At 45.8% G+C, this 144,179-nt stretch overlaps 2 protein-coding genes across 2 annotated transcripts; both read left to right on the forward strand.

Annotated features, from left to right (window-relative positions):
* The first annotated feature begins 20,127 nt into the window (after window positions 1–20,127).
* LOC147689766 (acyl-coenzyme A thioesterase 1-like) lies at window positions 20,128–96,937 on the forward strand. Its single transcript, XM_086937245.1, has 3 exons — window positions 20,128–20,689; window positions 20,808–21,010; window positions 87,877–96,937. Exons 1-3 carry the CDS (start codon window positions 20,152–20,154, stop codon window positions 88,474–88,476), a joined length of 1,341 nt encoding a protein of 446 aa, XP_086793371.1. The 5' UTR covers window positions 20,128–20,151; the 3' UTR covers window positions 88,477–96,937.
* On the forward strand, window positions 92,134–119,017 carry LOC147689767 (acyl-coenzyme A thioesterase 2, mitochondrial-like). Its single transcript, XM_086939437.1, has 2 exons — window positions 92,134–92,199; window positions 116,177–119,017. The coding sequence occupies exons 1-2, from the start codon at window positions 92,134–92,136 to the stop codon at window positions 116,774–116,776; spliced, it is 666 nt and encodes a 221-aa protein (XP_086795563.1). The 3' UTR covers window positions 116,777–119,017.
* Window positions 119,018–144,179: the final 25,162 nt, after the last annotated feature.

A 144,179-nucleotide genomic window follows, 5' to 3' on the forward strand; every position in this document is an offset into this window, starting at 1 on the left:
TGAGGACAGCATATGCGCTGTCAAAGGCTCGACCTAAAAAGGAGAACCAGACAACTGCACAACAGTGCATATCATTTGCTGCCAAACAGTGGTTCAAAATGGAGTCATCCACTGTATAAAAAGCAGCAAAGAAGTAGAGCATGATAATGCATGCAATGTAAAGTGGGCAGGGTCCAGACTCAGTTTGTCAACGCCTGCCACCAGAGTTGTTCTAATTTCCTTCCCAGGGCAAAATCCCATGTGTGTGAAATTCAAAATGTAAGACTACAGATGGCTAGAAAGCTAGTGGGCAGCAAATTTATTTCGGTGTGATTGTTGTTTTACTTGTTGTTTACTTGATGCTCTGTTCATGTAGAATTAATTTGCTTGAGGGTATATTTCGGCAATGTCCTGGTTAGAGCCTCAGCTTATGTTCTTTTGATAGACTGTGCAGGTTGGTTTTTGGCCCTCGGGAGGTGCATACTTATTTACACAATGTTCACATTGCAGGATCTTACTCTCCGTGAACTTTGGCATAGCTCTACGGTGCAACGCACAATGACATTTTTCAGATATGAACGTAATACACTAATCGTGTGATTGGCCTTTAATCTTCCCCCTCCCTAACTAGACCACATTTAGCCCTCGGATTAACACCACTGCAGTTACACTATACTGGTTTACCGTGTTGGCACATGAGTGATATCATAATGTGGTACAGCACGTCGAGGTGATTTCCACTCACATTTGTTTATTGAGACCATAGTGGATTCACGTCTTTTTTTCTGCTGGACATGCGACTCTCCTCAAACTTCAACCTTTTGAAATATATTGTACTATATGTAATACATACGTTGAAAATGTCTTTGTTTGCGGAACACCTCCTCTGAGGAAGGGACCTGTGAGTCCCGAAATGCATTGATCTTCATGACAGCTATGCACCGATTAATATGGGAACTGTAAGGCAAGGATACATTGTCTAGAAAAACTTGCATTGTACAAAACAAAGCTTTTTCTAATTTAAGAATTTTATTTTGTTAAGGCAACTTTTGTTGTTACATGGTTGCATATTAATACGCTGATTAACACAAGAATTGTATTATGATTCATGATTTATTGTTCAATAATAATCTCTTGGAAAAAGAAAACGTTGATTCAGTATGTCTTTGTACTAAGTGGTAAAAAGCTAGTTTATTATTATAGAACACTTTGTTCAGCGGGAACAGTGCACACTACAATCAGGGTCTCATCCTTTAAGTCCTTTAGAAGATAAATAGGACAATAGATTATTAATCTCCTAACTCAAGATAAGGCTTTTTCAAGGGAGGCCTAATAATGCATTCTTTCGATTGGGAGGCAACAAGACCATTTAAATAAACAGACCATAACTCCTAGCAAAGACCGCGTGTTGCATACACACATGATTGTGGTAAAAAATAGAACACATTCTGCCCATTGTACACTCTTGCTTCTCATTGGCCTCTCCGCACTCCACTTCACGACTAGATCTTAAATGCCTCCCACATTTGACATAAATGGAGCTTTTCAATTATGGGCTCCATTGGTTAGTTTTAAAAAATGAGCTTTAGAACACAATATTTCTGCCCATGATACTTTAGTTACAATATTCTGGTCCCATACCATCTGAAAGAGTATTTGGAGTTGGAAGATAAGATGTGCCAGGAAGCTATCCATGGGCGCCATCAGTGGAGTCTGGACTGGATACGTGTAAGCTTTTTGCCAATTAGGAACATTTGCTTGGGATAATGCTTAGCAATTTGATATTCTGGATACATGTTAATTCCTAAATGTCAGACCTAGAAAATTTGAGCACAGGGCCCAGCTGAATGAAAGGTGCACCCCTGTCTTCCAAGGCAAACATAACTGTTTCCATCATTATGAGCTTCCACAAAACTTGCGAGCCAATTAAAAGTGTCAGGCACAACCTCTGTGTAGTGTAAGGTTATTGTTTGAAATGACGCGCGTGAACGCACGCGCGTCATTCACAAACAATGAACACTGTGTATTGGTTTGAATGTGTGTATGTCGCGTGTTGTGTTCGCGTGCGGTGTGTATGTAGATTGTAACGCGTGTCTGTATGTTGTGGTTTGAATGTTGAGGCGTGCATGTGAGTTTGGATCGCGTGTCTGCGTTGTTATTTGAAAAGTACTGTTTTACTTAAATAGTGTTGCCGTGCTGTTAAACGGCATTCAATCTCTGCGCTGGAGTTGCTGTATACACATTAAAGGATCTCCTACGGATTCAATTTGGATTTCTTCTCTTTTGTTCCTTGAAGTGTTCTCCTACCTTTTATTACACTGGCGACGAGGATGGGATACGTTTCCACAAGTGCAACAAGGATATTTTCTGAAGTTTTCTCATTTTCTTCAAGAATCGCTTTCATTGGTTGTTTAACTCCGTTTTCTTTGCATGGGCAATTTCTATTGGATGATACACAATGCTTTCCATTGGATAACATAAAGGAAGAATTAAGAGGGCCCTCTTCATTGGTGATTGCTTAGTTTCATCGTTTTTTTTTCCGAAAAAAAAAAGAGGAACACTTTATTTTTCAGCTACTGTGGTTTGTGAACAATATATCTGCTTAGAGGAGAATAAACAAGGAGAAAATTAACAGTAAGTGACATCTGTGATTCGCACACACTGTTGTGAGTCACAAACATTTCTATTGTAAAATATTTATTTCTTTCATTGTTTAAATTCCTTGTTATTTATTAACTATGACTGGGATTCAACCTCCTCCTTCATTTTTAGCCAGTAAGGGTGATCCTCCTATTGAATGGGACATTTGGGAACCTATGTTTTTAGCATATGTTGAAGTGTTAGAGGAAGAAGAATGTGGAGCAGAAAGGAAATTAGCTCTACTTAAGCACTGTCTTGGTGGAATAGCACTTAAAGAATTCAAAAATTTACCTCCTTTAAGTGACACTTCTAATTTGGATGTATATCAGATTGCTACCAGGCAATTAGCTATTAGATATGGAAAAAAAAAATATGGTCATGGAAAGATTTAAATTTTATTCAAGAAAACAACAAGCAGATGAGTCCATTGATAACTATGTATCCACATTGAGAGCACTAGCAGTCACATGTGATTTCGAACATATTAATTATGATCAAGTCTTAAGAGATCAGAATCTTATGTGTACTAATAACAAAAAGATACAACAAAGACTATGGACAACTTCTGATATGACTTTAAATGCAGCTATTGAAATTGCAAAATCAATAGAACATTCTGAAAAATTTGTAGATGAAATACGTTCCCAGAGCACTAGTAAGTCTGATGTTCTAATTATAAATAAAGAAAATGAGAAATTTAAAGATTCAGGAAAATATGGGAAAAATATTAATACAAGGAATGATAACCAGTATAACAATGAATACAGAAATAGATGGCAAAAACCTGATCAGAGAACAAATATGTGGCAAAGACCTGATCAAAGGATGAATACGTGGCAAAGAGGAGATTCAAGAACATAGAATATGTACTGTTTTAGATGTGGTAGTAGTTATCATCTAGGGAATTCAAAAGTATGTCCAGCATTGGACAAAGTGTGTTCAAGATGTGAAAAAAAGGACATTTTTCAAAAGTTTGCAGATCAGCACCAAAGAGAGTCAGTTTAGTTCAAGATCAAGAACAAGAAGGTTCAAGTGATTGTGAGTTTGATGTGAATACCATAATGTGTATAACTAAGGAACCAAAAGTAAGGAAATTCCCTTCATGTAACATCACTGTTAATGGAGTTTCTACCAAAGTATTTGTTGACTCTTGCTCATGTTACACAATCTTACCTGACATTTTATTCAAATCTAATTGGCCTAATGTTAAATTGATACTACCAGATATCACGCCAAGTGGATATACAGGTCATAAATTACAACTCATTGGTTATTTCATTGCTGAACTCAAGTTTAAGAATTACTCTACACATGGAAAAGTGTATATTACAGAATACGGTGATTCATTATTAGGTTGGCCACATGCAGAACAATTAGGAATGAAACTTGATCCTAATGCTGATCCTCCTGTTTATTCTATTGATTTTGAACCAGGCAAATCTGCACAAAGTAAAACTGGAGAAGACTTGATTTCTGAAATTAAAGAGAAATTTCCAAAATTATTCTGTGATGTTCTTGGGAAATATAAAGGATTTGAACATCGGATAAAAGTACATGCGAATGCTTTGCCTGTCCGTCACAAAGTAAGAAATGTGCCTCTTTCTTATAGGGAAAAATTAAAAGAAATTCTAAATGACATGTGTCAAAAGAAAATAATAGAACCCATTGAATCATCTCCATGGGTTTCTCCCATTGTCATTTCAATTAAATCTGGGGGAGATCTTCGTGTATGCATAGATTTACGCAGTTTAAACAATGCAATTTGTGTGGACTCACATCCCTTGCCAAATCTACACGAAATGGTTTCCACTTTAGATAATGCTAAGATATTCTCATGTTTAGGTCTAGCAAGTGCGTATCATCAAGTGGTCCTGCATGAAGATTCAAAAGATTTAACTGCTTTTATCACACCTGAAGGGCTATATAGGTTTTGCAGGATGCCTTTTGGATTAGCAAGTGCAGCTGCAGTTTTTCAGAGGCTGATGAAAGAGACACTAAGTGGACTAACTGGGGCAATTGCATTCCAAGATGACATTTTAGTGTTTGGAAAAGACATAATTGAACATGATAAGAATCTATTTAAAGTTTTGAACGCCTTATCTGAGAAGGGTTTAACTTTACGTGCGTCCAAGTGCAGATTCAGGAGAGAAGAAGTAGAATACCTTGGACATTGTATTAGTGCTAATGGCATTAAACCTAAGAATTCACATTTGGAAAACATTAGCAAAGCTCCTGTTCCTCAAAACAAAGAACAATTGGTTGCCTTTTTAGGCCTTGTTGAATTCTATGCAAAATTTATCCAAAACTATGCAAGTGTAATCGAACCTTTCAGGATGCTCTTGAAGAAGAATGCAAAATTTGAATGGACAGGAACTATGACTGAAACTTTCAATGCTGTAAAGTCAATGATTATTAAGGCACCCTGTCTTAAACCATTTGTGATTGGCAAAAAATGCATTGTAACAGTAGATGCAAGTAATTGTGGGTTGGGTGCTGTGCTGATTCAAGAGGAATGGGGTAAAGAATGGATTGTATCGTATGCGTCAAGAACGTTGAGAGAGTCTGAACGTCATTATTCAGTGATTGAAAGGGAACTTTTGGCATGTGTTTGGGGCGCGGAACATTTTCGACCTTTTTTGTGGGGAACGAAATTCACTATCAAAACTGATCACAAACCTTTAGTACATATATTATCACCAGGTGGAGGACGTACACTCTCTTCCAGGTTAGCTAGACTTTCATCTAGGTTACAAAACTTTCAATACTCTTTGGAATACATTCCTGGGAAATCAAATGTTCATGCTGATTGCATGTCAAGACTTCCATTAGCATGCAGAGACTCAGATGTGGTTGACAAGGATGAATGCGAAGTGGCACATGTTTATAATGATGTTAATTTAGTATTTGGAGAAAATCCGAGAGTAGAGGAAGAGACATGGAATGAAGAGATGAACAAGGATTTAGAACTCAAAGAAGTTAAGGAATATGTGTTGAAAGGTTGGCCTGAAGGAAGGAATTTTACAGGAGGTTTAATGAGTTATCACAAGATTAAGGATGAGCTGGCAATAGAAAATGGCATTTTATTAAGGAATGACAAATTTATTCCACCTTTTGGTCTTAGGAAAAGGTTTCTAGATTTAGCTCATGTGGGGCATTTTGGAATATCAGGCACTAGGAGACGTCTAAAGAATAACTTCTGGTGGCCGGGTATTGATTATTTTGTTGAGCAACAGGTAAAATTGTGTGAATTGTGTGCTAGGAGTGATAAAACAGCTAGGGTCTTACCCAGTGTACCACAACCTGTTGGATTACCTGCATCACCTTGGAATAAGATTGGCATTGATATTATTGGACCATTTAGTGTTTTACCACAACAACATTCTTTTGGCATAGTACTCATAGATTATTTTTCAAAGTGGCCAGAGATAAAGACAGTCAAGGAAGTCATTAGCGATGTCATCATACAGTTTATGGATGAAGTTTTCTGCAGAGAGGGTATTCCTCAAGAGGTAGTAACAGATAATGGTCCACAGTTTGTCAGTAAGCAAATGGAAAAGTACTTTAGTAGATGTGGCATTTTTCACAGAAGGATAGCAGTATTCCATCCCGAAGCCAATGGTCAAATAGAGAGATTCAATAGAGTGGTCAAGGAGGCTATCCAATTAGCTGTCAAAGGTGGGTTGTGCTGGGACAAAGCATTGCAATCCATGCTGTTATCATATAGAACTACCCCCAATGCCATTACCTTGCTGTCTCCTTTTGAGATGTTGAGAGGGCGTAAACCCAGTACTAATTTGGTCCCGTGGTGGTTAAAAAACAAGGATAGTAATCGTATTGATTTTGCTGAAATTGATTTTGAAGAAATTCGCAAGAAAGTTGATGTTTATAAAGAAAAAATGAAGAAGGATCTATCAAAAGTGGGAACAAGGAGTTGTGTGCCTGTTCGTGTGGGTGATTTTGTGAGATTAAAAAAAGGCAGCTATGTACATAAAGGACTAGCGAAGTGGTCTGATCCTGTCAAAGTTGTTGAAGTATTCAAGAATGCTGTAAGGGTATTTGATGGAAGTGTTTGGCATTTTAGCCGAGTTTCAAAATATAACATCAGCAAGCAATCTAATGAAGATGACCCATTAAGTGTGGTTTCTGATGAGGACGACTCATTCAATGTATTTTTGGATGTTGATGCAAATGATTCAAAGTCATCTGAACCTTCTACTACTGTTTCCACCAATTGTGATCCCAATTCGCAAGAGTTACTAAGAAGTTCAAGGTATCGCAGAATTCCATCTAGGTTCAATGATTTTGTTCTCTCTTAAAAAAAAAAAAGAGGGAGGTGTGTAGTGTAAGGTTATTGTTTGAAATGACGCGCGTGAACGCACGCGCGTCATTCACAAACAATGAACACTGTGTATTGGTTTGTGTTCGCGTGCGGTGTGTATGTAGATTGTAACGCGTGTCTGTATGTTGTGGTTTGAATGTTGAGGTGTGCATGTGAGTTTGGATCGCGTGTCTGCGTTGTTATTTGAAAAGTACTGTTTTACTTAAATAGTGTTGCCGTGCTGTTAAACGGCATTCAATCTCTGCGCTGGAGTTGCTGTATACACATTAAAGGATCTCCTACGGATTCAATTTGGATTTCTTCTCTTTTGTTCCTTGAAGTGTTCTCCTACCTTTTATTACACTCTGTGCCCTTGAGGAGCTATGGATTGCTTGGTCACTGAGAGGACTAGCACCATCTGCTACCTCTTCTCCATCTCAGAGGGACCACTTCTGGGAAGCACTACGTTGTACATTCCACCAGGACTAGTAAGTACCATCTCCCAAAAACGTTTCAGTTGTTGATGAGTGGCAGAACAGGTGTAATATACACCACAACATGATTCTATATGTTTCTTCTGGCAAGGCACCTGCATAACTTGAACCTCGGAACTTGAAGAGCTGGGGTAAAATAATGTTTTACCCTGTTGGGGTGAGAGAGGAGGGAAAGACTAGGAGTTTGTTTGAGGACCCCCACTTTATTCCAAATTCCCAAAGTTCTCGTAACAGGGGAGACATATAGATTCTCTGTTCTTACCTGCTTTTCTAGCCGCTACAGTGTGGTCTACGAAGCATCATATTCACAGTAGTATCACTCTGCCAGGGAGCTGTGTTGATTTAATAATGTCAGAATATGTGGCAAGGATAAAGGCTCCCTGAAACGCAGATCCGTGCTCTAAATTGTAAAGTGAAGCCATACGCAGAAGATGCAAGCTGCATGGAATTGTTTTACCTTATGCTACATTTCTGAAGATTTGTTGTACTGTTTGCATGTTACTCATTCATGCTGAAAATGTACTATTTTGCAAAAACGGGCATTATTTACACCAGAGCATACTTGAGTAATGTGCATCTTATTACATTTCCATCGTCTTCTGTACCAGGATTTATTGCTTTAGCAGTCTCTGCGTCCCAATCCTAAATATTATTCTACTGTATTCTGTCATTTATATAGTGTTTCATATCCCAGGCGAGGCCATGAAGCACTCCGGTTTGCTCAAGTTCCTGGTGCCCTTTCACTATGCATTGTAGATAGGGTTTTTAATGGACTTTGGTCTATAATCAAGGTGTTTTGTGAGGTTCACAGGCATGCTTCAAACATGGTGCAGAAGCTGTTGCAGAGGGAGCATATACTGTGCAGTGTCTACCAGATGTGAGAAAGGCGCAACTCTAGCAGGCACTTCCAAGCAACCAGGATATGAAAGTTTACAGTAAAATGGACCTACATGTACATCCTGAAGCACTGTTCATCTAGGTTTTTCTGGCTTGGGGCTCTCTCTGGAGCTTTCACGTCAAGGTTCATTGAGTTTTCTGCAGTACAAAGGAAATGCCTGTTAGAATGGTTGCTACAGTAGGGTCGACAGCAGCATTGCAGAGAAACAATCATCTTATGCCTTTCTAGTTCTAGAGCAAACTTAAAAGATGGGGCATACCAAATGCACTCCTCACCGCAATTGTAACTTTGCACACCGACACCTGGACAAGAGTCACTGGAAGTATCCCAACACAAAGTGGTCTGAAGCAAGGCTGTGTCTTGGCCCCAAGTCTTTTTAATCTGTATTTATCAGACATTGCCCGATACTTTGAAAACCCTGATTGCCACCCCCCGAAACTGGCCAACAAGCCAGTCACAATCCTCCAATATGCAGATGATATAGTCCTGCTAAGCCAAACCCCAGTGGGACTACAAAGATCGATAAACAACCTGGAATCCTACTTGGATTCGAATCAGCTAGAGATAAACAAAGATAAAACAAAAATCGTTCGTCTGGTTGACAGTAGGAAATTAAAGTTCAAATGGAGGGTTAAGGGGGCCCAATTGGAAGAAATAAGTTCATACAAATATTTGGGCGTAATTATCGGGCAGGGCACAAGTCATAAGGAACACAAATTGTCCCTCAAAGCAAAGACCCAGTCCCTTATCTATGCCTACAGATCCCTTCGTAGAAAATTGGACTGTTCTAACCATTCGCATTTGTTAAAAGTTATGGCTGCTCAAATCCAACCAGGCTTGTCATACGGTCTTATCTCTTGGTGTGGCAAAGATTCGCATTTCCAGAACGAATTGCAGTAAAAAATCTACAAAGCAGTTTTTGATTTGCCAAAATGTGCCTCACCTGCCCAGGTAAGACTTGAATTCGGGCTTCAGGACCTCAATTACAGGGAAATGTGCAACTTTATCAAATTTTGTCTCACCCTCCAGTTATCCGAAGTGGACACTCTAAATAGACTCTTTTGGGATGAAGTAAGGTCACAGAACGAGCAAGAAACCCCAAACTCTTGGGGGAGCTACCTGAGTACATCTTTGGCCACTTTGGAACTCCAATCAGCATGGGACAACAAGACGGACCGAGCGTCCTTTAACAAAACTGTCGATGTTGCAAGTAAAAAGAAATCTTTATTGGAAGATAAATTTGCACTCACAAAGAGACGGCATGGATGGACAGTCATGAACTCATACAAGTCTTCGAAGCCACAAACCTACTTATCTGCCAATTTTAGCTCCTTTTTGAAGATGTGCTTTCTTAAATTCAGGATGGGGGTGCATGTCTCCAAGGATTTATCCCCCTCTTGGTTGACAGTTATTAACTCAGAACGTTGTCGCTTATGCGGATTCCAAAAGGAAACCTTGGCACATTTTTTGTGCGCATGCCCAGTCATGTTAACCCAAAGGAGACAATACCTAAAGGCGATTTTTATCAACCTGAACATTCGCTCTAGCAGACAAGCAGCGATAAGGTGGCTGGAGGGTTCGTCATGCATCTTGTCTTGCCGAGGAGTCAAGTTTATGAGATTAGTCAACAGTTGCCTATTGCAAGCGGACGATCTTTAATCATAATTGTATGTAACAAATTCCCATACTTTTTAAAGTGGTTGGTACATAATTTTAACTTTTTGCTACAACTTGATCTAAGTATAGTTTTAGAATGATTTTAAAATAAGATTTTTTACACATTTGAAACATATGGGTGTTAGCGCACAGTTGCACTTTTGTATATATGACACCTCTAGCTGTTTGAGAAGATGAAACTTACTCTTTTTATGTAGGGGGGGTATTGTGATGATTTTAATTAATCAAGCAATAAACATTAAACTTGAAACTTGGGTGGTGGCCATCCCCATACACTCCACACTCCACCCATTTCTAGTTCGGAGCATAAAACAGTCTCTGACAAATAGATTCTTACACTAGGTCACAAGTCGGAGTGACCACAGTGTTCTAGGAAAATCATAGACCGAGCCCTTGCCCGAAAAGTAATCTACAAGAAGATGCCATTGGTCATCAAATTTATGGTCCATATATCGGCAACACTTCTAGTTAGTTTCTTAATGACGCTCAATGTCCAGAGCTTGTCCGCCAATTCCTGCATAGATGGGACAATCGAGGTCTTCCACCACAGTGCCACATGTTGTTTCACAGCCAGCTACAGATTGATTATCATTCGTCAATCCTCCTTTCCACAGATTTGAGACCGAGGATTATGGCAGCAAGGTTGGTCTTCCGTCGATATATACTAACCCCCCTAATGTGACTGAGAATCTTTTTTTTTTTTTCAAATTTATTTTTATTGATTCATGAAAGCAAACACAAAAAAAAGGAAAGAATCTTTTTTAAGAACATTGCTAGCTTTGGGTATAACCACCACATATGTATATAGTCACCCTCTTGCCCGCACCCGCTCCAAGACACTCCTTCAATGGATCCATACATCCTTTTCAGTTTAGAAGATGTGACATACCACAGGGTCATTAGTTTATACATTCTTTCTCTGTTCTGCAATCTTTCACAAAGCGAAGGGATGTTGAATTAGAGTCTCTCTCAAGATACCTGGGGATGGCGTGACAGAGAATCCAGGACCACTGTTTTGAGGAGATCCATTCTATATCGGGTCGTCTTAGTTAAAATAGCGTAAATGTTAGAGATCAGACCTTTGGGAGCAGTGTAGGTGGTGTGTAACTTCTCCCAAGTTGTTAACAGATGAGTGGCTGCCATTTAATTGTCTGGGTGGAGAGCATACTGGATTAGTTGGAGATATTGCAAGCTCTCTGTTTCTTGTAGCTGAAAGTCCTATTTTCATAATTCGAAATTTTAATTCTCATGACTCAAAAGAGATCATAAAGAATTCTGCACCGCCCTTTCCCAATGCATACCGAAGAATATCTCCAATATACATTAGCCTCAGGTTGGCCCCATTATTTTGTGTCATACCACTGATGCTGGGTAGGTTGGGTTTAGCCTTTGCCTAAACTAAATAAATAAAAAATGCCTGACCTTATGTAGTGTAATCTGGTGCTCTTGTAAAGCGCTATGATGCGTTTGCACAATGTTAGTGCTATATAAAACTGCAGAAAAAACAAACTCCTCGCAATTTTTTAAATTTTTTATCTTCACTGGTATCAAAAAGATCATCCCGCAAAAAAAAGAACGTCAGAGTCACACTCCTTGAAGGCTCAAAGAAGCAAGAGGTGCACATATACTTTCCTTTTTAAGTCGAGCACTGGCAGGGCAAGCCCTGTTTATTCGAGACATGCTGTATTCACTCTATAGGCTTACAGCCCACCCACTGCTTTTCATTTGTTCATTTTAGTACCCTTTAAAAATCCTTCCTTCCAAGATGTTTTGTCCTATTTGTCCCTGCTTTTTCACTGTTTGTTCCCTCCCAAGGAGAAGGCAGACCCCCACTCCTTGTGGCCTTCCACTTGCCCCATTTTACAACTGTAAGTGGGATTACTTTGTCCTTTGTGTGAGAGCACTGCACATGAGCCCAGGATGTTTTCAGTTGATCCAAGCTCGATGTCAGGCTGCTATAGAGCAATAACCCCCCTAAGCTCGGCGCGCTTGACAAATTGAAGGGATTGTTACCTAATTAGTGTGGCAATCACTAGTCTCAGTCATTGTTGCAGGAGACAACCCTTTTATCACTGTCATCACACTGCGATGCCATTACAATGCGGTTGTTACAACAACTGTGTTGTTACCGCGCAAAGCCATTACTACGCAAGTCATTGCATTGACTTGGCGCACTAACATTAGGAATAGTATAGTTTACTATTCCAACACCTTCCCTATTGTGACGTAGGCTGGAGATGGAATAGTAAATTATACATTTCTAATGTCAGCGCTCCATCTACTGCAAGTCGATATAATGACTTGCGTAGTAAGGGCATTGCATGGCAGAAATGCCGTCGTAATAGCACACAATGTGATGACTCACATTGTAATAAGTCATATTCATTGTTGCTCAACTCTTCTCCCCGCACTTCCACATTGCTTGTTTGGCCCTTTTTTAACAGATTTTTTTAGATAGATTTGGGCTGTTTTTATCTTAGAATACTTTTGGTAGGCCCATGCTTGTTCCAGGCTTCTTTTCAATGTGAATTGGGATTGTTTGGATTTCAGGGTTTCTCCTTCCTTCAGTGGGCGGGCTTGTGGCTTATCGATGAAGGACTTAATTTATACTTTCCACAGTGCCCACACTAGGGTGTAATGTAGTCTTGAACCTGCCAAATAGTGCAAACGGGATGTACCGGTGGGTAAAACCCTCACCTATCCCAAAAGGCTGCTTTAGTCTGACTAGGAAGAAGTGGCACCACAAACAGACACCGGACAGCAACACAGCCTACAAGAACGCCATCCGCAGACACCACCAACTCATCCGAACCACCAAAAGGACATCCTTCAAAGAACGCTTTGACAACAACGCACACAACAGCAGAGAGCTCTTCAACATCGTGAAGGAACTCTCCAACCCCAGCTCCAACATCACAAGACCTCTGCGACTCCTTAGCCACCTTCTTCCACCGCAAGGTCACAGACATCCACGAGAGCTTCAGCAACCAGCCCCCCGACAAACACAGAGACCTCAGACACCTCAGACTCACCGCCCTCCAGCCACATCAAACCCCTGCTCTCCTGGACCCACGTCAACGATGAAGACACCATCAAAATCATGAACACAATCCACTCCGGATCTCCATCCGACCCCTGCCCGCACCACATCTTCAACAAAGCAAGCTCCACCATCGCACCCCATCTCTGCAAGATCATCAACAGCTCCTTTGAGACCGCGACCTTCCCGGAGAGCTGGAAGCACGCAGAGATCAACGCCCTACTCAAGAAACCCAAAGCTGATCCCAAGGACCTCAAGGACTTCCGGCCCATCTCCCTTCTCCCGTTCCTGGTGAAAGTTATTGAGAAGATCGTCAATAGGCAAATGACCTCCTTCCTCAAAACGAACAACATCCTAGACCCATCCTAATCCGGATTTTGCAGCAACCACACCACCAAAACAGCGCTCATCGCTGCCACCGACGACATCAGTGCTATGATGGACAACAGAGAAACTGCGGCCCTCATCCTCCTGGACCTATCAGCCGCCTTCCACACTGTCTGCCACCACACTCTCCGCACATGCCTCCGGAGCGTAGGGATCCGCGACAAAGCACTGGACTGGACCACCTCAATCCTCACGGGCAGAACCCAGAGTGTCCGCCTCCCCCCTTTCTGCTCTAAAGACACCAAGATCATCTGCGGCGTACCCCAAGGATCGTTCCTCAGCCCAACACTCTTCAACATCTACATGGCACCGCTCGCCAACATCGCCAGATCACACGACCTCAACATCGTCTCATACGCCCACGACACCCAGATGATCCTCTCCCTCACCAAGGCCCCCACCACCTAATCCAAACTCCATGAAGGAATGAAGGCCATCGCTGAATGGATGGCGAACAGCCGCCTGAAACTGAACTCGGACAAGACGGAGGTCCTCATCATCGGATCCACCCCCTCCGCCTGGGACGAGTCATGGTGGCCGACTGCTCTGGGAGCAGCACCGACGCCACTAATCACGCACACAACCTGGGAGCCATCCTGGACTCCGCGTTGTCAATGACCAAGCAAGTGAATGCCATCTCCTCCTCCTGCTTTAACACCCTCCGGATGCTCAGCAAGATCTACAGATAGATCCCCACTGGTACCAGAAAGACAGTCACCCACGCCCTCGTCAGCAGCAAACTGGACTATTGCAACGCTCTCTATGCAGGAACCTCAGCCAAACTTAGAAATGAATACAACGCATACAGAACGCTTCTGCATGCCAAATCCTCGACATACCCTGCCACAGCCACATCTCAGCCCACCTGAAAGACCTGCACTGGCTCCCCGTAAACAAGAGGATCACCTTAAAGCTCCTCACCCACGCTCACAAAGCTCTTCACAACACCGGACCAGCGTATCTCAACAAACGACTCACCTTCTACACCCGAACCGCCAGCTTTGCTCCGCTGACCTCATCCTCGCCACTGTCCCCCGCATCCGCCAAACGAATGCCGGCAGCAGATCATTCTCCCACCTCGCCGCTAAAACCTGGAACACCCTCCCATCCTCCTACGACTGACCCAGGACCTGCTGGCCTTCAGGAGACTCCTCAAGAACTGGCTGTTTGAGCAGTAGCAGCATCACCCCCCCCCCCCCCCCCCGCCCCACCCCAGCGCCTTGAGACCCTCAAGGGTAAGTAGTGCGCTCTACAAATGGATTGATTGATTGACTGAATGACTCCAGTCCTAAAGCAGCTCAGGAGGTGCCGTTCACTGCCTTGAACCACCCAGCTTGTACTGCTTGACTTGTACGCCGGCTGCTGTCATCTTCCCTGCCTTAATCAGCCTTCCCCTCTAGAGTCCCGCAGCCCGGCATAGATCCTGCTTTTGCCCGATGTTGCTACAGCATGTGTCACTTACGTTTTTTTTTGCTTGAGCAAGCACGTGGGTCTGCGGTGTTATCGGAGAGTGGTACTCGGGCAGTTGAGGGTGACAATATTAACATGACCCTAGCATGCATTAATACATCTCAGAATTGTTATTGCTCACCCAGGAGCTACAACACCAGGTGTTGCTGCCGTTTTCCATACCGCCTTTATTTCTTCACACACACATACCTTAGGAACAGTGGCCAATTCTCACTATTTAAGACGTGTTGTAAAGCTTACAGTCCAGTGTTGGTGATTTCTCCTCCTGGTAGGCCATCGAATGCCGTTCTCTGCTTCAGTCCTGTCTTGTCTTATTAACTTCTGTTCTCTCTGTTGGTAATCTTGTTAAGGACGGATGAATGACTCTAGCCGTTCTCCATTGTAGTGATGTTGTTTAAGGGGCTGTGATTCACACATACTTATTGCCTCTCCCACCTCTTTCTAGCTTTTTTCTTTCGCCCAATGGCCAGTCAGAAAGAATCGAGGATGCAGGCGTGTTTATATGGCCTTTAAGGTGCCCTGCCAACCATTCCAGTATGGGCCTGGGACACAGAAACAAAATAATTGGCAATACATAGGTAAGTATCCTTTGATGGACGGTGTGAGATAGATAAAGAACCCCTATTAAGCTCTGCTGAAGTACCTCCCTTTTAATTAAGTGCCTTGACTCAGTTTAGTTGATGATGTGGGCTATATAATATTATTTCTGAATGAGTTAGGAAACGTCTCATTTTACACACAGCCCTAGTCACTTACCGAAGAAGAATGTATGTGGTGCTTCACTGTCCACAAATGCATGCATTTCAGCACCATTCTTTTCCTCCCACCCCTGCACCGTGCGGAAGCCTGCATGCTGTGAAATTAATTAGCCACACAATATCCCTGGAGACATCGTCCTGCTCAGAGTTTAAAGACCCCTTTGTATCCAGTTACATTCCATCCTGTCCGTCTAGATTCACTTAGTCTTTGCAGGAGTAACTTCTGTTTATTGTTACTTTCCTATACTAGTCCCACGCATTGATAGCTCCCTGAAACCGTTATTGTTGTGCTGTGGCCTGCTCAAATAGGTGAATTAATAGGTTTCTTAATAAAATAAGTGCAGTTCACTATTTTAAAGGGAACACATTGTGTTATTGCTTAGGTTAATCAAAAAGGTTGGCACTGATTGGCATGTGCGAAATATTTGAGTCTCCAAGGAGTACTCGAGCAAATCACCAGCTATCAGATAAAATACTTAAATATCTTACACAATGGGCTCCCCAACCTACATAGAGAAGATGTTGCAGCATTGAGTCCCCATCACAGAACATATATTGTGGCAGGATCATCGCCAACCAAAAGCGCTGACTGGACAGCTTGTGGGGACCACATGAAAACAGTACATAAAATAGGATGTGATGAGAAGTGGGGACGGAAACATTTACTTGGGACAGTGCAAGTTGCATAACGATGAGGTAGTACGCTCCATAGAAATATATATAACAGCATTAAAATGTTATGAGAGACAGGGTGAGAAAGTGAATTTCCCATTAACTCAAGTGCCTGAGTTAATATTGGGCACACAAGTCTTATTTTTCAGAGTCGGAGCCTTTGCCACTGAACAACATCCAGGTCAGGATATGGGACTGGCCATTTCAGCATAGCACTCCGGGACAAACATAGTGCTCAGGAACAAACATAGAACTCATGGGCAGTGCATAGGTTTTGCGCATGGGAAGCAAGATTGGCCAAAATTTTATCAATGGGAAATGGTGCTTTGCTTCATGCCATATTTTGTGGGAATCGGCGTGTGATACATTAACAAGCACTGCATCGCATTCTGAGTTATTTATGTACTGGTTATCCTGAAAATATGGCATGGGTCAGCCTCGGGGGACTCACTAGAGCCGTGGTTCCCAACCTGTGCGCCGCGGCGCCCCTGTGCGCCGTAATGAGGAGCCAGGGGCGCCGTGGCACGATGTGGGAAAGTGAAGCAGCCAAGAAGCTAGAGTGAAGGCCTTGGCTTGGCTTATATTTTATGTCTGATTTCAAACGTGCTCCGTTGTTACAGTAAAAATAATGCTGGTGAAATGCTAATCACAGTTTGGGACCCATGGCGGCTTAAAGGTGCCAAAAGGGGCATAAAGGTTAAAGTGGCGAGAGGAAAAGGCAAAAGCACAGAAAGGCAGAACTGAAAAAAGGTGAAAGGCAAATAGCAAGAGACAGAAATGAAAAAGAAGGCTAAAATAGAGAAGCAGATGTGGGTCTCAGATTTAGTGCAGCAGCAGCTGGGCTCAAAAGGGCGAGGCCGGGCCAGAGAGCCAAGGCACAGTTGAGGCAGGCAGACAGGGCCAGCAGGGCCAGGCAGCGCCTTTTCAATCAATGTTGAGCAAACAAGCTTTGCTGTTTTTGTATATGCTAAACAAACTCACTTTTATAATCAACGTTAGATTGTTTCCAATCCTTGAAACAAAAGAAATGCTTTTTAACATTGCAGCAAGCATAGCTGTCACATCGACAGCCTGTATAATGTAAGAATCCGTATTATTGTTGTATTTACGCCCCTTTGTGAAGTCAGCACCCGGTGCGGTGGCACTGGTTGCACCGCCCTTGAGCCGGCCCTGAGTGAAGGGTGTTAGAGCACTGTACATAACGCACACATTACACAGAGACTATCAATCATAGGTGTGCAAATCAGCATATAGGACATGTTACATAAGACAAAGGACAAACTCAGTAACCCACGGACCTGTTTATGTTACATTCACTTTGTGATCTGCATGGTACATGTTCTGTGCAACAGGCATATCAACCCTCTGCACTACCTAACCAAGAATAACAACTTCCTCGAATCAAAACTTCTATTAGACAAAACTCTGATCTCGCCTGCTAGATGCCAGGAACGGGGCAGTAGGTGCTTTTACGCATCATAAAAAAAATGTTTTCACCGGTAAAAAAATGGTGGGGAGCCATGGCAAACTGCCAATAAGGTCAAGGGAGCCACGGGTCAAAAAAGTTTGGGAACCACTGCACTAGTGGATAACCCCAACCCAAACTCTTACTCTTGCAGGTTTGTTGTTGTCTGAGACTTAACACAATCCCTTTTCCAGTACTGAAGGTTATACATGACATTACTCATGTAGCTTAAAGGACTCCATGGTAAATCCACTCTTTCCTACTTAAACAGTGAGATTGATCAGGACGTCACTGATTTTATTATATATTTATTTGCGAGTGTTATATGGCACTGGCAAGACTCGAGGGTATCATAGCGCTTTACATCAGTGTATGCTCCTGTGTCTGATATGCTGCTGTTCCCAGGTGTCTCCTTTGCTGGGTCAATGCACATACCCACAGATATTTTAAAAATGTCTCTTATTATGCACATTTTGTTTACTCTCTGTTGTGGCTATGACTCAACCAGAAAACTAGGCAGAAAAGATTAAGGAAAATCAAAACATCAGATGGGGACCTGCTGAGCTGATCAGAGCTGCCAGCATGCTTATGATGCAGACATGAAGGCACATCTCTCTCTCACACTTCTTCATCCATCACACAGCTATGAGCTGCGACCTTGGTGGTCATCACATACGACATAGAAACACTTCCCACAAAGGATCAAAACAAGGACAAAACCAGTACTTTAAATGGAAATATAGACGTGCCGGTTCTCACTAATTAGAGCACATGTTTGCTCCAGAGAAGCACCAGTACTTTTCCATTAAATGTACTACAGCAGGGCTGAGCAGTGCAGGTACTCTCGCTTTCAAATTAAAGAAGTGCAGGTACTCAGTACCGGACAGTACCTGCCCACTTAAAGCACTGGACAAAATCCCACTAATCAATCACCCTACTCGATACAGAGTGCTGGCAAGTGCTTCAACGCAACACTTAGTGGTATAATAAGCTAAGTAACTGCTACAAAAAAATACAATATTGAACCCACACACATTTCACACTCTGACAACAACAGACAGCTGTACAATACTACAAAGAATATCAGTCTTCATAAGAGGTTTGACAATACATCTATTCAAGGAAACTTTGAAAACTTAACATGCCATCTGTCTAGGTGTGAGAGATCTTGTGTCGCAAAGTGACATGCAATTCTATTCAGGTAGCTTTGTCTCTCTGTATTCTCCACCCAGTAAACACCTTGTAAACACAAATGGCCATATTTAGCTGATAGTGGACAGAGTACCATCCCTCAGGGTGGTTAGGACCTAACGTCCGTCATACTGACGGGCGATAGTTCATCCTATCTAGAGATGACCAGTGGTCATCTCTGTACATTGAAGAGAAAGTCAGTCACTGCAGTTCCCTTAAAGGTGTAAATGTTTGGTGGACAGCCCCCATTGGTTTTGACCACTAAACGTTTTACATTTCTGCTTTTTTTAAAAACACAGTTATTGAAAAACAAAAAAATGTTTGATCCTCACACCCTGGGAGTTTATTTACAGGGTGTGAGGTGATTTTCTTTTTTCCATCACTGCCAGCTTTTCGTTGGAGAGAGAATAACCATCAGAACGTCCACTCTAAGTAGATCTTAAACAATGTATTTGTTTCTTTTCAAGCTAATGCTTAAGGGTTTTGAGTATTTAATATGTCATGATTTAACGTACCTCTCTGTTAGATCTTATTTCACTAAAGCTCTTTTTTCTTCATGCGCATAAAAGCACTTCCAGATATATAAGTTCAGACTACCTGTTGTACAAAAAGAACACTTTAATAAGTACTTCTTAATACAATGCTATAATGTGCCTATTAGTGTCAACGCTTCTTTGTTAGAAATACACATTTTGTTTAACTTTGAAGAGACTTTATCATATGTTCATTAAATAGCACGGGCGCCCATACTAGGCTGTGTGTGGCAGTCCACCAGTGGCACGTGAAGTAACAGTAGATGTTGTAGCACATTAGAGTACTGTGCTGCATGGCTAAAGACGCATAAGGTCCCAAACGCCTTGCTAAGCCAATGCTTGTTGTTCTGTGACTTACAACTTGACGTTTGAAGTAGGTGCGCTCGACAGTTCCAGAGGGGTCCCTAGTTCCAAATGGACGGAGCTCGGTGAAGTCTCTCTTTTATGTTGATGTTTGCTACCATGGAGGATGTGATTAGCGTCTCCACTGACAGGCTCTAAATCACCCTCCATCAGGAGCCCTCAGAGCTTTGACCCCGCCTGCCCTCGCAGAAGCAGCCGTGACGCTACTCACACACTGGTCACATTTCACAACACTAGGAAACGCCACTCCTGCTTGAAAGGGGAATATGCTGTGTGTCTTAGGGCAAGCCTCTGCGCTCTTGTTCAGCAGGGCGGTGGGGGTCCGTGCCGCCCTCAGCAGAGGTACCATGTCCACAGTGAGTGTGCGGATCGCCCCCTCCGCCAAGTGCCTGTTTGATGACCCTGTGCAGATCTCAGTGAGTGGCCTCTCGCCGCTGCAGGAGGTCACACTCAGGGCTTCTCTCACTGATGAGACGGGGGTGCCTTTCCGATCCTCCGCCCAGTATAGGGCGGACAGCAGCGGGGAGCTGGACCTGACTAGCTCCCCAGCCCTGGGGGGCAGTTACACGGGGATGGAGCCAATGGGGCTGGTGTGGTCGCTGCTTCCAGAGACCCCACACAGGCGCCTGGTGAAGAGAGACGTCCTGACCCCCTTCTTTGTGGACTTTGAAGTGTACGAGGGTCACGACCACCCTGGTCAGCTCCTTGCTCAGGTCACCAACGAGCGAGGCTTCCTGCGAGAGGGGGTGCAGAGGGTCCCCGTGCGTGAGGGCAAGGTCAGAGCCACCCTTTTCCAGCCTCCAGGTGGGTGACGGGTAATGCTTATGGCTGAAAAACGTTAAAAAACAAATCCGTGTAACTAACTGCTTACATGGAGTTTCTGAAGATCAGACTTTCTCAAATCTTTTTTCTGTTCTTACAGGGCCCGGCCCCTTCCCGGGTATTATTGACATTTATGGCACTGGTGGGGGCCTTCCTGAGTACAGAGCGAGTCTTCTAGCCAGTCGTGGCTTTGCCACATTGGCCTTAGCGTACTACGGCTATGAGGACCTCCCAAAGCAAATGAAAGAATTCCATTTGGAATATTTTGAGGATGCTGTAAACTACATGCTGCGACACTCTCAGGTAGACTACACTTCTAAATGTACAGATACCTACACCGCTCTTCATATTTCATTTCAGGAAGCGTGCCAGCGAGATTGAAGCATGGGTTTTCATGGGGGAATCCTTAGTTGTAAACAGGCGTTTGGTCTTTCATTGTGTACATTTTCGTGTTATTTCTTTAGAGTTAGAAACCCCCATGTTAAGAATACACCTGTAGCCGTACTTAGTAGAAGTGACGTTTATTCTACAATTCAGCATTAACAAAAGTGAACTAGGCATAAGATGTTTCAAAATGAGCTACTCACAAACAATCAAAGTTTCCCTGGTGGTAGTAACCTTCTACCTGCCCTACTGGTGCCATGGGTAGGGGCAGTGTCAAGTGTGGGAGTGGGAGGTAATATTCTGCCAGCTCTACCAGTACTTGTGGGATAAGGTCCTCTGTGAATGGGACTGGCATTGGTTTGTAATGGTGTGGTGTGCCCAGCCGTGTTATGGAGATGAGGTTCGCAGTCAGTTTCCTCGTAAGACAACCCAGTGAATGTACTGCCAAAGGCAGGGGTGTTGCGTTGGGCATCTGTGTCAGAGTCAACAGGGGTGTGTTTGCACAGTGAGAGGGCAGAGAAATGCCACACCTTGCCATCACTGAGCAGGGCTGAATTGCAGTACGCCTTGGGTACAGCTAGGGGCTGTGAGAATCTATCCTTGCCCTTGCTAAAGTGACCGCTTGTAGGAAGTAAAATCCAAGGTTATTTCCAAAGTAAGAATCCAAGATATGTTGATGTTGGAAATTGGATTTATTCCAGATGAAGAACCCACGACTGGACACATCAATAGCAAGGCAGTAAACTGAAGACAGTACAGTGAAATGAAAAATGCACCTTAGAAATTCTAGAATAAAGAATACACAGATACAAACCTTCCTTAAAGGAGTACACTCTCTACGCACCCCCTCCTTATAATATAAACAAAACAAAACAAAAAAAACACACAATCAATAATAAATAAAATCATCAGAACGGACAGGATTTCTGACACGAGAACTACACCTATTTGGTGCATGATCTTCAGAATTCCCAACCATAACATTTTCAACATTTTGATGAATCATAGAATTAGAATCACCACTCCCCATATTCAAAGAAGAATGAGAAGAAACACAATGCCCACTAACATTCTTCTGAGTATGAGACCCAAAATCAAACCAACTGGAATCAGTTTGTTTGAAAGATTTATCATAAATGATTTTTGCCTGTTCTTTTGTAATTTTAACCACAGCATTTCTGTTCCACCAACCACGATCTTGCAACATTACTGATGTCGAGACGGAGACGTCGGAGACGGTCGCTCCCCTCCCGCCTTAACATCTGTTATCGTAGCGATCTGCTGAGCGTGCCTTGCATCTATCAGATATAGCGACTTGTATCCAAGCAGCGTTTTTGGTGCCTGAAGTAATTTAGACTGTATTTTAACTTGGCGCTTTTGTTGACAAGCAGCGCTTTGGTGCCTGAAGTAATTTAGACTGTATTTTAACTTAGCGCTTTTGTTGACAAGCAGCGCTTTGGTGCCTGAAGTAATTTGTGAAATCTGAATTGCAGTAATTGTTACAGTGCTCTGCTGCCAGCATTGTTTGCCATAGCGCTTTGTGGCTAGTGAATCAGTGCGTCCTGTTTACCTTTTGGCTTGCGGCGATTTTGTTGTTGTGTATCCCAGCCCGTCCCCCCACCACGCTCCCGCTTCCCAGCTGACCCCCCCTCGCCGCTCCCCTTCCACCATCCACTTATGACAGATGTTTTTGCGTGCAGCGTTCACGCGCAGCGGTTGCGCCCCATGCGCGCCGAAGGTGCGCCAAAGGTAAGTCCGTCTACGCCTGTCTGCGCCTGGACCACGCCCAGCGCCTGTCCCCCTGGTCCCCGCCGCACCCTACCCACTAGAATCACATATGATGCCGCTACTCTTCTCGCCCTCAACCCCGGACGCACACCGCAATGCTGCGAAGCCACCCCAGGACGTACCCACGGCCCATTCGCCTGCCTCTCCTGCAAGTTCAACTGTTTCAGGACCCTCACTAAATCCACTTCCTCCATACACAGCTCCGACTCTAACCACCTGAAATGCATCCTGCTTAACACCCGCTCGGTCCACAGACACGCAACTGAACTCTGGGACCTACTCGACACTGCGTCACCGGACATCGCCTTCCTTACAGAAACATGGATGAACACATCATCAGCTCCCGACATAGCCATACCGGACACTTACAAGATCATCCGAAAAGACCGCTCCATTCAAACAGGTGGAGGCATCGCCATCATCCATAGGAACACCATCAAAATCACGACCAGCTCCGACAATAATCTTGCAACCGCCGAACATCTCCACTTTCAGATCCACACCGACCCTAGGACCTCACTTAGAGGCACCCTCATCTACAGGCCTCCAGGCTCCCGCACTCAATTCTGCGACGACATCACGGAGTTCATCAGCTAACATGCCCTCGCCTCCGAGAACTACATTCTTTTAGGAGACCTCAACTACCACTTTGAAAACAAGCACGACAACAACACCACCACCCTTCTGGACAACCTGGCCAATCTCGGACTCAAACAACTTGTTGACACCCCCACCCATATAGCCGGACACACGCTCAACTCTATCTTCACCTCCAGCAAGCACATCTCATTCGATCGCACCACAGCTCTCCACTGGACGGACCACAGCTGTGTTCACTTCAGCTACAAAACCACCCTGACCCACAACCACCCTCAACCTATGCCGCGGAGAAACTGGAACAAAATCACCTCCGACCAACTCCTCACAAACTCAACCAAAACCCTCCCACCCCCTCATTGGACCCAAACCAAGCGGCCACCAATCTCAAGCAATGGATTACCCACAGTGCTGACGAATTAGCACCCCTGAAAAAGCACCAGATCAACTCTACCAGCAAAAAGGCTCCCTGGTTCAATGATGACCTTAAAAAATCCAAGAAGCTTTGCCGCACCCTGGAGAAAACATGGAGAAAAAACCCAACCACCGACAACATGGCCACCCTCAAGGCAGCCACCCGCAAACACCACCAACTGATTCGATCCGCCAAGAAATCAGCATTCAAGGATCGTCTCGACAACAACACTCACAACAGCAAGGAACTTTTCAACATCGTCAAAGAATTCACCAATCCCACCGCAGCATCTAACGACATCACTCCCTACCAAGACCTCTGCGATGCGTTATCCTCCTTCTACAACAAAATTGCCGACATCCACAATAGCTTCGAGAATAATCCCAGCGATCAACCCTCCCCACCCCCCCCCAGATCCTACTCCACCAACTAACAACCTTAGCGCCTGGAACCCAATCACCACTGAAGACACCATCCGCCTAATGAACTCAATCCACTCTGGCTCGCCGACCGACCCCTGCCCCCACCACATCTTTAACAAAGCTGACTCCATCATCGCACCTCATCTCAGTGATGTCATCAACTGCTCGTTCAACTCTGCCACCTTTCCAGAAAGCTGGAAACACGCCAAACTCAGCGCCCTTCTGAAGAAACCCACAGCAGACCCCTCTGAACTTAAAAACTACCGACCCATATCCCTCCTCCCATTCCCAGCCAAAGTCATTGAGAAAGCCGTCAACAGCCAGCTCGCCGCCTTCCTTGAATCCAACAACTCCCTAGATCCATCTCAATCCGGGTTTCGAGCCAAACACAGCAACGAAACCGCCCTCATCGCAGCGACCGACGACATCCGAACACTACTGGACAACGGAGAAACAGTGGCCCTCATTCTACTCGACCTCTCCGCCTCTTTCGACACAGTCTGCCACAACACCCTAACACAACGCCTCAGCAATATCGGCATACAAGGAAAAGCCTTGGACTGGATCGTCTCATTCCTCGCTGGTAGAACTCAAAGAGTCCGACTCCCCCCTTTCAACTCAAAGGCCACTGAAGTAATCTGTGGCGTACCACAAGGATCCTCACTCAGTCCCACCCTCTTCAATGTTTACATGAGTCCACTCGCCTCCATCGCGCGTCAACACAACCTTAACATCATCTCCTACGCCGACGATACCCAGTCAATCCTTTTCCTCACCAAAGACCCTTAACACCGCCAAAACCAATCTGCACGAAGGCATGAAAGAAGTAGCCGAATGGATGAAACATAGCCGCCTAAAACTCAACTCAGACAAAATGGAGGTGCTCATCCTAGGACCATCCCCATCTGCCTGGGACGACTCTTGGTGGCCTTCCGCTCTGGGCACAGCACCCACACCCACAGACCATGTACGTAACCTTGGCTTCATCCTAGACTCCTCTCTCTCGATGTCCAGACGAGTCAACGCAGTCTCATCCTCCTGCTTCAACGTACTTCGCATTCTCAAAAAGATCTTCCGCTGGATCCCCCTTGAGACAAGAAAGACTGTCACCCACCCACGCACTGGTCACGAGTCGACTGGATTATGGTAACACACTATACGCCGGAATCACAGCAAAATTACAGAAAAAACTCCAACGCATCCAAAACGCATCAGCGAGACTCATATTAGACCTCCCTCGCCAAGATCACATCACCGAACACCTAAAAGACCTCCACTGGCTTCCCGTCAACAAAAGAATTACATTCCGCCTTCTCACCCACGCACACGAGGCCCTCTACAACCTAGGACCCGAATGCCTCAACACTCGACTATCCTTCTACAAACCCAACCGCCAACTAAGATCGTCCAATCAAGCCCTCGCCGCAGTCCCGCGTATCCGAAAATCCACCATGGGTGGCAGATCCTTCTCCTTCCTTGCTGCCAAGACCTGGAACTCACTCCCCACTCACCTCCGCCTTACCCAAAACCACATCTCCTTCAGAAAAGAACTTAAAACATGGCTATTCGACAAATAACGAACCCCTTCCCCAAGCGCCTTGAGACCCTCTGGGTGAGTAGTGCGCTATACAAATACTCGAACATGAACTTGAACATCTTTGAAACTTTCAAAACTCTGGCAGGCGCAGAAAATTTCAACTCACCTTTTGTAACTCTTATCGGTTTTTTTATGATTACCCAGTCACCAGGAGACAGAGAAGTAATTTTAACATGTTTTCTTAAATCAAAGTTTCTTTTATATTCTGCCTGTTTGAGTTCAACCTGTTTTCTGACTTTGTGAAAATCCAAACTAGGACTTTCAACTCCAATTTTACCTTTCAACCAGGCAGGGTTAAGGAAAGATCAGGTTTTCTCCCCCTGAGCAAAAAATAAGGAGAGACATCTGTGGTGGAATGCGGAGTAGTGTTGTAACTCCAAACGTTTTGACAAAGATACTTGCAAACATCCAAATTATTAGAAACAGCTGTTTGAATGCCATCCTTCAACAGACGGTTAGCCCTTTCCACCAGACCATTTGACGAAGGACTATACAAGGGTACCAACACATGTTTAACAGAAGCATCACTTAAGAAATTCTCAAACTCACTAGAAATAAAGTGAGAACCATTGTCTGTTACTATTTCAATTGGAAAACCTTCCACCATGAACAAACGTTGCAGAAAAGTAATAACAGAAGAAGAATCCGGCTTCTTGTCAAATGAGAAATAAAGCCATTTGGAAAAGTAATCAATAATCACGATCAAATATCTATACTCAGAACTAAGCAAATTAAAAGGGCCCGAAAAATCAAGACCCAACTTTTGCCAAGGACCAGAAGGCCAAACAACAGGGCACAAAGGTGAGGTAGATAAACGCCAATGCTTATCAGAACACAAACATTCGGACATTTATTAACAAAATCCTTAACTTGTTCGTCAATGCCAGGCCACCAGTATGAATCCTTAATCTTCCTGACCGTGCTCGAAGTTCCTAAATGCCCCTCATGAGCAAGTGAAATGATCTTACCACTAATACCTTCAGGAGGAACAACTTTGTCTTCCCTCAGTAAAACATTGTCCACAATAGACAAATCAGCAGCCACCTGAGCAAAACACTTATCTTGCATTGACAAACGTCTATCACAGGGCCAACCGTGCACCAAAAGTCTTTTAACCCTGCTCAAACAAGGATCATTGTCATCTGCAGCCACCCGTGCTTCTTCAGAAAGTTTACTACACTCATCCAAATCAGATATAGTAAAAACAACATCAAAATCATTACTCTTCACATCAGATGCAGCATCGGTCACTTCTAAAGAGATGCGAGACAAACAGTCCCCCCTGACATTTTTTCCACCTGGAATATATTTAATGTCAACATTATACTCCTGTAATCTAGCCAACAATCGGACCAGCCTAGAAGAAGCTCTATTATAGAGAAGCTATCCCCAAGCATATAAATCAGAGGCTTATGATGAGTGAAAAGCTGGAAACGAGAGCCCCAAATGTACATGCAGAACTTTTCGACCGCCCAACAGCATGCTAAAGCTTCACGCTCTATTGTGCTATAGTTAGATTCAGCACTATTTAAAACCCTAGAAGCAAAGGCAATAGTGTATTCCTGACCATCAATCATTTGGCTCAACACAGCCCCTAGGCCCTTTGAACTAGAATCTACTGTGACAATAGTCCACTCTCCATGTGAAAATGCCCTAATCACAGGTGCATCCAAAATCAACTTTTTAACATTAATAAAAGCTTCTTGTGTAACTTCTGACCAAATATATTTAGCATGTTTTTTAAGCAAATCACAGAGAGGTTGTACAATTAAGGCATAACCTTGCACAAAATGTGCGTAATATTCGCTAAGTCCCAAGAAAGCGCGCAAGGCATCCTTATCTTGAGGCCTTGGTGCATCCTTAATTGCATTGACCAAAGATAGTTTAGGTTTTATCCCCTCAGCTGAAATATTGTGACCCAAGTAATCAATATTTTGAGTAACAAATTAAATTTTTTTTTATTCACAGTCATGCCAACACTCTCCAGCTTTTGTAACACACGTTCAAGAAGATTATAATGAGATTCCACAGAGGCAGAATGAATCAAAATGTCATCTTGAAACGCCTGTATGCCATCAATATTAGAAAATAATTGATCCGTGAGACGCTGAAACACGCTGGCAGCGGAAGCCAGTCCAAACGGTAAGCGTTTGTACATATAAACTCCAAACGGAGTAACAAACGTAGTTAGGTGTTGAGAATCTTTTTCCAGTGGAATCTGGTGGTAAGCAGATTTTAAGTCAATAGTAGTAAAATATCTGCTACCACCTAAATTCGCTAACATTTCCTGAATTCTCGGCAATGGGTGGCAATCTACAAGAATATTGCGGTTGAGTGCCCTTAAATCAGCACAGAGACAAATCTCGCCAGAACTCTTCCGTGCTACTACACTAGCCGAAACCCACTCGGATGATTCCACAGGAGTTATGATGTCTTGAGAACACAAGTCTGAAAGCATTTTTTTTAAATCATCACGAGCAGATAATAGGATAGGTCTACACTTCTGGATAACTGGAACCGCATTATCCTTAAGAATAATACTATGCTGAAAACAATTAACTAAACCAACCTTGTCAGAGAATACCCAAGAATACTTGACTAGTAACTCTGACATGATATGGTTATCAGATGTTATCGGAACCTCATCTGAAATAGAGAGAATAGGAAACTCCCCCAACACCACAGGATCTGGAATTCCAGGTTTCAGCATAATTCCTAATTTCGCTTGGTCTTGCCAACCCAAAATGTCACGACAGTTGACAGCCACATATACTTTAGTGTAGATTTGTCTCCCTTTGAAATTGACACTATCTGAAAAATAACCACACATGGTAATATCAAATTCACCAAATGCCTTTGGATTAACATCAGTAGGCTTAGTAAAACATTGCACCAAAATTTCTCAAAAGTCCTAAGATCCAAAATGGTGATCGGAGAACCAGAATCAGCCATAACATTGATATTGATTGTTCCGATCAAGACACTGCATAATGGACCCTTACACTTCGTTGTGTCATTATTCAAAGTGTTAATCTCTATTGTAGATAGAGTATTACTCATTGCTTGGCATAATTCATCCTCCTCAATTTCTAGAGAATTCACCCTTTTCTTATATTTAGAAGCTCTACACACTGTATTAAAGTGGCCAATTTTCTTGCATGTAATGCATCGTTTACGCATAGCTGGACAAGTTGGATTGTTGCCAAAGTGGTACTTGGAACCACACCTATTACAAGCCCCTTTACTATCAGAATGTGCCATTTTACCATCAGAATGTACATAAGCATTTTTAGGTTTAGAAGAAATAACATTAACAGTAGGATCATTACCTTTAACACAAGATGAAGAATCCCCAGCTGTGAGTTTGTTTGACACATCTTGTGTTAATATTTTTGAAGAGACTACAGATCTCTCAGTACTGCGAGCGATATCCATAACCTCATCCAAAGATGGATTCTTACAGGTTAATATTCGCTCTTGGATTTTTTAATTAAAACAGTTGAAGACCAACTGATCCCTTAGTGCAGTGTCTAGGTAATCTCCAAACTGACATTTAGAGGCTAATACTCTCAAAACAGCAAGGTAGTCTTCTATGGAATCATCTTGCATTTGTTTTCTTTTGAAAAGAACATGCCTCTCCACCATAACAGAGGGCTCATCCACGTAATTCCTTCCAAGCCTAGCTAATGCCTCTCTGTAAACATTCCAAGCATCATCACCAGATGGTGCTGCTACGACAGGCAAATTATCAAAGACATCTTGGCCAGCACTACCTAAATGATTAAATAATAACGCTTTTTTACATGAGGCAGCATACTTAGTAGCATCAATAGCTTCAAGGTAGTTGTCAAAGACTCTAAACCACTTGTGCCAAGGCACTAAAGGTTTACCAGGAACTTGTAGAAAAGGAGGAGGTTGCATCACATTATTTGAAGAAGCAGAAGACATTTCTTCTAAATAAATATACACTGTTGAATTGAAATAAAATTTAATCAGCAGAGTTCAAACAAGAAAGCACAAATAATGAAGTTAAAACTAAAACGAATGGCAATACAATAACTTGTAAGATATACTAATTATAAATAATGAGTTATAACAAGAATGTCACCATCAGAAGCTTGTATCACACGTGTGCTCATCGCGGAAGAACAAGCACTTCAAAAATAGATACTGCAAGAAATTCTAATGACTGAATTGGGAAGAAGCGAAAAATCATGTTTTCAAATAAAATATATAAAATCCATAAGACGCGCTGTGATGTTCCTTCAAATCCCTTGAAATGTCGATTCTCGCCGCAATACTGATCCAAGATGGCGACAAAGCGTGACCTCGACGCTCTAACGTGACGTGCTGACGCCGTGGCTTGACCTTTAGCAGCGAGCACCTTGGTACGTCACAAGCGCGAACGCCTCGAAGTCACCCGCAATGAGGAACAAAGACGCCTAGCTGCTGGAATGGCACGTGAAATCACGCAGGTAAATGCAGCGGTTGATAGAACAGCGAATTTTCAAATGTCGCACTGTGTCTGTGGGACATTCATTGCTGTATCGAGCATGCAAATGTCCCAGGAATTGTGCCAATATAGTTCAAACTCCACTGCGGAGTGAATGAAATCAATTAAGTCCTGTGTAGTTCTCTAACTAGCACGATGAAAACACAAGCGCCAAGAAATGCTCGAGATTGCCACTCAAGCTCTAGTTAGCTAAACAATTAAATAAGAGCTAACCTTTTCTTCAAAGTCGGTGTCAAAATCTCCCACACAAATTAAAAGTACCTGCAAGGTGTGGAGAGAGAGTATAAGGGAAGATCTCTTCTTCTAGTCCAAATAATTTCCAAATATTTTCTTCCCAAAGTTGGTGGGTCTTGAAATAAACAACGTCGCCAATAAATGTAGGAAGTAAAATCCAAGGTTATTTCCAAAGTAAGAATCCAAGAGATGTTGATGTTGGAAATAGGATTTATTCCATATGAAGAACCCACGACTGGACACATCAATAGCAAGGCAGTAAACTGAAGACAGTACAGTGAAATGAAAAATGCACCTTAACAATTCTAGAATAAAGAATACACAGATACAAACCTTCCTTAAAGGAGTACACTCTCTAAACTGCTTCTCTTAACCTTGACGCTGTCCCCGATTTCAAGCTTGACTGATTTACACCCATGTTTCTGATCAAACTTTTCCTTGCAATTGGCTTGTGCTACCTTCAACTTCCCCTTAAATTGCTCTGATGACCAATTTACTCTTTTGGCTGCTTTGACCCAACCCACATTGTCCTTGGACAAGGGAGTTCTTCCTTGCATCAGTTCAAAGGGACTGTGGCCAGTTGTGACACATGGTGTGATTTGGTACACCCACATGGTTTGAAGTATTTCCTGTTTTCATTCCCTATTGCTACTGTTGGCTAGTTGGATGATGGCCTTGATGACTCTGTTGAACCGCTCTATGGCACCATTTCCTGTGGGATGGTAGACTGAGGTGGTGTTGTGACTGATTTGGTTTCTATGGGTGTAGCTCTTGAAAGTGTTGTACATGAATTGAGGCCCATTATCACTGATTATGTGTTTGGGCAGTCCCTCACATGTAAAGAACTCATCAAGAAACCTAACAACACTCAATGAACCTGGTTGAGTGACAAACGTAATCTCGGGCCATTTGGAGAAATGGTCGATCAGGACAATTATATACACCTGTTCCCCTTTTTCCATTACGGGCCCCATAATGTCCACCTTAACTCTCACCCGTGGCATGGACGGGTAGGGAACGGGTTGCAATGGTGGTCTAAATGTCACTTGGGATTTGTCAGGATTAAGACATAAGGTGCAGCCCCTGACTACTCTCTCAACTGTTAGGCTGACTCCGGGCCACCACCAGTAACTGTTTTTGACTCTATTCTTAGTCTTTGCAGTGCCCTGATGCCCTTCATGGCAAATCTCAAGTATTTTCCTTCTTAGCGTATTTGGTGGGACAACTCCCCCCCCGCACCCCCTTAATAGCAATCTGTTTTCATGAGAGAGATCATGTTTTACTTCCCAAAAGTGTCTTAAACTTTCAGGCAATGTTTTCTTTCATTTCCACCCCTTTGTTACCATATCAATTACTTCACATAGTTTAATCATTGTCTTGCTCTGATATCCATTCATCTAAAGAGATGCCCTGTAGTTCCCTGTGTATACTTGCAATAAACAGTTCATCTCCCTCGTCATGTTTCTCAAGTTCAGGTAGGTTAGTATGCATGCGGCTTAAGAAATCCGCGACTACATTCTTTACCCCTGGGACATACTCTACAACATAATTGTAATCAAACAATCGCACAGATAGCCATGCAAGCCTAAGCGATGCTGCGTACAATCCCTTGGTGGTATAGACCTTTGTAAGTGGCTTATGGTCGCTGCGTAGAGTAACCTTGTTACCCCAGACAAACTGTCTGAAGTATTCAAGGCCCCAGACACACGCCAGTGCTTCACGCTCAATGACTGAGAATCTTTCTTCACTCGCAGTCAAGGAGCGTGATGCAAAGGCTATAGTACACTCATTACCTCTGGCGTCTCTTTGGGTAAGGACAGCCCCAGTCCCTTGCAACTTGCATCAGTTGTAATGATGTTTTCAAGTAGGGGGTCAAAACCTTGCAATGGTAATGTGGAATTGAAAGCGCCCTGACAATCCTCATCCCATACAAACTTGTTTTTCAACTTTAGCAATTGTCTTAGGGAATACGTTTTGTGAGAAGTTTTTTTATGAATTTTGCATAAAAGTCTACCAATCCTAGGAAGGATCGTAGTTTATCTTTGTTCTTTGGCACTGGGGCTTCATTGATGGCCTCCAATAGTTCTTTCTTCAGACAGATCCCTGCTCCTGTAATTTCATGCCCCAGATAGTTAACTTTACTGCAAGCAAACTTACATTTCTTATGTTCTGCTGTCAAACCCTTGGCTTCAAGAATGCCTAGTACTTGGTTTACTTTCATGTCGTGCTCCTGCCTCGTCCTTCCCATGATGATGATGTCGTCCTGGAACATCAATAAATCAGAGATACCCGCGAAAATGTTTTCCATTAACCTCTGAAACATCACGGCAGCAGAAGCTAAACCAAACGGCACTCTATTAAACTGGTAACACCGAATGGGGTTATGAACGTTGTAAGTCTCTTGCTCTCACGATGCAGAGGGATCTGGTGATACGCGGATTTCAAGTCTGTAGTTGAAAACCATTTCACGCCCTTGGTTTTACCTAACATTTCGTTGATTTTTGGTAGAGGAAATTTCTCAATCACGATGTTTCGATTAAGATCGCGTAGGTCGATGCACAGTCTCAAGCTTCCGTTAGGCAGTTTAGCCGCGACCAATGGTGCAACCCATTCAGATGCTTCAACGTGTTCTATAATGCCATCCTGCAGAAGCTTGTCAAGTTGGGCTTTCACTTCCTCTTTCACTGAAAATGGGAAGTTACGTACTTTATGCACCATTGGGATGGCATTGATTTTGACCAGAATGTCTAGACATTATTGTTCACAATTGTGTATGCAGAACCAGAGTCTGCTACAATACTAACCTCAACTCCCCCAATTGTCATTTCACAAACTGGATTCTTTGTCCTCGTATTGTTCGTCTCATTGCCTCTCGTGACGCAGTCGTCATCTACGTTTAAAATGAACATGTTTACATCATCCTCGTCGGATGTGTCCGGATTAGAAGCCTCATCACCTTCAACTTTTTTGACTGAACCTGCCTTTTTTCTATGACACACTTTTTGGAAGTGTCCAATTACGCTACAAAATGAGCATTTCACACTTCGTGCTGGGCACTTTGTATCATCAGCCATGTGAGTTGTGCTTCCGCGTCTGTATCAACGCCGCTTGTTGCTGTACTGAGTTTTACCAGATGCAGTTTGTAGTTCCTATTTTGTTTCGCTAAATTTCTAGAATCATTCACCTTGTTTACAGTACTTTCGTCTTTTTTCTCTTTGCTTTCAGATAAAACTGCTTTAGCACAGCGACCAGTTAGTTCTGCCTTCCTTGCGATGTCTATCATGTTTTGTAGTGGGTAGTCACCTGTATCCCATAAATTGTCCTGAATATTGGTGTTGGACCCTTGCATCACAATCTGGTCACTTATAAATTCATCATGTAAATCCCCAAATCAACAGTTTAGGGCTAAATCTTTCAACACTGACACGTAGTCCTCTATGGATTCCTCTTTGCCCTGTTTTCTGTGGAAGAACTTGTATCTATCCACTCCCACACAGACGGTGGGCTTGTAGTAGGTATTAAGGTCATCTATTGAGTTAACAAATACATCTCCATCTCCTTCCCCCCCCTTGACTTTTTATTTATACTATTAAATACCTTTATACCTCCAGCACCTAAACAATGTAGCAAAATTGTGTGCTTCTTGTCTGCTTTAAAGTCCTCATCATCGTCGAACGTGGATATATAGTTCATGAAATATTCTCTCCATTCCTCTCACTTGATAACGACTCACCCTTCCCTGGTAGGATCGCTTGTGGTGGGGACAGGTTCCACAGGTATCCAGAAGCCATATTAGATTTATGTCAGCACACTTTTTAGGTCGAGCTGGAGTAAGCATCCGTAGGATGCAGTCCAAGTTCGACAACTATAGTTGTCAACTTCGGGGGAATTAGGGACAAGAGGGTGCCACGCGCGTTTCCTTTCGAGTTTGCTGGATTTGACCTCGTGCACGCGCTTTTGTTTCTTTCAGCAGCTTTGTTCAGCTGTGAAAAGCGTGCTTTCAGTTTCGTTTCTTGATTGCAGAGCAGAGCCCGATTGCTTGCGTTTCAGAAAGTAACATTTCTTAATACAGCCTTCTCTTAGCCTGCAGCCATTTTTAAGAGAAAGAAAGTATTTTTTTTGCGAACGTACATTGTTCATTTCAGAGGCTAATTCATTTTTTTTTTATACATAGCCTTCGCCCCCGTCGACAGCTCCACGCTCCTTTTGCTGCCAAGCTGTGTTCCCCGTAAGCACATTACTCGTGCCATTGCCATAAATGTTAGCCTAATTAAGACACACCACGCTGGGTCTTTCTAGGGCTTAACCCTCAAATCTACTTTTGACATGAAGCCCATCTCTTCCGGCCTGCGCCTGTACTTGTACGTGCGGCCTCCTGCCCCCAACGCCCTCGGACATCTTTGCATTCTCTACCACCATCACCCTTAGCGCCATTGCAAGAACTGGGCAGACCCCCGTGGAGACATACAAAACTGAGCAAGCACTCCCACGTTTCATGAAGTAACATTTCTTAATACAGCCTTCTCCTACTCTGCAGCTTTGTCCTCTGTAAGCACATTACTAGTGCCATTGCCATAAATGTTAGCCTAATTAAGATACACCACGCTGGGTCTTTCTAAGGCTTAACCCTCAAATCTACTTTCGACATGAAACCCAACTCTTCCAGCCTGCGCCTGTACTTGTACGTGCGGCCTCCTGCCCCCAACGCCCTCGGACATCTTCGCATTCTCTACCGCCGTCACCTTTAGCGCAAGCAGCATTGAATCTCCACACTAACCAGCCCTAGCATGATGAAGGCCGTGCCTGACGCCCCTTTCACCAGAGGCTAGTCCCCTCTCTGCACAACATAGCCTTCGCCCTCGTCGACAGCTCCACGCTTCTTTTCCTGCCCAGCTGTGTACCCCGTAAGCACATTACTCGTGCCATTGCTATAAATGTTAGCTTTTCAATACTTGCACCTGGCCACCATTGCCTACGTAAAGTACAATTTGTCGGTGTGATGCAGGGAGAGGTGCTGGATAGTGAACTTTTATGCCAATTGTAATAATTAGGACACATTGCGCTGGGTTTTTCTAGGGCTTAACCCTCAAATCTACTTTCGACATGGGCCCATCCCTTCCGGCCTGCGCCTGTACTTGTACGTGCGGATCCCTGCCCCCAACCCCCTCGGCTATCTTTGCATCCTTTACTGCCATCACCCTTAGCGCCCGCAGCACTGAATCCCCACACGAACTGGCCCTAGCATGATGAAGGCCCTGCCTAATGCCCCTTTTACCAGGAACTAGTTCCCTCCTTGTACCACTGACCCTGCATAACATAGCCTTTGACTCTGTCTATAGCTCCACACTCCTTTTCCTGCTAAGCTGTGTCCCCCGTAAGCACATTACTTGTACCATTGCCATAAATGTTAGCTTTTGTCTTTCTAGAGCTTAACACTCAAATCTACTTTCAACATGAAGCCCATGCCTTCTGGCCTGCGCCTGTACTTGTACTCGCTATATACATGAAAGCAATCTTAAATACAGTTCTGTAGGCGCTTTTTGCGTAAAGAAACTCTTAAAATCTAACAAGTGACTATCTAAACTGACTACAACCAACAGGACAAAACATCGAAGAGCATATTTACTAGCACTTTTTGCTACTTTTACTCATTTTACAAGTGATACAAAAAGTAGCACTAATAGATTGTAAATATGCTCCTTATAATCTCTATTGGTAGCATTCATGCCGTTACTTTTGTTCTTAATTAAACTGCTGAACACTAGTTGTGTTTTAAATCCAAAACACAAGTCACTCTAACTTGTAAGCGCATCTGATATTTACGTATAAATAAACATTTTAATGAACGGCAATAATATCGCAGTAATGTTAGTAAAGCATGCAAAAAAAAAGCAATCTTTCGTATTTTAAGCAGTCGAGTATGTATATATTTTTTAAGCGGTCGCTACTAAACTAAAGCACTGAAACAATTTTAACATTTTCTGTACGCTAATAATAGTTATTAGTACAGTAGTGATATTAAAGTAAGTTACACCTTTACTTACTTGTAGCAAGCTACATAACGGAAATTCTTTTAGAAAAGAAATATGCAAGAAAAACGCAATACATAAAATGAAGAGTACATTCATACTAGTTGCACATGCATGTGCAATCTTTTTTTTACTAACTAAAAGCTTACTTCGTGCTTAACAATATTAATTCTAATTAGACGCTAGTTTCGCACAGAAACTTAACGTAAAGGAGTCATATAACTGTTTAATGCGTACCTCAACCCCATACTTATGCTGTCTAGTCGAATAATGTAGGCAAGCTGACTTGACGCGATGTTGCTTCGATAATTAACTGCCTGTTATGGCAGTTATGCTCAGGCGTGGCAGCAATGAAAAAAAAAAATGTGCGCGCGTTCTCGCACAGCCTACTCCCACCTGACTAAAAACCAGCCCAAAAACAGCGTCTTTTAGTCTGCTTATTAATATCAAATGCTTATGGCTGCTGCCGCACGTACTGCAGTACCACCATTAACAGTACATAAAAAGACTAATTTTGACAATGTCATCTATTTGTGGCTAAAGTACAAAGCATTATGTTATTAGCATTACATAAATAATAAAAATCAGAAAAATGTCTCCAATTTGGCGGTAAAGCTTAGGGCAAGTTACATCTTTTACAGTTTGAAATGCAAGTTTTGTATTAATATAATTATTTAATGCGTACCAGCCTCCACACCCCTGCACACAGACCACACAGGCACACGTACACACGCTGCCGCCCCCCCACCACACACACACACACACACACACACATACAGACACGCACGCGTACACACGCCGCCACCCCCTACCCCCCCCCCCTGCACGCACACACAGACACACCCCCCGCCCCATGCATCGGGAGATCTGCCATACAATCGGTACTTACGCCAGCCTCCGCCAACATCGCAGGGAGCGGCGGTTGCAGGCCCCCAGCGTATGAAACAGGCCCCCGCGGTGCACACACTGGGAAGAGGAAAAGGGGACGAGACCCACGGCGCGCGACATGGCACAGGGAGGCGGTCCGCGCCAGGCCTCCGTCGCTGCCTGGAACATGTGCGCGCGCTCCCCAGCTGTAGTTAGAAGGCTCTCTGAAAGGATTGTCCTGATTATGTTCCGCCCACTGCAACTTCTGTAGCACGATCAGCCGCCGCGAGCCACGCGGATAGTTTCACGTCACGAGCGCTCCACCTTCTACGTCACCAGCGTGTCGCCGCCTGCCGTCCCCCGTCGTCCCCCTCTGTTTCTCTACAGGCTGTTGAGTCCCGGGCCCCGTGGCTTCCCCTATTAGCGCCGTCGTAAAGCCCTCCTCTTGCGCGTACGGATCAGCCTGTCGCCGCGAGCGCAGACCAGAACATTATTTGCCTATCTCTCCACTAGTTGGTCCTACCACCGTTTAGTTCACGCTACAAGTTCGGTGAGTGTCTACACTTGCTGCGGAATCAATGAACGTCCTTCCGTTTACGGGTTTGGGCTGGCGCCGGCCTGCAATCAAAGCACAAAAGCACTCCTTCGGGAATGGACGTTCGGACCTCCTCTTAGACGTCATACACCGAGCCCATACGGCAAACATTTGAAATGCATTGACAATTGAGGCTTTGTTAATAATGTGTTACATTTGGAAAGGTGCTCAGTACTATGTCCTGCTTATATATCAACCTGGTAGTTCAATGTGTTGTTTCAATCATTTTAATTGGACCTGTGTGATTTTTGTTTTTGTTACGTAAGCGTTTTTTTTTTTGGAACTTGGCGTCATGCTTCGTGTGATAAGATTTCAAAAATGAAGCTTTATGACTGATCGCTTAATTAAATGCTATTCGGGTGGCGATCTTATCATGTGATCACGGGAGCCACTCGAACTACCCGAACGTGTAGTGCTGTTGTTTGTACGTTTATATTTCTTGCTGTTTACTTTTTTGTGCGAAAAACACCACCCAGAGGTGCATTCTGCATTAAAATTTAGCTCTATATGCCAGATCTCCATTTCGTGACAGTACACAAATGGAAATTACACGAGTTTCGCACACCCCTACTCAGGGCACAAGTCTTAAAACCCATCTTGTGCCTCACATTCCCGTGCGCACACAGCCAGCCCCCACACCCCTGCACACACGCACACGTACACACGCTGCCACCCACACACATACAGACAGGCACACATACACACGCCGCCGCCCCCTAACCCCCCCAGCACGCACACACACACACACACCCCCGCCCCATGCATCGGGAGATCTGCCATACAATCGGTACTTACGCCAGCCTCCGCCAACATCGCAGGGAGCGGCGGTTGCAGGCCCCCATCGTAGGAAACAGGCCCCCGCGGTGCACACACTGGGAAGAGGAAAAGGGGACGAGACCCACTGCACGCGACAGGGCACAGGGAGGCGGTGCGCGCCAGGCCTCCGTCGCTGCCTGGAACATGTGCGCGCGCTCCCCAGCCTGTCGCGAGCACGCCTCCTTCTGGCTACTAGCATGTCCCAGCCGCCGCAGTCACAGCGGGCCGCCTCTCCTCTGAGCTGGATTTGCTGGCGGGGGCGGGGTGGGGGGTTGTTCATAGGTTCCGTCTGCACTCGGAGCAATATTACATATCGCATTATATAGGCATCCATTATCGTGTTTTGCAACAGGGAAAACTTGCTGCACGTCACAGGAACATATTGCTCAAAATTCGATCGTACACAACTTGCAATCATTGGAATCGTGCGCATTAAAACCTCTTTATCAACGCGATTGGCTAATGTTGAAGTCTGGTATGCAACAACTGGTTCAAATATGTTATCTCAATGTTTCACGCTTTATTACAAATGTCACCAAAAAAATGTTCATATTTCACTTCTGTTCTTGGATTTTCGTCACAATAAAATACAATGAACATAATCTTCCCAAAAGTTATTTACAAAAATTTAAGCTAGTGCCATTATAAATTACAATCACTTTTATTTAAGTATTAATTATTTAAAAAAATAAAAGCCATTGTTCTTTGTAATATCAATACTTCTAACTCATGTAAATACCACACCTATTGCATTACAAATGCTAAAGATGTCACATTTGAGAAAGTTAAAACTATTGGCATTATAAATGACAAAGCTATTCATTTCGCTATTCTCAAAAACCAACACATAAATAAAAAATTTGTCATTTACAATACTAATAGCTCAAACTTTCCTAATGCGAGACCTATTGCATTGCAAATGCTTGTTTTTTGTAGAAATATAGTGCTAGTGGCTGCTGTTCTTAGTATTTTCTGTTACTTCAATTTCTTTTAATTTTTACTTCTTTTTTTTCACTTACACATGTTACTCTTAAAGGTCCAAGCATTTGCTTATCTTTCAATGCACTGTATATGTAAGAATCTGTATGCAGGCAAACTTTTAACAGTATTTGTCAAGATGAGCTTATCAGCGTTTAAAAGCACTTCAACAAATTACTGCAGAAGCGTTTTAACTTTCCTCTTAATGCTCAAGTTCAGCTATGTATGTAGTGTTAACACTTCCCTACATGCTTTAGCACTAGTAACAGTACCTGTTTTATTTCTTTCTTCACCAGTTTACCCGTGTTTCATTACAGCCATTCCTTTCCTTCATTCCAATTCCCATCTCAGTGATGTTTTTTCTATGTGAATCTTCAGTTTCACTGAAGGCTTCGCGTCAACAGCGTAACGCGTCAATGTAATGATGAACACTGCAGCGCGGACTCAATTCAAGCTCAAAATGGCCACCCGGACGTTAACGTCACGTTTTCACTTTGTGCGTGCCTTGAAAACAGCTGATAGGAATCTCAGCTTTTGGACGTCTACGTCATCGTACTTTGATAGTTGGGCTGCGGCATTAGAAGTTTGTTTAACCGTCGCAACGATTATCGCTGAGGTGGTCCGTTAATTACTTTTCCCTTTCTGGATTTACTTGTGTTCCATATTACTTTCTGCTTTCATTCTCCTTCATACAGCAAAACGTATGTTTTCTTTGTTTGTGCAATACACTCTCGTCACTCACATTGTCAGCCTCACTGTTCCATGCGTGAGCTTGTTTTTCTTTCAAAATTTGTCACTCATCAATGCTCTTCTTTTACACGCAGTCCGCTCTTATTCAGGCTGACTTCTAGATTTCAAACTCACGCGCAATCACTGACCTTTTAGCTGACCATTAATCCTGTTTTTTCAGCTGATCCATTTTTCTTCTTAGTGATCCTTTTTTCTTCTTAGTGATCTTCCATTTTCTTTTTCTGTACATTAATTGCACACATTCACCACTATTTCGTCTTCTGTTGTTTTCTCAAGTCCTTCCTTTTGTTTTCCGAATATAATAATTTCTCTAATTTTCCTCATGCGTGGATTCTCGTGTTGGTGCTCGTCGCCATAATTTATTTGGCATTCCAAATCCTGGGTGCCATTCCTGAGAAGGACGAATATAGGTTTTTTTCTTATTGAATTTTTGTGGTTTCAGAAGGAGGTTTTCCGAACTTCTTGTTGATCTTAGTCCTCCCGATATAACGAGTTTTTGTGTGATATAGCTGGGTGCACTATGATGTAGGGCCTTGTGCGTCATGCAAGCTATTTTTAGATGGATTCTGGCTTCAAATGGCAGCCAGTTTAAAGATTTTAGGTCAGGGGAAATGTGGGCGCTTTTTTTCGAGCCAGTGATGAGTCTCGCTGCTGCTTTGGTGGAGGCTCTTAGAGGAGCTGTGGTGGCTTTGGGGAGACCGCATAACGCAACACTACCATAGTCCAGCCGTGGTAGAACTAGAGCCTGAACCGCTAACGTGAAGTCATTGGGAGGTAGGAAGGGCTTCAGCTTCCTTAGTGTATTGATCTAAAAGTTTGCTCCCTTCATTGCATTACTAATATGCTTCTGCATATTGAGGTTACAGTCCAGAGTTATACCAAGTGATTTCGCCGAATCAACAATGGTTGGTTGAACATCGAGTGCTGTGAGGTGTTTTATCAAATTGTCCATAGTGGGGACTTTGGTGGGTGGAGCAATAAGGAGGAAATCAGTTTTTAAGCATTCAGTTTGAGGTGATTCACTGCCATGTAAATAACACCGCTGGTGGCGAGGACACTGTTATCCTCTGAACCATGGCCTGCTGACACTACGCCGATGTATCAAGGCGTGGGCACATAGCCCTGGTTCACGACGTCCTACATGACGACATTCCGCCATTTGGGTGGGCTGATAGGACTTATATTAGTACTTTAAGTGTCTCTCCATCATGTGGTAGCTGATGCACTGTATTTTCAGTGTATTGTTTATGGTGGTAACTTAGATTACTCAGCCCATTTCAGACCTTCAAGTTTCTTAGTTATTTACATAGTTATTTACATAGTTTCGATAGGGGCTTGAACTTGAATGGTCTTTAAACATAGTCCCTTTGACCCTCCTCTGAAAGTTGTTGTTTTTTTGTGATTCACTGCCAGCCATGTTTGGGTATCCTTAAGAGTGTTGTTGAGCAAACTAATGTCATCCAAGGTGTTGATCTTGAGGTAGAGTTGGGTATCGTCTGCATACATGTGGAATTGCACGTTGGATGTTTGTAACAAATCGGAGAGTGGTTCTATGAAGAGGTTGAAGAGAGTAGGGGATAACGAGGAGCCTTGTGGGACTCCTAGCGTAACAGGCACTGGTTTGGGCAGTGTGTTGTTGACCTTGAATGTTTGAGTCCGGTTATGCAGAAAAGAGGTAAACCAGTCGAGCACTGGTCCTGAGGGACCCATTCTGTGTTTCAACAGATCTATCAAGTGTTCGTGTTTGACCGTGTCAAATGCTGAGGAGAGGTCTAATAAGATGAGGAGACATGCTTCGTTATGATCAAGTAGTTGAAGAGCATCATCAATGATGTGTGTCATGTCATTTCTCTATCTTATTGCTGGAGGTATGAGCCAGACATGTTAATTCTGAGAGCGAATTTATTCTCCTGGGAGATTTTAATGTACATAGTGAACTGAAGGAATGTGTGGAGGCACAGTCCTTGTTGACTGATCTTTCTCTACTTGGCCTAACACAGATGAATATTGGTCCCACACATCAGGCAGGGCATACTTTGGACCTTATTTTTTCAAATAAATCCAATACCATTAATTGCTCTCCCCCTACACAAGTATATTGGACAGACCATTTTGTCATAGAATTCCACATAGCATACTTAGGTAAAGCCCCCGTTCAGACACAAGTTCTGCCCAGCAGATGGAGGCAATGGCACAAGCTAACTCCGGAAGCCTTTCAGGAGAGGTTTGTTGAGCCTCCTGTCAACTCTTCAGAGGGAGTGGAAACGGCCTTAGCCAAATTCAATCAAGCTATCCTCACTGCTGTGGACACTATTGCCCCTATGAAAGTGTTCAAACCTCGTCCAGCACACAAACAGGATGTCTGGTTCTCAGAACATTTAAGATCTCTCAAACAATCTGCCAGAAAGCTGGAAAAGGTGTGGAGAACAACCCATATTGAAGTTGATAGGAACCGCTATTGGGCGGCCCTTACCATCTATCATAAAGACATCCGACGTGCACGAAAAGATCACATTGGCTCCTTACTTTCAGCTGCGGGTAATACCCCTAGGGTTCTGTATCAAATCCTGCAGTCCTTTGTGAAACCAATTGCGTGTGAAACCCCTGAACTTTCTTCGCAGCAATTGTGTGATGATGTTGCACAGTTTTTTACCAACAAGATAGACAGGATACATGATCACATAACCAATGTGAATCTGTCTTCCATAGGAGGGGCATTGTTGCCCCCGGAGGAGAAAGAAGAACCATGCTCTATTACCCTTAGTGTATTCCCTCCCATTTCTCTGGTAGAGGTTGAATGCTATGTAAACCAGATTAAGAGTGGCAGCCCTTCAGATGCTATCCCGGCCAGAATTATGCTGGTGGTAGGGAACACACTGAGCCCAGGGATCCAGTACCTTGTGAATCTTTCACTGATGGAAGGACGGGTTCCTGGAGAATGGAAAAAAGCATTGGTTAGACCTATCAGAAAAAATTCCACCATTTCCTGGACTGACATGTCTAATCTTAGACCGATATCCCTGCTTCGATTTATGGGTAAACTTACAGAAAAACATGTTAACAGGCACTTATCAAATTTTATCGAACGGGCTGGCAGTCTGGATTATTCTCAATTTGGTTTTAGACCAAAACATAGCACCGAGTCTGCTTTATTGTCGGTGACTGATGACCTTCACATGTACCAGGACAGAGGTGATTCTGTTATCCTGGTACTATTAGACTTGTCGGCAGCGTTCGACACGATATCTCATAATATCTTGATCGGACGACTTGCTAAGATCGGTATTGAGAACACAGCACTGGCCTGGTTAAGGAGTTTTTTATCCAACCGTACCCAATCTGTCAGCATGGGTTAATTTCGATCGGCAGAGACTGAGATTACCAAGGGGGTGCCACAGGGCTCTTGTCTGAGCCCTACCCTTTTTAATATCTACGTGGCCCCTCTGGCCAGAATCTTGAGAGAGTTTGGGTTCATCCCGGTTTCTTACGCGGATGATACTCAGCTCTTGTTTCCTTTTAGAGCTCTCACCGACGAAGTAAGGACGTCCTTTTCCGAGGGCATGAAAGCTGTGGCTAAGTGGAAGTCATCAAACTACCTCCAATGTAACGTAGGAAAGACGGAGGTCATGCTTTTTGGGGAGGCTAGGATCATGTGGACTGGTGGCCGCGGGATCTGGGCCCAATGCCTGAACCTAAACAGTTCGTGAAAAATCTAGGGGTACGCCTTGACCGTGAGCTCTCCCTTAAACAGCATTTATTTATTTATTTATTTTTGAGATTTTTATTGCGCAAACAAATACCCTGGGGTGTCTCGCGCATGTTTAAACTAGCAGGACCACGGTAATAGAGTTCACTGGTCGAACAGCCATGTCTTTACGAGCCTGCGGAAGCTCATCAGGTTGGGTGCATTTTTGATATTTAGTGGAAGAAGGTTCCAAAGTTTTGGTGCAGCCACTAAAAAGCGACGATCTCCCCAAGTTGCCGTTCTGGTACGAGGTACAGGTAGAAGGCAAGTGTTAGCAGATCTCAGCAGTCTTTTGGGGGTGTAGACCTGGAGTGCCTCAGTCAAGAATTTAGGTCCTATGCCATGCACTGCCTTGTAGGCAATGCAGAGGGCCTTGAACTTAATCCGGCTCTCTACTCTAAGCCAATGAAGCTGGCGGATAGCAAGAGTAGTAGGTTGGCGGCGAGGAATGTTTAGAAGAATTCTGGCAGCCGCGTTCTGTACTGACTGTAGCTTTAACAACACAAGTTTCTGGGTGTTGAGGAAGAGGGCATTTCCATAATTGATTTTGGAGAATACCAGAGTGGTAACTAAGGTCTTCCCAGCGGAGGTGGGGAGATAAGGCAGCAGTTTCTTTATTTTCTTTAGAGTAAAGAAAGCAGAGGAGACAACCTTGTTGACATGAAGGTTGAACGTTAGTTTGCTGTCAAAGATGACTCCCAAATTTCTCGCTTTTACCACTGGGACGGGTGGAGAGCCCAGTTGGTTGGGCCACCAGATGGAGGACCATTCTGGGGAGAGGGATTATAAACCGGACACAAAACGCAGTATGCCGCTTATCGCCGATTGCCAAGGAAGATGAAAGCAGACTCCGCGATTTTATACGCTTGGATGAATGCAGTATAAAGAACGGCGTTATAAATTCAACTAAAGAAAGGAATACTCTCCATTAACGTCCCAGGAATAAGAGATACTGCAGTTGTTGAGACCTCCTTTAATCTACCTGTGTCGCACCGCTGAGGGCATCATCAACCATTAAAAGCCAATTCGACTTCCTGGAGAATAGACAACTACCTCTGAACAGATTGGAGTAATTACACCCTGTCTTGTACCGCAAACTGGTGCCCCTTAACATGTATCCTGTCATAAAATCTCTCAACTGGTAGGAAACGAGTATCAAAGAAATATAAACCTGCTTGTTTTTTACCGTCCCCTGATATCCTTGATTCAAAAAATAAAAAAGGTCCTGAGGAAGGTGGTTTATCCACCGAAACGCGCGTCGACCGACCATGTGCAGGGGTCTCGAATTCCTTCTGAGACCCTAGTATTGACAATTTGTGATCCTGTCAATTAATACTCAGTTTCCCCCCTTTTTCCTTTTTGGTAGTGTGGGTTGATTGTGGTATGTATGTGTGTATGTTAGTGAATTGAGTTGAGTGTTTAATATCAGGTGGTTTTCTTAAAAATCAATTGTGTACTATAACTTTGTATATATTTTCAATCATTGGTGTGTTAATAATTGTGTTTGTTCTTAAAAAGTAAAAAATATTCACTTGAAAAATGCATTTATGATGAATTATGCCTTTCTTATATAAAAAAGAGAAATGAAAAACTGCATTAAATGAAAATAAAAACTATGATAAAGTAAACACTGTCACATAATTCTGTCACCTTGTTTAAATAATTTGATGTATATTGTTAAGTAATATTTATGACCATTGAAGGAACAACCCTTCTAGAACGAATTTTTTCTTTCCCCTCTGTTCCTTGGTCACAATTTATTTTTCGAGGGGGTCCCATCTTTCATGCTGTAGCGAGGTTGCCAAAGGTCATAACTTCGGTTTTGTCCGAGTTAAGCCTTAGGCAATTGGAGGACATCCATGTACTAACAGCAAGCATGGCCTCCTGAAAATTGGCTGCCACTGCTGTGCCGTTCTTGTGGATCGCCAGCACCAGTTGGGTATCGTCTGCATAGGAGGTTAATCGCACCCCATAGGCCTTTATTACCCTCGCTAAGTCCGCTACGTAGATGTTGAATAGCGTGGGACTTAGCGAGGAGCCTTGTGGTACTCCACATGGTAGTGCAGAGACGGGAGAATAGAAGTTACCCAACTTGACTGTCTGGGTACGGTCGGCCAGGAAGGATGAAATGAGGTCTCTAGCCAAACCATCTATCCCCAGAGCTGTGACACGGTCGACCAAGATAGCATGGTCGACCGTGTCAAATGCTGCGGACAGATCCAGAAGAATTAGGATGGCCGCTCCTCCCTGATCCATGATGGTTCTAATTTCATCAGAGGCTTTTATTAGAGCAGTCTCCGTCCCGTGTCCCTTCCTGAAGCCAAATTGCGTTTCGTCTAAGAGTTGGTGAGTGTCGACGTACTCTGAGAGCTGTATATTCATCAGAGCTTCGCAAATTTTGGCCGGGAAGGGGAGACAGGCAATAGGTCTATAGCTGACCAAGGCAGAGGGATCCAGGGAGGGCTTCTTCAAAAGAGGCTTAATCACTGCCTTCTTCCACGGGGCTGGATAACAGCCGGTTTGAAAGGCAGTGTTGCAGATTTCCATAAGTGGGTGAGAAATCACCTCACTTAAATTAGCCATCACTGAGGGGGGACATGGGTCCAAAGGGGATCCTGACTTGGTGATGGAAATAAGTCTGCTGATTTGATCTTCTGAAATGTCAGCAAAGGAAGAGAGAGGGTCATGATTAATATGGAAAGTTTCCTTACTGTTGACAGTGGATCTGGCCCCTACATCTCCACCAAAGGATGCATAAATATCTGCCACTTTGGTAGTGAAGAAATTAGACAGTGCATTACAGAACAGTTGGGAGGGTTCTACTCCGAGACCCAACGGAGGTGTAGATAAGGAGTTGACCACTAAAAAGAGTTCTCTGGCCGAATTCCTAGCATTGTCGATTTGGGTCGAGAAATAAGTCGTTTTCCGGGTGATGATGGCCCTTTTATATATAGTTAAAGCATCTTTGTAAGATTGCTTAGCTATGGGGCAATAAGATTTCCTCCAACGTCTTTCTAAATTCCGACAGTGTTGTCGGTGGAGTCTAAGCTCTTCTGTATACCATGCCGCTGAGGGCGACCTTCTATTAGGTTGGATGGATGTTTCTGGGGCAACCTGATCAGCAGCGTTCCTAATCCAGTCATGGAAATCAGAAGCTGAAGGGACAGGATTGGATCCTATGGTAGGGGAGGATAACGACAGGATATTTGCCATCTGAGGGATATCAGCATTCTTCCAGGCACGAATTGCTGCCCTGCTAGGTAGTCTGGAAGCGGGGAGGTTAACTGGGCAAGTGTCAATGGTGAATATGATGGCCCTATGGTCAGTCCAGGTAAGGGGTAAAGTATCTAATATCTTGATGAAAGAGTTATTGGTAAACACACCGTCTAGTGTGTGTCCCGCCTGGTGAGTAGTTCCCTTTACCAGTTGCTGAAGTCCTAGAATGAGGAGATCAGCAATAAGTTGGGAGGTGTCGTGGTTTCCCTGTTCTTCCAAAGGGAAGTTGAAATCTCCCAGTATTGTGTAATCAGTAGAGCCTATAATATACTGATTTAGCTCAGATAGGGACCCAAGAAAGGAATTGCGAGGTCCGGGAGGTCGGTAAAGCAGAATGCCTTTAAAAGTTTATTTACAATTAAGGTTAATTGCAAAGGTAGCAGCTTCACAGTTGGTGGATGAGATGGGGTCGAGCGTAGTATGGTACTGATTCTTAAAAATTATGGTGAGTCCTCCCCCTCTTCCTGATTGTCTATTATGTCTCACTACGCTATAGCCATCCGGGGTAGCCTGACAAAAGTCATGGCAACTGGGTGGTGGGCTCAAGCTTTCACGTCATCGGTCTCTTGCGAAAAGTCTTTCCCATGCTGACTGACTCTACTAGAAAAACTCTGGTGCAGGCTTTGATATTGAGCCGTTTTGATTATTGTAACGGACTCTTGCTGTCAGCCAAAGAGGGAGTACTAACTAAACTCCAGGTGGTGCAAAACACGGCTGCTAGGCTGGTGTTAAACGCCCCACCTAGATCACCATCTAAACCCCTCCTGGAAAAATTACATTGGCTGTCAGTTCGAAACAGGGTTACGTTCAAAATTTGCTGCCTAATTCATAAGAGCCTAAATGGACTAAGGCCATCTTACTGGACAGACAAATTTATCTCATATAACCCTGTCCGGTCTCTTAGGTCAAGCAGCCAGCTTCTACTGAGAGTGCCAGCGACGAGGATGGCCAGACAGGGCGGCAAGGCCTTGTCCGTCGTCGGGCCCACTCTATGGAACAAGCTCCCTCTCGAGCTCAGGCAATGCTCAGAACATCTGAGCTTTAGAAAACAACTTAGACCAGACCTAATTTACTGAATCTTTCATTCTGATTGCTTACAACCATGCTTCTGGCCGGCTTTGTCTGTTTTTTGTGTGCAGAGATACTCCTGACGGAGTCGATTCAAGCGCGTTACAAACCCGCAAATAAATAAATGGCTGATTCTGTGCTGTGATTTGCGCGGAAGCCGGATTGGTGCTTATTTAGGAGCTTGAAGTGGTCGATATGTTTTGTCAATTGGTGATGAACACATTTTTTCAGAAGTTTAGCCAGAGTGGGAATATTGGAGATTGGGCGGTAGTTGTTGAGGTCCGTGGGGTCAGCTGTGGGTTTCTTGAGGATGGGAGACACTTGCGCTACCTCTAGGGAGTCCGGGATGCAGCCTTGTTGAAGTGAGCTGTTGATGATCTTGGTCCACATGGGTAGTAGCGAGGCAGTAAGATCTTTAACCGCATTTGCGGGGAGTGGGTCAGTTAGGTGGTGGAAGGCTTCAGGGCACTGAAAAATTTGCCTATTGCTTCTTTAGAATAGGGGTGGAAGTAAGACCATGTTGCGTTGTTTTTCAAGGTAAACCTTGATGTGATTTGTTGAGAAACGTTTGGGGGTAAGAGGGGTGATTTGGTGAGGGGGTCAGAAGGAGAAATTAGGTCCTTAAAGAGATCTTTCTTGATGTTCTCCGTCTTTAGGTTAAAGTGGTTAGAAAAGTTGTCACAAGATGGTTGTGGGTGAGTTAGTTCAGGTGGCCGTTGGGGTTGGTCCTTAGATTGCGTTTTGATTAATTCAAAAAGTTGTTTTGGTCGATTTCTTGCCTGGTCAAGTTGTTGGGTAAAGAAGTCTGCTTTAGTACGTTTGACCTTACGAAAGTACGCATTTTTCTTTCTTTCTAGAGTCAGGAGGAGCTCGGCGAATGGTACTGATCTCCAGTTGCATTCGGCAGTTCTGAGAGAACGTCTGTCCTCGTTTAGGAGACCGTTGAACCAGGGTTTAGAGTCTTTCATGGAGACTCTCTTTAGTTGCAGGGGTGCAAGTTCGTTAATTATAGAGGTCATGGAGCTTAGGTAGTGGTTGGTGAGGTCAGTTACGTTGGAAGTTCCAGCAGGGGGTCGAAGTAAATTCTTTCTAGAGGCGGGTAAGGTGTTTGTGTTGAGCTTTTTCCAGTTCCTTTTCCATACCTTAGGTTTTGTAGCTTGGACAGAGGTCAGCTTGATTGTTTCATTGATGAAGAAGGTGATGATGTGATGGTCAGACCAGTCACAGGGGAGGATCGATTCCAGGTGGGTGGGATCAGTCTTAGCGATGATTAAATCCAGGGTTGCGCCTTTATCGTGTGTCGGACCGTTGCACAATTGGTTGAGGTCTAAGGCGTTGAGGAAGTTTTTGAAGCTGTTGACCACTGTGTCGTTAGGGTCGTTCCAGTGGAGGTTAAAGTCCCCCAGGGAAATATGTCTGTTTCGTCGATCAGTGAGTGATGTTATCAGGTCCATGATTTGTGCTGTGAATAGGAGGTTGTCGCCAGGTGGGTGGTAGATGATGTGGAGCGAGCAGACAGGTTTACCATTACTGTTGTTGTCAAAGCTAATGGGAGTAGCGAGTGTATGGTTCTGTTTATGGTGGTGATCCGGTGTATACGCCCCCACCTCCAATCTTGCCTCCCAACCTGTCATGATGCCTGTAATGATGTCATAATTAGGGGGAACTAAAATGTCGATGAGGGGCGAGGAAGAATCTGTAAGCCATGTTTCCGTGAGAATGATGATGTCAAGGTTAGTCGAGGTAATGAGGTCGGCTATGTCAGTGGCATGTTTTGATGCTGATCTGCAATTCAAGAGTGAGCATTTAAGGCGGGGGTGGAGGGGGATGAGGTTTGTTCTTGGATGAGTGGGACTTTACAGTGGTTATTGATAATGATTCCTCTCTTGTTATGAGTTGAGGGCCTATGAGGGTTTGGGAGGATAGAGGGGATGAGCATGTGTGGGAGGTGATCGGTGGTAGTGGGGGTGGTTTGTAGGAGAGCGGGAGAGAGAAAAGATCGGTCTCGGAGAGATGGTTGTTGGTACGCAAAGGGCGGGAGGGTAAGTTACAGGAGGGTACTGATATCCAGTTGGGAGCAATGTGTTTGGTGTAGTGGGGGTGTGTCGGGGACTTGTTAGGAAAGTTGGATCTTGGGAGCCATGGATGGTTCGATAGAATGATTTTAAACGCGTGAAGGTCTTCTTTAATTAGATAAAGTGTGGACATGATCTCATCCAATCTAGTGTCTGCTGAGGTTGTGGAGGGGGGGGGGAAGGTGCGCTGAGTGAGAGTATCTGGGGAGTCAGCTGGTTGGGTGGATGTGCTAGTAACGGGGTGTTTGCGTTCGACTGAGTAGCTGTGTGAGTGTGTCGTAAGGAAAGTGTTGAGGATGGTTGGATAGAAGGATTGCCATGAGGATGGGCGGGAGTGTGAGGTGTGGAGGGAGGCGAATGCTGTTCAGAGGGTGAACTGGTGTCTGAGAGGTCGGGGGATGGACCACGGTGTGCAGGGGACTGCGCTGTGGTGGCCTGGTTGGCCTGGTTGGCATGTGTCAAGTAAATGGAAGGAGTGATGCTGCGAGTGTGGGAAGGAGGGTGAACTATGATGGTTCCTGTAGTACGTTCCAATACTAATGGAGGTAGGTGAGTAGAATGTGTCCGGTTGGGGGGGGATAGGTTGAGTTGTAAGGAGTCGATATTTGTTGTGGTGTTTTGAGGTGTGTCTGGGTTAGGGGGAGAGATGATGAGTGTGGGGATAGAGGGGGATAGGGTAGGGGAGCTGTGTTCCGACCTAGGGTGGTAACCGTAGAAGTGTGAGGTGCAAGAGTGGCCTCGTCCTTGATAGGTAGGGGGAGGGCTGGCTGATTCGGTGGTCTGGTTCTGCTGGTTGTATAGGTGGGGGTGTACTTCCGGGTAACTGGGGTTGTTGAGGCAGATGAGTCATAGGAGTCAGAAGACCGAGAAGGACGGGAAGGAGGGAGAGGAGGGGGGGATGGGGCTAAATCGTCCCTACTAGTGTTGGTGTGAGTGTAGGTTGCTAGTGGAACAGTTTGCGGTTTGTCCACTTGTTCCTTAATGAAAGGGAAGATGTTGTCTAGGAGGTTTAAACTACGGTCAGTGGCTTGTATAAGGATGATACCGTTGTTATAGATAGTGATTTTTGCTGTAGCTTGAAAGAGTTGGGAAGGGGCAATATAAATAGCTGGACCGTGTGCCGATTTTCTAGAGGAGGAAATGGGAAAAGTGGCTAGGAGAGCTTTCCTCCATTGTGCTCTCCGTTTAGTGTGGAAGATGATGTCGATGGTTGAGTGTCCGTTGCGTGGTGAGAAGTAGGGATCGGCGTAGAGGATTTCAGGGTGCGATCTGATGAAGTTGTGTTTGAAACGTTTGGCCGATTTTTTAGAGAGGCCCGGGGGGTAGATGATGTTATGTGTGTGTGTGCCTGTGAGTTCCATGGTAGGGTAGGCAGTGGGGTAGGCTAGTAAAAGGAGATCGATTAAAAACTGGAGGTGGAGAGGTATGCAGTGGGGTAAGCTAGTACAAAAGAGATTAATAAAATGGAAAAACTGACCTGAAATAGCGAGGTGGAGAGGTAGGTGGTCGCTGTTTGAACGATGAGCCCTAGTGTTGTGAGCATTCCAATATGGCTGCTTCCTTAATAAAAAACCTTATAGGTATCTATGAAGTCCTATGTCTATTTCCATGTAGGTCTGTGAATGATGGGTCAGTCCAAGATGGCTGCTCTGTTAACTGACTCCTTCCCTGCTTTGCTGCTTTTGCCGCCCGTGGAGAGTGTGGGGGGGTGGCAAGGGGGCATGTTGCCGTCCTGAGATGGCATGTAACACCCGGGGGAGGCTGCCTCCTCAAACCCCTAGCTACGCCTCTGAAGGGGAAGCCCTGGGGCCAGGGAACTCATGTTGGGGTAGGAGTTTAAAGCAGGGGAAGGGTATTTTCTTTTTAGAAGGGTTGGGGCGCGCCATGGACCGGGATTAGAGTTTAAGGTCAGGGTCCGGGAAACATCATTCACACATATGCTTTTATCACCCATGCTTTTTAAACAAACTTCATTGTAAAGGCATTCGTGGTAAAGGCATATTCGTTGAAAAAATATGCGTGGTAAAGTTATGCATTGTAATGGCATTTGCGTTGAAAGCATGCTTAGTAAAGGCATGCGTTGCAACAGGCGCGCAATGCCCATTGGGCTCAAAGGGCTTCAGCCACCATCCCCGTCGTGCATGTCAGCCCGTGCTGACAGCTTCCCGGTCATGCACACAGCGCACCGAGTACTTCACAGGTCTTTAAAAGACCATTTACTTGTTAACGAGGCGTTGTTTTTCTTTCATCCCTTCTTAGAGCCCCTGCATCTTCGCTCAGTCAATTGCTGGAAGAATCAGCCCACCCCGAAATTTTTATTAGGCACCCCCTCGAAATTTCACTCTAGTCGCGCCTCTGCATTACAACGGAATGAGATGTAAAGTCATACAACCTGCGTGGTGTGCTGACTACCAGCCTTCATTTAAGTCACAAGCTCCAGGCCCTGCTCCTCCGTGAAGACGTTTGAGTTGTAAAGTGTGCTGAGACTGGACATTATTGCCACTGCCCAGCCCAGAGCAGGATGCTGGTCAGAGAGTAGAGCTCAACACTACATTCCTCCATATGTCGCATATGAAAGAGAAAAGCACAGCGACTTCATCCAGTTGGTGAGCGGAGAAAAAGGTCATGGAAGCATCCGTGTGGCTGCTGCAGAGGATGCAGATCGCCCATGTCTGCTTTCCCGCTTCTTGGCCAGGTGTGTCACATCCTGGTGATTACCTTGGGCAGTAGCTGGCAATACCGCACTGGTCCACTGTGACTGCGCGCCCAAGAACTCTGCATATGCTGCTTCTGACATCTCAGTGGACTGCAGCAACCGTTAATCTACTGATTTCCTACTCTACCCCTAGTCCCTTGAACTCAAATTGCTAATAGTCCTTTAAAAGCTGTCTTTTTTATCAGGAAGTTTACTTCAAGTGTGGTATGATTGTATTTATAGTTCCCGAAGAAGGCATCGGCTCTTTTCACCATTTTATTGATTTATTTATCAGTACTCTATATGATCCGCTTTGACTTCCTTATATTAGGGTATCTTAATCTCATAACATTTAGTGCGTTCGTCTGTCTCCCTCTCTAGAGATACAATCTATGCAGTGCATTAATCAGTACCAATAAAACAACAAGCATTGGCATAGCCAATAGGTCTCGCTTTTGGCCCCTTCTAAGTATTTAGTTATGCAGCACAATATCCTTGGTGCAACAACTTTAGCTGTTGCGTGGCTAAACACTTATAAGGTCCCAAAGGCGAGACCTATTGGCTATGCCAATGCTTGTTATTTTTTAGGTCTCGCTGAGACAACGCGCATGCATTCTCAGCAAGACTTAAGTAAGGGCTCCCAAATATGCTCCCAAAGTCTGCAGGCGATCGGGTACAGTGCATGTGCGCCGGGCGCGCACACCTTTTGTCTGCCTGCAGCCTTTGGAAGGACTTTCGCGGCCGCTTTGATGTTCTCAGTGAGCCGCGTGGCCACTGAGAACATCAAAGCGGCCGCAAAAGTGCTCACCATTTGCCACTCCCTCCCCTGTCCCACATCTTTTGATCAGTCCCTCTATCTCATGCTGCCACAAGTCCAGCAGATGGCAGCACTGTATAACTTTTTACAACAGAAAAGAGGGTTGGCATAGCATTGAGGCTGTTTAAAATTCCATGGCGCATCCTTGTGTGATACTGTGGTCTTTCATAACTGTCCACCCAAAAACAGAAACACTACTCAAAATTACCCACACCGTTTAATTCTTAAAACACCGAGCTCACGCGACACCATTATTTCCCATGCTGTTCTAAGTTTGTTAAGCCTGCTATATTCTATTCGCGTTTAGACTCCACCTTCCTGGCGTTTTCTAGTGATTAGGCTGTGGTGTGGCGTGCAGCTATGTCTCATAAGATGCTTGTAAACTGACATGTTGTCATTTCTGATAAATTGTGTTTTTTCCGGGCCTGCGCACCCATCTTGATGCATATCTAGCTGTTATGTAGATGTATGCTTCGTTGTCTTTCATGTTTCCATGGAGCCGACTATTTGTTCTTGTATATTTATAGGTCACGTTAATACCCGGAGGAATTTTCGGGTTCCAGGAAGGGTGGGAGGGGTGAGGCGTTCTGCAGGTAGCACGTCGTGTAAAAACTCTTTGTTTTCTCGATTCATGTTGTACGTATTGTGCGCGTTGAGACTCGCACCGTGCGGTGATTTGGAGTGCACTTCGGGCAACTGCACTCAATGTAAGTTAATGTAGTGCCTAAATAAGGAAGCGCCTTCATTGTGTTTTGTATCACTCTCTTCCCCAGCACACATCTCCGGTCGTCTGCGTGTTCGGGCCCCCCCATCCCTTCTTGGTCTGCACCCCCCTCATCTGCGTTCACTGGCTTTCCACCGTGCCCCAGACATCCACCAGTTTTTCCAGGGCTCGACACCTCTACATTTCCTTCACACAGCCGTGCACTCTTGGTCTGTCAGTATTACACAATTTCTATTTTGGCCAGTAGGTATCCCAGGTCTGTCTCTGTCTCTGTCTCTCTCTCTCTCTCTTTCTCTTTCTCTCTCTCTCTCTCTCTCTCTCTCTCTCTCTCTCTCTCTCCCTCCACACAACCCCCATGCACACACTCAACCCCCACACACACACTCAACCCACACACACACACTCAACCCCCACACACACTCAACCCCCACACACACTCAACCCCCACACACACTCAACCCCCACACACACACTCAAACCACACACACACTCAAACCACACACACACTCAACTCCCACACACACTCAACCCCCACACAACCTCACACACACACAACCCCCCACACACACCCAACCTCAGACACAACCCCCACACACACAACCTTACACACACACACACACCCACACACAACCACTCACACAACCTCACACACAACCCCCCCACACACACACAACTTCACACACACAACCCCCCCACACACACAATCTCACACACAACCCCACACACACAGCCTCACACACAACCACACACACACGCAACCCCACACAACCCACCCCACACACACAACCCCACACACACACACAACCCCCCACACACAACCCCCCCACACACACACATCCCCACACACACAACCTGTTAGAAGGGGCGATCTCAGGGGAGGGCAGGAAGTGTACCTAACCACCCTGTGACCCACCTCTCCAAGGAATACAGCCGAGCACTGGCGGGAGACTCTTCTGGGGGAGAGTCTCGTATCTAAGATCGTACGCGCTGAGCTAGCACCACTATGACAAAGAGTCACCACACCGTAGGTTCTGAAGAACGTATTCTTTATCTAGCAAAATATCAGGATCTTAATGATCCGCAAGGTTCGTATTTACAAGTAGAGCAAGGGCTCATAGAGTCTCGGCAAGGGTAGGGGTAGCGGGACAGTCTTAAGGTTCAGGGTCAATGTAGGTGCGTATCCGGCGCACAGCTCTCAATCCGCGAGCCGGGGGATACGGTGCGATCTTGGGTCCAGCCGGACCAGAACAGTCGATGAGCCGCGACCACTTCAGCTGGGCTCAGATGGATCAGGCAGAAGTCCGTCTCTGCCAAGTGGGAGCCGCACCGTCGTCAGCAGGGCTCAGGTGCTTCTCAAAGTTGCAAGGGAGCCACAACCACGTCAGCAGGGCCAGATGGTTCAGGCAGAAGTCCGTCTCTGCCAGGTGGGAGCCGCGACGATATCAGCAGGGCTCACCAAGGTTTCAAGGTCCGAATAGCTTCTTTTTCGATGTTCTGTCTCTGACTCTCTTAGTTCCAGGAGTCAATCTGCCGATAGTCCCAGAGCGCTCCCGGTTATAGGTCTGCTCCTCTTTGATGTCCGGATTCCTTGCAGGCAGGGGTCTTAGCACCTGCCACGCGGCCCTTTTGATCCTTTCAAGTTGGGTCTGGAGGGATCCCAGACACACAGCAGGCGTGGAGCCAGCCCTCAGGGAGGCCGGAGGGGCGATCGAAACCCATCTCTCAAGGGGAGGCTGGAGGTGTGATAGAACTGCTCCTCCCTCTCTCGCTTCCTGGGAGCTCTCTGCCCCCCAGCCGGCCATGGCGCGTCTAGGGCTGAGGTCGCGCTGGGGGCCGGGGCGGACATCTTAGGTGCAGGGGAATGGTCACCGGAGGCCTTCGGGGCCAATAGGATTTGGATGCGTCCGGGACCGGGAAGATGGGGGTGAGGACGGGGAAGTCTCTTGTTGTCTGTGGGGTCATGGGTCAGGGTCGGGTCGCTATGGGTCTGGAGGGGCCACGCCACGAGGCCAGGTCTAACACGCGTCCCCCCCAGCAGAAGGCCGGAGAAAACTACCCATCCTCTTGGGGGTTCTCTTCACTGAGGCGGAAGAATCTGGAGAGGCTGTCAGCGTTGGCGTGGTCAGTACCAGGGCGATGCTCTACGGTGAAGTCCATCCCCTGGAGGGAGATCGACCATCTTAGCAGATTGGGGTTTTCTCCTCTCATCTGCATGAGCCACCATAAGGGTCGATGATCTGTTTGGACTCGGAAGTGGGTTCCGAACAGGTAGGTTCGTAGCTTCTTTAGAGCCCAGACTACGGCGAACGCCTCGCGTTCGATGGTGCTCCATCGTTGTTCTCAGGGCAGTAGCCTCCGACTAATGAAGGCTACGGGCTGATCTATGCCTTTCTCGTTGAGCTGGGAGAGAACGGCTCCAATGCTATGCTCGGAAGCTTCGGTTTGCACCACAAACTCTTTGGAGTAGTCTGGAGCTTGGAGCACAGGGGCGGTGCACATGGCGGTTTTCAGGGCGTCGAACGCCTCTTGGCAGGAGGAGGTCCACTGCACCTTTTTGGGCTGTCTTTTGGAAGTTAGTTCTGTGAGGGGACCAACTGGGCTGCCGTAGCTTTTGATGAACCTCCGGTAGTAACCGGTGAGGCGGCTCGAACTTCTGTTTGGGTGGTTCCCATGCCAGGATGGCGTCGATCTTAGGCTGGAGAGGGGCGACCTGCCCGCTCCCGACCTGGTGCCCCAGGTAGACCACCGAGCCTTGCCCAATCTGGCACTTGCTGGCTTTCACTGTTAGGCCTGCCTGGTGCAGGGCCTTCAACACCTTCCGGAGGTGCTGGAGGTGGTCACTCCATTGGGAACTGAATACCGCGATATTGTCCAAATATGCGACGCTGAACTCTTCTAGTCCGGCCAGGATTTGGTTAACCAGTCTTTGAAGGTGGCCGGAGCATTTTTCATCCCGAAGGGCATCACTCGGAAGTGATAGTGCCCATCCGGGGTGGTGAAGGTGGACCGCTTCTTGGCTCCGTCTGTGAGCGCAATTTGCCAGTATCCGCAGGTCAGATCAAAGGTGCTGAGGTAGCGAGCAGACCCGAGGCGGTCAATAAGCTCGTCGGCGCGGGGAATCGGGTGAGCGTCGGCTCGGGTGACTGCATTGATTCCCCGGTAGTCCACACAGAACCTTAGTTCGGGTGCGACCCCAGGGGCAGCTGCTTTTGGGACCAGTACCACGGGACTGGCCCAGGGACTGTCTGAAGGTTTGATCACCCCCAGGTTTAACATCTTCGAGACCTCGGCCTGGATGTAGGTCCGGACTCTGTCGGGAACGCGGTAGGCTCTGTGTCGCACTGTGGGCTGTCTCCGGTGTCCACGTCGTAGACACCCCAGTCTGTGACCTTGGGGACGAGAGAGAACAGGTCTGAGAACTGCCCCAAGAGCTGGCGGCAGTCTTCGCGTTGTTGGGGAGTGAGGGAGGAAGAGAGGTTCACTCCTGCTACGGAGCCATCTTTCTCCCTGGCCCACAGCAGGTCAGGGAGAGGCTCCGTTTCCTCTTCTGCCCCGTCATCTGTGGCTAGGAGCAAACTCAACTCCGTTCGCACGAAGTGAGGCTTGAGGCGGTTCACGTGGAGGACCCGTAGGGGGTTCCGCGTGGACTGGATGTCCACCAAGTATGTGACTTGACTCTTCCGCTCCACCACTTTGAAGGGCCCTGTCCATTTGTCTTGGAGGGCACAGGGTTTCACTGGGGCCATCACCCAGACCTGCTGGCCCGGTTGGAACTTGACCAGAGTGGCATTCTGGTTATACTAGCGTTTCATTTCTTCCTGGCTTGCTTCGAGGTTGGCTTCGGCCACCTCTCGGAACTTCCGAGTTTGGTTTCGGAGGGTCAAGATGTATCGAAACACATCCTGGGGTGGGTCTCGGGGTGCCGTCTCCCACCCCTCCTTGACCAGGCTCAGGGGTCCTCGGACGGGATGACCATAAAGCAATTCAAACAAGGACTTTTGGGGAACTTCACAGTAAGCGAACAGGAGGCAGGGGAGAAGGACTTCCACTTACGCCGGAGGGGCTCCTCTAGGCCCGTGATCATTCCCTTAGGGGTCCGGTTAAACCTCTCTACTAGACCATTTCCCTGGGGATGGTACGGGGTAGTGAATTTGTAGGACACTCCACATTGTTGCCACAGGGACATCATGTATTTGGAGATGAAATTTGTGCCGCGGTCGCTCGCGACCTCTCGGGGGAAACCTATGCAGGAAAAGATCCCCATCAACGCCCGGCCCACCACGGGGGCCGTTACAGTGCGGAGGGGAATGGCCTCAGGGTATCGGGTGGCATGATCCACCAGGGCTAGGATAAATCGGTGACCTTGGGATGTCCTGGGGTCCAAGGGCCCCACAATGTCAATTCCGACCCGTTCAAAGGGGGTACTGACGACGGGGAAGGGTTGGAGTGGAGCCTTGCTCTTTCCTCCACTTTTGCCACTAGCCTGGCACGTGGGGCAGGACTTGCAGTGGGTCTCTACGTTGGCTCGCATCTTCGGCCAGTAAAAATGAGTAACTAGGCGGTTGTAGGTCTTGTCTTGGCCCAAGTGTCCCGCCAGGGGTACTTCATGGGCCAGGCCCAGGAGGAAGTCTCGGAAGCGTAGGGGTACCACCAGCACCCGGGTTGACCCTAGCTCAGCAGACTTCTGTTCACTGTACAGGAGGCCATTCTCCCAATAAAGTGAATGGGTTCCAGACTGGTCGCGCGCAGCTTGGGCTTCGGCCTGTTGCTGGGGTCTGACCAGGGAAGGGCAGGTAGCTTGTTCCCGGAAGAACTCCTCTCGGGAGGGGTCCCCTTTGTGGTGCCACTGTGCCAACTCGGGCAGATCACCTAACTCCGTTATCTGTGCGGGATCGGGATGGAAGGGTCCGACGTCGGCGACGGCTTCTTCTCTTGGAAAGAGGTTGTGGGGCTCGGCTCGGCCGTTTCTGCCTTCGTCAACGGAGGTGAGGCTGGGAGGTTCATCCTCAACTTCCCCGAGGGGGGGCAGCCGAGCAGACATGGATCGTGTGGTGGCGCACACCCATTCCGGTAGGCCCATCATTCCTAAGTGGGTTTTGCGTTCGACTTGTCCCCACGGGGAACTTTCTAGGTCGTTGCCCTGGAGACAGTCCACAGGTTGTGAGGTTCGGACAGCCACTTGTAACGTGCCGGTCAATCCCCCCCCACGCAAACGGTACCAAGGCCATCTTACACAAGCTTTCTGTATTGGCGGAGGAGATTACAGTGCAAAAGACATTAGGGATGATTTGGTCCTCTTGGACTAAATGGCAGAGGACACCGGTAATACTCGCCTCGGTGTCACGAAGGGCCTCTACTTGGCGGCCATTAACCGTCACTAGCTGCCGGTATTTCTTGGTGTTAGTGGGTAGGGGGCTCCGGGAACCATTTCGCGATCTCCTAGGGAGACTAGGGCCATGGCAGCGGGTTCCCACTCTTGGGGGGTCCTCAAACTCTTCCCCGAGGGCTACGGTGGCCATCTTTCAGGCTGGGGGATATCTTCTTTGGTGTTTAACCCAGTGGTAGCGATTTTACGTTCTTTGCAAAATTGCTTCAGTTCTTTGTGCGTATACTCTTCTAATTGCTCTGCACGGAACGTAGGACTCGCGTCGGTTTCAGTAGGACTCATGGTGATTTCTTCTGCCGTCTTTGTTCAGTAGTGCGTCAGCCGCTCACTGTACGATCTCTAGATGGTGGGCTCGGATCCCTTCGCCTGCCACCAATGTTAGAAGGGGCGATCTCAGGGGAGGGCAGGAAGTGTACCTAACCACCCTGTGACCCACCTCTCCTAGGAATACAGCCGAGCACTGGCGGGATTCCCTTCTGGGGGAGAGTCTCGTATCTAAGATCGTACGTGCTGAGCTAGCACCACTTCGACAAAGAGACACCACACCATAGGTTCTGAAGAACGTATTCTTTATCTAGCAAAATATCAGGATCTTTATGATCCGCAAGGTTCGTATTTACAAGTAGAGCAAGGGCTCATAGAGTCTCGGCATGGGTAGGGGTAGCGGGACAGTCTTAAGGTTCAGGGTCAATGTAGGTGCGTATCCGGCGCACAGCTCTCAATCCTCGAGCCGGGGGATACGGTGCGATCTTGGGTCCAGCCGGACCAGAACAATTGATGAGCCGCGACCACGCCAGCTGGGCTCAGATGGATCAGGCAGAAGTCCGTCTCTGCCAAGTGGGAGCTGCGACGTCGTCAGCAGGGCTCAGGTGTTTCTCAAAGTTGCAAGGGAGCCGCGACCACGTCAGCAGGGCTCAGATGGTTCAGGCAGAAGTCCGTCTCTGCCAGGTGGGAGCCGCGACGATGTCAGCAGGGCTCACCAAGGTTCCAAGGTCCGAATAGCTTCGTCTTCGATGTTCTGTCGAGCCGCGACCATGTCAGCAGGGCTCTCTTAGCTCCAGGGGTCAATCTGCCGATAGTCCCAGAGCGCCCTCTGTTATAGGTCTGCTCCTCTTTGATGTCCGGAATCCTCGCAGGCAGGGGTCTTAGCACCTGGGGGTCGCTTGTCGGGGTTTCCTGCCACGCGGCCCTTTTGATCCTTTCAAGTTGGGTCTGAAGGGATCCCAGACACACAGCAGGCATGGAGCCAGCCCTCAGGGAGGCCGGAGGAGCGATCGAAACCCATCTCTCAAGGGCAGGCTGGAGGTGTGATAGAACTGCTCCTCCCTCTCTTGCTTCCTGGGACCTCTCTACCCCCCAGCTGGCCATGGCGCGTCTAGGGCCGAGGTCGCGCTGGGGGCGGGGGCGGCCATCTTAGGTGCAGGGGAATGGTCACCGGAGGCCTTCGGGGCCGATAGGATTTAGATGCGTCCGGGACCGTGAAGATGGGGGGTGAGGACGGGGAAGTCTCTTGTTGTTTGTGGGGTCATGGGTAAGGGTCGGGTCGCTACGGGTCAGGAGGGGCCACGCCATGAGGCTGGGTCTAACACAACCCCACACACATAACCCCACACATACAACCACACACATACAACCAACCCCACACACAACCACACACACACACACACAACCCCCCCACACACAACCTCACACACACACAACCCCCCCACAACCCCACACTCACAACCACACACACAAACAGCCCCCCACACACATGACTCCACACACACAACCCAACACACACACAACCTCACACACACACAACCCCCCACACACACACACATCCCTCCACACACACTCAACCCCCACAGACACACACACCACCCCCACACACACCCAACCCCCACACACACACACTCAAACCACACACACACACACATCCCCCCCACACACACAACCCCCCACATACACACAACCCAACACACACAAAAATGGGATTGGAGTTGGAAACTAATTAAATAAGAAGAAACTTTCAAGAGCCTTTTGGATTATTTTGTGTTTTGGACCATAAAGAAAAGACTGTTAATGTTGTGATAAGTGGTGTGCTACAAAACGTGTGTGATTGTCATTTGTGCCTAATCTTTTGATTATGCAGTGAGAAGTGGGGTGTTTTCTTCTCCTAAATTATTGTAAGCACCCAGGTACATGATATTAGTAATCAAGATACTCTAGTGTATTTCTTCATGAGCGCTATAGATCTCCATTAGCACCAAAAGTGGAAACAAGGTAGTTACTTCTGGCCTCCCCGGGATCCCCCTCCTCTAGGAACGTTGCCGAGCACGTGAGTCACACCTTCCCCGCGAGGGTTTGAGCACTTATGGTCCTGTATAATGAACCCCTGCCACACTACGAATTGACACCACACGGGTTGGTCAGATGCGGAATGGATTCTTTATAAGGGTTCTCAGCAGGTCTTGTAATACAAGGTACAATCCGGGTAGGAGTCAGTGTTACCCTGAGGACGGGGATAAGTAGGGAAGGGGGGTAATCTTGAAACGTCGAAGGGAAAGGCTAAGTACTCACAGTCCCCCCGGAGGGGGGTGTCCTTAGTTCAGGTCTGGTTCGGGGATCAGTTACAATCAGCCCAAGGTCACTGATGCGGAGGCTGCCACATACCCGGCGCATGGCTCTCAATCCTCGAGCCGCGGGACACAGCGCAGCCTCCCGTGTGGGCCGCCCAGTTGAGTCGAGTCGGAAGCGTTCGTGTACACGGCCACTACCTCGTCGGCCCTGGGTCGCCCCCTGGTGGTTCACGGGTTTGGCAGGCACCGACTCCAGCTCGGACTTCACGGATGCTGCGGACCCCCTGGTGGTTGTCCGATGCGGGGCGCTCAGGGTTTGGCTCGTATGTCTCGAGTGCCGTAGGTCTCTTGATGCTCGGGCTGTACGGTGCTCACAGGGTCCGGCTCGTACCTTTCGAGCGCCACCGATCCCTTGATGCTTGTTGCTGTACGGTGCGCACAGGGTCCGGCTCGTACTTTTTGAGTGCCACAGATCCCTTGATGCTGGTTGCCGAACGGTGCGCACAGGGTCCGGCTCGTACTTCTCGAGCACCACAGATCCCTTGATGCTCGTTACTGTACGGTGCGCACAGGGTCCGATTCGAGCCGCGACCAGTGTCCAGGGCTCGGGCCGGGGTAAGGAACAGTGTCCTCGAGGTCCGGGGGAACCGCGACCAAGTCAGCAGGGCTCCCGGGTTCCAGCAAGGAGGCAGTTAGTCTTTGTTCACTGTCTGGGCCGCGACCAGGTCAGCAGGGTGTTGGACTTGGCCCTTCTGGCAGGTTCACCCCTAACCTTTTTGCTTTTAATGGTGACCTGGTGATGGTGATTTTTGGTTTCTGTGCACTTTCACTATGTCTCAGTGGAAAGTGCGTGCGCACTCTCAGTGCGTGTGGTGAGATAGGCCTGCCCTCCCATAGGAATGCATGGGGAATGTATGTGTCCCTGGTAGGTCCTGATGCGTGGGGTGTGCAGGCTCGAGTCTGGTATGTGCGGACTTGTGTGATTGAAGGCTGCGAGATGATGTATGCGGCGTGTATGTGTCTAGTGTGGAAGTGCCACTTCTAGACATGAGTGTGCGTGTGCAGTAAGTATGCTGGCGCGTGATTGGCTGAAGCTGGCTGGGGAGCCTGGCTCCAAGAGTCTGTGTGGGTCTGTTGTGTTCTATCTAGGACCCCGATTAATATTGTGACCTCATGCCCCTATACGGCTATAATCAATAGATATCCCTATAATGGCATAAACGATCAGAGCCATATTTCAGTAACTCGTCTCTGCAGCTCATTACAGTACATGACACAGCAGAAGCCACTTCCTTAGATTCCTAGATAACACACCGAGTTCTTTCGACAGCTCAAACCCCCCAGCAACCTGGGAAAGCCCCGCTTGCTTTGTTTTGATTAGTAATAGAACTCTTGCAAGCACTGTAAGAACGACCAGTTCTTAGTGACATCTTTATTGACGTCTTATGTCCAAAACTTACATCAAACTCGGCACCTTTCAGGTATAAATATACCAACGTTGCCTTAAGCAAACACGGTGGTGGTGAATACTGGAGCAGAACAGCTGTCCCTTGAAGAGAGCCCAGCAGATGCGAGAAGCCCACGGACGCTGCCCCTCCTCCTTGACGCGCTGAGAAAGACACTGTCTTTTCTCCTGCCGAGAAAATCCAGCTCCGGTGTTTCCAGCCTACCCTTGCGGGTAACTGGAATATTGAGTCCTGAGAGGAGATACTAGACCTCCAACATTCTATTCCAGAGGTACGGTGCTGACTAAACCCTTAGAGAGAATTCTTGAAGCAAACCCTTGGCAAAACCAACTTAACTTAAACTGCTACTTACTTACTCCCTCCCACGTATTACGCTTAGGTCAGGGACACTGGGGTAGGCGTAGTTAGAAGCACCAGTTGAGGACGTTAGCCAAATGTATATATGAATGTATATATTTTATTCATTTTAACCATCATATGGCTAAGAAACCATATCAATGCTTTTACAGTATTATTTCGCAATACTCCTTTTACTGTACGCACTTTTTATAATAACAAGTCTTGCAATTGTGGCAATTCATTTCTCTTGCATGAGAAGGAAGACTGTTCAATAAATAATACCTTTTATTGAAAACGCCCGTCTCTCTATTCTCTGCATAACTGATGAAAGTAATTCTGCACAACTGACTGAGTGAAATAGCTGTCTATTGTTTCACACGACTCTAGAGATTGACTCTTATTCTGAGGAGCAAAGTTGTCATGTTAATGCGGTTGTTGGAAAACTGAATACCTTCTTGTCTGAGCCAGGGAAGCTGATCACTTCCTATTCAGTCAAGAAAGTTTCCAGTGACCTCTGAGCTAGCTGGTACAAACCCAATTAAGTCTAACATAGTCAGTAGAGACCTAGAAGACCGCAGTCCTACGTCTACACTGCTGTTTGTTATTCCAATGCGCAGGGCCTATAGGGAAAATAGGAACTGCACTACATGGCGCCCAACGTGTGGTAAGGCGATAAAACTAACGCAAGACGTTAGAGTAACTCAGTCGTGCTTTTTCACACAGACCCTTTCTCCCGTAAATACTCCAATAGACGTCTGGAGTGGGTGAAAGGTTAAAATCCGCCTGAACTTAATAGGAAGAGATTCCTATGTAGAGTTTCTGGTTTATTCAACGTTGAAGGATACAGTGTTCCAAAATATTGTGCACCTAATCTTTGTTTCCTTGGAAACCTGATCTGCAAACCTTCATTAATACAATGTCAGTAAATGGCAATAGCAACGGAACCAATGAAGTCGCGGTAGACGCGAATCAACAGAATCCCGATGATACAGGAATTAATTAACCGGATGCGATTATCATCCCGGCAAACATAAGAAAAACTATAACGTTAAAACTTATAGAAAACGGACGGACCTCACGAGGTGGTACCGTCATTTTCGTGATAGAGGCACGCGAATATCGGAAGACAGAGGTATTCTATTCATGGATAAACTTTCCAGCGGCAAACGCTACAACAAACGAATTCCACTATTACAAAATAGAGGAACCACCGGATGAGTACGCTCCTTTCGAGGAGATTGAAATCCCATTAAAATACCAAGAGCACCTGCTCTGGTTTAAAGGCGCCCTAAAACACAATGATCACATCACTAGGCTCGGTCCACTGGGTAGACCAGGAGCAACGTGGCCGGTTCTAGCAAGCTACACATCACATCCGGACATTGAAAAAATGTCTCGCGAAGAGCTGTTAGCACAGCTAAAAACATTAATTAAAATACATAGACAGTTAGTCCAATATGTAATGCGGACTGCAACAGTCCACACAGCTGTTAATGTTCCACAGCTGACCCCTCATCAGGGGAACACAGATAAAATTACACCACAGAACATACAATCATGTCTTGGTAAAACACCCATAAAACGGGAACAAATCCCTTTCTGGTTAGCACAGAAAATTACTCAAATAGAGGCAATATTCCCAAATACTACCCCTATTGAGAAACACAGAATTCTGACTATCTGCCTTCCAATGGGGGTCGCACCACATGTGGAGGACTGTGACACTTGGGGTACAGTCTTTGCTTCCATTTACACAAAAACACATGGTGTTCCGTCCATGGCGGTAATACCAGATGTGCTAAAACAAATTCAGAATGAATACGGTCCAGAACCTGCTTTAACTCTTGGTATGAAATTACTGAAAGAGTTCAAGCAGGTCTCGGCTATATTACTAGCCAACATAAAAGGAGAAGCAGCATCTGTGGCGATCCGCCAGAAATTGAAAGAAACAGATATAACAGATAAACCAATTGAGCTTGCCAGAATTATAGAAAAATGCTATGAAGAATTAGGTAGAGATAGTTTGGGTGGGAAACCTGTAAAACCACAACTACTCGAAAATCCTGAAAAATTATTTATTAAAAATAATCTAAACACTCCTAAAAAGAGCTGGGATGGAAATAAACAGTCCACTCCCAAAGAAAAAGTTTTCCAGTCTAGAGGAAGGTCTCCTCCGCGGAGGGAAAGATCTCCGACTCGAGAACACCAGTCTCCCCAGAGGGAGCACTCTGAGAAAAGATATAACCTTAGAAATAGGGATAACTTGAAAAAGCCTGATAGATATCAAAGTATTGATACACGTCCCTCTCGATCTTTTTCGCAGAAATCAGAAAGAAGAGGACGGTCAGACCCAGGAGAGCACACCAAGTCCAAAGACAAGGAACCTGCCCAAAGTAAAAAATTACAATTTCCAAGAAAGAAGGTAGCCAGTATTAGAGTAATCGAACATGCCGAGAATACTGAGGACACAGCTGAAAAACGGAGAGTGGGCACAGACAATGCAAGACAGTGCAGCAGAAATCACCATAGCTCGCAAGATCCTGATGAGTCATCTGGAGACAGCGGACACAAATGAATACATTCAGGTAGAAACTGCAGACACCATAGTTAGCGAACCTCATAAGATATACGAAATAACACTGCGTATAGAGGGAGATAAGACTAGAAAAATAAAGGGTCTATTTTGGGATAACCTCTCAAAAGGCTATGACATCCTGTTAGCTGAGAAAGATTGGCCCCCGGAGTTTGTCAGGGAGTGCCCTCATGGCGAAGAAATGATTATGCCTGCCTTCTCAAATCACATTCCAATTCACACTAAATATATATATGCAAGGAAATGGGCAGTAGCCCAGGCACCAGCGTTATATAAAAATCATGTAGGATGGGATGAGGACTCTCCTCCCCACAAAATCCAGTTAAAATGTCAACCTACTGCACAAAGGCAGTACCCTATTAAGCAAGAAGCTAAAAAACAGGTCAGGGAGATTTTAGATCAACTTGAATACCAAGGGGTGATTGAAACATGCGCCTCTCAAATGAACAATCCTTTGTTTCCTGTCTCCAAACCAGACGATTCGTATCGTCTAGTCCTGGACTACAGACACCTTAACTCGTGTGGCAAAACATTTGCGGTACAGAACTCGCACAGTGCTGCACTGATGAATTACATAGTTCGGAAAAAATACAAAACAACATTAGACATATCTAATGGATTCTTTTGTCAAAATATTGCACCAGAAAGCAGGTACTTGACCGCTTTCTCAATAATGGGGTCACAGAAAAATTTCTGTAGGCTCCCACAGGGGTTCAAGAATAGCCCGGGATTATTTTCAGCCAGAGTAACAGAGTTACTACAAATATATGATGATGAGGCATTAACTTATGTCGATGACATCTATCTCACAGACGACGACTTGGATACTCACTTGAAAAGAGTGAACACCATAATACGTGGGTTCGCAGCAGAGGGTTACAAATTCAACTTTAAAAAGTCGAGATTTGCTCATCTGACAGTCTTATTTTTAGGATACGAATTATCAAGTGAAGGTAAAAGCCTAGCGGACAACTTCTTAGAGAAGTGCGCTGTACTCCAACCACCAAAAACGCTGAAGAACTTACAATCGATTTTAGGCTTCCTGAATTTCGGAAGAACTTACATTCTAAACTATGCAGAAAGAATTAAACCTCTCTACGAATTAATTAAACCTGATTTTAAACCAATCAACTGGACTCAAAAACACACAGAAATTTTGAGATCACTGCAAACAGACATGTTAGCAAAAACAAAATTAGAAACACGTGACAATACAATCATCCTTGTAATCCGAGTAATCCCAGGAAGATGCAGATTCACGTACCTGACCTCTAATGAGGGAGAAACGGTACCAATAGCTTACAAATCTCATTTGTACACACAAGCAGAAAAAATATTCAGTCTCACAGAAAATACTGTGAAGGCAGTGCAAACTGCTATAGCGAAAGAACGAAAATTAGCACAAGGCAAAAGGATCACGGTTCTCACAGCAGAATCCGCCTTCGAGGCACTATTCAGCCCAGTAAACCTGCCTACAGTGTCACTGGATCCGAAATGGATACAGTGGGAAAATTCTCTTGCTGCAGAAGACGTGAAATACTATTTCGCCCCGCACATGAAAAAACTGAATGATTTAAATTATGAAAAAGAATATCCTCTGCCAATCAAAATTCTGCCCCTACAAGAATAATACTCCTGTATAATCTATACAGACAGATTTGTACAGCATTACAATGTAGAAAATAAATCCTACGATGCAGCCTGCGCGATTGTTAAAGGTCGCTGGCTCTGCGGTAAATTCAGACCGAAAATAACAAAAACTGAATCACTGAGAAAATGTTCAGCTCAGCGAGCTGAAATCAGATCTCTAAAGATGGCGCTTGAAAATGCCGAACGTGAATTCCCGACACTAATCGTGTGCAATTCGCATTTTTGCGTCAATTCTTACAATAATGATTTGCAGAGCTGGGTTCAAAATGATTACAAAGATGACACGGGTGCCACAATCAAGCATAAAATGCTTTTGTAACAATTAGTTTTTTTACAGAAAGAACTACAAAAGACTCACGTGATACACACTCTGAGTCATCAACGTGATGGCGTTCACGTTGCAGGGAATTCATTGGCTAATACAGCCATAGCGGAAGCAACTAAACCGGCTTCCGTAGCCACAAAAAAGCGTTCAGAAAAATACATAGACGGGGAAACCATGCTGGCAGTAAAAACGTCCTTAAAAGGCGACTGTGCAGCACTACCCGTGAACTATCCACTCAATTATACATACGTAATTGATGCAAACTCCGTTCCTTTTTACTCGAATCCCTGGAGTGGGGGATAGGGTAATTCCAAACATGAATCGGAGAAAATTATTAATAGCAGACGCACACATGGGTGAAGGTCCAAGGCACAAACAGATGAAGGAATCTCTGATTGAATTACAAGCAGTATACTGGTGGCCGGAGATGAACCTACACCATTACAAATTTGTAAAGAGCTGTCCAGACTGCGACAGAGACCGCAGTAACAAGTCAAGCGGAGTAATGCCATGGCCTTGTATGAGCGTAGCATAGAGCTATCTATATATGCAATCCAGCGTCCTATTAATTGTTTAAGACTACATTCACTATAAAAATGTGGCCCCAGCGCTCGGCTGACGCCAAAACTGTTATAAAAGATCTGCGAGTCTTTATCGGCACATACGCAATTGCCATGCTTCATTCTGACCAGGGTCCTGCTTTTAGCTCTCGAGCTTATAAGGAGGCCATGACCAGTATGGGCATTGGATTGCGATTCTCTTGTCCATTCCACCCTGAGGGAAACAGTGTAGTGGAAAGAAAAAACCGAGACATAAAGCAATCTATAACAGCGAAGGTATTAGGTTCGGGTGATGGGTGGGTCAAACATTTAACAAGTGTCCAACGTAGTCTTAATATTTTGCCAAGAAATTCTCTAAAAGGTTTCAGCCTGTACAAACTATTGTTCGGAACTAGAATGTATATTCAGGATCTTGATAGTCAGGCTTCAGTGGTAAATGATGAAAATAAAGACTTTGACATAAAAGCTCGTTTGGCTGTTTTACAGGACTTGAATGAAACAAGAAAATCCTTAAGCAACATAAAGTTAAAACAACAGCCAGCTACCACTGAAGACACACCACCTGTCCCAGCAAGACCTGCCTGGATTCCAAAGATTGGGTATCTGGTCAGAGAAAAAATAGCGGTAAAGAAGGAATTTGGGCCTTCTTACAGAAAAGCAGTACTTGTCTTAGCAATCAACGGAACAAGATCAGTAGTACTACCGCCCCTTGCTGGTAAAAAGGTGAACCGAGTTGTATCCATCGACCTGGTGAATCCACAAGCATGTGGCCTATAATCAACAGTAGGCCAAGTGGACTCCCAAGAAATAACAGAATACCCAAATTTGCAACAATCCAAGAGGTTCAAACTGAAAGACTAATCACATTTGATAAACCTGCAGTGCACAGACAACGACTATGCAATAATGCCATGGAATTCGTGCCTCTTGGAACTCAAATTGAAACAGTTCGTCATGAAACACCAGTCTACAATGATGTGGCATCAGAATGTGCTAATGAAAAGCAAATGGAGAAAAAAATTCCAACAATCGACAGAACTGCCTCTGGCTACTTAACTTTTCTGAAGATCAAAGCAACCCTGAAGTAACGCCAGAAACAAAGACATTTAAAGAAAAAGCAACATAACTCTTTCATCAACTTAAGGAAACATTTCTGAATGCACCATTGTTTGAGCATTGGATTGTATCAGGGGTACTTATACTCCTACTATGCCTAATTTTGGTCTTAATTTTAGGAAAGTTTATTACAGTTCAATAGTCAAGTCAGAACATCAACTTAGTTCTGAAACCTCACAAATCATCTCACGTCAAGAAAAGAGAACTATCATCAGTAAATGTCACAGCCATTCCAATACCCAGTGGGGTAGTGTGGGACAAGACTGACTATGAAATATATGGCCCGGTAGATATCTTGAAATATCCTCACCAGTTCAAGGTTTCATTAAGTGACTTTGTAAAACCAAGTACATTCTCTGATGATTGGGATTTTGAAAGTATAAATAACATGATGTCGGATTTAGTGTTGTCAGCAAAATTTACAGAACATGATTATTTACAAGGTTCATCTAATTATGAACAGATGTACTGTTTTTCGCATTACGCAGACCACTATTTACATAAATCTGCTCAACCTAGAAATGTTTTTAAATATAACTAATGGGAACATTGTGCTACTCCACCTAAAAGCAGTTCAAAAACATTCTATGAGAAATTCCAATACTTCTCAGGGTTTAACACGAGTAATGCAGAAACATTTTATTATAAACTGTTGGATAAAACAGGAACGAAAACCATGCTGACAAATACTAAATTGATATATTCAGAAGCATTTTATGAAAAAATTATTACATTTGGTTTTGATTTCTGGAAAAACAACATTGAAACAAAAACAATCAGGGGTACAAAAGATTGGCAGGTACAAGGCCTAGAAGCATTATTTCGAGCCTGCATGATCCCAGAACAAATAATGTTCTTAAATGACACAATTCATCAAACAACCTGTCTTGGTCTAGCTAAGATTAGGGACCTAAACAAACCGTCTATTCCAAAGCCAATACCTGATAACCACAGATATTGAAATAGACGTAACCCAAATTTTTAATGAAAACAGAACACATCCTGATTGGAAAAAGTGGTTAATCTGGCCTATAGACACGAATAACTGTCAAGATAGATTCCTGAACAAAACACAACATCCACACTGGCTCAAATTAAGCAACACTTGTCTTTACTTAAAGATGGTGCTGATTTGCGCGATTTCATTATGGGACCACACAAACAGCGTCAAAAACATTTCATAGTGGCCAGCATATATGCTGCATACAACAAGCCAAGAAAATACGAGAAATTGATCGTATTAATTTGGAAAAATCACTTTCTGTTGTGGACAATGGGTTAATGACTCTGTCCTCCAGAATATATTCACTGGACAGTATTGTATCATCTGCCATCGATATAATAGATAAAGACTTGCTAATGTTACAACATGGCCAGTCCCAATTACGTTCTATTGTACAGCTAGGCTGGACGTTGCAAAATCTTCGTTCAGGCTATGTGCCATGGCGTTTAATGAACACAACGTCATTGTTTTCTATCTTTAACCTCACTGATAAACAAATCAGTTTGGCACAGAAAGGAGCAGACTATACAATCCTGAGCATCGAAAAACGTGAGTGATTACCATTGACAATGTCAGAAAGACCTGTCATTGAATGGATAATACACAGGATTATCACAATTCCGATAACAACTTTCCGATTTAAAAATTGCCTTGAGTATATACCGACAGGCCAGTATGAAAGATTGGGTAAAGGGTACATTAATTCATCATGGAAATTACCATATAAACACACATGCTACAGTGACAACGACAAAAATGTATTTCTTAGTGGTGAAAATTGCAAACATTCACTAAGCGGTATACTTTTGTGCCAGGGTATTAATTTACATGGGGCCTGTGAAGGGACTTCAAACAACCTTTCATGCCACCAGCACGTCACACCTGCAACACAGATAGAGCCCTTCTTTAGGCAACTTTCTAACGGGAGTTACATTCTAATAACGGATCACAGCTGTTGTGGCTTGGTGCCAGGGAAAGCATATCTCGTAAGCGTGACTGCCATGGTCACTTGCTGTATGCAAGCATTGTTTCCAAACGGCCCTGGAGATTCCGAGACGCCGATTTGGCCTCCTTTGAATATCTCTTCTATACGAATTGATACTTTAAGCAGAATGAAGTCTGTGCTTTTGCAGACAACAGTGCCCATCACGTCATCAAAAGAAATGTATGATCTCCAAGTTGCAAGGACAACATCGGAGATACATGAACTTTTATCAACAAATTGCCCCGTGCATTTCACAGAAATGCTCAACCAAATCCTAAATATGTCGGATGCCATTGGTATCTCAAACGTATTTAAGACAATTTTTTCGGGACTGTTAACACCATTCAAAGCAGTTCTGGGCATTATTCCCAATTTTGTCCATTCAGTCTTTGGCGGCCTACCACTACTTTTGGGACTCGTAGCAGGCATTTTATTTTTGACCCTCCTGCTCCGATATGGCAAGCCAAAACACAGACATGACTCCGGCAAGGATGGAAGAAACGATCCTAGCAATACGCTACCGGGACCGCATAACTAAAGTCCTTGGATTGGCCCGGCTGAGAGATCTGAACATGACCTGGTTTCTTTCATTCAGACCTATATGGCAGACCTGCATCTTACCTGTGCTTCGATGTATGCTATGCGGAGAAGAATGCGTGTTAGACACCTGTCTTGCACTACCATCAGCAGTACCAATAGATATCGATACTTTGCTAAGTCCTGTAACGGCTCACACATCGTGTTGTCCCCAGCGGCTACCAATCCTGATGACGGCATTCGTTGAGACTCCTGCGCTACGACTAGGTGGTGGCACTGAAGCAAAAAATGAAAGCAGCATCACCCAGGTACGACCTTCTGTGAGCATTGCTGATCCAGACATCGATGATAGCAATCATTCTCACAACTGCCAGGTTACTGCACTATCGAACCTGGTCGAACTGTCACCTAAATATGTAGACCTATTCTTTGAGAGCCTGTCTGATATGATGTTCTCTCCTGAACAGAAACAATGAATTTTAGAAAAAAATCCGGCGCACAGCGTTCCCATGAACTCTGAATTCGGCCTTCAGTTTTGATCAACAAAAACTACTGAAAAGCGTTTGGAACTCTATTTTCCCGCTCCCCATGAAATATAAAATGTAATACCATGTGTTATAATGGCATTGCGGAGTCATGGTACTTTCGTAATGAAAGTATGCGGAGTGATGGTATGCGGAAAGAAAGTTGCGGAATAATGGGTGTTTACCCTCCCCCGGTAAGTACATTGGTGGCACGGCGGCCCACATCTCCAGCAACATACTTATATTTTTTCACCACCCATTTGAAAAATGCACAGGTCTCTCTCATTGATGTCCAGCACCGACATACACTTTTAGACACACCTCCCGCCACAAGTTCTAGAATTGCGAACTTTAGAGCTGGGGAGCTACGTTCGAATCTCGGGAGGAGCTCAACATCCTGTGATTCCAGGCAAATCGCTTTGTCTCCCCGTGCCGACCACAAAGGAATGTGTTCTTCTGTAATATAAATTGTGCTCATGCCATATTGTCGAGTTTGCGCTATATAATATTGCAAGGAAAAATAAAGTAGGGAAACTCGAGTTCACACACTACTGAACGCGCACTCTTAAGTGCATCAACAGTGCACTGTGAATCGGAGCATTTCACAGGCCTGTCACAAATAAGAAATACTATCAAAACGAAATCCTACAAAACAATATACTACTGGCCAGCAGCAATTCATACCCGGACAACGTCGGGACGGGCTGCTAGTATACAATGATAAAGAATATCTTACAAGGAGGGAAGTGGAGGGTAACGCTAAACTAAGTTGAAAATACTTGACTAGTAGGTCTACCTACTTCATTCCTGCCTCTAGCCTCTATGATTAAAAATTAGGGGTTGGTTTTGAAAAAAGCGAGGTTATGATGAGCCTGCGTTTTTCAAAGTCAATATGTTTCGAGCCATGCCCCTATTGGCTCTTCGTCAGGACCATGGGAACATAGTTCCTTTGGTACCACTTGTAGGAGAGTAGGGTCTGCAATCCTATGATCACCCAGATTTTTCGCTTTTGTTTCACTGGTTTACGACTTTCTCTGGCTGTGGGCCTGCCAATCAGACCCACAGCCTGGCTGTTCTCTTTCTAAATTACGATATGTACCCTAGGTGCATTTACCAATTGGTACTGGGCCCCCTTATCAGACCCCGTAACGCAGGGCATAGGTGTACCCAGGGCCGCCAGGGGCTGCAGCATGTATTATGCCACCCCTGGCTGGCCTCCTAAATTTGACACAACTGGCTGCATGACAGCTGGGGCAAAGTCGTGTAATCACACTTTGCTATAGATGTAGTAGCCCTATATCTAACCATACAATGGACACCCGAGTTCCTATCAGTCACTCCTATGGCAGGCCTTGACAATCCTGAAGGCAGAGTGCATGGGCTCGTGTGAACTGTGTTCTGGCCCGAGCCGAGCCCGGTTGCAGCTTGCGGAACCAAGACCCAATGGCTGTTCCATGATAACGCGTACCATATCGATAACTCCGGTGTCGCGTTATCAAGGCATGTCGAGTAAGGTGTCATACGAATCGGGATGCTGCCCCCTCACCAATTCTGGCGACGAGGTTAGCATTCCGCCCTTCTAGAGGGACACGACATGTACGTAACTGTGAACCCCGGTTAAAGTTAACTAAAGCCTCAGCTCCACAAAATGGATGCTGCCACCACAGACACGAGTCTGACCTCCTGCTGCTGGGAGTCCTTCCAGTGAGGGGAGCATGGACAAAGGGTTTCCTGTCGAAGGCGGTGTTCGCACCGTCCCAGACAGGGTTTGTGTATTCTGGGTAGGTAGGGCTTTTGCGAGAAGGTGACTGCGGAGTGGCACCCCGGTGCTCACTACGCATCTGCCGGTCAGAACCAGTTCCAGGGGCGCCAGCCCTGGCCTGGGGAAAGTCCGGCAGGGGAGAGGGGTGTAACTACCCCCCTTCCTGGTCCCACCCTTAGGGCCGGACCTAGTCATGTACCCACCCCTTTCTTTAGAATAAAGGCCGGAGCGGGGACCCTTCCAAATCAGATCATCTTTGAATCAAGAACTACTTTCTACGAAAGGACACTCAAGACTCTTCTCAAGATTTCTCCCTTGTGACTAAGGAGTAGTCACTCTGCATCAGCGGGCACCATCTAAGAACTCTGCGGTTTGCTGCAAGTCCTTCCTCAAGGATCCGACGGCCCAGCTCGACGAGAACCGGCTTCCCTGGCACCTCTGACCTCTACCCACGTCATCAGCTCAGCTGTGATCTGTGGGTGCGACGAGACCTCGAGGGACCGGCCATCATCAGAACCTGCACGCTCTTAAACCAGCACGACCATCGAAGCGATTCCCTGGTGAGTGCTCTGGGGTTCGAGAAGCCCCGACCCTGAGCCGCTCTAGCACCGAAGTGCAGTCTCCCAGCATCTCCACGATCTGCGTGGGGCCCTTCTGCTCGCTGCTCAGCACGTTGTCTGGTCACTCGCCGCTGGCTTGTGTCCTTCTGTGACGACATCCGACAATCAACACTGCGGGTCTGGTTGCTCCAGACTGGCCCTTGCTTCCATCCTTGCGGGAAGCACCCCGGACCTTCCTGGTCCACTCAAGACGCCATCTTAGGCCCACCACGTGGCCCTGAGATTTGCCAAGGCTTGTTGCCCCATCCTGGGCCCAACGACGCCGACAGCATCATCCTTCGTGGGACAGCTCGCACCTCCACCGTGGTCGCCGACAACGCCTCCTGGTCCGTGAGACTGCAGAGCCTAGCGTCGCCCACTCACCTAGTCGAGGTGACGGCCAACCGGTGCCCTCCTGGTACCCTCTGACTACTGGCTAGTAGTACGAACTTGGTCCCCTCTGCTTTCAGGTATCAACGATCTCTGATCCAGGCTTGGATCTCTACGAACTATTCATCACTGGTCGCCGGCCAGCAACTCCTTTTCTTCCGGCTCCTGGCTCGTCAGCGAAAACCCCGACGCCTGTAAGACTTGTGCAGCCGCAGCCCTCGTGGCTAGGTAACTCGGCATTTCGGTGCCTGCATAGCCTCTTCACTCTAGGGTCCCGAGTCTCTCGCTTCCGACTTGCCTTATCGGGTCCGCCCGAGACCTTAAACTTTCCGTGTCCTCGGACACTTGTTTTAATTGTGCACTTGAAGTATTTTCCCAAGAGATTTGGTTTGTGCTTAGTACCCTGTCCTCATAAAGAGTACAGGGCTGTTGTGATTCTTAATAAATATCCTGTTTATTTTCATAACACTTGTGTGGTGTCCTTTCACTTGGTGTTCAAGGGGTACATGTGTGGTAAACAGCTGGCTTAACACGCCCTCTCGAGTCTTTAGCCTTAGACTGCTCGTATCCACGCTACTAGGATAGCTGGTCTATAGGTTGACTTACAACCAAACACCATAAGGGTCGTTGGAACGATACATAGCGGTCGCTAGAATAGCGAACGTTGCATATCGGGCCAACTTCTCACATTGGTGAGCAGCGGTTGGGATTTGAGCTTGCTGTTGTTTTACCACACGTATCCTAAGAATATCTTGTTGAAAGATCGCATAAGTACTGTTAGTACATATAACCAAAGCTTAGAATACTCTGAGTTCTACTGAACCAGCTGTTGCAGCTCCTCAAGGCCTAGCACACCTTGGCTGCAACTCTTAGCAAGGGAACAGTAGGTAAACACATAGTGTAGGTAGGTGCATCACTTACACCACACTAGAAGCAGTATGTCGGACAAAGGAGGAAACTCTGAGTCTCCCCTTGTGTCAGTTGACCCTCCACAGGTCATCCCTTCAAGATATACTGCGCTTAACTTCCATGAGTTACGACAAGTATGTACCTCTAGGAAGATTAAGCAAGGGGCTAACCCCACCACCTCCTTTCTGATTGGTCTCCTCGAGACTTATGATGCCAGAAAGGCTGAGAAGCTTCTTAGCCATTCTAATCCAGAAGGAGACATGCCTCCCCTCGAGGGAACCAGAGGTGACCCTGACCTAATCCTCCTCTCAACCGAGAATGAGAATGAGGAGGAGGATGGGGATCCCTCTGGGGATGAGGTAGATAAGGGACAGGTAGAAGTCGTCAGACTAAGCAGGTCCAACTTAAGCAAACATGATAGCGGTACTGGGGGACCCCTGGGGCCACTATCAGGTCAGCTTAACATTGGGAATGGACGAGCCCGATCTCTGTCAAGAGACTCTGGCAGATCCCTTCAAACCAATGGCTCTCGCAACTCTTCTCAGAGAGGGATGACGTCCCCTCAGCGGAGAGTGTACGAAGCTAAGGAAAGGGCAGCTAATCTGAGGATCGAAAGGGAAGAACTTGCCCTGGCCAAAGAAAAGCTTGCCTTTGCGAGAGAGCAACAGTTAAGTGGGGTAGTCCCCACTGGTGGCAGCAATGTACCTAGCAATAGGGAAAAGAGTTTCGATACGAAACACCTTGGTAAGATAGTGCCCCCCTTTAAACAAGGGGACGACATCCACAAATGGATTACTGCTTTGGAGAGGGCCTGCACTGTGCAAGGTGTTCCCCAGAGTCAGTGGGCAGCTATCTTGTGGCTCTCCTTTGAAGGTAAAGGAAGAGACAAGCTCCTCACCACAAGGGTGGAGGATGCGAACGATTACCAAGTCTTGAAAAATACACTCGTTGAAGGGTTCGGCCTAACCACTGAGCAGTACAGGGTGCTGTTCAGGGATACCCAGAAAACGCAGTCTCAAGACTGGTCTGACTTTGTCGATTGTGCCACTAAGGCTTTTGAGGGCTGGTTGCTGGGCAGTAAGGTTACTGATTACAAAGGATTGTATAATTTGATGATGAGAGAACAAATTTTAAACAATTGTCAGAACCAGTTGTTGCATCAGCATCTTGTCGACTCGGATCTGACCTCTCCCCAAGAATTGGGAAAGAAGGCAGACAGATGGGTTCGTACGAGAGTTAAACAGAACCAGGGCCAGAATCAAGGTGGTCAGAAGAAAGCAGACCAGAAGGGTAAAGATTCTAAGGGGGAACAAAATGACCAGAAGTCTTCGACAGGTCCCCAACAACCCAAAGAGGGTGGGGGTCAGGCTCCCCAAAAGAAGAAAGAAAGCCAATCCAAAAGATGGTGCCAGTACTGTAAAAGTAAATCTCACTGGTTTAGTGAGTGCACCAAGAAAGGAGGAGGGCAGACTCCTGCCACTGCAGCCCCTAAGGCACCTGTGCCCCCTAGTACAGTCAGCAGTGGTAGTGCGCCTCCCAAGGGTTTAGTAGGGTTAACCCTGGGTTCTGAGGGGCGTGACAACTTAGTTGGCACACTCACTCAGGCTGTCCTTGTCAGTACAGGGGACGCGGACGTGTCCCCTGACGTAAGTCCCAATACCCTGGGCAAATACAGACAGACGCCTTTCATAAATGGAAAGATGGCTCAGGCCTATAGGGACACTTGTGCCAGCGTCACCATGGTGACGCCTAACTTTGTGGACCCTGGACAGATCATGCCAGGTACAGAATTCCTGGTGACCAATGCAAGCAATGTCACTACCAATCACAGTATGGCAATTGTAGCTTTCTCCTGGGGAGGGGTAACTGGCCAAAAGAAGGTTGTAGTTAGTCCAGACCTCCCAGTGGATTGTTTGTTGGGCAATGATTTGGAGTCATCACAATGGTCAGAAGTGGAGCACCGGACTCACATGGAAATGTTAGGTTTGCCAGCACATGTGTTCGCTGTGACTAGGTCACAGGTCAAGAAATGCCCCACTGAACAGGTGCTGGATCCTGGAACAATGGACCAGACACCTCCCAAGAAAAAGAGCAGTAGGGTGAAGGCTGCGCCTTCCCCCTTACCCCAGGTCGTGGATCAAGTCTCAGAGGAGGCTGACCTACAAGAATTGAGGGAAACTGAGCCTAGGGAGTTCGAACTTGATCAAGTTGAATTCTTGGGTTCAGGGGGACCCTCAAGGGAGGACCTGGGGAAGGACCAGTTAGACTGCCCTTCTCTTGAACCCCTCAGACAGCAGGCTGCTGCTGAGGCTGCTGGGAACGCCTCAGGTACCCACAAGGTATACTGGGAAGACGGACTCCTGTACACTGAGTCAAGAGACCCCAAGCCTGGCATGACCAGGAGGCTGGTTGTACCCTTGTCTCAGCGTGGTTTCCTACTTACCTTGGCCCACGAGATTCCCTTAGCAGGTCACTTAGGCCAGACGAAAACGTGGGACAGGCTTGTCTCACACTTTCACTGGCCTCATATGAACGAAGATACCAAGGAGTTTTGCCGCTCCTGTGTCACTTGCCAAGCCAGTGGTAAGTCAGGTGGCACGACAAAGGCCCCCCTTATACCAATGCCTGTGGTGGGGGTGCCCTTTGAACGGGTGGGGATCGACATCGTCGGTCCCATGGAACCACCGACAGCATCAGGGCACAAGTTTATACTGGTGGTAGTGGATCATGCCACCAGGTATCCTGAAGCTATTCCCCTTAGGACCACTACAGCACCTGTTGTGGCAAGAGCCCTAGTTGGAGTATTCTCCAGAGTGGGCTTCCCTAAGGAGGTCGTCTCCGACAGAGGTGCAAACTTCATGTCGAGCTACTTAACTGCTATGTGGAAGGAATGTGGTGTCAACTACAAGTTCACTACACCCTATCATCCACAATGCAATGGGCTTGTTGAGAGATTCAATAGGACCCTTAAAGGGATGATTCATGGACTACCTGATAAGCTTCGGCGTAGATGGGACGTCCTGATCCCCTGCCTCTTGTTCGCCTACAGAGAAGTCCCACAGAAGGGGGTTGGCTACAGCCCTTTTGAACTTTTGTACGGGCATCCTGTAAGAGGACCCCTGTGTTTGGTGAAGGAAGGATGGGAGAGACCTCTCAAAAAGCCTGCAGCCAACATAGTGGACTATGTGCTTGGCCTCCGCTCGCGGATGGCTGAATACATGGAGAAGGCATCTGAAAACCTTAAGGCCAGCCAAGAACTCCAGAAAGCTTGGCATGACCAAAAGGCTGTCTTGACTGTTTACCAGCCCGGACAGAAGGTGTGGGTGTTGGAGCCAGTGGCCCCAGCAGCACTCAAGGACAAATGGTCCGGGCCCTACACCATCCTGGAGAAAAAGGGAGAGGTCACCTACCTGGTCGACCTGGGAACTCCCCGGAGCCCCCACAGGGTGCTTCATGTTAACAGGCTCAAGGCATATGTCGACAGGAAGGACATGAGTTTGCTCATGGCCCTAGATGAGGGACAGGAGGAGGAGAGTGACCCTCTCCCCGACCTGCTCACTCAGAATCCTGACGATGGATCGGTAGATGGTGTTGTCTTTTGTGGCAGCCTCTCCGAACATCAACAGAGAGACTGTAAACAGGTTCTTCAGTCTTTCAGACATATGTTTTCTCTAACACCCAGCCAGACCGAGTGGTGCACCCATGAGGTTGACACTGGTGACAGCTTGCCCGTTAAGAGTAAAATCTACCGGCAGCCTGATCACGTTAGAGACTGCATCAAGAGTGAAGTGCAGAAAATGTTGGAGCTGGGAGTCATTGAACCCTCGGATAGCCCTTGGGCTAGTCCCGTAGTTCTAGTGCCGAAACCTCACACCCCGGGTGGTAAGAGAGAGATGAGGTTTTGCGTAGACTACAGGGGTCTCAATGCAGTCACTAAGACTGATGCCCACCCAATACCAAGGGCAGACGAGCTTATCGATAGATTGGCTTCGGCCAACTACTTAAGTACGTTTGACCTGACAGCTGGGTATTGGCAAATCAGGTTAGCTGAGGACGCCAAGCCTAAAACCGCATTTTCAACCCCTGGTGGGCATTATCAGTTCGTGGTAATGCCCTTTGGTCTGAAAAATGCACCTGCCACCTTCCAAAGGTTGGTGAATCAAGTCCTTACTGGGCTGGATGACTTCTGTGCGGCGTATCTTGACGATATTGCTGTCTTTAGCTCCACCTGGGAGGATCACCTGGTCCACCTGCGGAAAGCGTTAGAGGCTCTGCAAGCAGCAGGCCTCACTATCAAGGCCACCAAGTGCCAGATAGGGCAGACACAGGTTGTATACCTGGGCCACCTTGTAGGTGGAGGCCAGGTTCAGCCACTGGAGAGCAAAATACAGTCAATCAGGGACTGGGCTCCTCCAACCACCCAGACTCAGGTTCGAGCTTTCTTGGGCCTGACTGGATACTACCGGAAGTTTGTCAGGAACTATGGTTCCATCGTGACACCATTAAACGAACTGACAAGCAAGAAAATGCCAAAAAAGGTTCAGTGGACAGCGAGCTGTCAAAAAGCATTCGATGACCTAAAGCAGGCCATGTGCACGGCGCCTATCCTTGAGAGTCCGGACTACTCCAAGCCATTCATTGTCCAAACAGATGCTTCTGAGTTGGGTGTGGGAGCTGTTCTTTCTCAACTGAATTTTGATGGTCAAGACCAGCCCATTGCTTTTATAAGCAGCAGGCTGACCCCTAGAGAGAAGAATTGGTCAGCTATTGAGAGGGAGGCCTTTGCTGTGGTTTGGGCCCTGAAGAAGCTGAGGCCATACTTGTTTGGCACTCACTTCAAGATTCAGACCGACCATAAGCCCCTCTTGTGGCTAAATCAGATGAAGGGTGAAAACCCCAAACTGCTTAGGTGGTCCATTTCCCTACAGGGGATGGACTTTACAGTGGAACATAGACCTGGTACTGATCATGGCAATGCCGATGGGCTCTCCAGATATTTCCACTTAGAACAAGAAGACTCACCTGGTCAAGGTTAGCTTATTGTTCCGACGTTTGGGGGGGGGGGTCATGTAGGAGAGTAGGGTCTGCAATCCTATGATCACCCAGATTTTTCGCTTTTGTTTCACTGGTTTACGACTTTCTCTGGCTGTGGGCCTGCCAATCAGACCCACAGCCTGGCTGTTCTCTTTCTAAATTACGATATGTACCCTAGGTGCATTTACCAATTGGTACTGGGCCCCCTTATCAGACCCCGTAACGCAGGGCATAGGTGTACCCAGGGCCGCCAGGGGCTGCAGCATGTATTATGCCACCCCTGGCTGGCCTCCTAAATTTGACACAACTGGCTGCATGACAGCTGGGGCAAAGTCGTGTAATCACACTTTGCTATAGATGTAGTAGCCCTATATCTAACCATACAATGGACACCCGAGTTCCTATCAGTCACTCCTATGGCAGGCCTTGACAATCCTGAAGGCAGAGTGCATGGGCTCGTGTGAACTGTGTTCTGGCCCGAGCCGAGCCCGGTTGCAGCTTGCGGAACCAAGACCCAATGGCTGTTCCATGATAACGCGTACCATATCGGTAACTCCGGTGTCGCGTTATCAAGGCATGTCGAGTAAGGTGTCATACGAATCGGGATGCTGCCCCCTCACCAATTCTGGCGACGAGGTTAGCATTCCGCCCTTCTAGAGGGACACGACATGTACGTAACTGTGAACCCCGGTTAAAGTTAACTAAAGCCTCAGCTCCACAAAATGGATGCTGCCACCACAGACACGAGTCTGACCTCCTGCTGCTGGGAGTCCTTCCAGTGAGGGGAGCATGGACAAAGGGTTTCCTGTCGAAGGCGGTGTTCGCACCGTCCCAGACAGGGTTTGTGTATTCTGGGTAGGTAGGGCTTTTGCGAGAAGGTGACTGCGGAGTGGCACCCCGGTGCTCACTACGCATCTGCCGGTCAGAACCAGTTCCAGGGGCGCCAGCCCTGGCCTGGGGAAAGTCCGGCAGGGGAGAGGGGTGTAACTACCCCCCTTCCTGGTCCCACCCTTAGGGCCGGACCTAGTCATGTACCCACCCCTTTCTTTAGAATAAAGGCCGGAGCGGGGACCCTTCCAAATCAGATCATCTTTGAATCAAGAACTACTTTCTACGAAAGGACACTCAAGACTCTTCTCAAGATTTCTCCCTTGTGACTAAGGAGTAGTCACCCTGCATCAGCGGGCACCATCTAAGAGCTCTGCGGTTTGCTGCAAGTCCTTCCTCAAGGATCCGACGGCCCAGCTCGACGAGAACCGGCTTCCCTGGCACCTCTGACCTCTACCCACGTCATCAGCTCAGCTGTGATCTGTGGGTGCGACGAGACCTCGAGGGACCGGCCATCATCAGAACCTGCACGCTCTTAAACCAGCACGACCATCGAAGCGATTCCCTGGTGAGTGCTCTGGGGTTCGAGAAGCCCCGACCCTGAGCCGCTCTAGCACCGAAGTGCAGTCTCCCAGCATCTCCACGATCTGCGTGGGGCCCTTCTGCTCGCTGCTCAGCACGTTGTCTGGTCACTCGCCGCTGGCTTGTGTCCTTCTGTGACGACATCCGACAATCAACACTGCGGGTCTGGTTGCTCCAGACTGGCCCTTGCTTCCATCCTTGCGGGAAGCACCCCGGACCTTCCTGGTCCACTCAAGACGCCATCTTAGGCCCACCACGTGGCCCTGAGATTTGCCAAGGCTTGTTGCCCCATCCTGGGCCCAACGACGCCGACAGCATCATCCTTCGTGGGACAGCTCGCACCTCCACCGTGGTCGCCGACAACGCCTCCTGGTCCGTGAGACTGCAGAGCCTAGCGTCGCCCACTCACCTAGTCGAGGTGACGGCCAACCGGTGCCCTCCTGGTACCCTCTGACTACTGGCTAGTAGTACGAACTTGGTCCCCTCTGCTTTCAGGTATCAACGATCTCTGATCCAGGCTTGGATCTCTACGAACTATTCATCACTGGTCGCCGGCCAGCAACTCCTTTTCTTCCGGCTCCTGGCTCGTCAGCGAAAACCCCGACGCCTGTAAGACTTGTGCAGCCGCAGCCCTCGTGGCTAGGTAACTCGGCATTTCGGTGCCTGCATAGCCTCTTCACTCTAGGGTCCCGAGTCTCTCGCTTCCGACTTGCCTTATCGGGTCCGCCCGAGACCTTAAACTTTCCGTGTCCTCGGACACTTGTTTTAATTGTGCACTTGAAGTATTTTCCCAAGAGATTTGGTTTGTGCTTAGTACCCTGTCCTCATAAAGAGTACAGGGCTGTTGTGATTCTTAATAAATATCCTGTTTATTTTCATAACACTTGTGTGGTGTCCTTTCACTTGGTGTTCAAGGGGTACATGTGTGGTAAACAGCTGGCTTAACACGCCCTCTCGAGTCTTTAGCCTTAGACTGCTCGTATCCACGCTACTAGGATAGCTGGTCTATAGGTTGACTTACAACCAAACACCATAAGGGTCGTTGGAACGATACATAGCGGTCGCTAGAATAGCGAACGTTGCATATCGGGCCAACTTCTCACACCACTCCTATAGGTTCCTTATTAGGAACACGCTATTTGCATGCCATGCAATGTGCCAAACATTAATACATACTATATTACCAACTATTTGGTGTCCTTCTACTGCTTCTATCTATGATTTTATAATGTTTCATCATGGTCCCTCCGGGTATAGAGTGGCCTATTATCACACTTTCGTCTGGTCGGACCCTTTTCCAATGTACCTACTCGTCTTTTCCCGGGGACATTTCTCCGCGGGAATAGACGAGTAGATATACTGGAAGAAGGTCCGCCTTGACGAAAGTGTGACAACAGATAACTATAACATAACTATAGGCATTTGTCCAGGGTCACCTATTTTGTAGTGTAGTTCCTATAGTACCCCTGCAGGACCTGAGCTTTTGGACAACATACACTGTGGGTTGAGTGGTAGACTGACTCTGTGCACCCCCACCGCGTATGTTGGCCTTGTTTGCATTAGCTAGCTCACAGTGCCACTAGAATCTCCTTTTATCAGAGAGATTAGTTTGTGGCAACCTCAGAACATAACAACCCTGATTCCTCAGACTCGTGGAAACAATATATCACTTTTCCCACAGTCACTCGTGCTTGTTCATTTTGTCTCAGAGGGATCCACAAAAGAAACAGTTGAGCGTGTTTACAATAAGAATTTATTGCACTGTTGTTCTTCTAGTGTAAAATATATGCGCTGCTACAACTGTTACACTGTAGCAGTGATATAGGATCAGCAGTACAGTGAATAAAAAGGAATAGTACAGTTCTACCACTTTGCAATAATCATGAACATATACATGAATATAAAATGCATTAGTAAAATAAAGCACACACTCCTAAGATGCCTATCTAGCTGTACCTAAGTGTACCTAGCATGTGAGTAGGTGCGAAAGAGCTAATAAGCCTAGTAGCCAAGAATCCCGCTAGGATTTAGTCAAACCCCATTACCTGAATAATGAGAGTGTGGGACCTCGTCCTGGTCTCGAGTAGGACACCCCACAAGGGATGTTCTGGCCACTGTCAGCTGGGGCAACTGCATGCAGAAGTCTCAGCGACTCTTGTCAGTGTGTCAGCCTTGAAGTCTTGGTTCCTTCCCCAGTACTGATAGCAAGAGGTGCTGTATTTATACAGTCTTTGTGCATGTTTTAGCCATTGTTTAGTATGAGAATGACTTATGGGATTAAACCTTGTGCATAGATAGGAGAGGTGAAGTATCCCCCCTGGGTAGTGTTCTCATAAATTATTCATATGTGCTAAGGATGACGTCTTAGCAATATTGATTGTGAAAAACCCTCTCTGTATGGAACTAGGTGAAAGGTTTAGTCCATAAAAGGCGTTTTGTCCTTATAAGGCTTTCTGTCCTTATAAGGCGTTCTGTCCTTATAAGGCGTTCTGTCCTTATTAGGAGCTCTGTCCTTATAAGGCTCGTTCATATGGGAGATGATGTAGGAAAGAGTATTTTGTTCCCTGGACCTATATTAGGGTACCAATATGAAATATAACAATTTCCCCCCTTCCCACCATACCTGTGTTGGTGCTCATTTGTGTGGCACATGGGGGCTGGGCAACAGTGCTCCTTCAACCTCCTCCTTCCAGGTCTGTCTGAGCCCTGGTCTGTGAGCAGGGGGAGCTACAGTTCTTCTTCCTCCAACCTCACAAAAGATACCATAATGGCCCAGTTCTCCTCGATCAGACGGTTTAGCAGACCTCTTCTTTCCTCCTCCCTTTGTGTAAGTTTCTCCACTAGTGCCCAGTGCGCGAACTCTCTGTTACTCCTACAGTGAGGATGTCTTCTAGTGCATGGTAAGGGCCCGTCTGGCCAAAACCAGAGCCAAGCTCAAGAATCTAGCACCCATGCCTATTGTTTTTGCAGCTGGATATAAATACATTGTTCCATCTGCCCAGTCTAGTGTGCGCTCTAAGTCTGCTGTCCCCACCCCCCAGTAATGTGTGATCCCCTTGGAATACCAGGTCATGTGAATATCTAGTTTTTCATCTGGGGCACTCTTTGTCAGCAGTGCTGTGTATCATGTTGAGCTGGTGTGGGGTGAGATATGACATATGGAGAAAGTTGAGCTGGGTGTAACAGAATCTGGTATTGCGTGATGAAGTATGGACACGCTTGAGCATTCTGGTTCATTCCTTATTGTGTAAGTCACAGATTATTGCAGTTTCCCATCCCCGTTCAAGCTGTGTTAAGTCTGTCTGGGTCTGAGGTAGAGCCGCTTTATAGGGCCAGGAAACTAACCGACAGCTGTTCCCAAAAGTGAGAAAAAGATGTAATACCTAATGCTTCAGCGGCACAGCCTGACCCGTCTGCCACAACACATTAATTGCCCTGTTAACTGCTGCCTGTTAGAAATTGTGAGGAGGGCAGACCGGTAGTGCCTAGTATATATAAATGACATGGCCCCTTTTTCCTACGAGATACTTCTGGCACCAGTAGTGTCTTTAAACCCCTGCTCACCCAACCTTTATTGTTGCTTCAATAATATTTCTTGTTCCAAATGTAGTATAATCTTTTTGTCTTCCTTCCAGGTCAAGGGTCCAGGAATCGGGCTTCTCGGACACTCCAAAGGAGGTGACCTTGTCCTCAGCATGGCATCTCTCCTGGAAGGAATAACTGCGACTGCCACCATTAATGGTGGTATCACCACTGTCGGTGCTGCGCTACATTACAAAGATCTAGTTTTACCCCCAATCGGCACAGATGGAAAGCGCATCACTTTTCCACAGCCTGGTATTGCAAACGTCGTAAATTGCTTGGACGACCCTTTGGCACCAGAGAACCGCAAAAGTTTGATTCCAGTCGAGAAGGCTGAAGGGAAATTCCTTTTCATTGTCGGAGAGGATGACCAGAATTGGAAGAGTGAGTTCATGGCTAATGCAGCTGCTGACATTGTAGAGGCACATGGAAAGAAAAGGCCAGAGGTTGCTGTCTACCCCGGGGCGGGGCATTACATCGAACCTCCATATTTTCCAATGTGTGCTGCCTCAATGCATTTGTTTGCGGGCATGCCGGTCGTGTGGGGAGGAGAACCTGGAGCCCATTCTCGCGCACAGGAGGGGGCTTGGAAGAAAATACAAGCCTTTTTCCGAAAACATTTGGATAAGGAACCTTTACCCAGTAAACTATAATTGGGCTTGTATTAATACACGTTTCTTTCCTCCTGAAAGGTAAACGCCACTATTGGGGGCAAAGAAATGACCGATCTGCTTTATTTACTTTCAAAGCAAACTGTTAGTTTGGAGAACTTGGGTGCTACTGTAACACAATTGAGACAGTTTCTAACATGCATTGCTTTTGTATAACATGCAGCGTGTCGAATCTGATTCTTTCATGACATTGATTTAAGTTAATTTCCTGTTTGTTTTTTTTGTTTTTTTGAGAAACCGTTTATTTAGACCGTAGTCTTCAAACACCGAGATCTTATCAAATACAACACTGTACATACCTATTAAAACAAACGTATACACAAATAATGTTTTAAAATCACACCATTACTTTTCAGACCGCTCTGCTTAGTACCTCTATAGTAGAACAGTAGCTGCCGTCGCCCCTTGCAACCTCTAAATTTCTAATTTTCCATGAAATCAATTAAAAAGATAAAGGGCCCGATGTAGGTAATTTTATTTTACCACTTCTTAAATACCGAATGATACCGAATCTGTATTTAAGAAGTGGTAAAAAAGGGGGGGGGATGGAGGTAATACAGAATCTATAAATACCGAATCGTTAAGATTCGGTATTTACCGATTCTGTAAATACCGATTCGGTAATGCCCATTGATTCCTATGGGCATTGAAGCCCATAGGAATCAATGGGCATTACCGAATCGGTATTTACTGATTCGGTAAATACCGATTCCAGCAAGAGTGCAGGGGGTGTCACTTTGACACCCTCTAGTACCCCAAATACAGACATATGTGCCATGTGGCACACAGACATGCCTATGGGCATGTCTGTCTGTCACATGGCATAGGTGTGCATGCACACATGTGCATGCACACCTGGATTCGGTATTTTACCACCCAATTGGATTGGGTGGTAAAATACCAAATCTGAAATGCCTGTAGCACTGGAAACAGTGCTACCTACTTCAGGAATGTTCCAAATCGGTAAAATTACCGATTCGGTATTTTACAGAATCGGTAAATTTACCTAATTGGTAAATTTACAGATTCTGTAAAATATAGCCCCCTACATCTCAATCACCAAATACCGGTCGGTAACGGCCGAATCCGGCCGTTACCGACCGGTATTTGGTGTTCTACATCGGGCCCAAAAACCTCATAAAACCTTAGTAAAACAGAAGTAACAAAAACTCCTAAAGTTAAAAGTTCTTTACATTTATCAATCTTCATTAGTAACGATAGATTAGACAGTTTGGAATAAAATGTCTTCGGTTTTAAGCCTACAGCTAATAAGTAGGGGGCGTTTATAGTTAATTTCATCCCTAACATTGCTTAAGTGTTTCCCTAGCAAAACAATTTACCCCTCTCATATAATTTCCTAGTGCAATTGCAGTATCCAGGTTTTCCATTTCTATCAATAATGTAAGGGCTTGAACTCGAGACCTTATTCCATATTTTATAAATAATGGCCGTAGAAATAGTTTTCTCGCTTCTACCGTCATAAGGCAATCTACAACTATATGCAATATATCGCACTTTGTCCTCAGCCCGCATTTGCATAACCCATCGGGGTATAACATTTCTGCTTTTAATCTTCCCGCCATTAACCATGGGTTGGTGCCAATTCGTAATTTCAAGATTTCATATCTAAGTCCATGGTTAGGCAAGGTTTCTAAATATGGATACCATGCGTCTTTTCCCCACGCTTTACCATGCATTGGACCGACATTTTCTTTCTTAAGTATTCTAGGTCCTGGTTCCTTGATTTCTCCATGCCTTGTGCTCTAAGTAGACTCTTTGAAAAGGCAACGTCTAAAGGATTCTGGTTTACTCTCACATTTAGACTCCCAGTAATCTCCCATAATTTTCCTTCTTGCCTCTATTGCCCATTTAAGGTTGCAATGCCTGATTTCCTCACTGCACCAATATGATACCTTCTGCGCGCCCCCTTGGGATTGGCGTTTCCAAAATCTTGCCAGGGACATTTGGACCTGGATATTCCATGCTATTGTTCCTATCTCTATTCTGATTGCTTGTATCATGGCTGCCTTTGGTAGGGACAGTAGCATTTTTAGGGCCTTGCCTTCCTCCCGATCCCACCCACCTTTACCACTAAGATGCAAAACGTCTGCTCCATACAATACTTGGGGCGGGATCATAGCTTCATAAGCTTTTAGCAAAGGTTTATCTAACGTGTCCCCATAATCTTTATTACATTTTTTCAGACCACAGATAGATGATGATGCTTTAGCTTTTTGGGTGTCCAAATGTATCCCGCATTTTAACGAGCTTTCGAACCATAAACCTAGGTATTTGTATTCCCTTACAGATTCTAGTTTCGTTTGACCTAGGTACCAGCTAAAGCTTTTAGACTTTTTACAAAAGGTCAGGATCTTCGTTTTGTCCGTGTTAACCACTAAATGTTTGGCCTTACAGTATTCACTAAAAGCATGTAATTTTCTCTGTAGCCCTATCTCCGTCTGATCGATGATCACAAGATCATCTCCTGTTGCATATTTTCACTGTTTAGCTCAGCACCATAGAGGCAAAGCTTAATCATACACTGAATAGTCCAATAGTTGCCCATTTATTGTTATTCCGTTACTGATGTTGTCCCCTCGTTACTCCTGCTGGTAAGCAGTTTAGACATCCTTAATAAATGTGTTTCCTCCTCACAACACTGTACTATTGGATTAGTTGTCATCAGTGCTTAATTTGGGCTAGTGGTTTCCAGTGTTTGGCACCAGCACTTAATTCTTAGCACTGTAAATACTTTAATATACATTAGAAATGAATTATACTTGCTGTGTGAAGCTGGCCTAGAATTTTATGTAGACTTATATAAGTGGACACCTAACACCAGTCCTGACAATCCTTGTGGTGATTTAAGAGGTCCTAGACAACCTTAGAAAGCTCTCTAAGTGGTAGCTGTGGAGAGCAGCTTTCGGGCTTAGTCCAGAAGGAGTGTAAAGCAGCTTGTTTTACCAGAATGCAATCTTATAGTATAGATTAAGTAACAAAAAACGCACAAGGTATTTATAAAAATATGTATTTATTATAATATACTCTCTGACATGTTTAGATATCTCCTACACAGAAATAAACACAATGCACACAATACTTTAGCAAAGAAACACAGTAAATAGCACGTACTAAACAGTGGACCCCTCGGGGGGGCATACCATATACTAAGAAAGTGGTATAAGAACCACAACTCGGGTCAAGACAAGGTCGAGAGGACGTAGAAGTGCTGGGGACCCAAGGAACCACCTAAGTTGAGTAGATGGGGACCCCATTGAGAGCGTGTGCAGTGTGGAAACACGACTGCATGCTCCGTTCAACTCTACGTGTAAGTGGCGGTTGGATTTTTAAAGATTAAGGACCCTTCCCATTGAACCCTGAAGAAACTCCATGGAAGACAGAAGGTTAGAGAGCCGCCCCACCCGTGAATACTCTAGTACCCACGTTACCTACCCCAGGGAAGTCGGGTGCATATGTGTGAAGTGGTGTCTAAAACCGCAGTCGAACCCAATGGAGGAGTTCAGGTAAGTGCCCCTGGTGAAGGAGTAAGTGTTGGGTGGAATCCGAAGGTGGATTCTAGATGAGAAGTACCTGTAAGCAGAGGGTACAGAGTCTGTGTCTCTCTGGTGACCAGAAGACATGGAAGACAAATGCCCTCCGATGTCTGTGTTGCAGATGGGTGACAATGACCTTACCTCTGCAGCTGTAAGGACCGGGCGACCAGCAAGGTCCAGGGGACTCACCACAAGCAGTGGAGTTAGGGCAGGTCCCAAGCAATCAGGGGAGCCCAAAAGAAACTACTGTGACCCTCAAATAGACCCACAGGCTGGAGGCACTGGAGTCTCGCAAGGACATCAAGCAGCTCACCAAAAGATGCAGGCCACGATGTGGTGTGGCTGTAGATTCTGGTCACTGGAGGTGCTCGAGGTTGGGGCTATTCGGAACCCGAAGATCTACTTGGAAGGAAGCCAACAAGCCCCTGCAATTGCAAGTTGACGTGGTGCACAGGGGTTCGGTTATTGCAACCCCAGGATGGATACTGGCCTCAAACTTGCTGAGAGGGCAGGGCAGGCCTCTGGAGCTGTGGAGAACCACCACCTGTGTTGCAGAACCTTACAGAGTCCGGAGGAGCTCGGATCAGCAGACCGGTCGACTTAGTTGTGGTGCCTGCAAATGCAGGGGAGTGACTCCTTGACTCAAAGGGAGATTCCTTCAGGTGTCTTTGATGCCCATAGGCCTTGGAAGGTTCCTGTATGGTGCACAGGCCCAGACGATGCAGCAGACTGGAAGGGAGACTAAGTCGAGCCTAAATGAAGTCCAGTGTGCCCAGACGGTAGAAGTAGAAGTGGTGTCTGGTCTGAATCTTGTCCCACTACGAATCTAAGGACTCACCCAGGTAATCTCTTCAGTACCCTAAGGAAAGGGTTGGGGCGATTTAGGGGACCCTCCAAGGGGAGGGTCTGGATAGGGGAACGTTACTCCCATGTCCTTTGTCCAACGGCTTTCAGGACTGGTTTGATCTTAACTATGCATGGGGACACCAAATGTGCCCCTCACATGCAGATTGAGTGGCACTGGCAAGCACACCCACCCTACCCCAATACACTAAATCCTGTCTGGGAGGTGGTCACACCTCCAAGTGACTGGATACCTATTGTTCTGCTTTCCCCTGCTCGAGCTTGGCTCAACAGCATGGGGGCAGAATCGTGTCTCTGGTCACCAGCAACCATTTTGTGCTGTCCGGCTCAAGAATTCTGGTACCGGGAACACTCAGAGCCTAACGGAGGACTCTTCCAGTGGTTGGAATCATACCTCCTACACCGTTTACTGTTTGGGGGTATGATACCAACGTGTTTGATACCAAACATGATAGGAATCATTGCAGCCAGTTTCGAGATGGTCATCGCGTAATTACACAGTGCCCCTCTATATAGTATATGGCTGCTTCACTTACAACCCGGGAGAATGGACGCTGTAGGGGTGTCCTGCTCATGCAGGGGCACCCTCACACTTAGAACCAAGCACCCTGCCTTCAGGATTGATAAGGCCTGCTATGGGGTGACTTATAGGTTTTAAGTGCAGTGACCCCAGATATAGGAAACCTATATCTTTAGTAAGTGGTGCTAGCGCCAGCTTACCCAGGTTGCAATGGCAGGCCTGTAGTTCCATTTTGAATGGTCTCCCATGGGTGGCATAATGCATGCTTCTGCCCATGGGGGACATTTGGGGTACCTATGCCCTAGGTACCTTAGTACCATATACTAGGGACAAATAAGGGTACCCCAGTATACATTCTGGGATGTAGCGAAGTACTGAATATAACAATTTAAGGGAGAAAGCAGATAGAGTGGGGTCCTGATTAGCAGGACTAGTCCAAAACAAGCATAGCACCAGGCAAAAAGTGGGGATAACCACGCAGATTGATCCCCCCTCCCTACAGCTGCCACCTATACCATTCTTGTAGCTCTGGGTGACCTATTATAGTCTGAATTATCACACTTGTAGGTGTGTAATGGTTAGCAGGTGTGAAGTGATAAGGGCCCTGACACTTTGTTTACACAAATAGTGCACTGCATGTCATATACTCCCCCACCCCCTTCTAGTCCATAGAAACAACTTAAGTGTAAACATGGCTTCCTCTTGAGAACTGGCTATGGAACTCATCCTTCCTGTCTCTCAACACAGCCTTGAGCTACTGTTTGGAAACCTTGGTATAGCTAGATGAAATACCTTCAAGAGCTCGGTACTATATGTGGCCTCCAACATCTTCCCCAGTTTTATGGAATGTCAACTTTCTGACTCCTATTCACATTTGTCTGAGACATGGCTTCATTTTGTCACTGCCTTGCAGTATTAGCTCTGCTGCAGACCTCTGTTTAATGTCCACCTCTTAATGTAATGTCACCAAGAATGGCACTGAGAATGAAGAGGCCTAGTGCGTGTAATACTCTACTGGGATACCTTGCCATCGTTCCCCTTTTTGTATCCTAGTTTATAGTCTTGTTCACCTACCTGGCACCCACATCAAGGTTAATTAGTGTAGACCGCATAATACTGTATTATGATGTCCACCATCTTGCTAACATCTGAGTAGCCCATATCAGATAATTTTCTTCAATCAAAGTCCTAGTTCATGTATTCAAAAAAGTGGATGGCCTCCAAAGCTTTCCTCCCGGTATTATCGCCATGATTCCTTGAATCCTGAGGCGTTTTCACCAATATTTTATTAACATCAATTTATTTTCCTTTAAATACTGTCATAAGAAATTCTGAACCAATATTTCCTACCTACAATATGCATAATTGTGCATGGATTCTTATGGCATTAATAAGCAAATTAAAATACTGTTACTTTTTTCTCTTTTGATTATTTAAAATCATAGAATCCCTTCTCTTGTTTATGGAAAGGTAACCAACAACAGAAATTCATTTATAATCCAGTAGTGGTTTTCGGTGGGGAAACTGGATTGTTTTATGCATTGATCCTCTATTAATAGTTCAACAAATCTAAAATTGATTCTAGGACATTTTGTCAGTCAAAAGGTGGAGGAGATAGGGAATAGATTGTACAGTCGAGTTCACAGGTTTACGCGTATATGTACATATTGATAAATTTATATTTTACGTACATATGCATTTGCTTTTATGTGCATGAACAACCACCACACATGCTCGTAAGCATGTGATTTTTGTCATGCATTTTAGCTTGCTGTGCAGACATCCATTGAAGCAATGAGCTCAGAAGCCACTGGCACAATGTCTTCTAGCTGTCAAGGCCAAACTGTGCCAACACAGTGCTATAAACACTAGCCCTAAAATGAGTTTTGTTACTTATGCCCTTTTGTTTGTAGCCAGCCTTCTTGTGGAATATGAATAGCAGTATTACAAAAATAGGTTTGCAGCACTACCTCGTTGGGAAAACAATGGATGCTTATTATTTGAGGATTTTGGTAAACCAATTAAAGAGAAATAGTCATATATATTATTTTAAAATAAAAATGTCTACATTCGTAGCTGGTTTCATTTGCCTCTAAATTTTGTTGTATTTTTACCACCTATGTGTTTTTAAGTGACCCCGGCTAGTCCTTTCATATTAAATACATGGGTGATCATAATTAGCTCGTTGTTCATGCATTAAAGATTAAGGGCCAGATGTAGGTAAATATCATTTACCTATTCCAAAATACCGAAGTTTACCGATTTGGTATTTTAGAATCGGTAAATGATATGTAGCTAAATGAATTTTACCCATTCATCCCTATGGGTCCCCAGGCCCCTAGGAATGAATGGGAATTACCGAATCGGTAAATACCGATTCAGTAAAATGGTGAACACATTCAAGGGTGACAGGGTGTCACTTTGACACCCTGTTACACCCCTGAATAGTGCATGGGTTCACATGTGGCACACATACATGCCCTAAGGTCATGTTTGTCTGCCAAATGGCACTGTTAAAAAAGCACAAAACTGCTTTTTTAACGGTTTTCGTTCTTTACCACCAACTTGTAGTTGGTGGTAAATAACGAGTCCTTACAAGTGAAAAGCACTCACTTGAGTGCTTCCTACATTAAGGATTCGGTAATTTACCAAATCTGTATTTAAGAATTCGGTAATTGACTGATTCCTTAAATTACTGATTCGGTAAATTACCGAATCCTAAATTAGGCCCCTACACCTGAAAAGCCTAATACCGGTTGGTAACGCCCGAAATTCGGTAATTTAGGCCGTTACCGACCGGTATTAGGCTTCCTACATCTGGCCCTTAGTATTGTTTGCTTTAGTAACTTAATTGTTTGTGACGTTAATAAAATGGAATCTTTGGAAAATCATAAATAATAACTTGTTTTTACATAGTACATTCCTAGAGGTGTCAGTAATGGGTGCTGTTATTACCCATCTAAATGGTACTAAAGTGTATAGACTTTAAAAGGATTGCCAGATGAGAAGTTACCCTGTCTGGATTGAGCTCACTTGCCAAATGCACCATTAAAAATTAACTCATTGAGCTGTCTTCCATTTGTATTGTCACAATCAAGAAACAATCAAACGATTAGAAAGTCTAAATCAAAGGTCGAGGGAATTGTCAAATATTGCAACTCTCAACGTTATTGTTTTAGCTTTTCAAATCTAAAGCATAAAACCTAAGATATTTGAAGAGCAGTATTACAAAAGTTGGTTTGCAGCAATACCTTGTTGGGAAAACAACAGATGGTTTTGGTAAACCAATTAAAGAGAAATAGTCGGAACGTGGATCCTTAATTTTTTTTAAAAGTATTGGAATAATTGCTACCTCGGGGAGAAGAAATGTTGACTATTTACTTTCTCAGCTTTGAATGTTGTAGGATTCGAAAATTAGAATGTTTAAGCATGTTAACACTAAATGAAAAAATTGTTTTAGCTGAATCTGTATATTATTTTCAAATAAACTTTTCTATGTTCGTAACTGGTTTCATTTGCCTCTAAATTCTGTTTTAAGTATTTTTACCACCTATACCTTGCTCTAGGCCTGGCCAAACGTAAGATTGCTATGGCCTGGAAAGCGCAAACGGGCCCCAATGTCAACGCATGGATGCATGATCTTCGTAGGGCGTTACTCTCTGAGTACACCAATCAGCTGAAGACTATGGCACGTGCTTCAGCACCTCCACGACAAACCCCTTTACAAAGGGCGAAATATTTGACCGTGATTGAGACTGAATTAGCTGTACATCCCCCTCCCTCATAGACTCGTTCCAACTGCACATCCCTCCTCCCGTCTCTTCCCTTCTTCTCCTGGCCCGCACCAGCACCATGTACATATTGTCATATACATTAGTGCATGACCTAACCCATCTCTGCAACCACATAAATGTCACTCATTGCACCACTTATTTGTCAGACGTACCCATGACTGCGATTCCACAAATAGATCAGTTTTAGTTGCCGCTATTTTTCCCCCCAATTCTTTTATATCCCCCCCTTCTCTCTTTTTCCTGTGTTCTTTTCTGTTCAAGTTTTAACTTAACTTGCAGTTGCAGGTACCTCACAGGGGAAGGAGTTTTGGGGAACAATGGCTAATACATTATTTGGTAATCCTGATCTTATTGGCTGTTTTTTCAATTATGCGGTGCCGCAGAGTGAAGCGTCATGCCCGCCAGTACTGTGGACTTCTATGTCTCCAAAAAGAGTGTTTCCTTATGTCCTCACCACTGCCATTTCAATTTATTGCTATTACATAATGAAAATGCCAGATTGTTTTGTCATGCAAAAGTTCTTGATGTTATTTTATTAAAATAAAATAAAAGTATTTTTACCACCTATGTGTTTTTAAGTGACCCCGGCTAGTCCTTTTATATTAAATAAATAGATGATCATAATCAGCTGGTTGTTCCCGCATTGTACATGTAGTATTGTTTGCTTTAATTAAATAACGTAAACGTTTGTGACGTTAATAAAATTGAATCTTTGGAAAACCATAAATAAAACCTTATTTTTACACAGTACATTTCTAGAGATTTCATTAATGGATGCTGTTATTACCCATCTTAATGGTAGTAAAATGCATCGACTTTAAAAGGACGTTAAAGCTAAGATGTTTCCCTGTCTGGATTGAGCTCACTTGCCAAATGCACCATTAAAAATTAACACATTGAGCTGTCTTCCATTGTTATCATCACAATCAAGGAACAATTTAACGATTAGAGAGTCTAAATCAGTGGTCAAGGAAAATGTAAAATCTTGCATCTTTCAATGTTATTGTTTTCGCTTTACAAACCTAAGGCATAAATCCTAAGATATGAATTACCATAACATTGGGATAATGCCTAGCATGTCGCCTGGGTGAAACAGATACGCTGCAATCACAGGAGAACTCACCTATAGCTGTCGGGTTAGACAATGACCCCACATTCCTTAATAACATTTCATAGACACAACTTTAGTCACAAGATGCCCTAGTGTCCATGCAACCGTACATAGTACAGAAAAAGCAGCTCACATCCACTTCGAGCACACAAGCCTAGGCAAGACTGAACTCGAACGGCACTCTGTATACTGGATACCTATTCCTTTACTTAATTGATATCTCCTTTTCTTTTGATTTTCTTTGTTTTCAGTAGTTGTGGTTAAAATGTTAAAAATGAGAATATCTAGCAATCAGTTATGGCATTTACACATTTTTTTTGCCCAAGAAACATTGTATAGGTCGACATCCCTCAACCTCCGCTCCCTATTTACGGTTTTACACCGTATTGACCCCGATACTCCAGCCGCAGCGATTTTATTGGATGCGGAGAAAGCATTTGATTCTCTGGAATGGCCCTTCTTCCTTTCTGTCATGCGTCGTATGGGCATGCCAGAGTGCTTTATTGCTACTGTTGCGCTTTTGTACACCAGGCCCTCCGCTTGGCTGCGACTCAATGGTATATTATCTGATCCTTTCCCTTTGTTATGTTATGTTATGTTATGCTGTTTTGTAACGCGCTCAATTACTGCTGGAGTATCCTGGCACGAAGATGAAGAAACAGATTAAACAGCCAACACTACAAAAAAGAGAAAGCTAGAAGGCCAGCCGAAACAGATGGGTTTTCAGCGCTTTTTTAAAAGAGCCAAAATTCAAGGTAGCTCGCAGGGATAGAGGAAGCTCATTCCAGGCCGAAGCGGCCTTCACCGCCACTGATTGCCCTCCCAGCCGGGTACGCCGGAAGCGAGGAACCTGCAGCAGATGTTGAGCGGCAGAGCGCAGGGATCGATTGGGAGAGTAGCGACTAAATCGTTTCATCAAGTAGGCGGGTCCTTGCCCATTGATAGCTTTATGAGCCAGTGTCAAAATTTTAAAAATAATCCTTTGAGGAACTGGCAACCAGTGCAGACTCTGCAGGTGATTCCTTACGCTAACTCGGCTGGAAATATTACCCAGCAGTCTGGCGGTCGCGTTTTGGATCACCTGGAGACGCCTTACCATGTAAGCCAGGGAGCCACTCAGCAGAGCGTTGGCATAGTCGAGGCGCGAGAGAATTAAAGCTCTCGCTACTGACTCTCTTGCTGAGGCAGGAAGATAAGGGAAAAACTTCTGAAAGCGCCTTAAGAGTCCCAAAGCAGCCTCCAGTCAGCTTCTTGATATGCCCCTCAAACCGGAGGTCTTCCCCAAACCAGACCCCCAAGTTCTTAGCGAGGACATTAACTGAACAGGGCATTGGGAAACCGACCGGCCAAAGTGATTCTCTGAAGTTAGGGGGGAATTGACCGTAGAGCAGAATTTCCGTCTTATCCTCATTGCACTTCAGTTGTGCGGAAGCTAACCAATTAAAAACTGAGGATAGACAGGTCTGAATCCGCTCTGTATCTAAGACAGCGCTGGGCCAGGTAAACAGCAGCTGCGTGTCATCGGCATAGGCAATAATTTTGGCCCCCAGTTGTTCGGCTAGCTCTATCAGGGGGGTCAAATAAACATTAAAAAGCAGAGGGCTCAAAGTGGAGCCCTGAGGGACCCCAGTCGTGAGAGGCTTAGCCAAGGATGAAAAAGGAGGGAGCCAGACCTGCTGGGATCTAGACGAGAGAAAGGAGCTCAGCCAATTCAGGGCAAGGCCGGAGACCCCAATATCAGCAAGCCGAGCGAGAAGGCGTTGGTGAGGCACTGTGTCGAACGCGGCAGAGAGGTCCAATAAAATTAGAGCCGCTCTGCCGCCACAGTCCAGACACTCCCTAACCGCTTCAGAGATCTCCACCAGTGCAGACTCCGTGCTGTGAGCAGCACGGAACCCTGATTGAGCCGGGTGAAGAGCGCCAGATGATTCCACAAACTCGTTAAGCTGCCGAGAAGCCAATTTTTCGCCAATTTTTGCCATAGCCTGGAGCAGAGAAATTGGCCGGTAATTGGCCAGCACAGCAGGGTCAGCTCCAGTCTTTTTCAGCAAGGGCAGGAGCTTAGCCTGTTTCCACTCAACAGGCACTATGGCTGATTTAAATGAAAGGCCGACGATATGCATCACTTCCTGCACCACCACTTCAGCTACACATGCCAACACCCTCGCCGGACACGGATCAGATGGAGATCCTGATTTCAAGGATTAAATCACGGCCAGTGTGTCAGTAGCTGTGGGAGGAACGAGCTCCACCATCCTGGAAGATGAACACCCTAGAAGAGGGGAGAGGTGGGGAATGCCATCCGAGAAGTTAATGGAGCTAAAACTGGACTGAATAGCAGCTATTTTTTGCTCAAAAAACACGGACAAGCTCTCACACCATGCCCCTGAAGCTGGAACCATCCGCTGCTCAGCACAGGGGGAAAGAAAGCTATTAACAATCGCAAAGATCTCGCGACTGCTATTGTTAGCCCTTTCAATCCGGTTGGCAAAATATTCGCCCTTAGCTGTTTTAATGCTGGCATAGTATTTTCTCTGCTCCCCCCCGTAAAGCAGCCTTAGCTAGGGGGCAATAGGATTGGCGCCAGGCCCGTTCTAGCTTTTTACAGGCCAGCTTATGAATGCGCAGCTCAGGGGAGAACCAAGGTTTAGAAGGGGTGGAGCGAACTCTACCACTGCTCCCCCCTTTAGATGAAGCAGTCACCCCCGCTACCACCCATTCTCTAAAGTTCAACACCGCTTTGGCCAGATCAGTGCCTAACACGGGCCTACACTCATTCAGGGTGGCACCCAAAGTCTCTATGTTAATTTTCTTGGCAAAAACGGTTTTGGCCCCCCCTATTGGTAGTTTTCTGAGCTGACCACGCAAATCTGATCAGCTGATGATCCGACCATGTCAAAGCTTGAGGGGCTTCCACCTGGAGGGGAAAGTTTGAACAAATGACATCCAAAGTGTGACCCCCCGAGTGCGTAGGTAAAGAGACCCATTGGGAGAGATGTGCCAGGTCGAAGAAATCACACAGAGCTTTACATTCCGGGAGATCCGCTACCTCAGCATGAATATTAAAATAACCCAGCAATAAGAAATGCGGGAATCTCGGAGCTCGAGGTACCATAGACTCAAGCAGTGCTGCCAGAAACGATCCTGCCGGTCCCGGAGGCCGATAGATTAACGTACCACCCAAAGTGAGATGAGGAGAGAAGACCAGAGAAAAGTTCATCACTTCCCCAACTCCTAATTCCTCGGAGGGCTCAACTTGAAGGGTCCAAGAGTCTTTAAGGATGATTGCCAGGCCCCACCCTCTTCCCATTCCTCTATCTCTCCTATATATTTTGTAACCTCAGGGGACGGCTAACTCAACATCCGGAGCACTGGCGTGCTTTGTTGCGGGGTACTAGACAGGGTTGCCCCCTTTCCCCTCTTTTGCTTATTTTAGCTCCCGACCCACTGGCCCGGCAGTTTCAGGAGAGGCACCTCCATCGCGGGTTGCAGTTTCGTACCGGCCCTTTATTGTTGTCCATGTATGCAGATGACATGATACTGTACGTCAGGCACCCCCACTGTAATCTGTCCCCATTAATACGGGAAATTATACGCTTCGGAGCATTCTCGGGACTGAATATTAACTGGCACAAATCTATCATCTTTCCACTTACAACTAGCACTACACCCTGGTCTTTTGAGTTTCCACTGGAATGGTGCTATGACTCCGTTAAATATTTAGGAATACAAATCTACCTAGACACTGCATCGATGATTCGCCTCAACTATGGCACTGCGGTCTCCAAATTGGAAACACAGATTATACGCAGGATTAGTCTACCCCTCTCCATGGCCGGGAGAGTGGCGATTATTAAAATGGTAGTGCTTCCTCGTTTTTTGTATTATTTCAATAACATACCGGTTCCCCTAACCAATGCCTTCTTCAAACACCTACGCTCGCTCCTGCTCCGGTTGGTCTGGGGTGACCGCACACCATGTGTCAGCTGGAAAGTTTTGACCATGCCGACTGACAGGGGCGGGTTGGGGGTACCAGACTTCTACTTGTATTATATAATTGCCCAATGTGCCTATGCCTATTCGTGGTTCCACCCAGACACATAGATTCAATACTTGCGCCCAGAGGCAGATTTAGCTCTTCCTAGACAGCTTCGCACTCTTCTCCCCACTGGCTTCCCTCGAAACCAGCGCGATATACAAACCGTCTCCACCACATGCTGGGCCTGGGTTAAACTACGTAAACTTTTAGGATTCGATGTGCTTTACTCCCCGATGTTGCCCCTTCCCAACTCCTCTCTCTTTCCCATTACAGAAGAGATGTTGGTAAAGCATACCTTGCAGAAATTTACTATCGACACCCTTGGAGATCTTTTCCCCGGTGGTCACGCATTCTCTGTGACAGAGGAAGCCCGATTCTCTGACCGCTCCTTCATGGACACATTCATCCTCACCCGGCTTCGCTCAGCATTAAGGGCATGCTTCCCCTCCTTTCCTCTATCCCCAGAGGAAGTCCCCCGCTTACGTTGGTGATACAGTCCCCATCCAGCACGCACCTGATTTCCAAGTTATACAAACAATGCGTCACACTTAAACCCAGTGATGACTCCAAGCTCAGGGCCGAATGGGAGAGAGACCTGAGTGGTCCCATTCCGGATGACCAATGGGATATTGTTGTAGGGCCTCAACAGATGTCTCCTTGAATAACCGACACAAGTTACTACAATTTAAATTTGTCCGGCGGATGTAGTTCACCCCAGCTCGTGCACATAGAATAGACAACTCCCACCTCACCACTGCCTGAAATGTCTTTCCCCTTTTGCAGACTTCGCACATTTGACATGGACATGCACCATTATACATCAATACTGGTTAGATGTTCACTCCACGTTGGCGACATACTTTCTACACCGCTCCTGCCCACCCCTGAGATTGCACTGCTGGGATATGTTGTGAACTTCCCTAGTAACATTCTTAAATTGGCAGCGCTTTCCTTTATGTTGGCCAAAAGAGAAATAGCACAGCTCTGGGGTAGTAGAGGGGTCCCCACTCTCCAATCATGGTTATACAGCTTAGCATTTTGTAACACTAACTGCGAGGAGTTCAGCACTTTACTCCCCCCCCCACCTCCAGGCCCATGGATATATGGGAACCCTATCGAGTTTACACCTGCCGGTAGCGACTGGCCCGGGAAGCCCTGACACAATCCGGCCTCACCCCAACCGGGATGGGTTAAACCCCTTCAATTTCTATGTTACGACGGAACGATGCTGGTGTCTGTGGCATTATTGAGTTGTTATCTTTCTGTTAGCATTCCTTATCTGTACATGATTGTGTCAATGGAAGGATATCCGATAGGTAGGAGGTCTTTGGTACCAGTCAATGTGGAGATATAGTAGCACACTCCTTTCAGACCTCACTTTGGTATATGTCATTTTTGTTCATATTTCGTGGATATACTTTGCTGCATTTCGATTATTGTCATCACTCTATATTACTTTGTACTGTTATTATCTGATCATGCTTTTATTGTTTTTATTACGTTTCTTTTATTATGTCCCTGCGTTAATTTTACCTTTTTTGCCATTTGTAATCCTGTGAAACTTTAAATAAAGGTTTAAAAATAAAAATGCGCATTCTTTTGCCCAGAGCCTAGAGGGTTCCAACATTTGACCAGGACTATTTAATGGACCCGAGGGATCCGTGTTCCCTCCAACGCTTTGCCCATTATTTTAAAGAGCCCCGTGTTGCTCTAACATTGTCATATTTGCTTCCATGGGCGCAATCTGTATTTACAGAGCCTAGATGGCTCCAACAGTTTGACCCAATATTCTGAAGGGCTAGAGAGAGCCCCATTACGCAGTTCACAGCTGCCCCGCAACTAGTGGGCAGCTGCATCGTTTAGGTTTTTCTTTCTAGGGACATGTCTCTGGACTCAGGAGTGAGTCGCACTCCTTCGCTCCTACGTTGGCCTTCCACAGCTGTGCAGCAATTAGTGCCAGCTGCAGCGTTTAGGCCCTGTTCTTGTCCTCAGCTGCCCCGCAAGTAGTGGGCAGCTGCTACGTTTAGGTTTCGGCTCAGTGACGCAACCTGGACATTGATGGGAGTTATGTGCTAATGCTTTGGGTGTTAGGAAATGTACTGTATGTAGTATGTTTTGCGCACCCTGTGTTCTGATACCTCTAAATGTGTTTATGCTTAGGAGATTGTTGTACTTAGTATAGTTATGCTAGTGAGTTCATGGTTCCCTGCGTGATATATGCCTAAGGTGTTTAGGATTGTGTAAAGTGAACTTACCTTTTACCAGTAGTTACTGGTTGTGTTCTACATTTGCTATTTGGTGCTACAATTATTCTATGTTCTAAGGGCTATTCCCACAAAGTGTTATTCCTACAAAGTGCTATTCCTACTAAGTGCTAATTCTGACGGTGGCCCTTGTGGCCCTGTCCCATGTATATAATCCCCTGTAAATATGGCCCAGTGCCAGTTGGCACAGTGTACCTGTGTGGTTATGATCTAGGGTGTTTATGGTAATACAAAGGCTATTTGTATATATAACCTTGTGTGGAGTTCCTTTTGTGGGGGGCCTTGGATGTTGATGGTGGGTGCGTGCGCAAATACTTAACTTACTTTGCCTCCGGAATCAGCCTTGCTGCTCGTGTCACAGTGCTAAGGGGGTGAGCAGGGGTTATCTTTGTAGTGTAACTTCCTTGCCCTAACTAGAGTGGTGGTTTCTGCTTGGCTTTGGTGCAAGTCTCAGCCAACCAGAAATCTCATTTCTAACACTGGAAGCAGCTGGAAGGATAAGGACTTGTATTTGCGCAGTACCACCTCGACAACTGGCTCCACTACAAAACTCTGCATTTTAGATAGTCACATAGAAAGGGATTATTGTTTCTAAGTTGTTCTAAATGTCATTTCTCTGAAAATGTGTTTCTTGTGCACTCTCAATCAATCAATCAATCATAACATTTGTATAGCGCACTACTCACCCGGCAGGGTCTCAAGGCCCTTGGGGGAAGGGGTCCGCTATTGCTCGAACAGCCAGGTCTTGAGTTGTCTCCTGAAGGCGAGATGGTCCTGGGTCAGCCGAAGATGGATGGGGAGGGAGTTCCATGTCTTGGCGGCCAGGTAGGAGAAAGATCTACCTCTGGCGGTGGCTCTTCGGATGCGTGGTACGGCGGCGAGGGCGAAGCTTGTAGAACGTAGCTAGCGGGTGGGCGTGTAGAAGGTCAGGCGGTCGTTGAGGTACTTGGGGCCCAGGTCGTGTAGAGACTTGTGTGCGTGGGTGAGGAGCCTGAACGTGATCCTCTTGCTGACGGGGAGCCAGTGCAGGTCCTTCAGGTGGCCGGAAATGTGGCTGCGTCGGGGGATGTCCAGGATAAGTTCAAAAATTTGTATAGCGCACTACTCACCCAGAGGGTCTCAAGGCGCTTGGGGTAGGGGGGGGGGGGACTTTACTTATCGAATATCCAAGTTTTTCGTTGCTTTCTGAAGGAGAGGTGCTTCTGTACAAGGCGGAGGTGGGTGGGGAGAGAATTCCAGGTTTTGGCCGCTAAGTAGGAGAAGGTTCTTCCCCCCATGGTGGATCTATGGATGCGCGGAATTGCAGCGAGGGCTTGATTGGACAATCGTAGTTGGCGGGTGGGGGTGTACAAGGACAGTTGCGTGTTGAGGCATACGGGTCCTAGGTCGTAGAGGGCTTTGTGTGGTTGGGTGAGGAGACGGAATGTTATTCTCTTGTTGACGGGGAGCCAGTGGAGGTCTTTAAGGTGACCGGAAATGTGAGCTTGACGGGGGATGTCCAGTATGAGTCTAGCTGAGGCGTTTTGGATGCGTTGGAGTTTTTTCTGTAGTTTGGCTGTGGTTCCGGCGTAAAGGGTGTTTCCGTAATCCAGTCGGCTTGTGACCAGTGCGTGGGTGCCCGTCTTTCTTGTTTCGGTGGGGATCCAGCAGAAGATTTTTTTGAGCATGCGTAGGATGTTGAAGCATGAGGATGAGACGGCGTTGACTCGTCCGGTCATCGAGAGGGAGGAGTCCAGGATGAAGCCCAGGTTACGTGCGTGGCCCGTAGGTATGGGTGCGGTTCCCAGGGCCGGTGGCCACCAAAAGTCGTCCCAGGCGGAGGGGGATGATCCTAAGATGAGGACTTCCGTTTTGTCCGAGTTCAGTTTTAAATGGCTGTTCTTCATCCACTCGGCTACTTCTTTCATTCCTTCGTGTAAGTTGGTTTTGGTGGTGTTTGGGTCTTTGGTGAGGGAGAGGATCAGCTGGGTGTCGTCTGCGTAGGAGATGATGTTGAGGTTGTGTTGGCGTGCGATGGATGCGAGTGGACTCATATATATGTTGAAGAGGGTGGGACTGAATGATGATCCTTGTGGTACGCCGAAATGACTTTGGTGGCCTCTGATCTAAAAGGGGGGAGGCAGACTCTCTGGGTTCTTCCGGCGAGGAACGAGATGATCCAGTCCAATGCTTTTCCTTGTATTCCGACGTTGCTGAGGCGTTGTATGAGGTTGCTATGACAGACTTTGTCGAAGGCTGCGGAGAGGTCAAGTAGGATGAGGGCAGCTGTTTCTCCGTTTTCGGAGTTCGAATGTCATCTGTTGCTGCGATGAGGGCGGTTTCAGTGCTGTGTTTGGCTCGGAAGCCGGACTGTGAGGGGTCGAAGGATTTGTTGGATTCGAGGAAGCTGACTCTTGACGGCTTTCTCAAAAACTTTGGCAGGGAATGGGAGGAGCGATATGGGCGGTAGTTCTTAAGTTCAGTGGGGTCTGCTGTGGGTTTCTTTAGAAGGGCGCTGAGTTCGGAATGTTTCCAGCTTTCCGGGAAGGTAGCGGAGTTGAGGGAGCCGTTGATGACGTCTCGGAGATGGGGTGCGATGATGGAGTCTGCTTTGTTGAAAATGTGGTGGGGACATGGGTCGGTTGGCGATCCTGAGTGGATGGAGTTCATCAGGTGGATGGTGTCTTCAGTGGTGATTTGGGTTCCAGGCGCAAAGGTTGTTAGAGGGGGGTTTTGGTTTGGAGGTGGGTGGAGTGGACTGGTCTCCGGACTGGTTTTCAAAGCTGTTATGTATGTCGACGATTTTGTTGTAGAAGAAAGAAGCTAGGGAGTCGCAGAGGTCTTGGGAGGGAGTGATGTCGTTGGTGCCGGCGGTGGGGTTGGTAAATTCTTTGACGATGTTGAATAGTTCCTTGCTGTTGTGGGCGTTGTTGTCAAGTCGATCCTTGAATGCTGATTTCTTGGTGGATCGGATCAGTTGGTGGTGTTTGCGGGTGGCGTTCTTGAAGGTGGTCAGGTTGTCAGTGGTTGGGTTTTTTTCTCCAGGCTTTCTCGAGGGTGCAACATAACTTCTTGGATTTCTTAAGGTCATCGTTGAACCAGGGGGCTTTTTTGTTACCTTGCTTGATTTGATGGTTTTTTAAGGGTGCTAGTTCGTCGGCGCTGTGGTTGATCCATTGTGTGAGGTTGGTGGCTGCTTGGTTAGGGTCCGATGATTTGGCAGGAGGGTTTTGGTGAAGCGATGTGAAGAGATGGTCGGTAGTAATTTTGTTCCAGTTTCTTCGGGATATAGGTTGTGGGGGTTGTGGGTCGTGGTCTTTTTGTAGTTGAAGTGAACGCAGCTGTGGTCCGTCCAGTGGAGAGCTGTGGTGTGATTGAAGGAGATGTGCTTGCTGGAGGTGAAGATTGGGTCAAGCGTGTGTCCGGCATAGTGGATGGGGGTATTGACAAGTTGTTCGAGTACGAGGTTGGCCAGGTTGTCCAGAAGGGTGGTGGTGTTGCAGTCGTTTTTCTTTTCCAGGTGGTAGTTGAGGTCTCCCAGTAGAATGTAGTCCTCGGAGGGGAGGGCGTGTGGGCTGATGAAGTCAGTGATGTCATCGCTGAATTGTGTGCGGGGTCCTGGTGGTCTGTAGATGAGGGTGCCTCTGAGTGTGGTCTTGGGGTCGGTGTGGATCTGGAAGTGAAGGTGTTCGGCGGTAGCGAGGTAGTCGTCGGAACTGGTCGTGATGCGGATGGTATTCTTATGGACGATGGCGATGCCTCCTCCTGTTTCGTTGGTGCGGTCCTTTCGGATGATCTTGTAGCCGTCCGGGATGGCTATGGCGATGTCGGGTGCTGATGAGGCATTCATCCAGGTTTCTGTAAGGAAGGCGACATCCGGCGATGTAGTGTCAAGTAGGTTCCAGAGTTCAATGGCGTGTCTGTGGATCGAGCGGGTGTTGACCAGGATGCACTTTAGGTGGTTAGCGTCGGAGCTCTGATTGGAGTCTGTGGATTTGGTGTGGGTCCTGATGCAGTCAAACTTGCAGGAGTGGCAGGTGAAGGGTCCATGGGTGTGTCCTGGGGCGGCTTGGTAGCAGTTTGGTGGGCGGCCGGGGTTAAGGGCTGAGAGGGCTGCTGCGTCGTATGTTATGCGGGCGGAGTGGATTTTACGGGGCCAGGGGGTCTGGCGCTGGGCGCGGTCCAGGCGCGGACGGGCGTAGACGGGCTTACCTTTGGCGCTCCTTCGGCACGAATGGGGCGCGCCCGGTGCGCGTGAACGCTGAGTTGGGTGTCCCTAGCTCGGGAGGGTAGATTATCCGCTAAGTGCAGTATGAGGTTTCTGGATTCCCCAGTATGGTGGGATCCAGTGGAAGCAACAAAAGTGTGTGTCTGCATTCACCAGTAGGGGTGGGATCCAGTGGTAGCAGCGATAAGTGTGTCCAGTGCATGTGTTCCCCGTCCCGTTCCCGGACTAATGGTACCTGTGTCACGTGGTGGTCAGGTCGAGAAATCAGGGGCGGTAGTAACTGTCTTACCAGTCTTGAGAGGGGTTTGGGGATGAATGTGTGATGCACTGGATGAATGTGAACGTCCCATTCCCCGTTCCCGGAGTAATGGTACCTGTGTCACGCGTGGTCAGGTTGAGAAATCAGGGGCAGTAGAAACTGCCTTACCAGTCCGAGGGGGGGGGGGGTGTGGAAAAATGGTGTGTTGTGCTGAATACTTTGGTGTAAGTTCTCTGAGATAGGGAGCTTGCTGAATACTTGGGTGTGAGTTCTCTGAGATAGGGAGGTCGCTGAATACTTTGATGTAAGTTCTCTGAGATAGGGAGCTTGCTGAATACTTGGGTGTGAGTTCTCTGAGATAGGGAGCTTGCTGAATACTTTGGTGTGTACTCCGGTTTTAGCTCAGACACCTAGGTCCCTTGTATCATACTTTTCTCAAGAATGTCTGCCAAAATGGAGCCTGCTTTGGATTTCTGTGGTCTGTTTAGATACAGTATGTTCGAGTTGGTAAGGTTCTGGGAGGAGGGAGACATAGAGAGGAGAGGTTCAGAGTAGCTCAGCTAGGTCCCGGTGTAGGGGCTCACGTCCTATCTCAGAGGAGAAGGAGTGGGTGGGACTGCGTGTCTCCAGGTGCCCGAAACCCAGTCTCAGGGCCTGGATTGTTTCTTCAGGGAACATCAGGCCGGGGCCTAGGCTGTACTAATAGGCCGTGTGAGGAGGATCTCCCAGTGTGTAGAGAACGTGGATCCCCTGTAAGCAGGTTTCCAGTAGTTCTGGTGTCTGGCAGTACCGCTCCAGTTGGGAGAGTGCAGAAGTCCAGATGGAGGGGTGCGAGGGGGATAGGCTCCCCAGTGGAAGAACCAGTGGGTCAGGGGCCAGCTACAAGAGCTGTGTCGCCAGGGAGTGACCATGGTGACACCACTTCTGTCCTGAGTGACAGGCAGACTTGTTACACAACACATTAGTTAGGTGTCACCCTCAATGATGTCCTGGTGTGCCAGGCATCTGACCAAAGGGTCCGTCCCTAGGTTGGGGAGCCAGGTTCAGGTGGTTGCCTGTCCTGGACGGCAGAGCAACTGTAGCCAGTGTCCTGGCCGGTTTGTCTTCTAGGGGTACCACTCCTGTTGGGAGGGTGCGGAACTCTGGAAGGGGGTGCAGAGGGAGGGAGACCTCACCTCTGACCCCTGTGCATCCGGTGAATTTGGATCCCAGGTGGTAGAACGGTTGATGGAGAGAGGTCCTGAACTGGTGGGAGAGTTATGTTCTGGAGGGTGCTTCTCCTGGGAGAGTGCCCAACCCCAGAAGTAGAGGTAGGGTGGGGCATTCTTGCCCGTGACCTCTGGTCAGCCTGAGGGTGCGGACCCTAGGTTGAAGGATCAGTGGTAGTTTGGAACTACACTGAGGACTGTTGAGAATGGCTATTGTATGCCAGGGGTTACTACCCCACCACTCTGTAGATTGGCAAGGACCAGTGGTATCTGGGTGGCCTAGGGCCTGGTCCTGGCCGTGGACAACTAAGGAGTACCGATGGGGTAGCCTGGTTGGGTCTGAATTATTTTTTTAAGTGTGCTTATTTTGTGGAACAACGTGGCGTAGAACCGGAGGGTGTCCCTGCAGTGCGGGCCCACGTCTGTGTTCTATCGCCCAAAGCAGGGAAGCCCATCACAGTGGTGATTGGTCTGACCTGCGTTTTGGCTGGAAGGGGGTTGTGTTGGACTTGGCCCTTCTGGCAGGTTCACCCCTGAACTTTTTGCGTTGAACTCTGAGATAATTATAGTGATTTCTGGTCTTTGCGCACTTTGACACTGTGTCCCAGTGTAAAGTGTGTGGGCTCCCTTAGTGCATGTGTGAGATTGGCCTGCCCTCCCATAGGAATGCATGGGGCATATGTGTGTCCATGGTAGTTCCTGATGTGTGGTGACTGCAGGGTAGAGTTTGGTATGTGCTGGCTCGTGTGATTAAATGCTGCTTGATGACGTGCGCGGATTTATTGTGTCTAGTGTGGAAGTGCCACTTCTAGAAGTTGGCATGTCTGTGCAGTGACTGTGAATTGACTGTCTGGCTTGTGATTGGCTGGAGCTGGCTTGTATGCCTGGCTCCAGGAGTCAGTATGGGTCTGCCCCGGTGGTGAATGGAGAGATCTGCATGTTGATGTGAGGGAGGGGTGCACCTGGGACCTGAATAGGGCTGGGCTTTCCCTCCACAATGCTGGCCCCACCCCCTGTGGTGCGTCTGATGTCCCTGGCCTGTCCTGTGAATAGGGAGAGGGGCTGAGCAAAACAAAGTGCTCAGGAACCAGTTGCATCTGGTTCGCCCCTTGCCTGCACCTTTTGAGACAAAGGAAATGTGTGTATAAAAAGAGGCTGTGACCTCATGTGAGAGGTTCTTGTTTCCTGACTTGAATCTACCAGGGGCGTGCTGCTGCTGGGGCTCAGGGGAAGGCTTGCCTCCCTGGGCCCTGCCCCGCCCCTGGATGCCTGAGGAACTTTGTTGCTGGTACCCTTCTGCCTTGCTTCTACTTCAGAACCTTGTTCCCCTTGTCCTGGCCTTGCCAAGGGTTGATGGTTCCTAGGGAGCGTTGTGTTTTCTCTCCTACAGGACCCTCCAGTTGCTGTGGTGCTCTGGGAGTGCTTTCCCCTATGCCATAGCGCTTGGATTGGCAGGTGGAGTTCTTTTGGTGTTTGCTTTGCAGCGCTGAGCTGCCCCTTGACCCGAGTGAATCCCCGGCGTAGGGATTCCCCCGAAAATGGCTCCACTGTGGGTGCCCACCCCGCTGATTTATTTATGCTGGAGCGGGTACCCACCCTGCTGTTAATGCGCCTTAACGGATGCCCACCCCGTTTCTACTTTTATTGTGGTCTTCGAGGGTGCCCACCCCTCGTTATTGCCCCCGGAAAGTCACCACCGCTTCCTCGCGCCGCAAACAGAAAATCAGGCACCGTAGTGCCTGACGGGGGGTGGGACTTCCAGTTTTAGAGGGAAGTCCCGCCAGCCGCCGATCTGGGATTGGTCGAGAGTCCTGCGCCGGCGGGGAAAAAGAAGAGAAGCCGCCCGAGGAGATGGACGCTGGTGCCTGCGGGTGCGGAGCTCCCATTGCTGAGAGAGAGCCCAGCAGGCGCCAGCGAGTGGCAGCAGAAGGCGGAGGGGGCGCGAGGCACATTGCCGGTGCCTTCCCCTGCTGCCAGTGAAGAGGAGCCCCCTAGCAGCCCGGTGAGTGTTGAAGGGCTGAGGGGGAGAAAGCTCCTTGCCTGTGTTGGCGCCAGGGCCCTACTCCATGGAAGTGGGTGCAATTAGGGCAGCCCCGGATGGCAGAGGGCCGCCCCAACATTTTACCGAGCCCAGGCGGGGCTCCAACGATGGTCCATATTTGTTTAAAAGTCCCTGTGAGGGGCTTGGGGGCATGTAACGCTTTAAGGAGTCCGTGGGCAAGTTTCCCTTACAGAGCCCCGTGGCTCCGAGGCCCCAGTAGTTTTGAGAGCCAGATGGCTCACAGGAGGCACAGGTTCATTGAATAGAGCCTGAGGGTTCCAACGAAGCCCCCCATTATTTTCAGAGCCTAGGGGCTCCCAAAATGCGCACTCTTTGGCCCAGAGCCTAGAGGGCTCCAACATTTGACTAGGACTATTTAATGGACCTGAGGGACCCGTGTTCCCTCCAACGCTTTGCCCATTATTTTAAAGAGCCCGTGTGGCTCTAACATTGGCATATTTGCTCCCATGGAAGCAATCTGTATTTCCGGAGCTTAGATGGCTCCAATGGTCTGGCGCAAGATTCTGGAGGGCTAGTGAGAGCCCCATGCCGCAGTTTGCTTTCACAGTTGCCCAGCAAGTAGTGCGCAGCTGCATCGTTTAGGTTTTTCTTTCTAGGGACATGTCTCTGGACTCAGGAGTGAGTCGCACTCCTTCGGCCCTACGTTGGCCTTCCACAGCTGCCCAGAACTTAGTGCCAGCTGCAGCGTTTAGGCCCTGTTCTTGTCCTCAGCTGCCCCGCAAGTAGTGGGCAGCTACTACGTTTAGGTTTCGGCGCAGTGGCGCAACCTGGACATTGATGGGAGTTATGTGCTAATGCTTTGGGTGTTAGGAATTGCACTGTGTGTAGTATGTTTTGCGCACCCTGTGTTCTGATACCTCTAAATGTGTTTATGCTTAGGAGATTGTTGTACCTAGTATAGTTATGCTAGTGAGTTCATGGTTCCCTGCATGATATATGCCTAAGGTGTTTAGGATTGCGTAGGGCGTACTTACCTTTTACCAGTAGTTACTGGTTGTGTTCTAAATTTGCTATTTGGTGCTACAATTTTTCTATGTTCTAAGGGCTATTCCTACAAAGTGCTATTCCTACTAAGTGCTAATTCTGACGGTGGCCCTGTCCCATGTATATAATCCCCTGTAAATATGGCCCAGTGCCAGTTGGCACAGAGTACCTGTGTGGTTATGATCTAGGGTGTTTATGGTAATACAAAGGCTATTTGTGTATATATAACCTTGTGTGGAGTTCCTTTTGTGGGGGGCCTGGGATGTTGTTGTTGGTGGGTGCATGCGCAAATACTTAACTTACATTGCCTCCGGGATCAGCCTTGCTGCTCGTGTCAGGTTGCTAAGGGGGTGAGCATGGGTTATCTTTGGAGTGTAACTTTCTTGCCCTAACTAGAGTGGTGGTTTCTGCCTGGTTTTGGCGCAAGCCTCAGCCAACCAGAAATCCCATTTCTAACACCTTGCAGGACGTGAGCTTTTGGACAATATACACTGTGGGTTGAGTGGTAGACTGACTCTGTGCACCCCCACCGCGTATGTTGGCCTTGTGTGCATTAGCCAGCTGACAGTGCCACTAGAATCTCTTTTTATCAGAGAGATTAGTTTGTGGCAACCTCAGAACATACCAACCCTGATTCCTCAGACTCGTGGAAACAATATACTACTTTTCACACAGTCACTCGTGCTTGCTCATTTTGTCTCCGAGAGATCCACAGAAGAAACAGTTGAGCGTGTTTACAATAAGAATTTATTGCACTGTTGTTCTTCTAGTGTAAAATATATGCGCTGATACAACTGTTACACTGTAGCAGAGATATAGGATCAGCAGTACTGTGAATAAAAAGGAATAGTACAGTTCTACCACTTTGTAATAATCATGAACGTATACATGAATATAAAATGCAATAATAAAATAAAGCACACACTCCTAAGATGCCTATCTAGCTGTACCTAAGTGTACCTAGCATGTGAGTAGGTGCGAAAGAGCTAATAAGCCTAGTAGCCAAGAATCCCGCTAGGATTTAGTCGAACCCCATTACCTAAATAATGAGAGCGTGGCACCTCGTCCTGGTCTCGCGTAGGACACCCCACAAGGGATGTTCAGACCACTGTCAGCTGGAGCAACTGCATGCAGGAGTCTCAGCGACTCTGGTCAGTGTGTCGGCCTTGAAGTCTTGGTTCCTTCCCCAGTACTGATAGCAAGAGGTGCTGTATTTATACAGTCTTTGTGCGTGAGTTAGCCATTGTTTAGTATGAGGATGACGTATGGGATTAAACCTTGTGCGTAGATAGGAGAGATGAAGTATCCCCCCTGGATAGTGTTCTCATAAATTATTCATATGTGCTAAGGATGACGTCTTAGCAATATCGATTGGGAAAAACCCTCTCTCAGCATGGAACTAGGTGAAAGGTTTAGTCCATAAAATGCGTTCTGTCCTTATAAGGTGTTCTATCCTTATTAGGAGTGCTGTCCTTATAAGGCTCGTTTATATGGGAGATGATGTAGGGAAAGAGTACTATGTCCCCTGGACCTATATTAGGGTACCAATATGAAATATAACAATTTCCCCACTTCCCACCATACCTGTGTTGGTGCTCATTTGTGTGGCACATGGGGGCTGGGCAACAGTGCCCCTTCCACCTCCTCCTTCCAGTTCTGTCTGAGCCCTGGTCTGTGAGCAGGGGGAGCTATAGTTCTTCCTCCACCCTCACAAATGATACCAAAATGGCCCAGTTCTCCTCAATCAGACGGTGTAGCAGACCTCTTCTTTCCTCCTCCCTTTGTGTAAGTTACTCCACTAGTCCCCAGTGCACAAACTCTCTGTTACTCTACAGTGAGGATGTCCTCTAGTGCATTGCAAGGGCCAGCCTGGCTAAAACCATAGCCAAGCTCAAGAATCTAGCATGCATGCCTATTGTTTTTGCAGCTGGAGATAGTCCTAAAATACATATTTCCATCTGCCCAGTCTAGTGTGTGCTCTAAGTTCACTGTCCCCACCCCCCAGTAATGTGTGATCCCCATGCAAGACCAGGTCATGTGAATATCTAGTTTTTCATCTGGGGTACTCTTTGTCAGCAGTGCTGTGTATCATATTGAGCCGGTGTGGGGTGAGATATGACATATGGAGAACGTTGAGCTGCGTGTAACAGAATCTGGTATTGCGTGATGAACTATGGACATTCTTGAGCAGTCTGTCTGGGTCTGAGGTAGAGCCGCTTTATAGGTCCAGGAAACTAACCAACAGCTGTTCCCAAAGGTGAGAAAAAGATGTAATATTTAATGCTTCAGCGGCACAGCGTGACTCGACAGCCAGCACACATTAATTGCCCTGTTACCTGCTGCATGTTAGAAATTGTGAGGAGGGCAGACCGGTAGTGCCTAGTATGTATCAATGAAATGGCCCCTTTTTCCTACGAGATACTTCTGGCACCCGTAGTGTCTTTAACCCTTTCGCTGCGGCGGCTATTCCGCCGCAGCGCTAAAGGGGCGGGGCGGCCGCGCGGCGGCCGCATGCTGGTGACAAAACCGCTCCGTCACCAGCCGCGGTTGAGCTGTGCTGGTGACGGAGCGGTTCCGTCATGACCGGCCCTGCTCAATACAACGGCCGCGCAGGCACGAAATCAGCGCCGCGCAGGCGCGGCGGCCGGGCCATGACGGAACCGCTCCGTCATCAGCACAGCCCAACCGTAGCTGATGACGGAGCGGTTCCGTCATCAGCAGGGGAGGGGTTAAACCCCTGCTCACCCAACCTTTATTGTTGCTTCAATAATATTTCTTGTTCCAAATGTAGTATAATCTTTTTGTCTTCCTTCCAGGTCAAGGGTCCAAGAATCGGGCTTCTCGGACACTCCAAAGGAGGTGACCTTGTCCTCAGCATGGCATCTCTCCTGGAAGGAATAACTGCGACTGCCACCATTAATGGTGGTATCACCACTGTCGGTGCTGCGCCACATTACAAAGATCTAGTTTTACCCCCAATCGGCACAGATGGAAAGCGCATCACTTTACCACAGCCTGGTATTGCAAACGTCGTAAATTGCTTGGACGACCCTTTGGCACCAGAGAACCGCAAAAGTTTGATTCCAGTCGAGAAGGCTGAAGGGAAATTCCTTTTCATTGTCGGAGAGGATGACCAGAATTGGAAGAGTGAGTTCATGGCTAATGCAGCTGCTGACATTGTAGAGGCACATGGAAAGAAAAGGCCAGCGGTTGCTGTCTACCCCGGGGCGGGGCATTACATTGAACCTCCATATTTTCCAATGTGTGCTGCCTCAATGCATTTGTTTGTGGGCATGCCAGTCGTGTGGGGAGGAGAACCGGGAGCCCATTCTCGCGCACAGGAGGGGGCTTGGGAGAAAATACAAGCCTTTTTCCGCAAACATTTGGATAAGGAACCTTTACCCAGTAAACTATAATTGGGCTTGTATTAATACACGTTTCTTTCCTCCTGAAAGGTAAACGCCACTATTTAGGGCAAAGAAATGACCGATCTGCTTTATTTACTTTCCAAGCAAACTGTTAGAGTTTGGAGAACTTGGGTGCTATTGTAACACAATTGAGACAGTTTCTAACATACATTGCTTTTGTATAACATGGAGCGTGTCGAATCTGATTCTTTCATGACATTGATTTAAGTTAATTTATTTCCTGTTTGTTTTTATTTTTGAGAGAGAAACTGTTTATTTAGACCGTAGTCTTTAAACACTGAGATCTTATAAAATACAACACTGTCGCTCTGCTTAGTACCTCTATAGTAGAACAGTAGCTGCCGTCGCCCCTTGCAACCTCTAAATTTCTAATTTTCCATAAAATCCATTAAAAAGATAAGAACCTCATAAAACCTTAGTAAAACAGAAGTAACAAAAACTCCTAAAGTTAAAAGTTCTTTACATTTATCAATCTTCATTAGTAACAATAGATTAGACAGCTTCGAATAAAATTTCTTCGGTCTTAAGCCTATAGCTAATAAGTAGGGGGCGTTAATAGGTAATTTCATCCCTAACATTGCTTAAGTTTTTCCCTAGCAAAACAATTTACCCCTCTCATATAATTTCCTAGTGCAATTGAAGTATCCAGGTTTTCCATTTCTATCAATAATGTAATGGCTTGAACTCGAGACCTTATTCCATATTTTATAAATGTGGCTGTAGAAATAGTTTTCTTGCTTCTACCGTCATAAAGCAATCTACAACTATTTGCAATATATCGCACTTAGTCCTCAGCCCGCATTTGCATAGCCCATCGGGGGATAACATTTCTGCTTTTAATCTTCCCGCCATTAACCATGGGTTGGTGCCAATTCGTAATTTCGAGATTTCATATCTAAGTCCAAGGTTTCTAAATACGTATACCATGCGTCTTTTTCCCACGCTTTTACCATGCATTGGACCAACATTTTCTTTAAGTATTCTAGGTCCTGGTTCCTTGATTTCTCCATGCCTTGTGCTCTAAGTAGACTCTTTGAAAAGGCAACGTCTAAAGGATTCTGGTTTACTCTCACATTTAGACTCCCAGTGATCTCCTTAATTTTCCTTCTTGCTTCTATTGCCCATTTAAGGCTGCAATGCCTGATTTCCTCACTGCACCAATATGATACCTTCTGCACGCCCCCTTGGGATTGGCGTTTCCAAAATCTTGCCAGGGACATTTGGACCTGGATATTCCATGCTATTGTTCCTATCTCTATTCTGATTGCTTGTATCATGGCTGCCTTTGGTAGGGACAGTAGCATTTTTAGGGCCTTGCCTTCCTCCCGATCCCACCCTCCTTTACCACTAAGATGCAAAACTTCTGCTCCATACAATACTTGGGGCGGGATCATAGCTTCATAAGCTTTTAGCAAAGGTTTATGTAACGTGTCCCCATAATCTTTATTACATTTTTTCAGACCACAGATAGAGGATGATGCTTTAGCTTTTTGGGTGTCCAAATGTATCCCCCATTTTAACGAGCTTTCCATCCATAAACCTAGGTATTTGTATTCCCTTACAGATTCTAGTTTCGTTTGACCTAGGTACCAGCTAAAGCTTTTAGACTTTTTACCAAAGGTCAGGATCTTCGTTTTGTCCGTGTTAACCACTAAATGTTTGGCCTTACAGTATTCACTAAAAGCATTTAATTTTCTCTGTAGCCCTATCTCCGTCTGATCGATGATCACAAGATCATCTCCTGTTGCATATTTTCACTGTTTAGCTCAGCACCATGGAGGCAAAGCTTACTCATACACTGAATAGTCCAATAGTTGCCCATTTATTGTTATTCCGTCACTGATGTTGTCCCCTCGTTACTCCTGCTGGTAAGCAGTTTAGACATCCTTAATAAATGTGTTTCCTCCTCACAACACTGTACTATTGGATTAGTTGTCATCAGTGCTTAATTTGGGCTAGTGGTTTCCAGTGTTTGGCACCAGCACTTAATTCTTAACAGTGTAAATACTTTAATATACATTAGAAATGCATTATACCTGCTGTGTGAAGTAGGCCTGGAATTTTATGTAGACTTATGTAAGTGGACACCTAACACCAGTCCTGACAATCCTTGTGGTCATTTAAGAGGTCCTAGACAACCTTAGAAAGCTCTCTAAGTGGTAGCTGTGGAGAGCAGCTTTCGGGCTTAGTCCAGAAAGAGTGTAAAGCAGCTTGTTTTACCAGAATGCAATCTTATAATATAGATTAAGTAAAAAAAAACACACAAGGTATTTATAAAAATATGTATTTATTATAATATACTCTCTGACATGTTTAGATATCTCCTACACAGAGATAAACACAATATGTTAGCAAAGAAACACAGTAAATAGCACGTAATAAACAGTGGACCCCGGGGGGGGGGCATATCATATACTAAGAAAGTGGTATAAGAACCACAACTCGGGTCAAGACAAGGTCGAGAGGACGTAGAAGTGCTGGGGACCCAAGGAACCACCTAAGTTGAGTAGATGGGGACCCCATTGAGAGCGTGTGCAGTGTGGAAACACGACTGCATGCTCCGTTCAACTCTACGTGTAAGTGGCGGTTGGATTTTTAAAGATTAAGGACCCTTCCCATTGAACCCTGAAGAAACCCCGTGGAAGACAGAAGGTTAGAGAGCCACCCCACCCGTGAATACTCTAGTACCCACGTTACCTACCCCAGGGAAGTCGGTGCATATGTGTGGTGTCTAAAACCGCAGTCGAACCCAATGGAGGAGTTCAGGAAAGTGCTCCCTGGTGAAGGAGTAAGTGTTCGGTGGAATCCGAAGGTGGATTCTAGATGAGAGGTACCTGCAAGCAGAGGGTGCAGAGTCTGTGTCTCTCTGGTGACCAGAAAACTTGGAAGACAAATGCCCTCCGATGTCTGTGTTGCAGATGGGTGACAATGACCTTGACTCTGCAGCTGTAAGGACCGGGCGACCAGCAAGGTCCAGGGGACTCACCACAAGCAGTGGAGTTAGGGCAGGTCCCAAGCAATCAGGGAGCCCAAAAGAAACTACTGTGACCCTCAAATAGACCCACAGGCTGGAGGCACTGGAGTCTCGCGAGGACATCAAGCAGCTCACCAAAAGATGCAGGCCACAATGCGGTGTGGCTGTAGATTCTGGTCACTGGAGGTGCTCGAGGTTGGGGCTACTTGGAACCCAAAGATCTATTCGGAAGGAAGCCAACAAGCCTCTGTAATTGCAAGTTGACGTGGTGCACAGGGGTTCGGTTATTGCAACCCCAGGATGTATACTGGCCTCAAACTTGCTGAGAGGGCAGGGCAGGCCTCTGGAGCTGTGGAGAACCACCACATGTGTTGCAGAACCTTACGGAGTCCGGAGGAGCTCGGATCAGCAGACCGGTCGACTTAGTTGTGGTGCCTGCAAATGCAGGGGAGTGACTCCTTGACTCCAAGGGAGATTGCTTCAGGTGTCTTTGATGCCCAAAGGCCTTGGAAGGTTCCTGTATGGTGCACAGGCCCAGACGATGCAGCAGACTGGAAGGGAGACTAAGTCGAGCCTAAATGAAGTCCAGTGTGCCCAGACGGTAGAAGTAGAAGTGGTGTCCGGTCTGAATCTTGTCCCACTACGAAACTAAGGACTCACCCAGGTAATCCCTTCAGTACCCTAAGGAAAGGGTTGGGACGATTTAGGGGACCCTCCAAGGGGAGGGTCTGGATAGGGGGACGTTATTCCCATGTCCTTTGTCCAACGGCTTTCAGGACTGGTTTGATCTTGACTATGCATGGGGACACCAAATGTTGCCCTCACATGCAGATTGAGTGGCTCTGGCAAGCACACCCACCCTACCCCAATACACTAAATCCTGTCTGGGAGGTGGCCACACCTCCCAGTGACTGTATACCTAATGTTCTGCTTTCCCCTGCTCGAGCTTGGCTCAACAGCATGGGGGCAGAATCGTGTCTCTGGTCACCAGCAACCATTTTGTGCTTTCCGGCTCAAGTATTCTGGTACCGGGAACACTCAGAGCCTAACGGAGGACTCTTCCAGTGGTTGGAATCATACCTCCTACACAATTTACTGTGTAGGGGTATGATTCCAACATGTTTGATACCAAACATGATAGGAATCATTGCAGCCAGTTTCGAGATGGTCATCGCGTAATTACCCAGTGCCCCTCTATATAGTATATGGCTGCTTCACTTACAACCCGGGAGAATGGACGCTGTAGGGGTGTCCTGCTCATGCAGGGGCACCCTCACACTTAGAACCAAGCACCCTGCCTTCAGGATTGATAAGGCCTGCTATGGGGTGACTTATAGGTTTTAAGTGCAGTGACCCCAGATATAGGAAACCTATATCTTTAGTAAGTGGTGCTAGCGCCAGCTTACCCAGGCTGCAATGGCAGGCCTGTAGTTCCATATTGAATGGTCTCCCATGGGTGGCATAATGCATGCTTCTGCCCATGGGGGACATTTGGGGTACCTATGCCCTAGGTACCTTAGTACCATATACTACGGACAAATAAGGGTACCCCAGTATACATTCTGGGATGTAGCGAAGTATTGAACATAACAATTTAAGGGCGAAAGCAGATAGACTGGGGTCCTGATTAGCAGGATCACAGGTCAGACTAGTCCAAAACAAGCATAGCACCAGGCAAAAAGTGCTGATAACCACGCAGATTGATCCCCCCTCCCTACAGCTGCCACCTATACCATTCTTGTAGCTCTGGGTGACCTGTTATAGTCTGAATTATCACACTTGTAGGTGTGTAATGGTTAGTAGGTGTGTTGTGATAAGGGCCCTGACACTTTACTCCCCCCCTTCTAGACCTTAGAAACAACTTAAGTGTAAACATGGCTTCCGCTTGAGAACTGGCTATGCAACTCATTATTCCTGTCTCTCAACACAGCCTTGAGCTACTGTTTGGAAACCTTGGTATAGCTAGATGAAATAACTTCAATAGCTTGGTACTATATGTGGCCTCCAACATCTTCCCCAGTTTTATGTAATGTCAACTTTCTGACTCCTATTCACATTTGTCTGAGACATGGCTTCATTTTGTCACTGCCTTGCAGTAGTAGCTCTGCTGCAGACCTCTGTTTAATGTCCACCTCTTAATGAAATGTCACCAAGAATGGCACTGAGAATGAAGAGGCCTAGTGCGTGTAATACTCTACTGGGATACTTTGCCATCGTTCCCCTTTTTGTATCCTAGTTTATAGTCTTGTTCACCTACCTGGCACCCATATCAAGGTTAATTAGTGTAGACAGCATAATACTGTATTATGATGTCCACCATCTTGCTAACATCTGAGTAGCCCATATCAGATAATTTTCTTCAATCAAAGTCCTAGGTCATGTATTCAAAAAAGTGGATGGCCTCCAAAGCTTTCCTCCCGGTATTATCGCCATGATTCCTTGAATCCTGAGGCGTTTTCACCAATATTTTATTAACATCAATTTATTTTTCTTTTAATACTGTCATAAGAAATTCTAAACCAATATTTCCTACCTACAATATGCATAATTGTGCATGGATTCTTATGGCATTAATAAGCAAATTAAAATACTGTTACTTTTTTCTCTTTTGATTATTTAAAATCATAGAATCCCTTCTCTTGTTTATGGAAAGGTAACCAACAACAGGAATTAATTTATAATCCAGTTGTGGTTTTCGGTGGGGAAACTGGATTGTTTTATGCATTGATCCTCTATTAATAGTTCAACAAGGCTAAAATTGATTCTAGGACATTTTGTCAGTCAAACGGTGGAGGGGATAGGGAATAGATTGTACAGTCGAGTTCACAGGTTTACAGGTATATGTACATATTGATACATTTATATTTTACGTACATATGCATTTGCTTTTATGTGCATGAACAACCACATGCTCGTAAGCATGTGATTTTTGTCATGCATTTTAGCTTGCTGTGCAGACATCCATCGAAGCAATGCTTGCAGAAGCCACTGACACAATGTCTTCTAGCTGTCAAGGCCAAACTGTGCCAACACAGTGCTATAAACACTAGCCCTAAAATGAGTTTTGTTACTTATGCCTTTTTGTTTGTAGCCAGCCTTCTTGTGGAATATGAATAGCAGTATTACAAAAATAGGTTTGCAGCACTACCTAGTTGGGAAAACAATGGATGCTAATTATTTGAGGATTTTGGTAAACCAATTAAAGAGAAATAGTCATATATATTAATTTAAAATAAAAATGTCTACGTTCGTAGCTGGTTTCATTTGCCTCTAAATTTTGTTGTATTTTTACCACCTATGTGTTTTTAAGTGACCCCGGCTAGTCCTTTCATATTAAATACATGGGTGATCGTAATTAGCTCGTTGTTCATGCATTAAAGATTAAGGGCCAGATGTAGGTAAATATCATTTACCGATTCCAAAATACCGAATTTTACCGATTTGGTATTTTAGAATCGGTAAATGATATGTAGCTAAATTAATTTTACCCATTCATATCTATGGGCCCCCAGGCCCATAGAAATGAATGGGAATTACCGAATCGGTAAATACCGATTCAGTAAAATTGTGAACACATTGCACCCATGCACTGAATAGTGCATGGGTGCACATGTGGCACACATACATGCCCTAAGGGCATGTTTGTCTGCCAAATGGCACTGTTAAAAAAGCACAAAACTGCTGTTTTAACGTTTTTCGTTATTTACCACCAACATGTAGTCGTGGTAAATAACGAGTCCTTACAAGTGAAAAGCACTCACTTGAGTGCTTCCTACATTAAGGATTCGGTAATTTACCAAATCTGTATTTAAGAATTCGATAATTTACTGATTCCTTAAATTACTGATTCGGTAAATTACCGAATCTTTAAATTAGGCCCTACATCTGAAAAGCCTAATACCGGTTGGTAACGCCCGAAATTCGGTAATTTAGGCTGTTACCGACCGGTATTAGGCTTCCTACATCTGGCCCTTAGTATTGTTTGCTTTAGTAACTTTGGCCTAGATGTAGGTAATAGCAATTTACCGAATGGTAAATACCGAATTTTACAGATTCGGTATTCACTATTCGGTAATTGCTATGTAGGTAAAATAATCGGTAAAAATACCGAATCTGTATGATTCGGTAATTATCGATTCTGTAATTACAGAATCGGTATTTGCCATTGATTCCTATGGGCCTTGAAGCCCATAGGAATCAATGGCAAATACCGATTCTATAATTACAGAATCAGTAAAATTACCGATTTTGCAAGGGTGACAGGGTGTCACTTTGACACCCTGTTGCACCCCTGTTTCTGGCTTGTGTGCCATTTGACACACAGACATGCCCTTAGAGCATGTCTGTGTGCCACATGGCACAGGTGTACATGCATGCATGTACACTGGAATTCGTTATTTACCATGGAATAGTATTCCATGGTAAATAACGATTCGGTAAGGGCATGTGGCACTGATTACAGTGCCACCTACATCTTGTTTTACAGAATCGGTAAATTTACCGATTCAGTATTTTACCGATTCTGTATATTTACCGAATCGGTAAATATACTGATTCTGTAAATAAAATGCCCCCTACATCTCAAAAGCCAAATACCGGTCGGAAACGGCCGTTTCCGACCGGTATTAAGGCTCCTACATCTGGCCCTTAATTGTTTGTGACGTTAATTAAATCGAATCTTTGGAAAATCATAAATAATAACTTGTTTTTACACAGTACATTCCTAGAGGTGTCAGTAATGGGTGCTGTTATTACCCATCTAAATGGTACTAAAGTGTATAGACTTTAAAAGGATTGCCAGATGAGAAGTTACCCTGTCTGGATTGAGCTCACTTGCCAAATGCACCATTAAAAATTAACTCATTGAGCTGTCTTCCATTTGTATCGTCGCAATCAAGAAACAATCAAACGATTAGAAAGTCTAAATCAAAGGTCGAGGGAATTTTCAAATATTGCAACTCTCAACGTTATTGTTTTAGCTTTTCAAATCTAAAGCATAAAACCTAAGATATTTGAAGAGCAGTATTACAAAAGTTGGTTTGCAGCAATACCTTGTTGGGAAAACAACAGATGGTTTTGGTAAACCAATTAAAGAGAAATAGTCGGAACGTGGATCCTTAATTTATTTAAAAAGTATTGGAATAATTGCTACCTCGGTGAGAAGAAATATTGACTATTTACTTTCTCAGCTTTGAATGTTCTAGGATTCGAAAATTAGAATGTTTTAGCATGTTAACACTAAATGTAAAAATTGTTTTAGCAGAATCTGTATATTATTTTTAAGTAAAATTTTCTATGTTCGTAACTGGTTTCATTTGCCTCTAAATTCTGTTTTAAGTATTTTTACCACCTATACCTTGCTCTAGGCCTGGCCAAACGTAAGATTGCTATGGCCTGAAAAGCGCAAACGGGCCCCAATGTCAACGCATGGATGCATGACCTTCGTAGGGCGTTACTCTCTGAGTACACCAATCAGCTGGAGACTATGGCACGTGCTTCAGCACCTCCACGACAAACCCCTATACAAAGGGCGAAATATTTGACCGGGATTGAGACTAAATCAGCTGTACATCCCCCTCCCTCATAGACTCGTTCCAACTGCACATCCCTCCTCCCGTCTTTTCCCTTCTTCTCCTGGCCCCCGCACCAGCACCATATACATATTGTCATATACATTAGTGCATGACCTAACCCATCTCTGCAACCACATAAATGTTACTCATTGCACCACTTATTTGTCAGACGTACCCATGACTGCGATTCCACAAAGAGATCAGTTTTAGTTGCCTCTATTTTTCCCCCCATTTCTTTTATATCCCCCCCTTCTCTCTTTTTCCTGTGTTCTTTTCTGTTCAAGTTTTAACTTAACTTGCAGTTGCAGGTACCTCACAGGGGAAGGAGTTTTGGGGAACAATGGCTAATACATTATTTGGTAATCCTGATCTTATTGGCTGTTTTTTAGGTCTAGCTAAAAGACGCGCGGAAGCGCGTCTCCGCCGAGATCTTATGTCACCGAGCGTGCTTCCCAGGAGACACTCCTGCCCGCGCACAGGCAATTCTAAACTGGCACGCGTATTATTACGAGCACTGCGCGAGGCTCCCACACAACACACGCATACATAGAAACAGAAGCGCTCACGCACGCACATACATACAGAACACCCCCACTCATACACACACACACACACACACACGCGCGCGCGCGCGCACCGGCCCCCCCTCTCCCCTTTAATTTACTGTGGCAATCTGGGGGACTCCGCACTCCGCACCGGCAGGGAGAGTTGACGCTGCGGCTCCTATCCCGGGACTCCCTCTTGGTCAAGGGAGCCCCGCAACACGCGTGCAACGTCCTGTTGTCGGCCCTGGGGGCTCTCCACGCTCGCAGGGGCCCCGGGCCGCTCCACGCATTTCCTCCGCCTGCCTCCTCTTCCGGTCCGGACGCGGCTCCGCCCCCGTCACAGGCGACCTTGCCTGACTTCCGGTGCGGCTGCGGCGGAATTCCGGGGGCAGTAAGAGTTATTGTATATTTGGCTGCTAAATGAAAGCGTGTCCATCTGCCACTGACATTTAAATTTACTAAAAATATGTGAATATGCCCTAAATCCAAATGTAAATTTAATTTAGCTAAAAACCATTATTATTTTAAGTGAAATTAATGTTTTCATGTAAATCAGAACCCATGCTGAACAGTTTGTTTCGGCATTACTGTTTGCATGTCATATTTTTATCTTTTTGAAGGAAATGTACTACTTTTGAGTAGAGAAGTAGTCTAAAGCGTGATTTAACACATGCTGCTCGAAATGTGAACTTGGCGTGGTACAGACAGTTTCAGTGTGTTTCCTTGTTTTCTCTGTTTTGACATTATGCACTAGTTCTAGCTGTGGAAGGTAGCTGTAGTGAGTGCAGAGTAGTGAGTGTGAGTAGTGAGTGCAGAGTAGTGAGTGCAGAGTAGTGAGTGCAGAGTGCAGAGTAGTGAGTGCAGAGTAGTGAGTGCAGAGTAGTGAGTGCAGAGTAGTGAGTGCAGAGTGCAGAGTAGTGAGTGCAGAGTAGTGAGTGCAGAGTAGTGAGTGCAGAGTAGTGAGTGCAGAGTAGTGAGTGCAGAGTGCAGAGTAGTGAGTGCAGAGTAGTGAGTGCAGAGTAGTGAGTGCAGAGTAGTGAGTGCAGAGTAGTGAGTGCAGAGTAGTGAGTGCAGAGTGCAGAGTAGTGAGTGCAGAGTAGTGAGTGCAGAGTGCAGAGTAGTGAGTGCAGAGTAGTGAGTGCAGAGTAGTGAGTGCAGAGTAGTGAGTGCAGAGTAATGAGTGCAGAGTAGTGAGTGCAGAGTGCAGAGTAGTGAGTGCAGAGTGCAGAGTAGTGAGTGCAGAGTGCAGAGTAGTGAGTGCAGAGTAGTGAGTGCAGAGTAGTGAGTGCAGAGTAGTGAGTGCAGTGTAGTGAGTGCAGAGTAGTGAGTGCAGAGTGCAGAGTAGTGAGTGCAGAGTAGTGAGTGCAGAGTAGTGAGTGCAGAGTAGTGAGTGCAGAGTAGTGAGTGCAGAGTTGCAGAGTAGTGAGTGCAGAGTTGCAGAGTAGTGAGTGCAGAGTGCAGAGTAGTGAGTGCAGAGTAGTGAATGCAGAGTAGTGAGTGCAGAGTGCAGAGTAGTGAGTGCAGAGTAGTGAGTGCAGAGTAGTGAGTGCAGAGTAGTGAGTGCAGAGTAGTGAGTGCAGAGTGCAGAGTAGTGAGTGCAGAGTAGTGAGTGCAGAGTAGTGAGTGCAGAGTAGTGAGTGCAGAGTAGTGAGTAGTGAGTGCAGAGTAGTGAGTGCAGAGTAGTGAGTGCAGAGTGCAAAGTAGTGAGTGCAGAGTGCAGAGTAGTGAGTGCAGAGTAGTGAGTGCAGAGTGCAGAGTAGTGAGTGCAGAGTGCAGAGTAGTGAGTGCAGAGTAGTGAGTGTGCAGAGTAGTGAGTGTGCAGAGTAGTGAGTGTGCAGAGCAGTGAGTGCAGGTGCAGAGTGGTGTGTGCTGTTTAGTGCAGAGTGCTGTGTATTGGCAATGTAAATGACAATGCCATTTATTTATGATTTAAAGAAAAAACAGAAATGTCATGAGCAATGCCAATTGCTCTACCTTTAATGATGCCGAGACCATTGCATTGCAAATGCTTGTTCTATTATGCGGTGCCGCAGAGTGAAGCGTCATGCCCGCCAGTACTGTGGACTTCTATGTCTCCAAAAAGAGTGTTTCCTTATGTCCTCACCACTGCTATTTCAATTTATTGCTATTACATAATGAAAATGCCAGAATGTTTTGTCATGCAAAAATTATTGATGTTATTTTATTAAAATAAAAAAAGTATTTTTACCACCTATGTGTTTTTAAGTGACCCCGGCTAGTCCTTTTATATTAAATAAATAGATTATCATAATCAGCTGGTTGTTTCCGCATTGTACATGTAGTATTGTTTGCTTTAATTAAATAACGTAATCGTTTGTGACATTAATAAAATTGAATCTTTGGAATACCATAAATAAAACCTTATTTTTACACAGTACATTTCTAGAGATTTCAGTAATGGATGCTATTATTACCCATCTTAATGGTAGTAAAATGCATCGACTTTAAAAGGACGGTAAAGCTAAGACGTTTCCCTGTCTGGATTGAGCTCCTTTGCCAAATGCACCATTAAAAATTAACACATTGAGCTGTCTTTCATTGTTATCATCACAATCAAGGAACAATAAAACGATTAGAGAGTCTAAATCAATGGTCAAGGAAAATGTAAAATCTTGCATCTTTCAATGTTATTGTTTTCGCTTTACAAATATAAGGCATAAATCCTAAGATATGAATTACCATACCATTGGGATAATGCCTAGCATGTCGCCTGGGTGAAACAGATACGCTGCAATCACAGGAGAACTCAGCTATAGCTGTCGGGTTAGACAATGACCCCACATTCCTTAATAACATTTCATAGACACAACTTTAGTCACAAGATGCCCTAGTGTCCATGCAACCGTACATAGTACAGAAAAAGCAGCTCACATCCACTTCGAGCACACAAGCCTAGGCAAGACTGAACTCGAACGGCCCTCTGTATACTGGATACCTATTCCTTTACTTGATTGATATCTCCTTTTCTTTTGATTTTATTTGTTTTCAGTAGTTGTGGTTAAAATGTTAAAAATGAGAATATCTAGCAATCAGTTATGGCATTTACACATTTTTTTGCCCATGAAACATTGTATATTGTGATTCCAAAGTTGAGCTGCCTATGGGCCATGCACCTCTGTGAACATTGATATACTTGCACATTGATAACCACTGTTGGGAAGAGGTGCCCATGGTGGACGCATCCTGCTCCTCAATTAGAGATGACAGTATGTGTGGGCTGTTGATGCCAATGTTATTTTACAAATGCACGTCAAACCCTGAGCTGCAGATGCTATGATTGTAAGATGGAAGTACCTTGATTTATGTACACAGCGACATAGCAATAATAATTTTGTTATAAGGGCAACATGTACCGATACTTAGATTATATGGATCGGAAAAAGACAAAATGCAATAAAGATATTAAAAAAAAAATAATAAGTGAATTACCATAACATGTAAAATTACTATGAGTTCTATCCATATTCAAAAAAACAACTACTCATCCATACTAAATCATTCAACAAAGTAAATAATGACTATAATTTCAGAAGATGCTGTTACCTTTTGAATCTTATACCTGCTAGCTAACCAGTGGTGTTAAACGGATTGCTAAACCAGCGCAGGATTGACATAGCAAAAACCAAAAACATGCAAATTGCGACTCTTCCTCATAAAAAATAAGCAGTTCTTATGCCAGAACGTAAAACCAGGTTTGCAATGAATAGAACATTTCTCCTCGGATAAAATTACCATTTCTTTTGCATAACTTTCAAATGCATTCTTAACTTGGCCCCCTCTATAAATTTCTTCACCTTTCTATATCTGTTTCTGCTGTATCATTGTTCTCTAATTCTATTTGGTGATCAGCCTTTGGCATCTGGCTCGCAAGCAGATATAGTGATTGCACAGAGGCTGCAGCACCACAATCTAACCACAGCACTGTTGGGATACAGGATAAAGTCAGGAGGGCTTGCAGAGGCTTCAATATACAGTCCCTAGAGCTCTGAAGCACTACAACTACAGAGGGCAGGACCAAATCTGTCTGACAGCTCTTGATAGTGAAGACCGGTTTTTATATGGTTTGCAGTTCACAACAATAATGTATTCATGATACTATAGATGGTCACACCATCTCGATCCACTGTTTCAGAGAACTGGGCTGGGAGGCAACCTGCGTGCTAAGACTTCCTATTCTCCATTTAGCATTATTGTACTAAATTCCCCCCCCAATCACAATCAATCAATCAATCATTTGCAGAGCGCACTACTCACCCGTGAGGGTCTCAAGGTGCTGACGGAGGGGGGCAGATACTGCTCGAACAGCCAGGTCTTGAGAAGGTTAGCAGGTCCTGGGTCTATCGCAGCTGTGCGGGGAGGGTGTTCCATGTCTTGGCGGCGAGGTAGGAGAAGGATCTGCCGCCGGTAGATGTCCTGAGGATGCGTGGGACGGTGGCGAGGGCGAGGTCGGCGGAGTGAATCTGGCGGTTCGGGGTGTAGAAGGTGAGACGTTTGTTGAGGTATGAAGGTTTGGTGTTGTGGAGTGCTTTGTGGGGGTGGGTAAGGAGCTTGAAGGTCATCCTCTTGTTGACTGGGAGCCAGTGCAGGTCTTTCAGGTGGGCAGTGATGTGGGTGTGGCGGGGTATGTCGAGGATGAGGCGTGCGGAGTCTCTTTTGGAGTTTGGCCATGGTTCCTGCATAGAGGACGTTGCCATAGTCCAGTCTGCTGCTGACGAGGGCCTGTGTTACCATCCTTCTGGTTCCGGTGGGGATCCATCTGTAGATCTTGCGGAGCATGCGGAGGGTGTTGAAGCAGGAGGAGGAGACTGCGTTGACTTGCTTGGTCATTGAGAGCAAAGAGTCCAGGATGAACCCCAAGTTACGTGCCTGGTCGATGGGTGTGGGTGCGGCTCCCAGGGCGGATGGCCACCAAGAGTCATTCCAGGTGGAGGGGGTGGATCAGAGTATGAGGACCTCAGTCTTGTCCGAGTTAAGTTTCAGGGGCTGGTCTGTCTCCAGCTGGCGACGGCCTTTATTCCTTTGTGGAGGTTGGTTTTGGCGGTGGCAGGGTTTTTGGTGAGTGAGAGGATCAGTTGAGTCTCGTCGGCATAGAAGACGATGTTGAGGTTGTGTAAGTGGACAATGATGGCGAGCGGTGCCATGTACACATTGAAAAGGGTGGGGCTGATGGATCATCCGTGGGGCACGCCCCAGATGATCTTGGTGGCTTCAGAATGGAATTGGGAGGCGGATCCTCTGGGTTCTGTCAGTGAGGAAGGAGGTGGTCCAGTCCAGGGTTTCATCACATATTCCTGTGTCGTGTAGGAGTGTGCATGGATTTGGTGGCAGACAGTGTCGAATGCGGCCAAGTGGTCCAGGGGGATGAGGGCCGCAGTTTTGCCATTGTCCAGTAGGGTCCTGATGTCATCTGTGGCAGCGATGAGGGCAGTTTTGGTGCTGTGATTGCTGCGGAATTCAGATTGGGATGGGTCCAGGATGTTGTTCTCCTCGAGGAAGTGGGTCAGTTGCCTGTTGACAATCTTTTTGATGACCTTCGCCGGGAAAGGGAGCAGGGAGATGGGCTGTAAGTTCTTGAGGTCCTTTGGGTCTGCTGTGGGTTTCATTGAGTAGGGCGTTGATCCAGGCATGCTTCCAGCTTTCTAGGAAGGGGGTGGTCTCAAAGGAGTTGTTGATGATCTTCCGGAGTTGGGGTGTGATGATGCATTTTGCTTTGTTGAAGATGTGGTGAGGGCAGGGGTCCGATGGTGAGCAGGAGTGGATGGTGTTTATGGTCTTGATGGTGTCATTGTCGTTGACGTGGGTCCAGAAGAGCAAGCTGTTGGTCAGGCTGGGGGGCAGTGCGTCTGCAGTGTCGGCGGCTGAAGGGAGGGTCTGGGTGTTGAAGCTGTCGTGAATATCTGCAAACTTGTGGTGAAAGAAGATGGCTAGGGAATGGCATAGGTCTTGCAACGGTGGGATGTCTTTGGAGCTGGAGCTGGGGTTGGAGAGTTCCTTCAAGATGTTGAAGAGCGCTTTGCTGTTGTGTGCATTTTTGTCGAAGCGTTCCTTGAAGGAGGTCCTCTTGGTGGCTCGGATGAGGTGGTGGTGCATGTGGCTGGTGTTCTTTAGGGCTGTGTGGTTGTCAGGTTTCTGTTCATGGCACCACTTTTTCTCGAGTCTTCGGCAAGTCCGCTTTGATTCCTGGAGGTCAGTGGTGAACCAGCTGGACTTTCTGTTGGTGCGTCTGTTTGAGGGTTTTTTGATCGGGGCAAGAGTGTTGGCGCAGTCATCGATTCATTGCCTGAGGTTGCTGGCAGCTGTGTTGGTGTTGGTGGTGTCTGTTGATGGATCTCGGGCAAGGGCAATGATGACCTGGTCTTTGGTGACCTTGTCCCAGCTGCGGTAGGGGGTCCGTTGTGGGTGGTGGTGCGTGGTGGGTTTCTTGAAGGTGAAGTGGATGCAGCAGTGGTCGGTCCAGTGGAGTTCGGCAGTGTGGCTGAAGGTGACGTGACGTGGTTGTTGGCAGAGAGGATGGGGTCAAGCATGTGTCTGGCAGTGTGGGTGGGGGTCGTGACGAGCTGTTTGAGTCCAAGATTGGCGAGGTTATCGAGCAGAGTGACGGAGTTGCTGTCGTCGGCATTCTCAAGGTGGAAATTCAGGTCTCCGAGGAGGATGTAGTCTGTGGAAGCAAGAGCGTGCGAGCTGGCGATGTCGGAGATGGCGTTGATGAACTATGGCCAGGGGGTCTGAAGACGAGTGTTCCTCTGAGGGTGGTGTTAGGGTCGGTGTGGATCTGGAAGTGCAGGTGTTCGGCGGTGCTGGAGGTATCTGTTGTGCAGGTCGAGACTCTGAGGTTCTTACTGTAGACGATGGCAATTCCTTTTCCTGGTCTTTTGGTGCGGTCCCTTTAGTGATCTTGTATCCATCGGGGATGGCTATCGCAATGTTGGGTGCCAGGGAGAGGTTCATCCAGGTCTCTGTTAGGAAGGCGATGTCCGGGGAGGCTGAGTCGAGTAGGTCCCAGATTTTCAAAATCTGGGACCTGCTTGTGGACGGAGCGGTGTTGAGTAATATGCATCTGAGGTGGTTGCATTCTGCTCTGACTGGTGGGGTAGGATGTGTGGGTGTTCAGCGGCTGGCAAAGCTGCAGCTACGGCAGGTGAAGGGTCCGTGGGTGAATATCGGGCTGGCCTGGAAGCAGATTGATGACCGGCCGGTGTTTAGTCCATGGAGGAAGCCGGCGTCATAGCGTCTTCGGATGTCGTGGCTCTCGAAAGGACCAGGGGGTCTGTGCGCGGTCCAGGCACAGACGGGCGCGGACGGGCTTGCCTTAGGCACGCCTTCGGCGCTCCTCGGGCACGAGTCCGCTGCGCCATTTAAGTAGGGGAGGGGGAGGGACGTGCGGGTGGCAGACGGGAGCGGGGTGGGTTGTGGCGGGAAAAAATAATGCAGTAGCAACATTATGGGCTACGGGGGAATGCAGGGAAAGCAAGCCAAGAATAGAGAAAAAACTGCTCAGGACCCAGCAGGGAGAGGTCTCGAACACTGCCTGTGTGGGGTCGTCAGCTGAGCGCAGTCGGGCGGAGCTGCGGGGGAAGGGATGATCACTGACCGAGGGTCACAGATGGTAATGATGATGCTGGTTCCAAGCAGAAGTATCGAAAACATGAGCACAATGAATAGTGAAGACTGTACTTGACTGTCATCAATCCTTTGAATTAGCACTTAGGAAAAGACACAAGGCCAGGCCCCCCTAGAAAATTCCCTACCCTTAGCAACAGAATCCACTAACGCACCACTACTGTATTACCATCAACCCTGCCTGGCCCTGATCGGGAATAACTAATAAGCAATCCTCTGCTGATTACTCCTCGTTTAATTTGTAAGGTTAGTCATGTTTCTATGCTTTCACACCTCTGGTGTGTGGGACTCCTCCCTCCAGCCCTAGGAATGTAGACAATTCACTTCCACAGTCTTGGGAAACTGTACTACATCTGCCGTTTTGTGCCACGTCACACCAAGGGCAATGCAAAATATCCTGCGAGTCCCAGCTACTATACTCACACCACAATACAGAGTCTTGCTATCATCCAAACCATCACACACATTCTGGACATGTATATAAGATATCAGTGCAAGGGTCTTGGTGTCACATATGTTTAGGTCTTGCGACCTATCAATGCGCGCAAGCGCATTGAGCGGAGCGAGAATTCAAGTGCTCGAAATCCTCGTCAAACCAAGGGCTTCTTGCGCTGCGGTTTTCATTAAGTTTACGTGAATCACGTGACCAAACAAGCACGAGCATTCACGGCTGCACAGCACATCAAAGGGCTTCTCCCAGCGTGCGCTGTGCGGCTTCTCCTCCCCTAATTATTCATGGCCGGCCGCAGGCCGGCCGTAGTTTCAGTTTCCCGGCCGCTCTGCATTATCAGGTACGTGTTGTTTCACTTTGTCTCCATGCGTGCGTCTCCCTCGTGGTTTTCCCCCACCACTCGTGTTGTTCTCTCCCTTGTTACTTGCAGAGCCTTTTTCCAATACTCGAACTCATTTTTTCACTTTGTCTCCATGCGTGCATTTATTTTTACTTGCAGAGCCTTTTTCCAATACTCAAACTCATTTTTTCACTTTGTCTCCATGCGTGCATTTATTTTTACTTGCAGAGCCTTTTTCCAATACTCGAATTCATTCGCCCTTAAAGCAACGTCCGCATGTGGTTTCTTAAATAACCAAAGTAATACATTTATGAAAAAATGTGCTGTTCGTTCAGCGACCTCTTTCAAAATCCTTATTTTTACAATATGTGGTGAAACTATTTGATGTATGTTTACAGTTCACTCGGCCGCAAGGACACCTTGGCTAATCTGCAGTTTCCCTCAGCAACATTAAATTCCACTGATAAGCTCTTTCAACGTGAATGCATTCTGTTCTGCTGCGGCTCGTGTTAGTCCATACTGGTCTGCATCGGTTCTTTCTAGTCCTTTTAGCATTCTTTATTTTCACATAGATCAGCAATTTGTTTGGTAGTTTGCGAGAACGTTTCTATGGCCAAACTTCCACTACTTTTTCTTCTTTTTTTTTTCCTCAGTGTTCATAAAATCCCTGACGTAATTACATAATTCTGCAGCTGTCCAGTTCACAGGCTAGCAGGAAATTGTTTACAGAGTTCTTCTTCCTGGGGTATGTTGAAGTGCCATGGCTTTTTCACTCTCCATTTCACAGCTGCTTGCGTGTTTCTTTATTTAAGCTGGCAGGTGCTTTCCTTCTATTTTTGGACACTGACTTATGTTCAGACTCAACCCTGAAATGGCCAATGTTAGCGAACAAATTTTTTTAAGCATGCTCCTAAATGCAAATTGTGGAGAACGGGATGCTAACATTGTTGTTCGTTTTCAGATTTTACTATGAGTCATGTGCTACCGCACTTTGTTAGGAGGCTAAAATTGGTCAGATTGATTCAAGCCCCAATTGGGGCCCGTTAGCCTTCAGCCCGATGTTTTTTTTCTCCCTAAAAGGAGATAGTGTATGAGTGCCAAAGCAATTCTTGCCAGTCCCTTTTCAGTGTCGACTAGCACGTGTGGTTGCAGCAGCAAGGCACTTTACATTTCCGATTACCTCTTCTGCAGGCACAAAATCAGCAGGGCTAGATTATTCAGTCACTCGTTTGCTAGCTGCAGCACATTTCAGATTTTAACCTCATGGAAACGAAGTGACCAGTGATTCTTTTTTTTTGTTTTGGCTTAAATTTTGGGAAAATTAAATATTTGAGGTGCTTGAAGAAAACCAATTTGCCCGGCATTTTGCGTCTTTAATTCTGCAACGTAACCACGTGACTGTGACATTTCGTGGTAGTGCTAGTTCCCATGATAGTAAGATGCCCTCAGCCACCATTTTTACAGTTTATGCTCTTTAATGCTATTATATCGTGAGAATAAAAATATTAATCTTGGACTTTTTGTCCCCACAGCATGAAGTATTCGCCTTTGCTGAGAAGAGTATTCAGGGGTGGGGCAGCATCTAACTTTTGCCATCACACACACACACACACACACACACACACAATCACACACACACACCCACACACACACACACACACACACACACACACACACACACACTCTGTTTTCAAAGCCCTAACAAATGTTGATTATTTTATAGAATATTGTGTTTCTCTCACTTAGTGCTTCTCCCAATCCGCATTCTCCCTTTCCACTGCCCCTTAAGCCCCTCTTATGCACCCCTGCTGCTCATATAATGTCTTTTAGCATTATATACCAGTGTGATCGTCGACAAATCTGAAGCTCGTCCCCGTTCACCCGCCCCCCCCCCCCATATTACTGACCAAGCTCCGCCCCTCTGTTCAGTATACCCCTATTTTGGGCTATTGGTGATAGATGAGCTCATGACATATGTTGGCGTTGCAATAGGTCTCGCAGTAGGAAAGTTGGAGCTATTACAATTGCAAATAACAATGCCTTTTATTCTTGTTTTCATTTTAAAACATAAAGGGCTTTGTCATTTACAAAACCAATAGCTCCAACTTTCCTACTGCGAGACCTATTGGCAACGCCAGTGTTTGTTTTAAATATATTTTAATTGGCATTTTATAGAAATCGACAGTTTAGATACACTCAGGAGAAGGAAAAAGAAAGAGAAAACAAAAAGCAAAACTAATTACATAGTCAATTACTGTCTACAGTTGTGGGTGTTGGCTCCACCAATACAGATATATTGCGCTAACCATAAAGAGACTCGTCTAATATCGGTCCATCTTATGCATGCGTTTTTATAATTTGAATCACATTATGCCATTAACATTATACAAATCCAAAACAAGGGGAAATGGAAGAAAAAAAGAAAGGAAGAACGTGTAACTGGTGCAGAGGAGTGGTGTGAACACGTCAAAGTGCTGATATCTAGCGGTGTTGGGGACATTCCCAACCCACTAGCTGAACTGATTCAGGCCCCCCCCCTCACCGGTGCTCTCCCACCCTCGGTTAAGTTAAGGGAGAAAAAACAACTTCTCCGCCAAGCTGAGAGGTGGTGGCGACTCAACTATGAGCCTGCAGAATTAAAAATCTATAAAGCCCTTTTTGCTACGTATAAATCTGCTATTTTAGCTAGGAAAGCAGTATTTTACAAAGAAAGGATTGCTCTGGCAGGAAACAAACAAAAAGAGATCTTTACCATTCTGAAAGAACTGAGTCAAAAAAAGAGAAAATATGCCTACAATCGCTCTGCCAAACTGCGATAGATTCCAGGACTTCTTTCTCCAGAAAGTCTTGGATATTGTCTCGGAAATCACCATAACCCCTACTGACTTCAGCACTTTGGGCCAGATCAGCCCCCTTTGCTCTGGCGGCCAGTTGCTTAGCTTTCCAAATCTTGACTTTGCAGCTCTGGCTGCTTTAGCAAACCAGATTAAATTAGGCTCTTGAATGGACCCCTGCCCCCGAGGCTTTTTGCCGGGACTGGAAAGGCAGACTCTGGGACTACTTAATGAGTCCTTAGACCTGGGATATCTACCAGCGAATCTCAAGGAAGCAAGGTTTACCCCCCTACTGAAAAAACCAGGGGTGGATGTGACAGCTCTAAAAAACTACAGGCCTATCTCACAGCTCCCCTTCCTGGCAAAAATGTTGAAACAGCATGTCCTGAAAACACTTGTAAAACATTTGGATGACCACCAACTGCTCCACACTAGACAGGCGGGCTTTAGAGCACACCATAGCACAGAGCTGGTGATGGTGTCCGTTTTGGATGAGCTTAGAGTTAGGGCGGATAACAAACAGCCAAGTGCTCTGATTTTATTAGATTCGTCAGCGGCATTCGACACGGTCAGCCATAACATTCTGCTGAACTGGCTGTCGAATCTGGGCATAAAGGGGCAAGCATTTCAATGGCTAAGATCCTTCCTGACCGACCGCACTCAGAGAGTGCAACTGGGGGATCAGTTGTCGACCCTGGGCTCATTGATATGTGGAGTTCCCCAGGGCTCCGCATTGTCGCCACTCCTCTTCAATATCTATCTGCAGCCCTTTATGGAGGCCCTAACACACAGAGATTGCCAGGTGTTTAATTACGCCGACGACACCCAACTCCTGGTTCGGCTTGACAACACCGGCCAGGGGCAAGAATCAGTAAAAAGTCTACTCAGGTTTATTGTTAATTGGATGGCGGCCAACTCCTTAAAAAGTCAACCCGGATAAAACGAGGTGCTTATTATTTCAACTCAAAATAGCCCTTGGTGTGATCTTTTTTGGCCCCCAGAACTGGGTGTGGCCCCAATTCCGGGGCCAGTTGTAAAATGCCTGGGATTAAAAATTGACTCGGATCTGTGTATGGCTGCCCAGGTCTCTTCGGTTGTGGGCATCTGCACGGGCCTACTCAGGCATTTGTGAAGACTTGTGCCTCTCCTCTCTACTTCTGCATTATAAGCCATTGTCTCAGCCACTGTCATCTCAGGGCTAGATTATGGTAATGCCCTCTATTTGGGCATTCCCCAGAAGCTTCTTAGTAGATTGCAAGTTGTGCAAAATGATGCAGCTAGGCTAATTTTTGGACTCCCCAGGAGAACGAGAGCCACTCCATTACTACATAAATTGCACTGGCTGCCTGTTGAACAGCGCGTGCAAGTCGAGAGTCTCTGTATAGCCCATAAGGCTATTCACGGAACTGCACCAAAATATATAAAAGATCGAGTGGTAAAGTACGTGCCCGGCAGAGCTCTTCGCTCTTCTGATGCCTTTAGACTGGCCTCTTCTAGGTATAATCTTAAAACCAAAGGGGGCAGAGCTTTCTCAGTCCTCCTTCCACAGATCTGGAATGATCTACCGGAATACCTGCGAAAGGAATCAGATCTGCTCTCCTTTAGAAAGTCGTTAGAGAGACATTAGCGTTGGAGTAGTGTCGTCCCGCTGCTTCCTGACCTGGTGACGCTAGTGACCCGTTCTTTTTCTGGAAAGCGCTTAGAGACCTGTGGTGATTTGTGCTATATAAAAATAAAAAAATAAAACAGGCATTTCCAGAGTGCATTTCAAACCTATGCACTCCCTCTTCAAACATCAAACTCCTGGTGGTACAGTAACAAGTCGTCTGCATATAAAGAGATGTGGTGCAAACACCCGCCCAAAGTTAAACCCAACCCACACACACCCAGTCGGGACCGTTCCACTAGCGGTTCCACAGTCAGGGCAAACAGGAGCGGGAAAAGTGGGCACCCCTGCCAGGAGCCTCGAGAGATCTTATTTTTTTTTTTTTTTTTATCCTCATTTTGCGATTGTATAGATAAGGAGGTTTCTGGAGAACTGATGATCTTTTTTGAAATCTTTGCCTTCACAACCCCATCGCTCTCCGGGAGTGCTTATTTGGGGAGTATCCCTTTCATTGTTTTGATTCATCAATTTTCTCCACATACCCTTTATCGTTTTCAATAATACCATTGGTTAGTGGGATGTGAGCTAGCCAATTTGGCTACTCGGCAAAAATCATTTCTGCCTGGTATTATAGATTATCGCGTTAATCATTGGACTTATTATTCATGACCTGTTGGAAGTTTTTAATCACTTTGAAAGTACTGCTCCCAAATTTCCCAAAAATCCGTTCTCTTCGTGTATCCCATGTTTCTATCAAAGTTATTGATTTTAATGGCATAATTTAACCAGTTTGTATAACTTGGGGTAGCCGATTTAACCCAGTTAATGCAGATTTCTCTCTGGGCTAATAATATTAATACAAAAAGTAAACTTTCCTGTTTTTTATTTAGTTTATATCTGTCAGCACCTATGTTGTTATAAATCCCAAAGAATATTAGAGTGGTACTTACAGTTACGTTGGTTCCTAGTATCAAGTTCACTGTCTTACCAATCTCCTCCCAGTAGCTTGTTATTGCGGGGCATTTTTCAAACATATGTATGTCGTCCGCTCTTACTTCTCCGCACTTTGGGCATAGCTTAGCATTGGCACCTTTGAATTTAGACAATTTCTTTGGGGTCCAATAGGCATGGTGTACTGTAAACAGATGGTTCCTTCTTAATGGTGCTGACTTTATACAGGACCAGCATTTTCCCATAGATTCTTGCCATACCAGTTGTAGATCTATCTCCTGAGCAGGTATGTCTTTACTCCATAGTTTTTCCGGGATTATGAAGTCTTCCTCTCCTGATTCAACAAGTGACCAATACCACTTTGATACTTCTTTTCTTATTGCTGTAGTTCTTGTCATTTCATTTTCGAGTGTCTCGTTTCCCGTGTTTTTCTCTTGTATCGATTTAGCCCAATTTGATAGCTGGTAATATTTGAATTTTGATATCTTACCTTCTGTAAGATCATATAGCAAGTTCCATGAGATTATTTCATTTCCTTTTAGTAACTGTCCCCATAGTACAATTCCTGATTTTTTAAGTGGTACTGCTAGAGAGTCTTTTAAGCACTCTGGTAACCCTGGAGAGTCCCATATTGGTGCTTTTGTACTATAAACGGTACATTTACGGCACTTCTTATTTGGAACCAGAGTCTAGCAGCGTTGCATAAAATCTTCAATTTTATTTTTTTTTAAACTTTCGGATGTCCGAATTTAAACAGGAAATAGTCTGTTTTCTCAGTCATATTTTGCAAGAAACTTGGATATTCTTGATGTTTCCTCAGTAATGATCTAAGATTCTTGAATTGGAAGGATCTATAATATTCAAATAAATCTGGGCTGGCTATTCCTCCTTGATCTTTCTTTCTCCTGAGTTTACTCCAAGCTATTCTCGTTCCTCTGGAGGCCCAGATAAAGCTTGCAATTTCGCCCTGAATCTTCTTCATGAGATCTTTTTTAAATTCCAATGGTATGGTGTTAAAAAGGTATGTGAATTTTGGGATAATAGACATTTTTATTATGTTAGATCTTCCTAGAAAAGTTAATGGTAATCCTGACCATGATTTAAAGAGTCTTCTCACTTCTTTAGCAATTATTGTTAAGTTTAGTTGTGGGACTTTCTCCACTTCTTTTACCAGGGTGATTCCAAGATATTTTAATTTGTCCCTACTATACGGTGAAGTTGGATTACAGTTCCAGCTCATTGTTTCAGTTTTTTCTTTGTTTGTTAAATAGCCCGAGACTTTGCCAAAGTCACTCATTATTCCTTCCAATGCTTGATAGGCATCTTCAAAATTTGTTGTGAACACCATTAAATCGTCAGCATATAATGCTACTTTCTTTACCCAGTTTTGATGTTTAAAAGCGGAGATCTGTGGGTGTTCTCTAGTCAAAGTGGCCAGTGGTTCAATGTAGAGATTAAAAAGTAGCGGCGACAATGGGCAGCCTTGTCTTGTACCATGCTGTATATTTATGTTGTTGGTTAGGTTGCCGTTTACTAGTATTTTGGCTCTTGGATTTTTATAAATTTCTTTTATCGCATGAGCGATACTTTCCCCCAGATCATATTTCCCTATAACTTTGTTTAGAAAAGCCCAATTTACCCTATCGAACACTTTTGCAGCGTCGTAGGTAATTATAGTAAGGGGACGTTTTTTAGAGGTGGCAATGTCAATTGCTGCAAACAACTCATGAGTAATTTCATGAATTTGCCTCCCTTTTACAAAACCTTTTTGATCCAAGTTAATCAGTCCGGGCATAATCTTTGCTAGTCGTTTTGCTATGACTTGTGTGAAAATTTTATAATCACAGTTTAGTAGCGATATTGGTCTGTAAGACTCACATGTTTTTGGGTTTTTCCCGGGTTTTAGAATGATACTAATTGTCGCGTCATTCCAAGTATCTGGGATTTTTTCATGATCTATATATATGCTATTCATTAAGTCTGTTAGTTTATTGATTAGGTGTTCTTTTAGTGTTATATAAAATTCATTTGGAAGAGCGTCTGGGCCAGCGGCTTTTCCTCTTTTTAGATTGTTTATCACCTCTCTGACTTCTTCAGGTTTGATCTTTTGATTTAACTCTGTTTTTTCTTCGTCTGTTAATTTTTGAAGGCGGATGGCTTCCAAGTATTTACCGATATGATCTTTGGTTGGATTTATATCTTCTTTATACATTCCAGAGAAAAATTTCGAGAACTCCTGTCTTATTATATTATCTTCAGAAGTTTCTATTGTTTGTTCTGTTATCTGTATACATGATATGTTATTTCTAGATTGTTCACTTTTTGTTTTCCAGGCCAATAATTTTCCGCACCCTTCCCCATATTCATAATGTGCTAGTTTACTATTTTCCCATTTTTCTCTCACAGTATTTTCTAGGTAATTTGCTAGATTTTCTTTTAGTTTCTGGTGTTTTTTTTCTCTAACTATTCCTTTTTTCTTGTAGAGGTTACGTTTTCTAGTTGTAATTCCGCATTTTTAATGTCTACTTCCATTTTGTTAATTTCTAGTTTCTTAACTTTTGCTTTATGTGCTCCTAAGCTAAGTAGTTTACCCCTTATCACGGCTTTGTAAGCATCCCAGGTTGTTTGTTTTGAGGTGCCTATTGCGTTCTCTTCGAAATAATATAATGAGACAGTTTCTAATTGGCTAATATATTGTTGATCGGTTAGTAAGGATCGATCTACAGTCCATCTAGAAGGAGTTGTGTCTTTAGGCAGGAGTAGAGTTAACTTTACTGCTGAGTGGTCGGATAAGTGTGCCGGAAGGTGTTCAATATTGCTGACTATATTTTGTAGAGATCTATTTAGAAGAAAAAAATCTTTACTTGATTTGTGTCCTAACTTTTTATTGTGAAAGGATAAACTTTATCTCCTTTTTGTGTCCACATGTCTTCCAAGTCTAGGTCTTTTTTATATATACTTAACCATTCCCTCATCTTGGGAAGGTTCAGTGTTTGTTTGGGGGTAGTCTATCTTTTTTTGGATCTAGTATTATATTATAGTCTCCTCCCATGATTATAGGGTTCAATATCGATAGAAGTTCTGAGTATAGGTTTTAGAGAGGTATAGGATCATCTAGATTTGGGCCATAGTATCCTACTATGTTGAATGTGTTTCCTTCTATTCTTATTTTCGCTGTGGCCCATCTCCCTTTATTGTCTACTATTTTGCTTATGATTTTTGCCTTTAATGATTTTTTAAAAATTATTGCTACACCCTTCACATTACAATCTTGGGTAGTGTATACACAATTCTCTATCCAGTTTGATTTTTTTATTATTTGTTCCCATTCAGTACTAACAAGGTGAGTCTCTTGTATTATAATAATCTCACTCTCTATCTCCTTTATATACTCCATTATTTTTCTCCTCCTCTTGGGAGTTCTTAGTCCATTAACATTCCATGAAAGAACACTTACTGTTTTCCCTTTCGTCATTTCTTTTTGAAGAGTTTATAGCGATAGCCGTGTTAAGGCGTTTCTTGTGTGTATTTTGTTTGCCATCTTAACTCCAGTTTTTGGTTTATGAGGATATTTTTTCTAATGTTTTCCCTAATTTGCTCCCCACCCGTGTATTTACATTGTAGTGTTTCTGCAAGGTTCGTCCCCCCCCCCCCCGAGGAAGCCTCCCTTCTTCTTTTGGATGGAATTTTCCACCCGATTCGAGCTCCGGTTCACCAGTATTCTTACTTCAAATTATGTTAGGAGTTCCTTCCCTCTTTAGTTTGGGATTTTCTGGAGGAATAGTTCATATCAAATTTAATTTGTTCTTTCCCTTTGAATCTGATCTTTTATCTGAAGTATGAGGTTTTCTACTTCTTGGGGCTCTCTAATATTATGCATTTTGTTTCGCCACATAATTCTTAAAGCCGCTGGGAATTTCATCTGCACAGTTGCCCCTAATGTTTTCAGTTCCTGCATGTGTTGTCCCAACTCCCATTGCCTATCTTGTGTGGCTTTACATATGTCTGAGCGTATTCTGAAGGACCAGTTATCTTTGTTTAATGTTCCAGTTTTTAATCCTTCACTCAAGATCTTTTCTTTTAGAGTGTAGGTCATAAAATTGACCAAAATTTTCCTTGGGGTTTTCTTTTCTTTACTTCTCCTAAAAGGATCTCTATGGACCCTTTGAATGTCTTCCATCAAGTTGCAGCTTTTAGTCCATGGAAAAAATTCTTCCAAGAGAGAGACAATGTAAGATTTAATATCTGACCCTTCCATATTTTCCGGAACATTTAGGATGCTAAGGTTGTTTTTTCTTCCTTGATTTTCCAGTGATTCTAGCTTTTCTTTGATTGTTTTCTCACCGTCTTTTAATTTTCGGATTTCTTTTTGATTCGTGATTACTTTTTTATTTAGGGATTCCACTGCTGCTTCTACTGCTGTGACTCTCTCCCCCAATATATTTAATTTTTGGTCCAAACCTTCACATACTTCAC

The sequence above is a fragment of the Lissotriton vulgaris genome, chromosome 9 (genome assembly GCF_964263255.1).
Source record: "Lissotriton vulgaris chromosome 9, aLisVul1.2, whole genome shotgun sequence".
Lineage (NCBI taxonomy): Eukaryota > Metazoa > Chordata > Amphibia > Caudata > Salamandridae > Lissotriton > Lissotriton vulgaris.

Excerpts from the sequence above, each read along its gene's own strand:
- LOC147689766 (XM_086937245.1), top strand. The coding sequence starts at position 20,152 with ATGCTGTGTGTCTTAGGGCAAGCCTCTGCGCTCTTGTTCAGCAGGGCG. Across the intron at positions 20,690-20,807 it reads CACCCTTTTCCAGCCTCCAG|GGCCCGGCCCCTTCCCGGGT; the intron begins GTGGGTGACGGG and ends CTGTTCTTACAG. Across the intron at positions 21,011-87,876 it reads ACATGCTGCGACACTCTCAG|GTCAAGGGTCCAGGAATCGG; the intron begins GTAGACTACACT and ends TCTTCCTTCCAG.
- LOC147689767 (XM_086939437.1), top strand. The coding sequence starts at position 92,134 with ATGGAAGACAAATGCCCTCCGATGTCTGTGTTGCAGATGGGTGACAAT. Across the intron at positions 92,200-116,176 it reads ATGACCTTACCTCTGCAGCT|GTCAAGGGTCCAAGAATCGG; the intron begins GTAAGGACCGGG and ends TCTTCCTTCCAG.